This window comes from Euprymna scolopes, chromosome 19 (assembly GCF_053919585.1).
Source record: "Euprymna scolopes isolate OS-2025 chromosome 19, ASM5391958v1, whole genome shotgun sequence".
NCBI lineage: Eukaryota > Metazoa > Mollusca > Cephalopoda > Sepiida > Sepiolidae > Euprymna > Euprymna scolopes.
Genome location: NC_136500.1, coordinates 74,102,250 through 74,230,464, shown reverse-complemented (window position 1 = coordinate 74,230,464; position 128,215 = coordinate 74,102,250). Strand labels below are relative to the sequence as shown.

Genomic DNA, 128,215 nt, shown 5'->3' with positions numbered 1-128,215 from the left:
TGACTAAAAAACTAAGCCTACTCTTAAAAAAAGGGGGGGGACTGTTTAAGAACTAAAGAAAAAAGGATTTTACTTTGTATTTTGTGGGGGAAAAGTAAGTCCAAGAATTTTATTGTGTTACTTCAAATTGATAATTTTTGTACACAACACCTTGTGAAATACCTAGGAAAGCCTTACAATGATGGAGAGCCATTCTGGAAGTCTTCTCTGACCACAACCATTAGAGAAGGAGTTTGGAGATGACTGCAACATGAGTTATTGAAAAGTATGCCAAGATTGGTAGCCCGTCAATATGTGTCCCATGCCTTAGGAATATAAGCTAGAGAGAAAAAGATTTCTCAGATTTCTCAATTTCTGTATTCTCCACATGGGATGGAATTCTACATTTTTGATTTTTTGAAATAGAAGAGCGCATTCTTTCTGTGGTGCAGTATAATTCAGGGGAGATAACTTATTGTTCAAGGGATATCAGTGAATAATTCTTAGCCAACATCTTTCACAATTCCAAAAAAAATTTTTCCATAATATATATCTTTGAAGATATGGGCAATGTTCAATTTATTTTATTTTCACTAATTACCGAGTTGTGCCTTTCTTCCGGACCCTTGCGGGATCACCACAGATAGATTAATTGTTTTTCTAGTCATTGTTTGGAGTTACCTCTCTATATAATTTAGAAATTATCACTCAAAACTTTTTTGTAAATAATTACAGTTTGCATCTGTGAAGCATAATGCACACACATTTAAACTGGAGACAGTGCTGGTCTTTCTCTATCGTTATTTTTATTATTTTCATTGTTTAACTGAGCTCCACTCTGCTTCCCCACCCGTGTAAAACATTTGCAGCAAAACCTTTTCTAACTACAACCACTATCAAGAACTTTTCTTTTCTTTCTCTCTCTCAAACAGAATATCCATGAACAGAGTTTCTTTCCAAGACGCTTCCTACCTGTGGAACACAATATGGTGGGGCTGTGTTATATGTTTCTGAATTTTTGAGATGAGGATTGATACTATTTGGATTGGATTTGAGATGAGGATTGTACTATTTGGATTGTTTGGACTACTGTTCTCATCTTGTATGGTATTCTCACAACGTAACCCATTCTCAGAAAGAAGAGACTTGCCAAAGCGATTTTTCTATAAATGGAAAAATCCTTTCCAATCTCTCTTATACTGATGATATCGCTCTTGTTAATGAATGCATACATAAACTTCAAGTTTTTGTCAATGTATTAGCAAAGAATGCAAAGGAGTTAGGATTAGAAATAAACCTAGAGAAAACAGAATGTATGTCTACAGATAAATCACAGTTTAACCTAAACATGACTATTCACGGTAAACCCATCAAACAAGTCACTCAATTCATTTATTTAGGGCATAAACTGACTTTCTTCAGTGATCATGAGACAACATTGAAACACAGAATCGGACTGGGTTGGGTGGTTTTCCAAAAACACAGCACCATTCTAAAATCAAAAAGGGTGCCGATAACTGTTAAAGTAAAAGTTTATTTAATTTATGTCCTCCCTGTAGTTTTATATGGCCTTGGTTGTATCACATGGACTAAACAACTAGCCAATCGCATTGAGGTGTTTCACAATCACGTAATATTATCAGACATTGCCTGAATGAAAAAAACAAAATATCCACCCTCTATCAAACTACACCGTACCCCCTCTATTTGATAAAATCAAAAGTAAAATCTTTAAACTTTTTGGCCATGTCAAACGACCAACCACTGATCTGTCAAAATTATGTTTTGAGGGTATGTTAGAAGGCAAAAGAGGCAAAGGAAAGCTAATGAGAAGGTGGAGAGAAAATGTTTTTGATTGGACATCTCTTAACAGTTGGACATCCATCAACCAACTTGCATTGGATTGGAAGGAATGGCGAAAAATAAGCCACGTGGGTTCACAATTCATACCAAATGGAATAGTTCACTACAACACATTATAGCACGAAAAACAAACACAATCAAAAAGCAACTCAAGCCAGCGATTAAAAAAAAAACTTTCTTTGCTCCTTACTACGTCCGCTTCATGACTATAAAAATACCAGCCTTTTCAAAAACCGACAGATTGGCCCTAGCGTGGCGCTGTGAACTCGCACTGTCTTTAACCAGCATCCGACCCCTCACCAAAAACATCAGATGCGGAGCTTACTACGCACAGCCAGCATCGTCCACCGCTACCATCTCACCCGCGATCCTGATACAAGCCCCTTTCCTTCTTCGGCTGATACCAAAGCATCACCTCTCACCAACCCTACGCTAAGCGACATCAGCTAACAAGGATCGCCGCACACGCTAAGCCACATTTCTGCCATCACCACCCCACACCCAACCAAACTCAAAGAAACTTTGATCATTGAGTTTACCTCAACGCCCGGCCAGCCATCCTAACGACGACGCCTTAAATCTCTGATTTGGTGAGAAATAAAAAATATATATATATTTAACCTTATATATATATATATATATATATATATATATATATATATATATATTTATAAAACAATTGTATCGTTGCAGTTTCCTAAAAGTAAATCCAATGAAACTCCAGTGTTTATCAAAAAGTGCTCAATGACAAGCAGAGCGTAATTATAGCATGTTTGCTAATTTGGCAGTTTAACTCATTGTACTCTTCAGTTATGAAAACTGAAAAGTTGAACAAAACGGTGATTGAATGAGTATCGTTACCATTCATAAGAGTTCCGATTTGTTTCTTTTCAGTATGAAAAATCAGAATACACATGAATTTTTTTTATAATATGCTTATTTATTTTTATGAATGTATAGCATATAATTATTTGTGAAATATTGAACAATTCCAAAAATATGGACATTCTGACAGAAATTAATGTGTAATACCACCATGGGCGAGTCCTCGTCGTACACACAGTCAAAGAAGAAGTGTGCACTAACTCTAAATCTCAGTGGTTACACTTTTATCTCTCTCTAGTGGACCTCACTGGTCACTCTAAAATACCATTCAGATGCTTGGAATACACAAAACGTGCATGCATGACCCCAAGTCTGTATGACAACACTGTTTACTTTGGCTGGCTGTATGTTGCTTCGACTTTGTGCTGAGTTCTCTTTTCACAATGGCTTGGTCTGTGTCTTCACAGTCTGGATGTCAGGGTGGATCTGAAATCAACTGCATCTTCAATTCGACAGACCATCAACAAATAAAGAAAAACCAGTGGTCATTTTTCTTATAAACAAAAATGATTATTCACTGAAAGTTACAAGACTCTGAACGTTCATAAATTTCTGACTGAATACAAATTTTTGGGGGACTGGTGGCTTTCACTAGTAAAGTTATGGTGAATAACTCTAAGCCCGGGCACTTATCTCTGCGCAGTGTAGATTCAGGTGCTTAGAATAAGGGGTTCTCTCTGACTGGTATAAAAACCGCAAGCAGTTAGTAGAGTGTATCTTAATCAGGGGTTTCTCTTGGACTGGTGTGAAAGCCCCAGGCAGTTGGTAGAGTGTGTCTTAAGTCCGGGGGTTTCTCTTGGACTGGTATAAAAGCCCTAGGCAGCTAGCAGAGTGTGTAGAGTTGGGGATTTCTCTTGAACTAGTGTGAAAGCCCCAGGCAGCTAGCAGAGTGTGTCCTTGAGGCTATTTTTCTCTTTCATTATTTTGAGAATCAGATGGGCTTAATCCTGCCTCCAATTCACAGAATTTTATTTCACAATTCTCAGAAAACTAATCTCAGTCAGTTTTTGAAATTCTCAAGCTCTAAATTTTTTTTCCTTTTCTTCTTTCTTAATATGCATCTCTGACTGCCACTCCCAACAGGAGAGTTCGTTGCCTTCACCCTCCATTGGGTCTCTACCTTTCACCATTGCTCATGTAGGAGGATCCATCCATTTGCATAACCAAGAATTTTTGTCCTCAAGTGCCATTTCGGATGAGCAAAAACATAAATAATTTGGTTATCTTTTTGGGCTGATCAAATTCCCTTAGACAATAATTAATAGACACTTGACTTTGTTTCCACCATCGTTTTTCCTTATCAAAAGAAACTCATAATATCTAGCCTATTCAATTGTGACCACCAGAATTTGGTTAACTGCCTTTTCTTAACAGGGGTAGCCTATTCAGATAAACTTGTCAAATCGCCAAACGGTAGTGCCATTTCTGACGATTTTTTTTTAGATTTCTTCATATTGGAATGTCACGTTTTCAGCTAGTGTTCCTTTTTTAATGGCCGTTTATGTCAATAGAAATTATCAACAAAGTAAACAGATTTCTTATTTATCAATATCCACAAATAAATGTATGCACGTATTAAATTGATGCCAAAATAACCTTTCCTCTTTACATCATATAATGCATCACCACCACCACCACCACCACCACCACCACCACCACCATCACCATCATCATCATCATCATCACTACCGTCATTATCATCATCATCATGATGGTTACATCCAACATCACTGTCACTAATGAATGATAACTTATAATTTTCTATTCAACAGTTCAAATGTTTCCAAATTCATTTCAATTTCTCCTCAATTTACTTTCCAGAAGTATGACTTTCTATTCGACAGTTTAAATCGCTATAGTCTAAAACAAAACAAAGTGTCAAAAAAGGAGATAAGCAGGTCCCCTGTATTCGCAATCTTCAAGATGCAATTTCCTCCATTTTCCGTAAAAAAATTACTTTTGACTACAAATAATTTTCTACTCAATGAATTTTCGTAATTTTTTGATATATTACTATTTTCGACATGGCATCTACGTAAGTACTGTTGTTTTTGCTTAAAACTAAAAACCACATATATAAAAAAAAAATCGATCCGTCAACTCTATCTTAACAAGCACCAAAATTTTCCTCAACTTGATTACACGAACGTAATTGGTGATAATGATCGTAATATGATAAACTGCGCAGGTTTTCACCTTCATTATTTTTGAAAAAATAAAAATAAATAAAAAATGAATAAAAAGATGTAATTAATTAATTAATTAAAATACTGAAAAAAAGAGAAAAACAAAACAAATGTAATTAATTAATTAATTAATTAAAATACTGAAAAAAAAAAAAGCCCGAACTCTTACGAACGGGGACGATAATCTTTCAATCACCGCACTCTAGAGAGTACATTGTACTCAGTACAATGAGTTAAACTGTCAAATGACCGTATGATTATTTATACAAACATTATTAGCTACATATGTACATATGGCACTTGTACAGTTTAATCACACATTAAAAACTGAAAATATCGAAAAAAGGTTAAATTGAAGATCTCTGGAAAAAAAAAAAAAAAAATGCTAGTTTATCGCTGAAAATAGAGACGCCATTCTGTTGTTAAAATCAGAGGGAGAAATTAGTATTTTAAACTATGACCGAAGTAGGAAATTAATAACAAAAAAATTACAAAATTGTTTTCTTACGCAGATTTTTCAAATAAATGTCTTTACAATTATATTTTGATAGAATTTTATACAATAAATATTTTGGTTTTCAAATGGCGCTCGCCCAGTTTAAATAATTATGAATATGTCATTTTCATTTTCTGCTTTTAATAATAATGTCTTTTTTTATTTTCTATTTTTAATAATAAAAAATATATACGTTTCATGAAAAACTTTCCAGTTTTCATTAATTTAATCGAAACGTTTCCAATTAAACAGTTACGAATATATGTTCTTTAGGTACCTCCACGTCGAGTGTAAAACGTCAGTCGTACACATTTTAATAATGACGTCATCATTTCATGTGTTTGTGTTAATTTCTATGGATAAGCGTTCGCGTTATAATTATTGATGGAGTAAGGGTTTTTTTTTTTTGCTATGGATAAAAAATAATATAAAACTTACCTTTTGTAAAACAAATAGATTTTTATTAACGAACTACACAGACTAGAGTTAATAAAATAAAATTAATTTTAACGTCTTCTGTTGACACATGTATTTAAAAATAATGTTTTTTACAAGCCTCCGTACATTTTTGAAAAAAAAGCGCCAAACATAAGGACCACTCTCTATCAATTTAAATAATAAAATCAAAACGAATTTTTTTAAGGTTGATTTTGGATTTACAATTTTTATTATCTCAATAGTCTTATATTCTTTTATATGAATATATTTTTTTATTATTGGAAACCTGTTTAAAAAATCCATTTAAACTTCATATCGCGGAATAGTTGAATTTAATATCATTTAAAGCTTTTTAAAAATATTTTTTAGAATTGTTTTTTTTTTTTTTTTTTGTAATTCGAATAATTATATTACCGAGAAAAAAAAATATTCAGAAAGTGTTTTTTTTTAACATAATATTGAATTTATGTCCAATTTTATTTACAACTTTGAGGTAAGTGAAATAAATAACAAGATTTATATATATATATATATATATATATATATATATATATATATATATATATATATATATATATATATATATATATATATATATGTGTGTGTGTGTGTGTGTGTATATATGTGTATATATGTATATATATGTGTATATATATGTATATATATGTGTATATATATGTATATATATATGTATATATATATGTATATATATAATATATATGTATATATATATAATATATATGTATATATATAATATATATGTATATATATGTGTGTGTGTATATATATATATATATATATATATATATATATATATATATATATATATATATATATATAAATATATACTAGCAAAAGTACCAGTCGTTGACTGGGTTCAAAAACAGCCTACAGAAAATGGACTCTGATTTATGAAAGTATGATAAGTTATGAAAAGGAAGGGTTGTAAAGAGATAGCTTCGAATTTGGGGGTATCAAAACCAAAGCAAAATATGATGAAAGTAAAACTAAAATAGATAAACCTCATAATTTATTATACTATACCTCTTCACACTGAAACACTTATCACAATATTCTGTTGATCTATATAAAAAAAAAAATGTTAAACTTTGTGACATATTTCCATTCTATGGAGGTCAGGTGCTAACGAACAGTACGAACACCCCATAATTTTATTATACCATATTTCTTCAAACTGAAAGACAATTATCAAAGTATACTTACGCAGAGAGATATGAAAAGTCTTTATTAAATTTTGTGCCTATTTCCATTCTATGGAGGCCAGGCGTAAACGCAGACCCCACAATTTTATCATACCATCCCTTTTTTGTTACTTGGGCCATAGTTTAAGATACTGATTTCTCCCTCTGATTCTAATCGAAATAAAATGGCGTCTCCATTTTCGGCGATAAACTGTAGAAGTACCAACAATTTTCACTTAATTTGATCGAGTAGTTTTTTGTTTTTTAAAAACGGAAAAACTCGTTTTTATGACAGCACGTTGAAGGTATCTTCGAAATTTTTTAAACACGCCACGAGGAGATAACTTGATTTAAAGCGCCGGATACTCCCTCCTCATGCTAGCTTTTCTCCCTAAAAATCGAACCCTTTGCTCGGTATCATAACAAATTGTTTTTTTGCTATATAAAAAAACAACAAAAACAACAAAAAAAGAAAAACAACAACAAAAAAAACTACTTGATGAAATGAAGTTAATTCCCCCACCCCCACCCCGAAGAACTTCATCCATAACGGATAGTACAATATAAACTTTTTCGATATTTTCATATTTTACTGTTTTGTATTAAACTGTACAAGTACCGTACATATTTCTGCTGCAACTCCTTTCAAGAAGCAATATCTTCAAGCAAGACTATGTTCCTATCAATTTGATTTCATAGGAAAAAAGTCTGGCCTGGAGACGTTGCTTCTCGAACGGGCTGCAGCAGAAACATATATGCATATATGTACCTATTTACTATGCCTCCCCACGGGACAGAGTTAGACACCAGGGTCGTTTAAATTCCATGAAGTTGATTAAAAAAAAAAAGATTTGGTATTTTTTTTACGGCTTTCGGAAATAAGCACGCACCACAGCACAGCGCACAGCTTAGCTTCTCCATGTTAAGAACGGCTTTCGAGGTTGAGAGTGTTTATTTCCGAAATCCGTTCTTAACACAGGAAGGTTGGAGAGTGTTTATACTATGCTGGGTACTCTGGTAAAAAAAAAAAAAAAAATACCAAAGATTTTTTTTCGGATCTTAAAAAAAAAAATATTTTGAAGATCCGAAAGATATTTTTTTGTAATATATATATATATATATAGGTCGTAATATATATATATATATATATATATATATATATATATATATATATATATATATATATATATATATATATAAATTTTTTTTTAAGTATTATTTTTAGAAGATCTTTTGACATATAATGCTAATCGCACATCTTTAGAATTTTTCCTTCCCTGATCTGGTTAAATTAAATCATCAGTTTATTAAAAATACATAAACAATATAATTTAATATTTATTTCTTACTTCAAATAATTTTTTCTTTCCATCATTACAGTATGTTTAGTTTTTGTCATCTATAATATCATGTAGGGAATGAATGAATGCACAAGTTATGAATGAATGATGAATGAAATAAAATCTTACGCATTACGCACTTTCTCCCACTCAATAATAATTTACATTTTTGCGTATGTTTTGCGCACCTTTATTTCAAGTAGGAAATAAGACTTGCAGAGTTACTTGCCCTTGGCGAAAATTTTGTACGTTGAAAATACTCCAGTTGGTGTGATGTCGGGTAATGGAGCTTTCTCGCCTGCTGTTTTAGAGCCGGCCGCTGCATTATCTGCCGCCTCGGAAGCAAATTCAGACGAGGTAGGTAACATTTTAAAAGACATTTAATATTTACTTGTTTTAGTTAAGTCCTTTTATTATTTTCTAAAATTTCGTATACTATATAATCAAATGACGCGATTGTGTTGTAGTTGATGATGATTGTTTCTTTATTTTGATAATTATGAATACGCATTTTCTTGATTAAATTAATAACTTGTTTTATAATTTTCATAAAATTATTATTGTGTGGTAATTTATTTTAATCGAAGTTTAAAATTCTCTCATCTAAGAATATCCTTATTAACGAAAGCAGTAAGAATGTCAAATTTCAAATACATGTTCATAAAATGAGGGATCACTTTTGTTATTGAAATAAACATTAATTCAACCTCCCAGTTTGTGTCCAGTTTTACTACAGGTAAAAATTTAGGGCAAACACTTCGTTTGACTTAAGAGGGTCTGATTTCGGAGTAACCTTGGAGCTTTATTTCTGGATAATTTAAATCGTTTATTTTTAATTGTTACGTAAACCTTCGACACTTTCATCATCGAAGTTATTGCATATTTTGAAAACTCAAAATGGAGGAATGTCTTTTTTTTAATTTTTTTTTTTTTTTTTTTTAAAGCTAGTCACAAATAATAAATAAATGAAGTCGTAAGTCGATCCTGTCGAATTGTGAAAGTTGTTAAATGGACAAACACGCATATTTACTTATTGGAGCATGACCAACGTAAATAGAAGGCCGTTCCAGTAAAGTAACGTAACCTGCTGACGTCGTAGAATAAAGTATAATAGCCACGACTAGGAGATTCCGAGGATCATTTTAAAACGGATGCATTTTTAAAGTTATATTACATTTTGAAAAGAAAAAAAAAACCGTGCTAATGCGGAGAGTGATCTGCGCTATTTTTTAAAATCGTATTTCAACGTTTAATTAAAGTTTTTTTTAGATTTTTTTTTATTCAATTGTAATGTTAAAGTACAGAATAGGGACAAAACACCCTCCCCTCCTCCCCATGTTAAGAATTTTTTTTTTTTTTTAATAATAACGTTATTATTTCAGCATGGATCACTCTCTGCAGGAGTACTCAGTATTTTCCCGGCAAAAAAATAAAAATACCCCCTTTTAATTGCGCGTGTCCAAATGTAAAATAATTCCTTATCTTTCGGAAAAGAAAATACAATCACTTTTAGACCAGTTTTATAAATCCTTCGATAATTTCTTTGAAAACCGTGTCCATTGTACTTTATTCTAAGACGTTAGCAGGTTACGTGACTTTAATGTAGGCACCGCCAAAAATGGCCGCAAAATCAAGTTGTTGTTGTTTTTTAAAACGAAATTACATTTATTAAAATCCATTATTTCTGAGTAACTTTTTTTTTCCAGAAAGATAAAACCCTGAATTTTATCATATAGAAAACAGAATAATGTAAAACTTTTTCTACTATTTTTAATTCAATTTTAAATGTTAAATTTTCCCAAAAAGTTAACAATTGACATTTTTTGTCTTGCACAAAAAACGTACTTAAATATTAAAAAAAAAAGGGGTTTTGAAATAATTAATTAATTTATTTATTATCTAACTAAGATTTAGGATGATTTTCTAAGAGAATATGCAAAAATATTATAATATAAGTACCTGAATTTCAAATAATTCCACTTATTCATATAGGTAACCAAATATTTCGCGTTGACGTAGAGTTCAGATCGAGTCTGTTTACGTTTTCTTTTGATGATAAGAAAACTATGGAAGACCAAACAGGCCAAAAAAACTTATTTTTCAGTGACGAAAATTTCAATGTATTATTAAGCTGAGGCTGGCCAGTACCAGATGGGTGACCATTTGTATGCGTTTGGTTTTTAATGTGTATGTGTGTGGGGGGCAGGCTCCCCAAAATGGGGGGGGGGGCAATTTAAAGCTGAATAAAAAAAAATTATTTCAGCGCGTTTGGTCCACCGTAGTCGAAAGGCGGCAAACGTTTTCAAACGGGATCGAAAAAAATGATGCTATTTTTAACACAAAGGGCACAATATTTATCGAATTGTTTTTTTGGGTATCGATTATTCAAAGCATGCCCTGTTTAATAATGGTCATGCATTATTCGGCTCGCTAAAAAAAAATTGTTAATTTATTTATCAAAAATTTTAAAATAGCTTTTTTCGTATAAATATTAAAAAAATTTTTTTTTTGTTTTGCTTAACTTAAATTAATTATTTTACTTAACATATTCACCGAATTTCACACTTCAAAACTCAAAAGCGGGATAATTAAACACAATCGAAGTTCTGATATTCAGACGTCAAAATAAGGTATGCAAACAATTTTTTTTTTTTTTTTTTTTAATCTATAATTCTGTCCCTTACAACAACACAATATGTTGATTTCAGTTTCAGATGATTATTTTAAGCATATTTGTTCCCACTTCAAAACAAGGGGGGGTTTTGTAAGCAAAAAAAAATATATATATAAATATCGTTTATGAAAAATAAGTACACTGTTATAAAGTTCATTCTTCTCCTAATAATCGCTGAAAATTTCGTATTGATCGGATAATTACCTGATTTTTGGTAGAGTTTTAAAAAGACGGTCCGTCAAAAAGTACTGACCTGCCCCCCCAGTTTTGGCGGTGCCTACTTTAATGGAAGGGCCTTCTATTTACGGTGACCACGCTTGAATAAGTAAGTATGCGTATTTACCATGAAAATGTCCTAAAAATAAATAAAGGTACTTATATAGATCAACCCTTATGGATGCAATATTTACTCTGTAAAATCCGGTAACTATTCAGAACTACCGAAAGGCGATCCTACAAAATGATACTCGGGCTCCTGAAACGGAAAACCCCGAAATACGCAAAGATTTATTTACATTGCAATTTATTTTTTTCACTTACTTACGGATCGTGTTGAAATAATATTATTTACAAATCCATTCTTAAACATGGGAAGCGTTTTGTAACTATTCTGTGCTTTAATTTGAGGAATGATTTATTTTTCCACAGTCGGAAAACAACTTTTTGTGATTTTATGTCTGTGAAATGCTAAACATTTACGAAAACGAAAACATACACTGCCCAGTCCATTTGACTGAAAAATGAAAATAAAAATTATTACCGATTAACACGCCCCCCCCCCAAAAAAAAACCCTCCAATTATTTTCGAATTTAAGGAGCGGCAGTTTTGTATATGTAATGTTTAATTGGCGCTTCTACACTATTGGGACGAAATTTTATAGTCGATAACTGGAGATACCCCCCCCCCCAAAAAAAATTTTTTTGGTATTATTATACAAACACCGTGACAGCGTTAGGGTTAGGGGTAGGGGTAGGGGTAATTCGCTGTCACGGTGTTTGTATAGTTTTACCATTTTTTTTGTCCCAATGTAGAAGCGTCGTTTAATTTTATGTAAAAATGATTTTTTTTTTTTTTGTCAATTCTAATAAATTATAATGGTAGTTTCCAAATTATGTAGTAAAAATTACCTGAATATTGAATTATTAAAAAACAACTTTAATCGTGTTAGCTGGTGAAAAATTTCCGTCATCTTGTTTAAATCGAAACGAAAAATTACCTCCCTTTTGAACTCTCCTGTGTCTTACGATCGTTTTCATCAAATTCTATTTTTTATTTTCTTTAATAAATAATTTTTTACCTTATCGATTTTCGTAATTTTGGGATATAATTATCTTGAAAATACGAGAAATACGTAGATAACATTGTTTTCATGTGAGACTCAGTATTACGATTTCCGAAATTTTGTCCCAATGTAGAAGCGGCGCTTAATTTTATGTAAAAATGATCCCTTCGTTTCTGGGCTAGTCTGGCGTTTTCGAGCAGTTAACCATTTTTGGAGAGAAGGATAAATACTGCATGTTAAAAAAAAAAAAAAAAAATAGAATGATTGGGAAATGAGGGATCATTTTAAGTTAAATTTATATACGAAACTGATGTTAAATTCTAAATTAATTTTTTTTCCGCCAAGTTTTTAAGGGTGTTCATACGTAATTGCCTGAAAAAAAAAAACTGTCCTTATTTTTCACTTTTTAAATAGCACTATATTTTCTCTGCTTAAGCACCCATATTTCTTTTTTGAAATAACTTGCATAATAATTAGGTTAAATATATGAGAGGAAATATTTTTTTTAGGTGTTCTACCCACCCCGCTATATTTCATGTTATGAAAACTAAACAAACTAAATGAAGGCCCATAAAAATTTTAACATTTTTTTTTTTTAAAGCTGAAAAGATCAAATAATTAAATAGTTATGTATATATATATATATATATATATATATATATATATATATAAAGTGTGTGAAAGTGTCTGTCTGTGTACATTTCCCTACACAATATCTCTGTCAATTTTCAGTCTACAGATTCGAAATTTGATATACAGGGTACTGAGACTTGGGAAAATCTTTGTAATTGGTTTTCGGCCAGAAATTTGGCTGTTAAGGGGTCAAAATTCAACGATTTGACCTTTGAGAACTCTACAAAACTCCGCCACCAATTTTGGGTCTAAACTCTTGAAATTTTAGATATAGGTCTCTTTATTTGAGCCCAAAACAATTAATATTAAGGAGTCATAATAGGGGTGAAAGTTAAAAAAAAAAAAAAAAAAAATTGACTGCTGTGGTCTCTACCAAATTACTCAGATAATTTTCTGGTCTAAACATTTGAAATTTTACATAAAGGATATTCAGAGATAGGGCAAGCTTTTTAATCGGTTTTGGTAAAAAATTTGAGCTACCAATATATAAATGTATGTATGTTTGCATGTCTGCCTAAAACTTTCGACAGAGACGACGAATTTTCACAAGATCAGTATCATTTTTAAGTTTGACCCTTCAGATGACAAATATCGAAAAATTGGCTAAAAATATTAATTTCTTCACTTTCGATTGGGCACTTTTCTACAGGGAGGGGTCGCTTTTTTCGCCAATATTGTCGAAAGTCATCCTCTCTTTTCGATTGTCTAGTCTTAATTTAAACCTACGTCACTTCCGGTTTGGTGGTGGTCGTAACAGCAAAGATGTCACGTTTTTTCCCCTCATTCTTTTCCTCCTTCGCGGTATGGGTTCGAGCCTGCCTTCCTACTACCACTTTTTTTTTTTTTTTTTTTTTTTTGCTCAACATACACCTCCAAACACTCGGGCAACGCCAGGCTGAAATGTTAGTATATATATATATATATATATATATATATATATATATATAAATATATCACCCATTATTTATTTCACTTACCTTAAAATTGTAAATAAAAAGATTCTCAAGAATATAATTATTTGAATTACAACAAAATAAAAACAATTCTAAAAAATTATTCTTAAAAAGCTTTAAATGATATTCCGTGATATGAAGTTCAAACAAAGATTTTTTTTTATAACAGATTTCCAATATTAAAAAAATATAATCATATAATAGAATATATAACTCCTGGTAATATTAAAATGGGAAATCCAACATTGGCCTAAAAATATTCGTTTTGATTTTGATTAGTTGAATTAATATAGTCTTAACTTTATTTTTGCGCCTTTTTCACAAAATGTAAACAGGCTTCTAAGTAACATTATCGAGTTATTCTGTGTCAAATCATCCAGAAATATGGAATTTTGAAACCCATATCCACAGATCTGGCTGTAGTTTGTACTGCAGGTAGACAATATAGAAACTAAAAAAATCCTGAAAATTTGAGTATGTAACTCCAAGCGGCTTACAATTTAGAGCGATTTTTGTTTTGATATAAGTTGTATGATGCAACACCCGGGTGACAATTTTTTGATGTGATTTCTCTGAATATTTTCCGATTGAAAGATCGTATAGCTCTGAAAATTCACCCAGGTAAGTTTTTTTTTTGACCGAAGGAATCTAAAAATGGTAACAGATTTTCTAAAAAAAAGAAGCCTTATAGAGATATTAAGGGTTTGTAGATTTTTTCACATGTGCCCCAAACGCTAAGAATGTGTCCACTACAGTGTCCAACTTAATTGATTGATTAATCATTGGTATAGACAGCTACATACCCTCCAAGAAATTCCAATAGAAACCGAACAGCCAGCCGTGGTGCACCTCTGAATGTGCTGCCACCATTGCACATAGAAACCACTACAGTTGCTTTTAAACATAATCGATGTTTTGAAACTACAGTTGTCTTTAGGACTACCAGCAAACACTGCAAAAGGATTATAGAAAACACAAGAAAGTTATATACTCAGTCCATCAAGTCCCTTATAAGTCTGTGGACCAAATATTGACAAAGTAGTTTGGTAAAGACTGTTCCGCACACACAGATACAAGGTCACTTTTACATATATACTAGCGGGTGTTTAGAGGTGTGTGTGCTCGGTGGGGGTGGTGGTGTTAATCAAAACATAAGAATAAGCAAAGTAAATTAAATATTTTTAAATATTAAATATTAAAAAATGTTAAAACTTAAAAAAATCGAAAAAACACCAAAAAAAACTAATGTAAGGCAAACGAACGATGTTAAATGTAAAAATCGGAAAAACAAAAAAAGAAAAAGCGAATGTGATGGAAAAAGAAAACAGAAAAACCGAACTTTAAAAAATCTGAAAAATAAAAACCAAAAAACAGACACGTGAAAAATGGCTTAAATAACCCTGTTTAAATATTAAAATTTAAAAAATCGAGAAAAATAAAAAAGAAGACTTCTCTCACCACAATTCAAACCCAAAATCTTTAGATAATGAGGCCGCCCTCTAAGCAGCTGAGCTAAGACGACGTCAGCAAAATTGGATCGCTTTTTTTTAATATTTAAACTAAATCATGTTCCGACATCATTTGCGCATGCGTAGAAGCGAACTTGTCATGAGAGGACGGTTTTTGCTGACCCCTCCCTGTAGAAAACTGATGATTTTAGGGTGAAGGAATTAATGTCTTTGGCCAATTTTTCGATGTTTGTCAGGCGAAGGATCGAACTTTAAAATGATACCAATCTCGCGAAAATCCGTGACCCGTGTCGAAAGTTTTTGCGAGACATACAAACACACACACATACATACATACATACATATATATACATACACACATTTTCGCTTTTATATATATAGACTAGTGAGGGGTACCCGGCGTTGCCCGGGTGTTTGGACGTGTATGTGGTTTTGGGTAAATCCAAACTCGGGGGGGGGGGAGTTTAAAATAAAAAAAAATGTTTTGGTAGGTAAGTATGAGGATCGAACCCGAACCATTGAGGCAAAGTTGTAAATTAAAGTGTGCTAAAAAAAGAGTGCGACGGTTTTAACCATTGGGCCACCGCGAGATGCTAACGGAAACACGTTTGAATTTATTTAATTACTTGGATTTGGCAGGTGCACGTTTTAATGAGGTCAAGTTTGACTGTGGGATATTATTTCATTTACTGCGGGAACGCCGTTTTTATTTTTATTTTACTGAGATGTTGGTGGGAGGGGGGGGACCAGCTCCCCTTGTCCAAATTGAATAGCAATTGTTTGATATATGGAGAATATTTCCACATGGATCAAAGCTGATTGTTTTCGGACATTTCCGGCGATTGAGACCGGAAAAATACCGCCAGAATGAGTGTCGCTTTTATTATAGGAAAAGGCCTAATCCACATGCGGCGAGCGAAAACTGTTGAATATTTATCTTCCCGAAGTCGAGCAAATTAAATAGACAGGCGAGCTCCGTTGTTAACTCTGAGATATTACGATTTATATGTGATATAAAAAGTTTTAAGAAGTTGTGAACCGACCGACCGCTTCTCTGAAAAAAGCCTTTTGTAGACATACAGAAAAAGCGAACACACATACACACATACATTTTCGCTTTTATATATATAGATTAACAGCTTGCCCGGTGTTGCCTGATCATAAAATACACATAAATATTATATTTTAATTAATACCAAAACTGAGGCATGTACATGCGAGTATTATGTATTTTTTTCTAAACCATTCACTTCTTATAAGTAAAAAAAAAAAAAAAAAACTTGCACATAGAAATCACAACTACAATTGCTTTTAAATGTAATAGATGTTTTGGAACTAAAGTTGCCAATAGGACTGCCAGCAATCACTGCAAAAGGACTGTAGAAAACGTGGAAATCATATGCTGAGATCAACTCCAAAGTAGAACAACAAAAGTTTGGTTTTGGCAAATAACAAACAAGGTCCTGAGCAGATGTGTGTCCTCTATCCTAGCTATCATCAACAGGCCTGAGATGATTTTATCAGCTTCTCACAGATAAAATCTTTGCCAAGATCTTTGTACCAAACTGAATCCTATGTGATCAGAGTTACCAACCTCCAAAATTTCTTCCCAAGACTGAAAATAATCTGAGCAAATTCACATATCTGTTCATGATGTTGCCAAACTTCTCAAGAACCTTGACGGTAGCAAAACAACTAGACCTTACAATATTCCAGTCATAGTACTCAAAAAGTTAGAACTATCACTCATTCTTGCAAAGCTATTTGAACGCTGCCTAAAGGAGAAATGCTTCCCAACATCTTTGAAACCTTGTTAGTCTGGCCAGTATTTAAAAATCCTGGATATCAGTCGTCTTTGATGGTTTTCTCTCTAGAGCAGTGGTTCTCAACCTTTTCTTTACTCATGGACCCCTTTTCCCTTATTTTTATCTTGGTGGACCCCTTCATAACTATTGATCATAAGACAATCTTCTATTTTTCACTAATATAAATTTTGAGGTTTTAATAATCAAAGAAGTATTATATAATTAAGCTTTATTTTTTAAATGAAAACTAATTTAATACAAATTAAGTATTCTACAACAACTATAATAATTATGATAATAATAATTCTGTGGACCCCTCAGAAATATTCCATGGACTACTAGGGTCTATGTGGACCCCGGTTGAGAACTCCTGCTCTAGAGCAATACCTCTTGGCATATCAAAGGCATTTGATAAGGTTGGGACTTCTTCTTCAGCACTTGCTAAATGTCGGAGTATCCTAAACTGCCACGTTCCACATTGCTGTGTGTACCTCAGGGTATTTTCAGCATAGATGCTAAAGTCCCTGTCACTGTCATGATAATGTTTCGGTTTTAAATTTGATTATTTTGTCTTTGAATTTATCACTATCAGTTAAAAGACTATCTTGTTCTGAAGTAATTCTATCTTCCTCCTGTAACAAAGCATGGACGTGCATATGACAGTACAAATACCATGTGAAATGACATAAGAGTAAGGAAAAAAAAACTATAAAAAGGAGAGAAAAGTCTGAGAAAAGGAACACGCTCACGTTAGAGATGTGGGTGACGTAATAGCTGTAACAAAAAGTCGTGCGTAGCTGGAGAATGAGGAATAAGTCTTTGCTTAAAACCTGAAACAGGAAGTGGAGTTCTTTCCTTGTTTCTATTTGTTTCCTTTGCGACTACAACGTGTGGGTCTTGAGGGTGTACATGTTAACGCTTTTGTAAACGTGTGCAACGTCACACTCCTCCTTTATCATGCAACTAAAACATTATTTTTTCTTAACTTCTTAGATCAGGTGGCTTTATGCCTTGTCTGGGTTTCATTTCTTGAAAAAGAAAGTATTACAGGGGGCACCTTTTTTTTTTTTTTTTTTTTTTTTTTTTTTAATCTTTCAATTTAGAGAAAATCCATGCGATGAACTTTGAGTTAGTTTACTTGGGCAGCCAACAGATGGCCTTGTGTGTAGCATGACAGCAACTTGTTTGTTTACACTGTACTTGCTAATGGTGGTCTGCTTTAATTTTAAGATTGTATCTTATTTTGCTTAGATTTAACCATAACTGGCTTTATAGGCAAATTGAATTGGAAGCCTTGATGCTAAATGTAAACAGTAGTTGATTTTCATCAAAGATAAAGTTGAAGCTTCTAGCAATCTCTGATGGTTTATTCACATGGTGCATAATTAGTAGGTTGCAGGTGTGCTGATGAATTATTATGATGAAATCGAATTGTCTGGCAAAATGGTTAATTTCACAAGGTTTTGGAACCAGATGTATAAAAAAAATCAGTGTATATCGACTTGTATATGTTTAGCAATACAACTTTTTTTTTCTTTCCTTTTAACTTAATGTTATTTGATCAACTTGTGCGAAAGAAACCCAAAACCGTGTAAATTATGCAAATACCATCTGTGGTTCCAAAGTTTTCAGAATTTAAATTATCAACATTTTTTTTTTTTTTTTTTTTTTTTTTTTTTTTTAATAAATCCTTTCAAAAAGTCGGCCAAAATATTCCCCCTTATCATTCAAAAAAGAAAAAAAAAAATTTGGTAATTTCTCCATTATTTTTTTTTATTTTATTTATTTATTTATTTTTTTTTTTTTTTATTACATTTTCTCCCCAAACAAGGCAAATTGCCACTTTGGTGTAGGGGGCTACTATCAGGGGCAACATCTACTGGGGTACTATGTAGGGATTTGGGCAGCAAGATGTCGGTTCACGTTACACTTGAACTTCTGCACGTCAGTACTGTTGGGGAAGCAGGGACCTGGAATGGAATTCCAGAGTCTAGCGGTTCTGGGGAAGAAACTATTGGAGTAAAAAGATATTTTACATCTAGGGATCTCTACAGTGTGGGGGTGGGATTTAGCAGCCTGTCGGGTTTGTCGAGGGTGCTCACGTCGTGGGGGCACAAGTGATTGCAGTTCGTCAGAGCATTCACCACTAAAATATTTGTAGAGAAGGCAGAGCGATGCAACATTTCGTCGATGGGACAGAGGCTGAAGCTTAGATGCCAGTTCAGGGCCTATCAGGTTTGCGACTCTCTTTTGAACCTTGTCAAGGAGCGAGAGACTAGTAGCAGATGCACCAGCCCAGATGTGGCAGCAATACTCCATACATGGGCGAATGGTGGCCTTATAGAGGTACAGGATACTTTCGGGTGTTAGTAGTTTTCTAGCACGGTAGAGAGAGCCCACCTTTCTTGCAGCGGCCCTGGCAATGCCTTCAATGTAATTGTTCCAACTCATGTTTCCTGTGAACGTTAGGCCAAGGAGTTTGAAAGATGGACTCTCAGATAAAGAGTCGTTGGCCATTGCTATGGGTGGTAGAGAGGGTTTCTTGTAATTATTGAATGAAACTAGTTTAGTCTTGGCAGCATTGAACGCGACCAACCACTTTTGTTCCCATTCCACTACAGATTGGAGGTCTTCCTCTAGTGTTTCTGCCATTTCTTTAGAAATGTGTTCATTCGTCTTCCTGTCGTGCCTGCCATAGAGTGTAGTGTCATCAGCATATATACCCATCTCAGAGGCAATGTTGTTGGGGAGGTCATTTATGAATATCAGAAACAATAGATGGTCCAAGGATAGAACCCTGGGGCACCCCTGCATTTATATCATATTGTTTAGATGTACGACCGTCGAGGACAACCTGGATTTTTCTCTTATCTAAGAAGGATTTAATTATGTTAAGTATTCTACCAGTGATACCGTATGATCTGATTTTACTGAGGAGACCCTCATGCCATACCCTGTCAAAAGCCTTAGATATATCTAGAGCTACCGCTCTGCCCTCCCCCGCTTTGTCCAGTGAATGGTATATACGTTCAGAGATCACAGTTAGGATGTCTGCTGTGGAACGGGCTTGTCTAAATCCATATTGTTTGTCAGTCAGTAGTTTAGCATCTGTAAGATGATGGACTAGAGCATGGTTAATTATGGTCTCAAATATTTTGGCAAAAAGTGGGAGGAGGCTAATGGGGCGATAATTTGATGGGTCTGTCCTTTCGCCAGAATTCTTGATTTATTTTTTAAGCTATTCTCATAAAACTTGGCACGTTTTCTGATTATAGAACCAAATTTTTATGTATCTCTTTATTTCAAACTATGAATTTTAGGTACCTGTACAGTTTAATCAAGGCATTAAAAAATGTAAATATCGAAAAAAGTTTAAATTGTACGTATCCATTATGGAATGAAATTCTCCCCACCCCCCCCAAAAAATTCACTTAATTTCATCAAGTAGTTTTTTTTTTTTTTTTTAACAACGAAAAAAACAATTTGTTAGGATACCAAACAAAAGGTTTGATTTCTAGGAAGAAAAGCTAGTATTAAAGATGGGGAGGGAGTGTCGGCACTTTAAATTGAAGTTATCGTGTTCAAAAATTTCAAAGATGTCTACCTTCAACGCACTGTCATAAAAACATGCTTTCCCGCTAAAAAAAAAAACAAAAAAAAACTACTTGATCAAATTATATGAAAATTTTTTTTTCCGGGATCTTCAGTCCAAAACGGATACGTACAATATAACATTTTCTTTTCAATATTTTCATATTTTAATGTCTTGATTAAACTGTACAAGTGCTGATTTTAAATTAAAATGTGTAAATTTTCAAGTTTTTTGAAACTGGCATGTTGTATCATGCACATTGTGAGTCTATTCATGATCATATTAATTATTCATTTGGTTGAAGACACTCAGAAGATCCTTTATGACCTCATAAGGGATGACGTCATCCATTTAAAAGATACTAATTATGGCAACCTTCTTTCTAGTAAGACAATGGCATTCTGCATCTAATCTAGTCTGCACAGCAGCATCTGCTGTGGCTATAGAGTTCAAAGTCAGAATTGGCTCTCCAAATGCAAGCCTTTCAATGAGACCTAGATTTTCCAGTTACCACCAGGGTCCCCCTTTCAGCATTGCAGACAAAGTCCGGAAAGGCAAGCCAATACCGTCAGAATCAGTGTAGCTGCAGGGGTTGCTGGAAAAATGTGGTAGTGCTTCACCATCTGCCTATCGGATTTTTTGTTGTGGTTTATGCCCTTAGCTTTTGCCTTTTCCACAAGGCAGTGGAGCTATTTGTCCATAGCTGGTGAAAATTTGAAAATATTTCCAATTTTTACGAAAATAACAGAGATGCTCATTGTAGTTATGGTTGTATCAAAATAAAAGCAAAATCTATAGATAACCATGACCTAAAGGATCACTTATTAAATATTTAAGAGGAACCCCATTTAAAGAAATATTTTTACAAAATAAGAGTAAGACAGTTTTTTTTTTTAATGTGGAAGTTAACAATTAAAATTTTATATTTTAAAAAGTATGATGAAATAAAGTGCGTTCAAATATCTTCTCGGCAGCTTTATATCGCATTTTCATAAAAGGTGAATAATTAATTAATTTACAATTTTCATTAAAGAAAAAACTGTATCCACAGAAATAAAAAAAAAAAAATTAAGAATTTGACAAGTCAACTCTAACTTTTCACCTGAAAAAAAGCAAAAAACAAACAAAACACTCTGATCTTTAAATTTTTGTCTTCCAGAATTTACATTTTATAACTGTCAGGTGACTCAAATCAACCACTGAAATGATCACACAAAGGCAATCATTCAAAAGTAGACAAAAGATTATCTGCTTATTTTCAAATGAAATTCAATAAAATTTTGAATCCGTTAAAAACCAATAAATTTTATAAACTTTATTTTACACTTAACTTTTTATCTTAAATGATATAAGGCCATTTAAAATTCTGAAACTAACGTAATAAAAAATTCAATTCTGCTTTAACTGTGGTTACTTCATTTGAATCATCCACACTAGAGCAAAGTTGTTAGTTTTCAGAATATTAGTATTTATTCAAACAGTTTCTTGTTTTAAAATTCTTTTATTTTATTGGTTCTATCAAATAACTACCGGGTATTATTTTATTTTCATATATATATATATATATATATATATATTTAAAAAAGAATTTTTTTTTAAATTTTTATTTTTTTATTACATTTTCACCCCAAACAAGGTGCATTGCCACTTTAGTGTAGGGGGCTACTATCAGAGGCAGCAACTACTGGGGTACTATGTTGGGATTTGGGCAGCAAGATGTCGGTTCACATTGCACTTGAACTTCTGCATGTCAGTACAGTTAGGGAAGCAGGAACCTGGAATGGAATTCCAGAGTCTAGCGGTTCTGGGGAAGAAACTACTGGAGTAGAAAGATCTTTTACATCTAGGGATCTCTACTGTGTGGGGGTGGGATTTAGCTGCCTGTCGGGTTTGTCGAGGGTGTCTACGTCGTGGGGGCACAAGTGTCTGCAGTTCGTCAGAGCATTCACTATTAAAATACTTGTAGAACAGGCAGAGGGATGCAACGTTTCGTCGATGGGACAGAGGCTGAAGCTTAGATGCCAGTTCAGGGCCTATCAGATTGGCGACTCTTTTTTGAACCGTGTCTAGGAGCGAGAGACTAGTAGCAGATGCACCAGCCCAAATGTGACAACAATACTCCATACATGGGCGAATGGTGGCCTTATAGAGGTACAGGATACTTTCAGGTGTCAGTAGTTTTCTAGCACGGTAGAAAGAGCCTACCTTTTTTGCAGCGGCCCTGGCAATGTTTTCAATATAATTGTTCCAACTCATGTTTCCTGTGAACGTTAGGCCAAGCAGTTTGAAAGATGTACTCTCAGAAAGGGGGTCACTGGCCATTGCTATTGGTGGCAGAGAAGGTTTCTTGTAATTATTGAAGGAAAATCTCATGTCAATAATAACCTATAACACTTTAAATAAAATAGGAATTCCCATACAACCTACAGAACAAATCATAAAATAAACACTAAAAACAACAAAAATTGATGTTCTAATCTCACTGTCAGTGCGATAAATGGTTCAAGTTTATAAATATACAGATTAATCAAATATTGACCGAGATCAAATTTACTATATAAAATGCACTTTTTGTTTTATTTTACTTCAGTCGAAGTTCTCAGAAATCAAGGGCCTTCTACCTGTGGCTAACACTTGAACTCTATATGAGATACATAGGTATTCGAATGTTCTATTAACGTTCTTTATCTCTCAAACACTGAGTTAGTAAAGAAATTGAGAATTATAATTTTCCTCTCCCCAATTAACCAATTTCATACGTTGTAGTATATCTTTCATTTTGGCCTCTTGGTCTTACTGGATTCCAGGACAAGAATTTATCTATCCTGGTGGAGTATCCAGCTTCGTGATATTACTTGAGGTAATATCACTCGGAGAAGGTGCACCATTCCTTGTAAAAGCTAATGTGAGTTAGCCATAGTGAGAAGATCTTATTTGGGCAGCGAATACGAAATGTGATTTTGAATATTTGGTCGGGATTTACTTCTATGGAAAAAGTATCCTCATATTAGGTTGTTCTGACAAACCCCTGTACAGAGAGACCTTAGACACTCGAGGACAGTGTGCGTACGCGCGTGTCTAACCAAAGTTCACAACTACAAAACAAATAGCCACAAAATTAGTATATTCTTGATCAGTATTGCTCTCAATGAATAATATCTAAAATTTAGAAAAATATTCGTTCTTGGACTCTAAATGGGTGCAGATTTCATCAGTGGTGGGTATCAGTTTTTTAGCCCTTTTATGTACTAAAAGGAAGAAACTCATTTTTTTATCAGGAGATATTTCCTTGCGGAATCTATATAAAGGAGAGGTGTATGTATATGTCCAGGGAGAGTAATGGGCAGATTAGAAAAAGAGACCTGAAGGCAGAGAGAGAGGAAAAAAACTGGGAGGAAGAAAGATGGATAGAGAGAAGTAAAGAGATAAAAATTTAATAGAAATAGGTTACATTTTTGCCCTGGGCAATGCCAAGTAGCTCTACTAGTTTTAAAATATAAGGAAAATTAAAATTAACTTTCTTTTTTTTTCTTTTTTTTTTTTTTTTTTTCTGACTGAAACATTTTATTCAGTTCCTTCTGACATAGATGTATCATAGTTTTGCTTGTTTCGTCCAAAGAAAGACATTCAGTTCATTGGCGCTACCAGATCAGGCTGTCTGAAGATATGCATTTCCTGAGACAAAATGCACCTAACATTGATATTTTTTGTTTTTCTTTCTATAACCCCCCCCCCCATTTTCTGACTGGTTTTCTAACTAAAAATGTGCTAAACATTAGTACTGTAACCCTTTCCCTCTCCTATTACAAAACTCATCCATGTTCTGCAGGGCAGGGAACAAAAACGATAAAATCCACTATAAAGCAACCAAACCAAATGCTACAAACTAGCGATTGAAGATACAAAAAGCTTGAAGAATAAAAACCTTCTACAAAATAACAGGATGTAACATGAATACTGTTTATAAAATAACTGGATTCAGCATTTAAATAATCCGAAAAGGGTTGATATGCCGTAAAACAACCAAACCAAACATTCAGTTCACTTGGCGGATGGCAATAAAATTCTTCAGCCAAGTTCGTAATATTGCTTTAACTATTTAAAAAAAAAAAAAAATACTCAGCACTTCTTGATCGGATTGGAATTTGTGTTATTTAGATATGCCAAGTAGAGAAAAACAAAACAAAATTCTTACTCTTAAATAGATTTGCTTTGACAATCTTTCAACTTCTTTTACTTATCTGATATACTTGAGCTGATATACCTATCTACACATATTTCTCATCTTTTCCTCTACAGGAAGATTTTTTTTTTTTTTTTCTTACTACTTTACTAGCAGGAAGACCCGATATTGCTCAAGAGTAGCATGTCCTTGTTCTGTCAGCCATGATTGGGTAGAAGTCGGCTTCAGTAATTCGCAATTGTAATCTTAGTATCACTCACAGGATTGTACCTTCGACCTCCAGAAGAGTGTCACCTAGAACTAAATTTTACTTAAATACTTTATCTGTTACGTCACGGATCCGTGTGGCTGACAGAATGAGAGCATGCTACATCTGTGGGTTAAATAAAGGGTTCCATTCGAAATTCTGTTTGGCTTTCTGATTTCAACAGAAAGATTCCAAAGTTCAACATTATACACCTTTTTATTTTATTTATTTTTCTGGTCTCCCAACAAAGGGTGGATTGGATCTAGTAATTCACTCCTGTTCATTTGTTTGCACTTTTCTTAATAACCACACCTTGGATTTTTTTAATTTTTTTTTTTTATTTATTTTTTTTTATTAATTTTGCATAAACATTAGTCATGGTCAAAGTATATTTTTGCCAGAACGGATTTTTTTGGGATAACTCTGGTTGCACCCCTAGGGGGGATTATAGGGGTAAAATTGCCCCAGACTCGTTTGTCCAGTCATTTGTTTGCACTTTTCTCAATAACCACCTTGGATTTTGCACAAACATTAGTCATGGTGAAAGTAAATTTTTCACTTGTGGAAGGGAACTCTGCATGCTTGGCTTGTTGACATGGAAGGCATAACTTATCAAGGCCTGAAGGTTGCTCTAAGATAAGGTTTAATGAGTCTTAGGTTGTCAGTAAGATAACAGCATAATGATTGGTAAGGTTGGAGGTTACATCGATCGAAACATGAAAATAAAACAAGATGAGAATGGCAGTCAGCATGATACAAAATTCAATTTAACTTTTGAAATCATATATAAAAGAAAAAAAGGTTGGTTTTAAAGAATAAATAAAATGAAAGTAATAAGACGTCCAAGTGGTGCCAGATTATATAGTGTCAATATATTTTTTAAGAAGTAAATATAAATTCTTGTGCATGTTTTAATAAAAAAAAAAAAATTTTGTTCTGATATAAAATTATCTATATACTAATAATGTTGAAAAATATCAGCCTGCACCCCCTTCCAGTATGGGTAAAATAACAAGTTGTGTTCAATTAATCGTATGCAGTGAATTACAATAAGTATTGCATTAAATAATCTAGAAAAGGTTGATTTGTTGCATAACAACTAAATCAAATTGATTTTAATATTTTTTCTTTATGCATGAGTGACGTCAAATACAGGGTTTTGCTAAATCCCTTTCAGCTGCCAACATAATTGTGGTATTGAATCTATATTTGGTCCTTTTTTTTTTTTTTCTCGATAAAAAATTCCTAGGATAGGTTGTAAAATGTTTACGAATGAAGAAGACAAAAAGAACTGAATATTTTTGGAAGTGATTGTTATAGTTTTTTTTTTTTCTTTTTATTCAGTGGCATGTCTTTAGAAAACAAGACATGAGGATGTTCGATTACCGTTTTCGGAGATCACCGGCACCGTCAGGATTGGTGGACCATGTCAACTCTCTGTCGGAAAATCTGGGTGATCTCATTGAAAATTCAGAGTATAGTGACATTACTATCTTGGCGGAAGGTGTTCCTTTCAAATGCCACAAAGTTATTTTGGCTGCGAGGTCAGAATACTTTAGGTAAGTAATTCATTTCTTTCTTTTTTCCCTTTTTTTTTTTTTCTTTTTTATGCCAAAATTTACTGGAAGTTGGTTTGTAAAGCTTCAGTTTGAAATATCATTTTATGTGCATCTATGCATTACTATACAAGGCTCTCTGTCACACTCAAGTTTGAAATTGGATTTTTAGTGCTAATGTTTGAATTAGGGATGGGACAATTCCAATATTTTCCCGATTCCGATACAATTACTGATTCCAATTCTTTATAAATCTCTAAATATTTAACTATAGAGTTGTTGTTGGTTGGATCGAGTCATTGTCTTCTCTGATCCACACCATATCCTTAACTATGGTGGTTCATGCATGACAGTCCTACAAGATGGCTAACCAATCATGATTCCACCAAAGACAGAACACCTGTGAATCTCATCCAAGTCCTCTATTATGGTTGTTAGCCAGGACATCAACTGCCTACTGACATGTTTGCAGCAGAGAAGTAGGGAAGATTACGTCACATATGCTCCCTCGGGTGATGTGCTGTATGCTCGCATTATCAAAGACATTGCTGCAACAAAATAGATAGCAGAGAACAGCAGTTGTGACATAGTCGGCTTGCCTGCAACTCAAATCTAGCGGAGATAGTCATTGTCACAGACTACAAACTTCAGCTAATCTAATAATCAACCATCCTCATTAGCCATAGACGAAGATTGACGGACGTGTGTGATCCCGTTCTCAGCCCTAATAAACAATTCACCACTTGACACACTTTAGAATTCTATCAGTGGTATTAACGGCCCCAATCGGTCCGCTCAGCTTCTTGGATTTGTCCATAATTGATGTCTGAATAATATGCTATTGATTACTCCTGAAACTATCAAGATCCTCCTGTTTTTGTCTGGACATGGTTCTCTGACAGGACTATCTTCGATGAGAAATGTTTAATATGCCTGGGTAATAACCATTGTTTTTTGTTTTTTTTCGTCAATTCATCAGCGGGTGGGGGTGAATTTATTATCAAATCAGTATTTCTTTTCTAGCCTAAAATAACTCAAAGGCTCTCCATGAGAAGAAACATAATATTTCATTATCAATCCTTTTCTTGTTTTGACCCCTACGAGCATTTAGCACAGTTCAAAACCTTTTCTTTCTTTCCTTTGGTTTTTCTCGCTTTGTTTGTCTCCGTGGCATATCAACTCATTTTTAACTCGTCAACATTGTCATAGAAAGAAGATGAAAACTTTGGTCAACGTCGCATCTTCCTGAATGGAAACCAATCTGGTTTTGGGTATGTGTCTAGAAATTGCAAATTTTTTGGAAAATTTTCAGAAAAAGTTTTAATACTTTTAGCAACATATTGATGGGGTTGATATCCCTGTTATTTGAGCAGAGTTTCTGGTCCCTCTCTCTCTCTCTTTTTTTTTTTTTTTTTTTTGAAGAGTAGGAAGATTTGGGATTTGTTGCTACCAGATTAGGCTGTTTGAAGATACTGGCTTCCTGCACAGAACCTTCACATCATTGGGTTTTTTTGTTTCCTTTCACTTTGCAAAGACAACAGTTTTCATCTATAAACCAACCAAACCAAACATCAGATATAAAGAATTTGAAGCATAAAAACTTAACAAAATCAGTGAATTTGGCATTAAATAACTCAAAAGAGTTGATATGCCGTAAAACAAAACAACATCCAAACTAGTCATCAGGGATGACCATAACTACCCACACTGCACCCATGTGACAAATATAGTAAGGTAGGCTAAATTTTGAAGCTTTAGTAAAATAAGTAATGTATAGGATGGTCCACTTAAAAGTAACCCAATCTCTCTAACATTTCTCTTAACCACCAACTGACACCAAGACAAAATGCAATTCTTTTTCCAACAAGATGGCGCTACATACCACACGTCACACAGCACAGATCACTGACACGAGTTCATGACATGTTTATGGAAGAGAGAACAATAAACAAAGGGTTATGGCCACCACGTTCCCCGGACTTGCCATCATGTGATTTTTATCTTTGAGGGACTTTAAAACAAAAGGTTTATGCAAATAACCCTCACAATCTAGACCAACTAAAGGAGAACATTACCAATGCTATCAGGAGAATCACCAGAGAAGATCTACAGGCAGTATCTGCAAACGTTGTTAAACGTGCCCAGAAATGCATAGATGTTAATGGGGGAACGCTTCCAGCATCTTTTATAACATTACAGGTAATTTAAACAAATAAAAAATATTCCTCCTCTCTACTACATTTTCTGGACTATTTTTAAGTGGGCCACCCTGGAGAAAAAAATTCTGTGAAGATTCACAAGTTCAACCAGATACACCTGAAGAAAGTCGGCTGAAACATAGTAAGAATGAGAAGAGTATCTGATTAATACAGATTTCTAACTTGTTTTATTTTTGAGCGATTAATTTTCATGACCACCTAATAAGAAGCATTGAAAAATTCTTATTTCTTAAACATTTTGTATAAATATAAGAATCTTTTATCTATATATATATATATATATGTATAGCATTCATCCTAGGTGGGTTGAACCAGCTTTCTCCAAAGGAGGAAGTGTTAAGGGAATATTAAATTAACAGGTGTTTCTCAATTGCCTGTAATGTTTGGTACATTTTTGGTCAGGAAGCCAGTATCTTCAGACAGCCTGATCTGGTAGCACCAGATGCACTAGCATCCAGGCTAAAGTGGACCTGGGAGCAATGGTAACTTGGGGGCAACTCCACATTCAGCACAACTCCCAAATGGGGCCTCACCACTTCGAAACAATTAAAATGTTAGTTATTTAAAATAAATGACATGATTGTCGTTTTCTGGTCTCTCTCATGTTTCGTGTTTATTTTACGTATTTTGTAAATATTTGCGAAACTACAAAGGCTTAATTTCTGATAATTGATGTATTGATTGCTATTCTAATGTTGGAAAAATCCAAAATGTATTAAAAAAAAAAAAAAAAAAAAATTTGTCACTGTTTTGCAGTCTTAATTAATAGATCTTTAGAACTAATCATTTCAAAATTAGTGCTAATAAGAAATTTAACACATCACTCAATGAGTTCCGGGTCTAACTTCTGCGACATATTTCCCACAGAAGAACGTTGCGAGCCTGTCTCTGTGCCATCATTATTTTCATGGCAAGTGCTTGACTGAGCTCCAGTCTATGGTCCCCCTCTTGCCTTTCGCAAAAAACAGTTGACAGTTACAACCACTACATACGATTTCCTCCACTTTCTATCTGTGCCTTAATCTAAACACAAATTCAACATTTCTTCTTTCCTAGAACTACTTGCCTGTGGAAAATTGCTCTGCTGGCGTGCTTCATAGTTGATAACAATATGGTAGCCTTCAAGTCCAATGTATGCAAGTTCCTATTGAGCAGCCCCATAAATAATCCAAATTCTACCCAATTGACACCATTAATGATTACTATGCTATCGTCTTACATTCATTAACCTTTATCCTCGAGTGGCCTTCGGGCCTTGATAAGTGGCGACTTCCTTGTAAAAAAAAAAAATATACATATGATACGACTATCTTTGAAGAGCATTGTTGATTATGATCGGGCTCATACTATCTCTTTTGCTCTGAAGCATATGGTGCAATGGGGAAAATGCGACTTGCTGCTTTTTATGCCTCTTTAAACTAGACCTCTCTTCTTTTACCACCAATGCTCAGATTCTTGCTTTGCTTTGTTTGGAATGAGTGGCTATTTCCTTGAAGAAGCCCCTTGCTTTGATATGCTCCTAGAATTCTAGATTGAAAGTGGAAAGCCTATATCCAATCTATTGATAAGTTTACTGCAAAAACGATGGGATCATTTTATCATTCCACCTAATCTATATGAGCGTTGAACACTTTCTAAGAATATTGCTACCACATTCTGGGACATTCTCAACACATCCTTCATTGTACAAAGTTAACTTTGTAATCTAGTGGGAGACCATCTCTTCTGCTCTCTTTATACCAATTTTTCACAGAAGAGATGTTGCTTATCTTTCTGTACTCTATCTTTATTTCCATGGAGGTACTAAGTTTCAATCTCTAGCTTGTTCTTGTAAAACATTCACAGTAAGAACTCTTCTTCTTAGCATAACTGAAAAAAAATTTTCCTTTCTTCCTCTGTGTGCCTAACATCGAATGGAATATCCAGGTACAGTTTTTTTTCCAAGAACTTTCCATCCGTGGAACATATTACCACAGGCTTGCTCCCTACAGGCTACAACATAGCCATCTTTGAATCCAATGTCAAATATTTATCATTCATAAATTGTCCTCATAATGAAATTTTGTCAAATCAATTCTTCATCCCAATCCTCTTGTAATAATCTTCATCATTCAACATTTCACAGACCTTTATCCTCAAATGGCTTTAGCCTTAATAAGCAATGATTCATTAGTAAATTAAAAAAAATATATATTTTAAGATTGAATTGTCTTCTATTTTGATGAGTGTTCCAGTTCCCTGTCCACTGATGGGAACATCGTCAACCCTTGCCCCCAAGAAACAGACAACATCTATATGTCCGCTCTTGTTATTGTGGTAACAGAACATGTACGTTGGCCAGAAATTCTGTCGTTCAAGGACTTCATTTGTGTTGCCATTCTTGCATGGATATTCAAATTCTGACACGTTTTGGAATGAACCGATTTATTAAAATCGCTTTGGTTCATGATGGACACCTATTCATCGAAATGACAAGAGTCCTTTCTGTCTGCTTTCATGAATAAAACTACAACATTTGTCCAACTATTTCAGTCTTTTTTTCCCATGTATACATCTTGTCCATCGACTTTTGTGCCTGTACAAAGACATTGCATTCTAAGATATATAGTCATCCAAATTGTTTTGCTGTATGATAGCTCTTCAGTGCAGCCTTTTTGTGGGTGTGTGTATGTATATATATATATATATACACACACAAAATAGCAAAAAAACAAACAAGCGAAAAAAAAAAGATTTTGAACTATTTCTTGACTTTGTAATTTAACAAAAATAGACATAAGTTCTGGTAAACAATCTATATTAAAATAATTGTGCAACCACTTCTTCTGTTTGTGTATTTCTCATCTCTGCGTGACGGACATTTTTTATATATTGTTAAGTGACTATTTACTGAAAGCATTAAATTTCTCGATGAGAAATCGAATCTAAAACTTTTCTCACCAAATCTTTCAAATCCATTGATCCTTCTGCCTCTCGTGAAATTGGTTCTCTCTATTGTTCTAAACACTTTCCCACACCTGAAGCTATTCTTTAGCACTACAAATCTACTATCAGACAAATCTACATCTATGGAGTATTGTTGTCATATTTGGGCTGGTGAGTCTGTGTCCCATTTAAAATTTCTTGATAAATTGCAAAAAAGTCTGTCATTTGATTGGCGCCACATTTTCTTCTTCACTGAAACCGCTCTCTGTCACAGACGTGATGTTGCTAGTCTCAGTCTTTTCTACAAATGCTATTATGGCATGTGAATTGTCAGAATTCTCTGATCTATTTCCTGCTTCCTTTGTTTCAGCTTGTTTGACTTGTTGGTCTAAAGGTCTATCACTTTTTTTGTTTTAATACCTCATTGTAATATAGCTTCCTATTCTAATAACTTTTTTCCAAGGACTGCAAAGTTGTGCAACTCTCTTCTTGCTCCCTGTTTTCTTTCTATATACAGCCTTTGGTCTATTCAAGACTAAGGTCAATAGGCAACACCTGTCTTTGCAATCATCTTTCATTCTTGTTAGCTCTTTACACCAAGTGGCTTTATGCCATGTCTCTAGCGATTGAAAGACTCCTCCATTTATTTCTCCCTACGTCACACATAACATCTTTAACACCTTGCCTTTTTTCCTTGCTCACCTCTCTCTCTCTCTCTAGTAGTAGTAGTGCCAGCAGAGCGTTATTAAATGTTATATATTAGTATGAATAGTTACTCAGTTGGAAAACTGTTAAGACTTGATTTTGTAAAAAAGATTTTTTTTTTAATCGATATTATATCAAATTATATAAAATAATATCTGAAATGAAACAGAAGAACATGGAGATAATTTTTATCAGTATTCCGAAGGAATTCATTAAATATTTGTCGAGAAAATTAAAAATTTGTTTTTCCAAGCAGTACCTACGGCATCATTACTCAATAGTAGTCTGCGAGTAACATTTTGTTTGTCGAGCAGTTACTTGCTTGACTAATATGGACAAAAGATTAAATTTTGTTTATATTGAAACTTCATCAACGTATCCAAAAAAATAAATGAGTTAACAAAAGTAGAAATTGAAAGGAATTTCATTATATTTACCCATTTTTTGGATCACAAAACTTTAAGCTGGTTTGTGATAGTTAGTACTAGTGTCATAAATGACATCACAATTTTTAAATGCTTCCCACCTATAATTTTTGGTCCCCCCCAACAAAAGGTGTGTAAACCTGTAAATTCACCCTTGTCTGTTTGTCTGTCTGCACTTTTCTCAATAACTATGCCTTGGAATTTTTGAAATTTTGCACAAACATTAAACATGATACGAGTAAAAAAGTAACAGAACGGATTTTCCAGGAAAACTCTGGTTGCCCCCCTCCCCCCTAGGGGTGCCTTTCGGGTTAAAATGGCTAAAATTGACACATTTGTGCTTATTAAAAAAATTGATGCCTTGGATTTTTATAAAACTTTCTGAAAAGTTGTAACTAACTGATTTCTATATAATTTTGTTTGTCTATACTTTGCGAATAACTCTTGCGTGTGCCCCAGGAGCTCTTTTAAGGTTAATAAAAATACTCCACTTTTGGGACTATTTTATCATATTTGCCCAAAATTTTCTGTGTATGTCTGTTTAGCAATTTTGCATGGTGCTGAACTCAAATTTAAATATGTTAAGGCCTTGGGGACTTTTGGGGCTAAATGGGAGGAAGGAATGCTGGATTTAATCCTTTTTTTGCATGGTGCAGAACTCCAATTTATATATGTTAAGGCCTAAAACTGCACCATTTGTTCATTTTCACCAAGATTTGACGTCCCCTGGGGACTTTTGAGTGAGGCTAAATCCTTGGGGGGGGGGAATACTGAACTTAGTCATTCTTTATATGCCTCGTTCACTGTGCGCTCACGAACCATGCATGCGAAAGGGATACATATATACAAGTGGCCCACTTAATGTAGTAGAGAGGAGGAACATTCTTTTATTGTTTAAATTACCTGCAATGTTATAAAAGATGCTGGAAGTGCTCCCCGTTGACATCTATGCATTTCTGGGCACGTTTAACAACGTTTGTAGGTACTGCCTGTAGATCCCTTTTGGTGATTCTCCTGATAGCGTCTAGTAATGTTCTTCTTCAGTTGGTCTAAATTGTGAGGATTTTTTGCATAAACTTTTTTGTTTTAAAGTCCCCCAAAGATAAAAATCACATGATGACAAGTCCGGGGAACATGGTGGCCATAACCCTTTGCTTATTGTTCTCTCGTCCATAAACATGTCATGAACTCATGTCAGTGATCTGTGAGATGTGTGGCATGTAACGCCATCTTATTGCAAAAGGAATTGTGTTTTGTCTTGTGGTGTTAGTGGGGCATTAAGAAAAAGATTGGAGAGATCGGGCTATTTTTAAGTGGGCCACCTTGTATCGTCTGAAGTAGCTAAGTGGGCCTGGCTACAGTTTCGAGTAATCATCTGATTAGTTACTTTCCTGAACAAATGTTCATGGTCAAAACTAGCGCGAGGTTTATGGCGTACTCTTTAACGTCTCTGCCAGATGGCTCTACCGGTGGGTATTTATGACTTAACCAGCCAATCATTCTTGTAAGGAGGAAGAACCTGGATGTACTCATATTCATTACATGATTTACAAACAATATTATAGAATAATTTTTTAAGAAGAAATTGTTATCCATTGAATGTTTAACAAAATTCACAATCGTTTCTGCAATCGAATCATATTTGGTACAAATAAACATCGGTTTATGCTTTACTTGTATGATAAGTGTCTTTGGTTTTATCGCTGTTCAATGATATGCAGGGATACTTTGGTGATCGTCTCATCGGTAGGTGTAATCCTAAATGTGCTTTACAATTACTGACCCCTAGACCCCCCCCCCACGCTGAGAGTTTAATCCATTTGGGGTTATCTCCAAATTAACGTCTATCAAAGCAATTCCCAGACTGAACTGAAGAAGGCAAAACTAGAACAAATTCAATAGAAGAATGTCAATTATTGATAATTTTGTACATTGTATCATTGAACTGTTGGACATAATTGAAACTTGAACAAATCAGACATGGACTAAAGTTTATTTGTATCAAATATGTTCAAATTGTAATTGTGAATTTTATCATTTATTTCATGGGTAACATTTTTTTTTTATCATTACTCCCTAGACTATTCCTGAAGACAAAGACAAAGGCAAAATTAGGGTAGTGTCAAGAGTGTGTTAGAGTTATTGACAATTTTGCATATCATTAAACGTAGTGGATAAGTCAGGCATAGACTCAAGTTTATTTGTGCCAAATATATTTGAATTGCAGAAAAGTATATTATTGAGTAATTCAGAAAAAAACATACGACCCAATGAAATTGTTAAAAAAATTCACAATCCTTTCTGCAATCCAACCATATTTGGTACAAATAAGATTTAATCTGTCTGACTTGTCCACCAACTTTCAGTTATGGATGTCCAACAGTTTTTCTCACTGGCCAGTGAGATCCTCCAAGCATGGATTGTCAGTAATTATGACATATTTCTCTCCTGACACTAAATGAATGGCTCTGCTACCCTCAGCATTCAAGTTTAAGATTATTCCATGGCCCCTCAATTTGTGAATCTATTTCAATGTTTTTTTATTTTTTTTTTATTTGGGGTTTGATGACCGCAGGGTTGTCTCTTGAAATGAGCTTGCACAATCACCATTAATTTTTTTTTTTTTTTTTTTTTGCACTGTCCAAGGCATTTTTGAAATTACTCTTTAATCATCTTTGCAATGATTGTTCTTTTTGTTAAATTTGAAATATTTAAACAATTGCTCAAGTTAATGATTGAAATTTCTTTCAAATTTTTGAATGTAAAAAAGAAAAAAACATTGTCACTCATGTAAACATTTAGTTGATGCTAAAATCTTTAAATTTACAAACGTTTTCATGGGTGACAATTTTTTTTTTTTTTTTTTTTTTGTAGGGGTTTACCCTGTAATATTTAAATTTAGCCGCTGCTAGTGATTGTTATTTGGCAAACATACACATACATACATATACATATATCTATATATACATGCACATATTTTGTCGCCACAAATTACACATTCATATATGAAGAGAGAACTTATGTTGTCTCTTTGTTTTCTCTAAATCGAATATGTGCTGCATTTTCCTTTTCATTGAAATATTGCGCTGTTGCTTCTCAGTATCAATGTGTTTAATATATTGCATGCATCAGATACTTCTCTTGTTTGTCATATAATTTCTTCATCTGTGAATGTGATAAAGACTCGCATTCGTTGTTGTGCATATAAGTTCTTTATTGCATTATAAAAAAGAATTAAGGCATAAGACAGATTCAGATTGGAGATTTATCGAGAGAAAATATGTTTAGCAGTGACCTGTACAATTTATCTCTTATTTATGAAGGATAGAGACAATTAGATTCCTAACAAAACCACAGATAAATGATAAGCAGACAGATCGTTGCTCATTGCCACATGCGATTCTCATAGCTTTTTAATGTCTTAAGGCATTTATTACAATGACCATTCACTATGATATTCTAAAGCAGTCTGACTTTAAAATCTAATCGTTTCTTTTCACTCTGTTCTCACATGATATCATATCCATATGTGATCTCATCCGCACATTGCTTTGAATTTGATATGTTTGACCTTACCTCATCAAATCTAGGTCAGATCAGCTAGAATGCACTTTGAGAACATTATTTGTTCATGCCAGGGCTTATCATTGTGGTTATACTCATTCATATGCATATAAAATCTGTACTCCTGCATCTACTATTCATAATCTAACATAACGCACATTGTGAAACAAAACCAAACTCCTTTTTGTTCTTCAAGTCTTGGTTCTCAACTTATAATTTTAATCATTAAATTCACTTGAAAAAAAAACGAAACAGGTGCTGTCTTGTCTATGGACAATACGGCACAATCACATTGACACGCCGCTTCTCACCAGATCACTGAATTCAAACAACGTTGAGCCTGGCCAGTACCAGATGGATGACCATTTGGGAAGGCGAGGCGCTGTATGTACCGCGAGGTAAAATACCAGGTTGGGAAACTGGCACGGTCTATCCTTCTCTTGAGGGTAGATGGGCCTCTCTTAAGCCGTGGTAGGCAACCCATCTAGTGATGGCGTCACGATAAAAAATATCTTTGATAGCCCTGGCGAAGCATCAAGTATTCAGCTACAGACAAGATTTGAATTACACTACAAACTTGTGTAGTGAGTTCAATCTTGGCTGTGGCCACATGTTACGTTTTATGGACAATACTAATATTCCAGTTGGCTGCTGATATTTGCATTTTCTTGAATATATACAGAGTTACCTCCCTTAGTCTTAACTGTAAAGAAATAAATATCAATAAGTACAGATTCTGGGCAGATAGAGCACATATTATATTTATCAGCAAATATGTGCTCCCTCAAGTTGCCTATTTTTACTAGTCTGGAAAGATCGTATCATCATGAACAAACGTATACTATATAATTCCCCCTCCTCCAAAGGAGATAATGGTTGGGAGTATTGCCCTAAAATTTGGTAATTCCTTGGAGGATGGTATCACCATGAACAAATATGTACTATATTATCCCCTCCCCTACATAAACATGTGTAAGTAATGTCTGTGAGGATTCTTATGGCAGCAGAACAAATACTTCCTCACCCCTACTCAAGAAAAACGATAAGGAAGAAGGTAATGCCTAGGAAGATGGTCTAATGACAACAGAACAAATACTACCCACCTCCCAAAATTGAAAGATGGTACATTAGTTTGTAATTAGTAATTTGAATTGAATATTAAAAGGTAATACCTGGGAGGATTCTTATGACAGCATAACAAATATATATAGTGATCTGAATTGAGCATTAAAAGGTAATATTAAAAGTATATTTTGTCTCTTCAGACAGACAGATACCTAATTTCCATTGGCAACGGATATAGGTTGGTGTCCTACATATTTCAAGTACATTAATTTGTAAACACCTTGTTTGTCACTTGCTCTAAATGCCATCAGATATTTTATTGAAAAACATTATTTTTTCTCCTTTCTTAATGTCCGTTTTTGCTTTGTGATGCTGTTTATGACTTGTTTCTTTTATCTATTAAAATAATCAAGGGAAAAAAATACTGGAATCCTTTTCACGCACATAAACATCTATTTTAGGTAGGCGCAAACAATTGAATTGTTTACATAAGTTCCGTATCTTTAGTAGTTTGCACTTTTAGTTGACCCGAAGTTTTAGATATTTTGGGATTTTTTACTTTGTATCAATAATTTATATTCCCAGTGGAATTTGAAGACAGTTGACCCGCTGAACCGTGAGATCTGGGTGGTAAGCTTGCGGAATATGTCTGAGTGACTCCTGAACAAGGAAAAAATGACATTAAATGAATATAAGGTTAGAAAATTTACATGCTTAGATTTTAGTGTTGAATTAAAAAAAAAAAAAAAAAAAAAAAAAAGAATCTGTAGAAAAACTTTGTCATAAGTGCACATTTGTCTATCCCAAATTCCATTCCTATGCCCTGGCTAAAGATTCTAATTTTGTTTGATTGTGTTTCACATTCCTTTTTGATGCTTGATAGTAATTTCAAGTCCTCTATATACATGAGATGGTTTTTATTTTTTTCTCCCCTTTGTTTCTGTAAATATTTATTCTACATTGCATTTGCTATGCTGGTGAGTGATTGTTATAGCAAACGGGAGTGGAGACAGGCTATGCAAAATATCTCTCTTTATCTTCATCTCTGTCAAGTGTAGTTGTTATCCCCTAGTTATCCATTACATTTTCCATTATGGAAATAGACTGATTAGCTTACTATTTCCTTTCTCAATTCCCCTAAATATTTTAAAGAGATTTGTCTAGCAGTTTTTTACTCACTAACTTTTGTAGCAATTAAGCCATACAATATACGGTATAATTGTGTTTGACACACCGGTTCCCGTCAGATCACCGAAGTTAAGTAACGATGAGTCTAGCCAGTACCAGATGGGTGACCATTTGGAACTTCCAGGTGCTGTAGGTGCTCTCCGCTTATCTTGGTATTGTTTCCAGTCGTTCTGGATTTCTTTGCTATTGGACTCAAACAGTGCCAATTCAGGAGAGGTGTGGTTGGGATTGTGCAACTCTTGCCTTACAATTACACGTGCAGCTGCCCCTACAAGGGGTATCCTTTGTCTTTCGAGACTGAACGGAGGCATCAAAGCGATACAGAAATTTTCTATATTTCATCCTCGTGAAGATATGCATGACAAATCCTCACAAGGATGAAACACGGAAAATTCTGTGTAGCTTAATTGCCATATATATTCTCAAAATTTACTACCTAGCTCTACTTGCATAATGAGCACTGACGTTAAATACTGGAAATAGATACATGTAATTTTATGAAGATATATAAAATTATATATTAGTGTTGGGATGATGTATGGAATCGGGGAATCGGTAAAAGCAGATTTTTTTTTTTTTTTTTTTTTTTTTTTAGTATCGGAATTGATAAAAATTTAGCTTAATTTAAGATTTCAAAAAGGATTCTTTTAATATTTTTCAAACTTAGTTTTTTATTGCTAGTAATAATGATGAACAGTTATTGTTTTAAAACTATAAATAAAACTAAAATCTATAGATAATAATGACATCAAAATATGATACAAATTTATTTTACTTACATAAAAAGCAGAAAAAAAAAATGAGAAACTTTACATAAAATCTATTTTCAATCAATAATAATTCCATAATTGCCTAATTTTCCTAAATTCATTAACAGTTGTAGACTGACGAAATCTCGATAATTATAGTAAAATCATGAAATTCTTTGACGGTACAGAATAGTTAATAAAGCATACCTGCCATGCCCATAACACTTCAAAGCCATAAGCGACCAAGATTTCTCTGATTCTCTATGCTCTGATCTTGAGCACGTGGTGCAATGGGGAAAGTGGCGGCTGGTTAATTTTAATGCATCTACAACTAAGTTTCTATCTTACGATCATTAATGCTCTGACCCCTGTCTGACATCAATTGAAATGAATGGCTCTCATTTTGGAGAGGTTCCATGTTTTGACAAGCTTCTTGGTCTGACCTTTACTCCTGATCTGATATGGAACAGCCTACATCAAATTCATTGTCAAGGTCGCTGGAAAAATGGTGGAATCATTCTACCGCCCCAGTAGATGTCTCATTGGCGACGCCTTCTCTGCCTGTATAAGAACTAAGTATGTTCTAGGATGAAGTACTGGTGTCGCATCAAGGCAAGAGCTGCTAGAAGCATCTTATCCTGCCTTGATAGAGTTCAAAATGGACTTTGCAGTAATCCGAAAATAAAAAACGCAACAAATTAAATACTTAGAAATTTAAAAAGAATTGAAATCGGTATTTGTATTCGAATTAGGAATTTAAAACAAAATGGATACTTGAATGGTGGGGGGGGGGGATTTTGGAATAGTCCTATCACTAATTATAGTTAAAACATACTTATCAAAGTATTATTATGTACATCTATATCAAAAACACTTGTAAACGTTTTTTTCTTTTTTTTTTAAATTTTTTATTTCCATACTTTGTGGATCAGGTGTGTACGCAGACCCCACAATTTTAATGAATCATCATTATGCCAGGTCAAACATACCCATTCCTGTGTCTCGATAAATCTTCTATCATTATATGTGATCAGTTTTCTATAATAGTCAACCATATAGGAGCCTATTCTACACACATAGACGTTCAGCTTTATATTATATATATATATATATATATATATATATATATATGATTAGTTTTTTTTTTTGAAAAAGAACTCCAGCAGAGTGCTCAATTAAAAGGAAAATCCAAATTGTAAGAGCGTATTTATATTTTGTGTACAGAAAGTTGTTAGTTGAGACAGATCATTGGTACTGTCGGTTTCAAGCCCGATAATAAGGCCCGTTTAAGGTATCCTTATCAAACTCTCTTCAGCCAATATTCGTCTCGACACAAAATTTACTAAGTACGTGCGTTTCTGTTATCATGGTATTTATAACTTGTACTTAAGATAGAATTGTGTTTTTTAGTAGTCCAGAAAAAAAAAACAACAAAAAAAACAACAAATATATAACAAATAAAATGTACTTGTGCACTTATGCTACCATCCTGGAACAACATTATTTAGAAACCCATTCTTAACATGGGGAGGGAGGGAAGGGTGTTTTGTTAACTATTCTGTACTTTCACCTAACAATTAAGTAAAAAAAAAGATATTGTGAAACTTGAATTTAACTTGAAAATACCATTTGAAAAAAATAACATGCTAACATAAGTGCATAAGCACGCAAATAAATATTACCAAAGGCAAGATAAATTACTCTGTTACCTAGTTGGATAAGTTTTTAGTGTATTTATTTAATGTAAAGTAAAATATTTATTTTGAAAATTAGTGTTGACCATTGCACAAGAAAAATAGCCATATGCTATCTCATGTCTTTGAGATCTCGACAATGACTTAAAATTATACAAAATACTGTTAGAAACCCAACCAATAAATGTCCTCGTGACATTTATTGGGTGGGTTTCTAATAGTATTTTGTATAATATTTTTTTTTTTTTTTTAACTCCTTATTTTTTATTTATTTTTTTCGAATCTGTAAAACAAACCAGTTTTTTGTTTTTAACTGAGAATATATAAATGATAATAATAACAATAATAATTAGGCGGTTCAATAAAGAATGTCATTGTGATGAATTTTGTAAATTTTTACCTTGTTTCCACCTGAACATTTTACTTTAAAATGACTACCTCTTAAGGTTTTTGGGTATGCTGAAAACTAATATCGCATTTTAATTTTCCGCAAATAAGTAGCTTTCCGGATATTAAGCAATGTCATTTTTTTCTTATGTTATTGCTGGTGGCCATCTTGGTATGTGCGTTTGCGCTTGCCAAGATGGCCACCAACGATAACATAAGAAATGACATTGCTTATTATTCGGAAAACTACTTATTTGCAGAAAATTTAAATGTGCTATTATTTTTCAGCATACCCTAAAACCATATAAAAGTAATCATTTTAAATGTTAAGGTGGAAACAAGGTAAAAAAAATTACCACTTTATTTTATTGTTTACATAGTTGAATTTTCAGTAAAACAACAATATAAATGACGAAAACTACCATCAACTGGTGAATATATAGTTGTTGCTTATCGGGATTCCTGGTATCCTGATACTGTGAAAGCTACATCGAGGGTTCATGTAGAGTACAATTTATGGTTGCATCACAGAAAATAGGGGTATATTTTGGGCCAGATAGAGGATTTACAAAATTGAAAATTGGACTAGTCCCAAAATGCATAAGTTCTGGTCGACTATGGGAATTTCCATCTTTTACAGAAATCCAAAATCTATATGAAAAATTTTCTTCGATTTATTTCTGAGATTAATTCATATCTACTCAATTTGTTTTTTCTTTGAAGGGAGTAGTAAATACCGGCCATGAATGCTCTTTAGGCATTCAATGGCTACACCCCAGATTAAGCTCTCCTTTGGTGGGGAGGCAGGTAAATACCTACTCTCAATAAAGCTATATTTAAATACCACTATAAGACTTAGTTTTGTCCATGAATAGACACCCACTGTATGATACCATGTGCCAGTTTAAAAAAAATTGAAATTTGTACATCTTAATTTATAATTCATAGCTTTTGGTAAAGAGATACATCAGATTTGACTGCATAATCAGAAAGAGCACACAATTTTACATAAGACTGCCAAGTTTCATGAGAATAGCTTGAAAAATAAATAAATGGTGGCGAAATTACCAAATTTCTTGAAATGTTGAGGCCTGTAATTTAGCCCACTTTTACTAAAGAAAAATGTCCACGGAAAAGCATAAATTTTGGCACTTAAAATTCTCATAACTTTTGAACTACTGATGGTATTTGCATAATTCAAACGGTTTTAAGCATCTTTTACCTAGCTATTTTCATGCAAGTTTATAAAATAATAATTATCTAAAAAGAAAAAATCAACTTGCAATGCTAGTTAAAGCCTGAAACTTCACTCTTATCCGTTTACACGTTTACGTTTTTTTTGGGATTCGGTGTCCCCAGAGGCTTAAAAGATATCCAAAATGCCTAAAAAATGACACTTTTTGCCACATAGTTTGATCCATCCAGTAGATTTTTCTTAAACTTGGCCAAAATGCGGAGGCTATTGTTCTTAATATAAATTCAGTATGGGTGACCCTGGCAAAATTCTGATTCACATACTTCTAGGACTTTTAGGGCTAAAAAAAACATGCCTTTTTGGAGCTCTTTTTTCATATTACTCTAAAACTTGATATGTATGTGGTTTTCCATGATGCTGAATTCAAATATACATGTCTTAAGGCGTGAACCTGCACCGTTTGTCCATTTTCACTGGGATTCTGCGTTCCCAGGAGCTCCAAAGGGGTCACAAATGCCTCAAAATTACAAAAAATGACACTTTTTACCCCCAACTTTTGCCCCATCCATTAGATTTTTCTGAAACTTGGCAACGTTGGCCCTTCACACTTCTCACATTCATTATTTCTTCACTATTTTTTGTGGCGTCATCTCACATGCAGCACCAGAGGGGGACCACACATGCGCGGCTTGTGTATTGATATTCATATTAAAAACCCTTTTTTCTATTTATTTAAAAAGAAAATACAACTTTGTTATATATGATTTGTTGAATTGCATTCATCTGCAAAAGATCTAGTTTTTTTTAAATTTTTTTTTTTATTACATTTTCATCCCAAACAAGGCAAATTGCCACTTTGGTGTAGGGGGCTACTATCAGGGGCAACAACTACTGGGGTACTATGTAGGGATTTGGGCAGCAAGGTGTCGGTTCACGTTACACTTGAACTTCTACACGTCAGTACTGTTGGGGAAGCAGGGACCTGGAATGGAATTCCAGAGTCTAGCGGTTCTGGGGAAGAAACTACTGAAGTAAAAAGATATTTTACATCTAGGGATCTCTACAGTGTGGGGGTGGGATTTAGCAGCCTATCGGGTTTGTCGAGGGTGCTCACGTCGTGGGGGCACAAGTGATTGCAGTTCGTCCGAGCATTCACCACTAAAATACTTGTAGAGAAGGCAGAGGGATGCAACATTTCGTCGATGGGACAGAGACTGAAGCTTAGATGCCAGTTCAGGGCCTGATGCCAGTTCAGGGCCTATCAGATTGGCGACTCTTTTTTGAACCTTGTCTAGGAGCGAGAGACTAATAGTAGACGCACCAGCCCAGATGTGACAACAATACTCCATACATGGGCGAATGGTGGCCTTATAGAGATACAGGATACTTTCAGGTGTCAGTAGTTTTCTAGCACGGTAGAGAGAGCCTACCTTTTTCGCAGTGGCCCTGGCAATGTTTTCAATATAATTGTTCTAGCTCATGTTTCCTATGAACGTTAGGCCAAGCAGTTTGAAAGATGTACTCTCAGACAGGGAGTCACTGGCCATTGCTATTGGTGGCAGAGAAGGTTTCTTGTAGTTATTGAAGGAAACCAGTTTGGTTTTGGCAGCATTGAATGTGACCATCCATTTATGTCCCCATTCCACTACAGATTGGAGGTCATCCTCTAGTGTTTTTGCCATTTCATTTGTTTTCCTGCCATGCCTTTTATAGAGTGTAGTGTCATCAGCATATATACCCATCTCAGAGGCAGTTTTGTCGGAGAGGTCATTAATAAATATCAGGAACAATAGAGGTCCAAGAATAGACCCCTGAGGCACTCCCGCATCTATATCACACTGTTTAGATGTTCGACCGTCGAGGACCTAGCTAATTTGCATATTCTTTTAAACATTCATTTTAATTAATTCCCTATTAGTTTTTTTTTCAGTTTTCTTATAGGATGATCATCTTTAGTTAACTATTACATGTAATTATAGATATACTACATGATTTATACTTGCATAATATTTGTGTAAAAAGGTTATAGTAAGCACAAACCTCTTTCTATATATATTTATGTATGCATATATATATATATTTGTTTAAAATATTTTGCCTACCAAACTCCTCTGTCAGTTTTTGGTCTACAGATATGTAACTTAATATATAGGGTATTCGAACCCATGTGAAACTTTATATTTGGATTTTAGCTGGGGAAAATTGGTGTGAAAAAAAAAAAAAATGGAATTTGGCAGGTGAAATTCGAATGACAGCATTATGAATATGTATGTGTAACGTAATAGCTATTGGTTCATGTTTTAATTTTTAGCCTTGCAGCAAACATGTCGTCTTCATAGCTCAGCATTAACAGCAAAGGAAAAAGTAAATTGTAAGCTAAACGTTTAGGTTTCGATTCTCAGTGATGGCACGCAAGTCTTTTAAATTTTTAAATCATTACTATATATTGGGTCCAATATAATATAATAAATACAAAATCTGCATTAATCAAAATATCGTATTTAATCGTATTTTATGACCAGGCAATGCTAAGCAATCTGCTAATATATATATATATATATAATGGAAAAATTTAAGTTGAAACCCTCAAAGTATTGCTATATTTTGAGTAGATTGCATAAAACAAATCTTATTAGTAAGATATTACAAATCCTCAAGATATATTAACTACAGCAAATAAAATTAAGCTCAATGATTAAAATGTTATATCAAATAGAGCTTATATATAATGTTCACTTGTTTCGCTTGTCACTATAGAAAAAATGTATTAGATCCATCATTTTGACTTTTTTTTAACTGATTGCAAATATTTCCACTGGGAATTATCTAAATTGGAATTGATAAAGGATATGTGCTGAAGAAGAAAATCATAGTCTAGTTTTTGCCATGGTACAATAATGATAATGAAGATTTTCTTAGAGTATTGATTTTTTTAGTATAATTACAAAATATTGTCATTTTTTTTTTTATTCTACTGAATAATGATAATGATAAAGTATATTGTATAACATTCGAATATGTCCTAAGACAGAGTATTGCTGCCACTTCTGGAGAGGTTCTGCCTAGAGAACTCTTTCTTGTTTTCACAAAGTGTAAAATCGACATTGCAAGCTAGTGTATGGAGGGGGGTCTCTCCCCTCTCTCCTTACACTTTCCCACAGAAGAGATGTTGCAGAAAGACTAGTCATATTAAATCAATGGTAGGTTCTTTGATACGATGGGGATGTGTTCAGAATGAATTTTTCTGTTTAGAGCATAATTGAACCACGATACTTGACTTTTGCATTCTAAACTTTAATTCAGGCCATTATATATAAAAATAATTTTATAAAATCAACAGTAGGTTCTCTATAGTGCAATGTAAACAACAATGTATTGTGGACTGTGATTGCGGGGAGTGCATGTGAAGCTTCCTTCCAATGCACCACAATGGGGCCCACACTAGAGAAGGCAATCAGTTGAATTGATTAACAAATGAGGGATTTCACCGATTTTGATGATAATAGAAATGGTGGAAATGTGGAGAGAAACAAGGATAAATAAAGACTTGGCCAGAGATAGATTAGTTTGCAAGTCAATTTCTAAAAGATGTCCAACACCGTTCTACAACCATTATATGTGATTTCCTTCACTCTCTATCTGTGCCTAAATCTAAATGCAGATTCCATGAAAGTTTCATTCCAAGAACTGTCTGCCTGTGGAATCCTGTTCCGCTGACCTGCTTCCCGGTTGAATACAACATGATAGCCTACAAATCCAATGTAAACAAGTTCTTGTTGAGCCGTCTCTTTAAATAATTTAAATTCTACCCAATTTACGCAATTAACGATTACTTCCAGTAAAACTTGCATTCATTAACTCTTATCCTTGAGTGGCCTTTGGGCTTTGCAAAGTGGTGACTCCCAAGTAAAAAAAAAACAAATCAGCATGAAAAACGATTGTTAAACTAATTATGCTGCTGCTGATGCTGATGATTTAAATGATTATGCATCATGTATTGCCTTTGAAGTTAATTTATATTATTGTATTTCTTTTTGTATTTTTTTTTTTCCAGGGCCTTACTGTATGGTGGTATGCTTGAATCTCAGCCTGGCACCAAAGAAATTGAACTCCAAAATACATCAGCCAAAGCATTCGATGCTTTGCAGAGGTACATGTATACCGGACAGATGAATTTGGTGGAGGCTAAGGTAAAATAAATGATTGCTTATACAGGGTGACCCAAAAAACAAAACAAAAGCTAAATGTAGGCCATCTAGAACATATGCTGTAGAACGGAGAAAAAAAGGCCAAAGACCCTAGTGTTTTGATGTGATGTTTTGAATATAATAAACTAGTTATGACCAAAGTTTCATTTCATTCGGACAAAACACCAAGAAACAGGGCCTAATTAGAGTTGGGGCCCGTTTTTTGGGGGGTCACCCTGTATGAATTCAATTTATTTGTTTTTGTTTTTCTCTATTTATTTTATTATATTGTTTTAGGTGTTTATAGTGTTGTCTTACTTTCCGTGAAGTTTCATGTAAAAAAAATCTTTATAAATATAATTAGCATTATTTAAAAAAAATATTTGATTTTTAAAGTCAAGATTAAGTCATTGCCACTGAGGCATTTTGGTAAATGAAGTTTCTAAAAAAAAAAAACAACAAAAAAAAAACTAATTGTTATATGACCATCGGCCCTACCTTTCAACCATACACAACAGGGGCAATACATAAAAATGTTTGGTTTTTATTTTCTGATTTTTTTTGTAAACGAAAAATTTTTGGGCTAAATGATACTCTCTTTGTTTCTTTCCTAGTACTATGGAAATGAGAAGATTAAATTTTTTATATTTAACACATGAAGTTATAATACCTAAAGAATGGACTTGTATGTTGCATGCCAACTACAAAAAAATAAAATGTAATCAAGAACGGAATTTTAGTAAAATCTTTAAATATGTGAGTCTTTTACAATTTGTCGTTGGTTATTGACAATCAAAACTTGACTATGACTTTGGTAGTGTATTATTATAACATCAGATTGTATATCCCTGGAACAACACTATTTTGGACACCCTTGAGCAAGATGTTCACCTCCTTTCCACTCTGAAATCTATTTTACCAGTTCTTAAATTTTTTTTTTTCATCACCTATTCCATCTTATCAACAACTTTGTTAATAGAGAGAGAGAGAGAGAGAGAGAGAGAGAGAGAGAGAGAGAGCCATGGAGGATGCATAGAATAGAGCAGGGGTTCAAACAACATACAATGAGAGAGGGTGAAAATGATGGATAAAAAATTTATTTTATTTTCAAACAAATTATTTTAGTATATATCTTCTATGATTTAAAATAGAGAAAAAAAAAAAAGCTTTAAATGTTGATTCATTCAGCTTAAATATAATCTATAATTATATACTAATAAGATCCTGGTGTTGCTTAGGAGAAATATAAAAGGATAATTTAATGTAAAAAAAAAATATATATATATAAATAGTAGAATATTAATATTATTTGGATTAATCAGACTAATGTTCTCACCTTGAGTGTTATTTGCACAACATTTTGGTCGATGCAATCTCCGAACTTCCTCAGATGTTCGGTAAAGGAAACGGAGAGTTACATTGATCGGAACATTGTGCAAATAACACTGAAGATGAGAACAATAGTCCAATTAATTTAAATAATGCAAACAACCATACCTCATCTAAAAAAAACAAAAAAAAACAATTGGAACTGTAATATTAGAATATCAATTCTAAAAAAGAAAAAGAACTCATTTCACTAAGTAATGTAAGCATGTTTTTTATATGAAGTTAAAAAAATAATTGTAAAAAAATTATTTTTGTAAATAAAAGCAAGTTATTAAAATTTGAAGCGTGGAAGGCTAAGCTCACTAATGTAAAGTTTTGAATAGTAGCCCCACTCTCTCCTGCCAGCTTGTTGAAGTAAATATTGTTAAATAAGTATTTTTTTTAATCAAACAAAATTGCACTAATAATAGTTATATGGGACAAGAATGAGAAAGAAGCAACCTTAGAAGTTAGTGTCTCCAATGATAATGGGTTAAACAGAACCGAGAGGGAAAAATAATGAAATACCAAAGTCTTATATATGACATGAAAATGAACTGAATTTTTGGAAGATCTTTATCTTCCAGTAATTAAAGGAGCAACCGGACTCATGAAAAAGAACTTCAAAAACTACCTGGCAAATATACCCGGTGAGAGATACAGATAATTGCACTTAAAGGGATGGTTATAATCTTAAAAAGATCTCTTGATTGGAATACATGAGATAGCTAGTGAATGTCTGGTATCCGGGAGATTCCCCATCCCCAGCTAAAACAAAATAAGAAAATTTGACAAAAAGAAGCAAATCTCAGTCTTCATCTCAAAAATAGCATAAGATCCTATTCTAGTGCTGCTGAGGGAGATGCCAATCATACCAGTTATTATAGGTGTCACAGGGCTTATGAAGAAGAACCTGAAGTCCTACCTAACTAATATTCCTGGTGAACCAAGTGCAAAAGAGATCCAGACAATTGCACTTAAGGGAATAACAAGAATACGAAAAAGAGCTCTCAGTTGGTTTCAATAAAAAGCAGGGGAATGTTGGCAGTTGGTTGGGCTGTCCCATACCCAGCATTACAATCTTCAAAGAAAGAAAATTAAAAAAAAAAAAAAAAAAAAAAGGTGCTGCTGCTACTATTACTACTACTACTACTACTGATAATAACCACCACCACCATATTAACCATAACCATTATTGCTAAAAAAAAAAGTAACTATGATGAAGAAGCATTTGTTAAATAAGAAGCTTTTCCTTCCTCCCTCGTTTCCCGCACGGGCCCGCTTTTCCTTCCTCCCTCGTTTCCCGCACGGGCCCGCTTTTCCTTCCTCCCTCGTTTCCCGCACGGGCCCGCTTTTCCTTCCTCCCTCGTTTCCCGCACGGGCCCGCTTTTCCTTCCTCCCTCGTTTCCCGCACGGACCCGCTTTTCCTTCCTCCCTCGTTTCCCGCACGGGCCCGCTTTTCCTTCCTCCCTCGTTTCCCGCACGGGCCCGCTTTTCCTTCCTCCCTCGTTTCCCGCACGGGCCCGCTTTTCCTTCCTCCCTCGTTTCCCGCACGGGCCCGCTTTTCCTTCCTCCCTCGTTTCCCGCACGGGCCCGCTTTTCCTTCCTCCCTCGTTTCCCGCACGGGGCCCGGTTTTCCTTCCTCCCTCGTTTCCCGCACGGGCCCGCTTTTCTTTCCTCCCTCGTTCCCCGCACGGGCCCGCTTTTCCTTCCTCCCTCGTTCCCCGCACGGGGCCCGCTTTTCCTTCCTCCCTCGTTCCCCGCACGGGGCCCGCTTTTCCTTCCTCCCTCGTTCCCCGCACGGGGCCCGCTTTTCCTTCCTCCCTCGTTCCCCGCACGGGGCCCGCTTTTCCTTCCTCCCTCGTTCCCCGCACGGGGCCCGCTTTTCCTTCCTCCCTCGTTCCCCGCACGGGGCCCGCTTTTCCTTCCTCCCTCGTTCCCCGCACGGGCCCGCTTTTCCTTCCTCCCTCGTTCCCCGCACAGGGCTATTTTCCCCAATTAGCTGTATGGAACAACCCTATCCCTATTTTCTGTATGGGTATGGACCAGTTATTTTCTTCGTTTCTTGTATTGAACATCATTTTGCTTATCCTCGCTTTAGGCATCATTCATCCAGTTTTTTTTTTTTATAACATCCTTGTTTTATGTTTGGCTCATATTTTCATATTTTATCTTTTTTTATGAAGTGGTGTGATATGACAAACTTTTGGCATATTTTTACTTTTTGAATTTCTATTTTTTCATTTATTGTTTTTGTGCTTTGTTTATCTTTGCATTATAGGAAGAGAACCTGCTGAACATATTAGGCCTAGCCCACCAATATGGCTTTGTGGAACTGGAGACGGCTATTTCTGATTATCTGAAGGCCAATTTAAACAACCGAAATGTCTGCTTGATTTATGATCTTGCCAATATGTACAGTTTAACATCATTGTGCCAAGTATGCAAGGAGTTCATTGACAGAAACGCTATGGACATTCTTCACAGTGAATCATTTTACACCCTCTCCCAGGTTGGCACAACATCATTATTTATTTATTTATTTTTTTAATATTTTACCTTGTTCATAAAATTTTAAAATATTTCATCTTCATCTTGAAAAAATGATCTAGGTAGTAATTTTTGTAGAGGATGATATCATGATGCATTAAAATATATTGCTCCTCCCCTCTGCCTCCCAAAGGAGGAGATAATGCTTGGTAGGATGATATCATGAGAACAGAACAGATACTACCCTCCCCCCCCCAAAGAAAAAAAGTGTAATCCCTGAAAAGATGGTCTCATGGCCGCAGAATAGGTACTGCAATACCCCTCCCCCAAAGGCGGATGTAATACTTGAAAGGATTCCTCACCCTCTCAAAGTAGGAAGTCTTATAACATAAGTAATACTAAACTACCCACCCTCTTTAAAAAATAATATTGGGGTTATGGTCAACTAACGTCTACCCTAATTTTCTGTGTAGCTGCCACCGGAAGATGGTGAAGAGGCAAAACAGCCCATTTTACATTTTTTGTTATTCACTATTTGCGTTTTGAAGCGATTTATTGAAATAAAATATAGAAAAGGACATTATTAGAAAAGTATAGAATAAAAAAAAAAAATAACAATTATACAACACAAGTAGTTTTTATTTGCACTTTTAATAATAAAATTATAATAAAGTTTTCATTTTTAGAAATTTTATATTTAGGTTTTTAATAATTCTTAATAAAAAAAAAAAATTGGGAAAAGCTGTTTTCACTAAAGCATAATTAAAAAAAGGGTGCATGCGCAGGAGAGATATAGATATGAGGAAAAATAGCGAAGGAATTATTTTGCCTCTTAACCGATTCCGGTAGCAGCCATGTGGAAAATTAGGGAATATGTTATCTGACTATAACCAATATTGTAGGAGATTAAATCAGTTTTTTAATTTAAAAGAATTTTTTTCATGCATTTAAAAATGCTTTGTTGCAAAAACCTATTTTTTGGTAGAGGGGTGTTATTGGCCTCTCGGCTTAGATCAAAATATTCACAACATCCTAGTGATATCAAACATTTCACTATTGACAAAACTATTTATATATAAAAGAAATATGACAGTGCAAATCACAAATGTACATTCCAAAATATTAGAAACTGTTTAAAAAAAAAATAAGTATGCAAATTAGAAATACCTATTGCACTTTGTGGGTGTTTGCAGATTACTAATATATATATATGACTATTTCATTTAATCACATAAATTAATATACGAAAGTATTATTTTATGCGTAAACTTCAAGTATTTACTTCAACAGTGTTCAATACATAGGTACAGCTAGGTAGTAAGTTATAAAAATATATATGGCAATTAAGCTACACAGAATATTCCGCATTTCATTCACGTTAGGATTCCTAGCGTGGATGAAACGCGGAATATTCTGTGGAGCTTAATTGCCATATATATATTTTTATAACTTACTATACACACACACACACACACACACACACACACACAGTATTTCAAATTATTATATGATCTATCATAGAATTCAGTAAGCGTAACCTGTTTTGATGTTGATATAATTATAAGTGTTAAAAAACGTTTGCATTTATTCATTTAGAGGATTTTTTTATTTTATTTATATATCTCTAAAAAAATATATTTACAATTTACGTGACTGAAAGATGTATATAGGTAATTCTTATTTTAATCACATAAATTATATTGAGTTGAAAAAACACACACTCAATATTATTTTTTTCGGTTTGGTCACAGCAAAAACGTTTACTCTTTGCATAAGAAGCCGTTGCAATCTTTTCTTCACCAATAACAAAACGTGTGCGAATGATACGACATCCAAAACGGAACTCTCTCAAACAAAAACTCTGTCTCTTTTTATTCTGCATTTTGGACCTTAACAGCACCTAAATTTGCATATCGTTCTCACCTCACACTCAAATGATTTTAGATGCACTTACTACTGTATCCTTACAGCAGGCACATGCTAACCATGGCCACTTATTTCTCTGTCTCTCCACACTATTACCACAATTTTCTAAAGAGCTCATTATTCAAACTCCTCGACTTAAGTCACAGGCAACATGAATTTTAACAAATATATTGAAGACATTGCCAAGGCTGCTGCATAGAAGGTGGGATTTCTCTACCGTGCTAGAAAATTCTCGTAACTGAGAGTATCCTGTATCTTTACAAAGTAACAATTCATCCATGCATGGAGAATTGTTGCCACATATGGGTTAGTGCACCAACCACTATTCTCGGCCTCTCAGACAGGGTTCAAAAAAAGAGCCTACAACTTAATCAACTATCCAACCGATCTCCATCGCTGGAATGTTGCATCCCTGTGCATGTTTTATAAATATTTTAACGGAACTTGTTTTGATAAACTTATAACACTTGCCCCCCCCCCCCTTCCCTCAACGTGAATATCTTCAATTAGCCTGACAAACAGCAAAATCCCACCTCTTCACTGTAAAGGTCCATAGATGCCGGAAAACCTTCTACTCTAATAGTTTCTTCCCACAAACTGCTAGACATTGAAATTCTCTCCCTGTCTTCTGCTTCCCCGACAGTATTAACTTGCAGAAATTTAAATGTAATGTAAACAAACCTCTTGCTGCTCGACTCTCTACATAGTTCCCCTATAGACATGGTCCCTAATAATAGTTCCTCATAATTAAGTGACAATATGCCTTGTTTGGAGTTAATAATGAATTAAAGAAAAACGATGAGTAAGCTTATCAATAAAGAATCTATAAGAAATCAAATATAGACACTGAACAATGAAAATATGTTTCCGACATATCCACCATAACTTAGAAATAATTGTTATCGTCCATGATATTTTTTTTATTTTTGCTTCTGACATGAAATGATATCTGATAACCAATTTTACAAGAATCAAAATGGAGGCACCTAATTTTATTATTTATGCCTGATGCTACCAGATCAGACTGTCTGAAGATATTGGCTTCCTGAGATGAAATGCACCTAACATTGATGGTTTTTGTTTTTCTACTTTTGCAAAACTTAATTATGTTCTGCAAAAAATAAAAACAAAAACAACCCACCTTTTTTCCCCTTTTCCTTCTTCCCATTTCCCTTTTTTCTTTCTTTCTGATTTCCTAACTTACAATATTAATATTTGGTACATTTTAACTCTTTTCTCTCTCCCATTGTAAAACTCATTCATGTTCTGCAGGGCAGGGAACAAAAACGATAACATCCACTATAAAACAACCAAACCAAACACTACAAACTAACGATCAAAGATACAAAAAGCTTGAAGAATAAAACCCTTCTACAAAATAACTGGATGCAACATGAATACTATTTCCAAAATAACTGGATTCGGCATTAAATAACCCGAAAAGGGTTGATGTGTCATAAAACAAAACAACCAAACCAAACTCCACAAATAAATATTTGAAGATATAAAGAACTTGAAGCATAAAAAACTGTTTCCAAAATAACTGGATTTGGCATTAAATAACCTGAAAAGGGTTGATGTGCCACAAAACAACCAAACCAAACTCTACAAATAAATATTTGAAGATATAAAGAACTTAAAGCATAAAAAACTGTTTCCAAAATAACTGGATTTGGCATTAAATAACCTGAAAAGGGTTGATATGCCATAAAACAAAATAACCAAACCAACGAAATTATCTGTGCTAGTCTCTGTTTTTGTTTCTCTTTGTAGTCATCCGTTACAGAATTGCTATCTCGCGATTCATTTTGTGCGCAAGAAATCGACATCTTCGATGCTATATACAAGTGGTCTGAATACAATCCTGGTCTCGATGCTGGCCCCATCCTGGAAGCTGTACGATTGCCTCTGATGTCTATGCAAGATCTTTTAAATATAGTGAGACCAACTAAACTGGTGTCAGCAGACGCAATTTTGGATGCTATTAAAGTCCTCACAGAATGTCGAGGCATGGACTTGAAGTACAGAGGTTTTTTGGGTAAGTAATCAGAGTTTTATATAAGAACATTGTGGCAATGGATAGCGTGACTTTACCTACCTCTATCTTATTATTTATCTGTGTGTCCATAATAATTTAACTTTTTTGTGTTCACTGATATTTTTCAAACAACGATAATCTAGAATATAAAGTTAATTTATCGAAAACAATACAATGAAGAAGTGTAATGGATAGACACAAATTAACACGTGTAACGTTGTCTTCAAAAATTTAAAAAAATATTAATATTGACCCTATGTTATTAGGTTTAAAGAATAGCTAACAATGGATTTAAAACTCACAAAAAAAATCTAAGTTCATTCCAATTTCTGTGGACCTGCTCCATATTAAAAGTCTTGACAAAGGGAATGTTCTAGAAATATCATGTAGGAAACTTCCATCAGACAACACTGGCACAATTAAGAATACTATACAATGTTATAAAATATATTAATAAAAGGTGAACCTGCATAGCTCATTCTATTGTTTTGTCTTAATTTGCTTTATTTAGTGTTTATCCGTTAAACCTCTACATTATTTTGCCTTCTATTAATTAACCTTTATATACACACTAGATAATGCTTCAAGCAAACTATATTAACCTCTAATAATGTAGAACATTTTAAGATGGAATTCAGTGTGTGTATCTTCTCCCATATTTAAATGAAACTGGATATGTTATTGTCTGTTAGTGGGAGGGGTCAAAACTGAGGAGGAGAGGGTCTTGCAAGGATAACACTCTTTGGTTGAGCAACAATTGCAATGCAGTGCTGAACAGATGCAGTGAGGATGCATGATTTGAATTGTGCTAAAAAATATCATCTGCTGTTAGAAAGGTTATGAGACGGAAAATGGAGAGGGGGGGAGCAGAAGTGTGTGGGGTTGTGGTAGAGAAATAAGCATTAAAACGAAAAGAGAGAAAGTAGGGGTATAAAAAGGTGGAGGGAGAAATATGAAAATGGCATGAAGGGAAAGAGAATAGTTGATGAAAGATGGAGATATAAAGGAAGTTTGTAGGTGTAAGACTAACAAAAAAAAAAAAAAGAAGAGAACTAGAAGACTGAGAGGGCAAAGGAGTCTTGCAAGTATGGCAGACTCACTCAGTGCAATGCTGAATAAATACAGTGATAGAACAGTTGAGCGAGGATGTACATGCTAAGATGTACAAGTTGAATCATGTTAAAAAAAAATATATATATAAGTTGTCACCGAAAAGGTTGCGGGTTGCGGGATGAACATTATCGAGAAGAAAAATGGAGGTGGGGGTGCAGGTGTGCTGGATGGTAGTAGAGAAATATATAAGGAAAAAATAGTAGTAGTAATAATAGTTGAAAGAGAAATATGAAAAAGAAAGAAAAAGTGATGAAGGGAAAGAGAACAGTTCAATGATGGAGCTATAAAAGAATTGTTGAGTGATATGGGGGGGAGGAGAATATGGAAAGAGTTTGTGCAGAATTTGCCTCCATGAAAAAAAATCTATGATATACGTGTCTGTGATGGAAATAATTGAAGAAAAAATAACAAACTTTATAACTAAATAGTTAGAGATTTTAAAGGAATTGGAGTCTGTAATTGTAACGGAATCTAGAAAAATTTTGGAATCGTCCCATCAGTAGATTTTTTATTTTTTATTTTTTTTAAGCTGGCTTGAGAATTTTATAGCTCTGGTTTTGAAGGGTATCGGCTCGTTTTTGAATTTCAAATTATTTACAATTTGTTTATGTAAAAATAAAAGATTTTTAAAAATTTATCTTTGCAGTTCCTGAAGAAAACATTGCAACAGTTCCACACGGAAGTCAAGTAATTCGAGGTGAAATGACTCAAGCGTTGCTTGATGGAGACACACAAACTTACGATTTTGATCGAGGGTTCACTCGTCATCCAATAGATGGCAACAATGGTCAAGGGATCGTGGTCAAGCTGGGACAGCCGTACATGATAAATACAATCAAAATGCTTCTCTGGGATCGAGACATGAGGTGAGAAACGTTTTATAGATTTAATGAAGCAAATAATTGTCTTACACAGTTTTTAGCCATTGTAGTTTTCTTTCTTTTTTTTTTTTTTTTACTTTTTTTTTAAAAATAAGGTCTTTATTATCAAATAGTCATTTTAATTTCTATTTATATTAAGACGATTAGCGAAAATTAAGTTTTGCAAAATTGGCCAAAGATTTTCAGTTTTCAGAAAATATTTATCTCGTTTCTGTTACAATTAAAACTCCCAGACTATTTTTCTTTTGCAAAACTTGATTTTTGCTAATTATCTTCGAAAACTATTTTCATTAATAATTAATTTTCTACCTTATCTATCTTTTTGTAATTTTTGAATATGTTCATTACTGTGACATGACAATTCATTACGACTGTGGAACTCTGTTCCGTCAGCCTGCTTCCCACCTGACTACAACTTGGATGTGTTCAAGTCCAACGTTAACAAATTCCTAATGAACCGCCTCCTTAAGTAAACACTTCATCAAATCTCCACACTAACGTAATGTACTTGCAATAACCCTTATCTCTGAGTAGCTTCCGGGCCTTGATAAGTGGTGACCACTGTGTAAAAAAAAAAAAAAAAAAAAAAAAAACAAATATTAAAAAAAAAATGAAAATATAAAATCCTAAATTAGCCTCTTTTTGCTTGCTATATGTAATATATATATATATATATATATATATATATATATATATATATATATATATATATTACATATAATATATATATATATTTGCATCGCTATGGTTTCCTAGATGTTAATCTAATGAACCTCTGATTTTTATAAAATAGTGCTCAATACCAAGTAGAGGTGTATTGTATTATTTTCTTTATTTATGCAAATGTTATTGACTATTTATTTAATTAAGCTTTGAAATCAGTTGAGACTAGTGGCCTGACAACATTGGCACTGGATTTCAAAATAAATCACAGCTGAAACATGTATGCACATATGTGGCCAATAATTATATATTATTTATATTTACATAATAATATATATAAATAATAATATTTAAAAGGGAAGTAAATAAAGAAAATTATATATATTAAATCTATTTTCCTCTCTGGCTGTTATAAATTATTCTTATTTTTTATCTTTTCATTCTATCCCCTCCCCCCTCCCCGACAAAATGAGGATGAACCTGTAAATTCACCCTTGTCTGTTCGTCTGTCCACACTTTTATCAATAACTATGCCTTGGAATTTTTTTAAATTTTGCACAAACATTAAACATGATATGAGTAAAAAAAGTAACAGAATGGATTTTTCAGGAAAACCGGTTGTCCCCCTAGGGGTGCCTTTTGGATTAAGTGGCTAAAATTGACACTTTTGTGCTTATTAAAAAAAAAAAATTGATGCCTTGGATTTTTATAAAACTTTCTGAAAAGTTGTAACTGATTTCGATATAATTTTGTTTGTCTATACTTTGCGATAAATCTTGGGTTAATAAAAACACTCCATGTTTTTTTTGTTTTTTTTTTTATTAAGACTATTTTACCATATTTGTCCAAAGCAGTTTTGCGTAGTGCTGAACTCAAATTTAAATGCTAAGGCCTTGGGGACTTTTGGGGCTAAATGAGGGGAGGGGACAAATGATGGACTTAGTCATTTCTTTTTTTTGCATGGTGCAGAACTCAAATTTACATATGTTAAGGCCCAAAACTGCACCGTTTGTTCATTTTCACTAGGGTTTGACATCCCCCTGGGGACTTTTGAGGCTAAATGGGGGAGGGGGAAAATACTGAACTTAGTCATTTTTCTTATGCCTCGTTCATTGTGCACTCACGGGGTACCATGCATGCTTCACTTTTTTTTTTTTTTATTACCCTTGACTGTTGAGAGAGAATATAAAATAAGAGAGCTGGAGGAGACAAAAATAACATTCAATGAGAGAGGAAGAGAGTAATAGATAGATCCCTGGTATGAGTGTTAATTTATCCCCCTTAGATACAAAGTAAGATGAGATTTTGAAAAGCCAATGCACTAAAAGTACACTCTGGCCAACAAAATAGGTCTGAGCATCCCCATCGACACTCTCCTGTAGGAGCGCTTTAGATGATTAGCAATAAACTAATGCTTTCTCAAAGAGAAGGTAAGGCCTGGCAGGGTGGACCTCTTAGGACTGAACAAAGCCATCCTTTAACTCAACAGCAACAAAACCACTGGTGGACTGATTGTTGAGGGTGTATTTTCATCTGTCATGATGAAGCCTTGTTAGTGGTTTTGTGAGATAATTGCGGTTTATGGTGAATTAGAATAATTAAAATTAATTTTTTTTTTTTTTTTTTTTTTTTTTTTCAAACAAAATTCAATTTTAAAATTAATGAATATTTTAACATGTATTTTTTATGATTAAAATATATAGGAAAAAGCATTAGGGAAACAATGATCAACTTAATTTTAACATAATCGTGGAAAAAAAATAACCGTATCCCATTGAAATCCCATAGTGGCTCACCTAAGCAGATCTTGTAATAATTGGAGAAAATGGGAACTTTTGACTAAGAACAAAGTGTAGTATCTGCTCTGGTGCCACACTTAATCTATTGTTCTCGGTCAGTGAGGAATTTCTTTTTAGATTGAGGCAATTTTTATTTTTGTTCAATCCATACCCCTCCTTATTTATTTATTTTTTTTCTGAAGAGCTGGATTTTCTCCTCATTAAAAACCAACCTTGTGTCTAACTCTGTCCTAATGGAAAGACAAACAAATAGGAACTCTGATTTTAATTTAACCCCCCCCCCCCATATTTCCATCATTACTAAATGATCAACTTAAAAAATACCACTTAATGATGTCATAGTTAAGTGTTTGGCGATGTCAATTATTTTTTACTTGAGTATGTGTTTTTTTTTAATGAACGACATTTAGTGACTTATTAATAGATGCTAGTCAAATACAACCCCCCTCCTTTTTTTTCATATCAATTAAAAAATAGGTACTTATTCAGAATACAGGCTGTGCTATTTTTTTAGATAGGATTTTCAAGTTAAATTCAATTTTTACAGTATCATTTGTATGTTAAATTGCTAGGTAATAGAATAGTAAACAATATATATATATATATATATATATATATATATATATAATATTGTTAATATGTATATTTTTTATTGGTTAATTATTTTAATAACTTTAAAAACATTCCAGGATGTTATTACTATTGGTAAAGTTTATTTTATTTATAGTTGTTTTTTTTTTTAGTTTTTATTTGTAATGCTTCTAGTATTTCAAGTTTTCGTTTATTATTGGTTTGTTCAAGTATAGATGTGCTGTCAACTAAAATCTTCCTAAATTGGGGACAGGAATGTTGATTAGTCAAGTAATTAAATATAGCATTCTTTTCAGAGCGATGCATAGTTAATGTCCTCGACAAAGTGGTGGTAGTCAACACATCTATACTTGAACAGACCAATAACAAACAAAAACTTGAAATACTATAAGTATTACTAATAGAGACTAAAAATCCTAATATTAATAAAATAAACTTTACCAACAGTAATAACATCCAATAATGTTTGTAAAGTTGTTAAAATAATTAACTAATAAAAAAATATACACATTAAAGAAAATAATATATATAAATATAAATTGTACACAACCAGTTAGATTAATCTATCCCTGACGTGCAAAGGACTCCAACTTATGATAAATATGGTGATTACATCAGCCAGTTATTCAGAAGTTGGAAAGGATACAAAATAGAATTAATAGACAAAAATGTCTATTTTATTTAATGATGTATGCCTAAGAGAAAAATGCTGCACGCACATATATATTACACACATACACACTAAAGAATCGCTTTATGACCTATTATTTGTCATTTGTCTTATAATATTTTTATATTATAATCAATAATAGTTAAATAATAGTAATTATTCTAGAAATAAAATCAAACTTCATGGTTTTTAAAAAGGGTGTGTACAAATAGTTGCAAAGAAGTTTATCATTTTTATTTTCGTTTTATGTTTATTTTGTTCAGATCCTATTCATACATAATTGAAGTATCAATGGATAATAAGGATTATCAACGCGTGATTGATCACAGTAAATACTTGTGCAGATCGTGGCAGATTCTTCATTTTCCTGCAAAAGTAGTTCGGTAAGCATTCCTTTATTTTTATTCTCTTTTTTTCTTTGAAAAATTTTTTTATACATTTGTTAGGTTGTTACATACTATCTAAAAATAATATTTAAAAGGTAAAGTATAGGTACATCAGAATCATTGTATACGTACATCAGAATCATTGGAACCCACAACACCATGAACAGGGTATTCCATGTGGTGTCTTCACTTTGCCCCCCCCCCTTTTTTTTTTTTTTTTGAGTGATCATTTTGGAAAACAGTCGTGTCCCCTGCAGTTGGCTAGTCACACATTGAGAGAACAACATTAGAATACAATTGAAACAGGATACCTGACTTTTGCATTTTAAACTTTAATACAAGCCATTATATATAAAAATAATTTCATGAAATCAACAATATGTTCTCTGCTGTGTATTGTGCACTAAAACACTACATGGAGGCATATGAAGTTTCTTGTCATTACACTGCAGTGGGTTCCTCAACAAGCACAGGCATTCAATTGATTTTATTGAAAAATGGGTGATTTTACCAATTTCAATGATAATAAAAAATATGGTAGGCATGAAACATTTATTAATCTTCATTTAATTCCAGGCAACATCAGGCCTCCCTGCTAGTATAAATAATTATATTTGTTGATCTACACTGAATACTTTTCATCCAATTTATTCTTCATATTTTTCTTACCACTCACAAATCAGTTTATTTAAAAACCTCTGCAATTTCAATTAATTTTTCTTTTTAAATAGTATTTCTTAGCCTTAGTTTGGATTTCATTTTTGTAAACCTGGTTTTAATTTTGATTATTTGGACTATTACTCTCATCTTGGATATTATTCGCACAACATTTTGGGCAATGTAACCTTTAAGCTTCTTAGAGTACATCTTTTCGAACCCGGGAATCTTTGAACTTTGGAACATATGCAGAATTTTGAATTGGACATAATATGGCATAATGATTGAAAACGTTAATTGTTAATCTGTCTTCTGGAGATTGAATGTTCAATCCTTACTACTTGCACTATTAACTAGGAATAAAATAAAATAAAAAAAAAATTTACACTTTTATCTAGTTGTGGTTGATAGAACAAGAACAATTTATCCTAACGGCTTAAATAAAGAGTTCAGTTCAAAATCCTGTATAGGTTCCCAAATTTGAAAAGATGCACACGAAGGTTAGAGATTACATAGACAGAAACATTGTGAAAATAATAATCAAGATGAAAATAATATGCCAGCAACATTCACCCGAACCTGATTGAGCAGGCTTCCCCCTGAATGAGTACAGAACATCAAATTCCAAACGGTCTCCAATCACATGTATATCCCAGCCAAGAGAGATGACGTTATGTTTCTTCAGTTTCTGCAGAGAGGTATTGACATCCTCCTACATACAGCGCCTGGTATACCTAAATGATCACCCATTTGGTACTATCCAGGCTCAACATTGATGTATCAACGACCTTATACTGTATTCTATGAAAATAATAATTCAAATAATTACAAATTATCGATCCTTATCTCAAAAATTTAAAAACTTGATATTTTTTTCATAAGTTTTTGAAATGCATTTATTTATTCTGTATTCTAGTTTTTGATGATAAATGTATGCATGTTTTTGCTTGTATAGGTACATCAGAATCATTGGAACCCACAACACCGTGAACAGAGTATTCCATGTGGTGTCTTTGGAGTGTTTCTTTACAAACAAACCTTTCACTTTGGATAGAGGTCTCATTGGTATGTAAAACTGTCAGCATCTTTTTCTATTTATATATTAAATTGTAAAATTAATAACTGAATTAAAATAGGAAACAAAGATTGATTCTTGTCCAGAATTCACCCTCTATTAATAAAGAAAAAAAATCTGTATGATGTACATACCCGTGACGAAACAAAAATATCATATTCCAAAAATTATATAAATTGATCAAGTTGTTTTATTTTTATAAAGAAAAATCATTTTTAAGCGATTAATGGGAATTCGTGGGCATTACAACATAAATCTTGCAAGTTTGAATTGAGTTATTCTCTCACCCCTTTTTTTTTCTTTTTTTTTTTTTTCTTAGATTGTTTTTAAAATGTCAGAAAAGACATCTGCTCTTATGTTATTCATAAAATTTGATTTTTCTTATTTAAAAATAAAACTACTTGATCAATTTACGTCATGTTCGGAATATATTTTCATTTTGTCACAGATATATACATCATAGAGATTTTCCTTTATTTTTTAACAGAATGCCATTGCTTCAGGAGACAAACGGATGCCAACGATTTATTTTCATAAATATATAATACTTTTGTTGACAGGATATATTCAACAATCCACTTACGTTATTCTGATTAACCAATTTTACTTTCATTTTTTTCTTTCTATCTGGTCCACAGCCATAGTTTGGTCTCTTCCCGAGAAATGTCATTAGGAGTTTTATGCTGGTCTATATCATTCATATTACAACAGCATGTCATTTTTACAATCATTGGAGTTGTTAGTTTTGTGATATCCTTTTGTTTTGTTATTGTGAACTAATTAATGATTGTTACTCTTATTGAAATTTGTTAAAAATTATCATTTCAGTTCCAACTGAAAATGTGGCCACAATCCAAGCAAGTGCTTGTGTGATTGAAGGAGTGAGTCGCAGCCGTAATGCTTTGATAAATGGGGACACTCGCAACTATGATTGGGACTCTGGCTACACATGTCACCAGTTGGGCAGCGGTGCCATTGTGGTACAGTTGGCACAACCCTACCTGTGCAGCACCATGAGGTAAAGCAGCAAAAACTTAGCGTTTTGTCTTTTCTTTTTTTTTTTTTATCCCCTTTTGTGTCGTTATCGCCCCCCCCCTTTGTATCATTATCCCCTTTTGTGTTGATATCCCCACACTCCACCCCACCCCTTTGTATTGTTATCCCCTTTTGTGTTGTTATCCCCACACCCCACCCCACCCAACCCCTTTGTATTGTTATCCCCTTTTGTGTCCTTAGTCTTTGGAGTTGAACAATATCACACTTACACATGATCCCAGAAATGCTATCCATGAAATTGTTAATCAAATTTACAATCTTTTCTATCATATTATTTTTTTTAATGGAAATTGCGCCAGACAAGACATAAAGCCACTTAATATAAGGATCGAATAAGAACGAAAGATAATTATTGTAGACAGATACCTAATGGCCTTAGTATTGAAAAGATCAAAGCTATAGATAAGAGGCCTGCAGTATATGGAAAAAAGCTACTAAACTAGGAATAGGTATTATATAATGAGATATCAAACCGTGAATTAATGGAGACCATTAGATCAATGAGCCAAACAAGCTGGAACAAAAGAAGCAGACGATTCTGAAAACACATGATCCAACCATATTTGGTACAAATGAGCTTCAGTTTATCCCTAACTTGTCCAAGTTTCAGTCCTGAATGTCAAGCAGTCTGCTTTATCACTCCACATGTGCACCTTGACATTGTAAGAACATTGGACACAACCAATTTTGGCTGTGATAGCTCTCTACAGTTCAAGAATAGTTTGGAGATTGTTTTCATATCTTTGAGATAATCTCACAGATAACAAATCTTGGAAATTAATACCTGGGGAGTGTTGAAGAATATTCAGTCACAGCTTCTATTAATGAGATGATCACCAAAGTGTCTCCACATGTTATTAGAGAAAGAATTGTGGGAGTTTTGGGGGAGGATCACCCTATATATTATTTACAAAAAAATAAGATGTAAGCTTGTTTCATCAATTTAAGCTTTGTATAAAAAAAATATGAGAAAAAATAATTTTGATTAATCTTAAATGGGGAAAATAAAAGCAAGAAATGCTTATCTTAAAGGCATAAGAGTTATTCCCCTTAACTATTTTTTTAAAAATAGATGTTTATTTAAGAATGGTTCCATATTAATAATCTGCTTTTAAAAATAAATTGTAGTGAAGTATGTTAGTTTATTGACAATAACATGGTACATCAATGGCTAGTTAAAATTGAGATTTGATTTGTTCGCTTTAATCCTAGTTTGGTTCAATTTTTAAAATATGACTGACATAGTTTTTATCTAATGCCGATAATAAAAATTGTATTGTAGAATATTATTATGGGATTGTGATGAACGAAGTTATAGTTACTACGTAGAAGTTTCCACTGATCAGCATCATTGGGTAATGGTATCTGACCAACGGAAAGAAGCGTGCAGGTGAGTTATATTTCCTTGATTCTTGATTTTAAATCTTTTAAAAATTTTTAATTTTTTTTTTTTTTTTTTTAATTTACTTAAACAGCCATCTCCTTTAAATGCTTCCAAATCAGGCTGTCGGAAGATACCGGCTTCCTGACCAAAAATGTACAAAACATTGAAATTTATTTCTTTCATCTTTGCAAAACTCAATCCTGTTCTGCAAAGCCCAAAATAAAAATAGATTTTTTTCTCCAATTTTTTTTTTTTTTTTTTACCTCCTTATTTGGTTTGAAATTTTTTTTATTGATCTTCATATTAATATTGCTACCATGTAGAACTATTATTTATCATTAATTCTAAGTTTGGCTTGGACATTGAAATTTTGTAATTTAATCTGATTTCCAGGACACGAGTAGGGTAGTGAATAGTAAAAGCAAACTCAATGAATGAATATTTGGAAAAAAAATTATTAAACTGATATTGGATGCAGCATCCAAAAATCTTTAAATGGGCTGAAAAAAGCAAAAAAAGTGAAACAAAAAAAAAAAGCACTAATCCAATGAACATCTTCAACCTTATTAAAGTAATAAGACTCTCTAATAAAATTTGACTTAAACTATCTAAAATAAAAAAATTTTAAAAAATAATAAAAAAAATCTTTCCTATAGGCTCCTATTCGACAATTTTATTTAGCATCTTGTAGCCTTTCTTGCCATTTTAACTAGGAGCAAAGTGTAAGATCTATTCTGATACTACATTTCATCCTTTTTTTTTTTTTTTTTTTTTTTTTTTTTTGGAGGGGGGTATATTTTCCTTGTGTCTAACCCTGCTCTTGTAGGAGAGCAAATAAATAGGAACTGGTTATACAAGTAAGGCTTGAGAGTCTAGTCTACTATTTCATCTTTATTTAGCCGGAGAGAGGATATATGGATTCATACCTTTTCTAAGGGTATTGGTAAATATGATGCAGAACCGCCAACAGAACTTAAACTTGGCACCTTGAGCTGACAATCCGCACATATAATCTATTTATTTTTTATTAATTTTTCATTTATTTCATTTTTATTTTTTTTCAGATCTTGGCAGACGATTACATTTGAGAGGAGACCCGTGGCATTTGTAAAGATTGTTGGAACTCATAACACAGCCAATGAGGTAAGAAAATATTTTTAATTTATTTTCTGTTTAAACTTCTGGGCTTGACCTTTACTCCTGATCTGAAATGGAACACGTACATCAAATCCGTTGCCAAGGTCGCTGGAAAAATACTGGGATCCTTCTATCTGTCCCGCAGATATCTACCTGCTGATGCAATTCTCTACCTATATAAGAGCCAGGTATGTCCGAGGATGGAGTATTGCTACTAGAAAAACCTTATCCTGCCTTGACAGTTCAGAGTAGACTTCGTAACCGTGGAGGATGCACTTTTCTCTTCCCTGCAACCTGTTTCTCATAGAAGAGACGTTGCGAGCCCGTCTCTGTTTTGTTATTTTCATGGCAAGTGCTGTCTGAGCTCCAATCTATGGTCCTCCCTCATCAAACATTCACAAGAAACACTCGTCTAGCTGAAAAAAAACTATCAATAATTTCTCCCCACTCTTTATCTGTGCCTAAAGTTAAATGTAGATTCCATGAACAAAGCTTTTTTCTTAGAACTGCACACCTGTGGAACTCTCTTCCGTTTACCTGCATTCCAGCTGACTACAATATGGCCATCTTCAAGTCCAATGTAAACAAGTTCTTGATTAGCTGTTCCTCTTAAGTAATCCATTCACCAAATTTACACTTCTGACGATTACTATGATATTGTCCTTTTGGCCACTGTACACTCTTTAACCCTTGTCCTCGAGTGACCTCTGGGCCTTGATAAGTAGTGATTCCTTTGTAAAAAAAAAAAATAAATAAAAAAAATAAGAAAGTGTCTGCCTTTTTTTAAAAGTGGGGGTCTTGTTCTTCAATGATGAAATCAATTTTTTGCTTAATTGGCAGGAATAAATGTTTGAATAAAAAGATGGACAAGTCTCTCGTTTTACAGTTTTCTTTTATTTATTAATTAGTCACCATTTATCATAGCCAGAAGCCACTAGAGGTTAAAGATTAGTGAGATAATGAAGAATAAATACGAGATGGAATGGACAAAATTTGATTATTTATGAGGACAGTTTATGCCAGGTATTCGTTGACATTAGATTTGAAGAGAACCATGTTGTATTAGAATTCTGAATTTTGGAGATGAGGATTAATTATTTATATTATTTGGATTTTTTTGAACTATTCTCTATCTTGAGTGTTATTTGCCTGCAAGAACCTGTGGATAGAATATTTGATGAAAATAAAATTCAGTTGTACAAGTTACTCTTCTGGAGGTTGCATTGCAAGTTCAATCCTTAGTGCGGGCGACCCAAAAATACAATCGCTCAGGATTTCTACTCAGTCATGACTGATGGAATGAGAACATTCTACTCTCATGGATTTAATAAAGGGTTCCAATCGAAATTTTTTGAAGATTCCCGAGTTTGACAAGACATACCTGAAGAAGGTTGGTGGTTACATCAACCAAAATGTTGTGCAAATAACACTTAAAATGAGAATAGTAGCCCAAAGAATCTAGATAATAGGAAGAACCATGTTGAAGTATGTAGGGAATCAGTCTCATGGTAATGAGTTTCACAGATAGGAAGTTGTTTGAAAAAAACGAAACAAAAAAACTTTATAGAAATTCAGTTTGATCTTAGGCATATGAAGGAAGATAGGAAATTTTTTTTGCAGTTGTGGAAGAAAGATGAGTTCTTGCTTTGAATGCCTTACAAAGGAAAAAAAAGTTTTTGTTCTTAAACTTAGATCCAATTTGAGAAAACCATCGTTTAATCAAAATGGAGTTAATTTCAAACTGACAGCTGTCAAGTTAATGTGCTGTTGAAAGGTAATTTTTCTCTTGGAATGTTTCATCCATCATTCCTATGTGTGTATCACGTTATATGCAGAACATTACCAGTTTCAACCAAAGAAAGAGTCTGAGGGAAGTGTATGCAGTATTATAATGTATGGAAGTGAAGCCTGGCCAATGAGGATTGAGGACCTGCATTGCATGGAAAGGAATGATATGACAGACTTACATCTGATGACCTCAGAAGAAGATTAAATCTGGACAGTATAGAGAGATGGCAACAGAACAGGAGACTGTGGTAGTTTGGCCACGTTGAAAAAAAAAATGAGAATTCTAGGGTTAGTGAGTGTAGAACAGTTAAGGTATCAAATCCATAGAGTGACGCCAAAGAAAATATGAGTGATAAAACTGGATTTGAAAGAGGGACAAAGACCTGGACAGATAGATTAGTTTGGAAGTCAATTTCTTAAACAGAATATAATGATGATGACGTTGATGAAAACAGAAAAAGAATTCATATAAACCAAAAATTATCCGTAAACTCGTTTGAAACATGTAGTTGTTTTAAAAGAAAAAATTTTTTTAAGATAAACTTCAATTCTGCAGGTTTTTAGACTGGATTATTTTACTGGGACGTTGGGCTAAAAATCAGTTCTTGTCAGAAAGTTACAGATTTGCTTATTGGAAGCAAAATTTAATGTTCTTACTGATAAAAAAAAATACTCTAAAATTCAGTATTTTGACTTGAAAAAAAAAATTTGGACCTCAATTCATATCTTTAAAAAAAAAGGGGGTGGGGATGGGGTTAACATTTTTGGCAAGAGGATAGTCTAATTTCTATGATGTTATATAACCCAAGAATTAATAAGGAATTAAAATTTGGAAAATTGTGAAAATTAATTTTGAACTCTGTAGAGGACCAGTTGAAATCTGTACTCCAAATGCACCTTGTCTGAAAGTTATGGATTTAAACTGCTGAAATATATGCAATATTATGAACCCTGTCCAAGCCATGATTCCCCCCACTCTCCACACACACAGCCAAGAATGTTTCCTTGGGAAATGACTCCGTGATCAGAAGTGTGATAAGTGGACAATGAATCTTTTAAAATCTCTAGATGTAATAATGCCTGATGGTCAGTTTCCAAGTGTGGTCGAGGAAATGGGCAGAACTAGTCATTTCCGCTAATCAGCTGGGGATGACTGAGACAACAAGACCAGACACTTATGATTTCCAGTCGAAAAGAAAATATATAATTAGCAATCAGTTTGTCTTAGAGCAGATTGGGGTAGACGTGAAAGCTCAACAGAGATTTGGATTGGTTTGATGGGATGAGCTGACTTCAACTGAATGACAATGACTCGATTCATTTAGCAAAAAATAAAACAAGAATGCTTCAGATTTCATATAGGGAAAAGGCTGAAGAGGACACGGTAGACCAACACCTGTCGAAATTCATCTTGAATTGCTGCATTATTGGTGCACTTATTACCTCACTTGGAAGTTTATTCCAAGGTCTAGTAACTCTGTCCCATTTTCGGTTCAATTAAAATCAGTGGTGAAATAGTTTCATGCTGTGTTCACGTAGACATGACCAAATTGTAGGTCAAAATGTGATCGCAGCACTCAAGGGAGAAAAAGTTAAGTTTTTTTTTTTTTTTTTAAACTGCTTCCTGTGCAATTTGAGTAACCAGTCTTTGAACTTTCTCCAGATGCTGAGTATTCTATATTAGATATGGGGGAAGTGGTCTGAACGCAATACTCTGACAAGGGAGACATAAAGAAGGAAAAATATTTCAAGAGCGAGTTTGCAGAAAGAACATTGAACGAAAAATAGAATGCTCCTAGCAGCCCGAATGCAAGGTTTTAGATGGCTTGAAAAACAAGTCCACCTTTCAGCTATCTAAACATTGTATGATGCCTTGACAAATTATCTCGGGTTGGTCCTAGCTTATAGCATAGTTTGATTTGTCAGTTTAAATGCTATTTATGTCCAACTTCTTAAAATCCATCTGACTGTACATATTAAATTTCAATATTCTTTTTCTTATTAGGTGTTTCATTGTGTCCACTTTGAATGTCCGGCAGAATCCACTTCAAGCCCAGTTGGAAGTGTTTCCAGAATGGGTTCCGCCTCGTCGCTGGTCATGGAGCCAAGTGTCCATGATTCCAATGGTAGTGATGTTGGCGCTCCAACGGGATCCCTTCCCAACGTTGATAGGGCCGGTGCAGGGCATGTAGACACTGCTGATATACATGAAGACTGAAGGGTGCAACAACAACGGCAATTAATACGACCACCTTTACCATCTCCATCACCGTCATCCCCGTCGCCATCATCTCAACAAGCAGTGCTGCTCCCTCCTCCAACTCCTTCACCATCTCCGGTGCTGCTCATGTCGCCACCATCACCGTCGTCTGTAGTGCGACTGACACCATCACCATCCCCTCCACCGGCTCCACCTCCATCATACTGCGGTTGTTGTGCCCCATCTCTACTCTTGGACATATTCCTACGAGGGTGGTCGTACCTGTACATATAACCATTCATTTGACGACGAAAGCTGGCGAGACTTTCTCGTTTCATTTTGCTTACAAATTTGTTTCTGTCTCACTCTATCTCTCTCTCTAGTGGCATCTTGTTTGTTTTTTGTTTTTGTCGTTAAGAAGAGACGAAAGGTGAAAATGAAAAAAATTTTTTCTGATGTTGGTAAACAGAATTAGCACCCCTCCTTTTTTTTAGTCCGTGAAGAAAAGGAAGGTGGGATAAAATGGATCAGAAAATCTATAAGTTTCTGATATAGATAATCAAAAAATGTCAGGCCTTCCTCCCTCTCTTTGTTTTTTTTTTGTTTTTTACTCTTTTCTCTTTTCATTCACCCTTTTCTTCCCCTTTTCCTTTTCTTCCCCCTTTTCCTTTTCTTCCCCCTTTTCCTTTTCTTCCCCCTTTTCCTTTTCTTCCCCCTTTTCCTTTTCTTCCCCCTTTTCCTTTTCTTCCCCCTTTTCCTTTTCTTCCCCCTTTTCCTTTTCTTCCCCCTTTTCCTTTTCTTCCCCCTTTTCCTTTTCTTCCCCCTTTCCTTTTTTCCCCCTTTTTTTGTTTCTCCCCTTTTCTTTTTATCAAGGAGGAAAAATGAAAAATAAAATTCTGATGTAACCAAAACAAAATTAGACCCCCCATATCTAACAAATTTTGTTTAAGTTCTTAAAGAATGGAGTGTGCTGAAATTATCCAAGGATCACATGGGTTCATTCTCCAGTCTTAAGGGTGATGTGTGGAGAGAAAAAAAGTCTACCAAATAAAATGGAGATAGCACCCATTAGGAGACAACTCTTGGTGTTGATGAGTGATTGATGACAAAATTATGGTTCCTTTTTTACTGCAGCGGCATATGAGAAAATTGTTGAAACCAATTCCAAAGCTTGAATTAAAGTTTAAACAAAGAATAAGTAATAAAATGCATTTTTCTGCAGATTGCCTGAAGCAAAGCATGTTTTATTTGGTATCAAAGGGAGACTGGAGGAATAAATTATCTAAACCAATATTAATGACTTTTAAATTACTTTTGATTAATAAAATGCTAGGTTAGACATTTTGGTTTCTAGAGTAAAAAAAAAAATGACTGACTTGGTTTACAATTGTGGCACTTCATTAATCAAAATATACATTGAAATCTTGTTAAATAAAAGTTGGCCAAAAGAAAGTAATTTCTGGATTGAATTAAAATTTACAGACAAAAGTCAATCCTGGTTCTTTTGTGTTCTTAAACAAAAGGGAAACTGATTTTTTTTTTCTCAAATAACCTTGTAGTAAAAAAAGAACCAAATTATGTGTCTTTTTCTCGGATGGAGATAAAATTGGAAAAATCTTTTTTTTTTTTTTTTTTTTAAAATGGAATTCAGAAGTGTTTCTTTTGAGAGGAATGTGTTCATTGTGTTCATATTCGATTTGTTTTTATTTAAACAAAGACTAATAAGTTTTCTTATATGTAATATAGTGTTATAACATATACTTATTTTTTTATTGTACTAAACTCTATGCATGTATTGAGCACTGATGTAGATTATGAAAAAAATACATATTATGATATAAGTGTGTGTGTGTGTGTGTGTGTGTGTAATTTGGCAACATGTTTCCACTAAGGCAAATCTTATTAAATAATGTTTGTTGTTGTTTTTTTTTTTGTTCAAATAATCTATTTAGTATTCTGATTTTATATACCAAATTAATTGGATTACCAAATGAATTATTTGAAAAACGGAAAATACCCCCCCCCCAAGTTTTTTAAAAGTTACTATTTAATAATATTTGTCTTTAATGCACACAGAGATATACACACACATACGTGTGTGTGTGTATATGTATATATATATATATATATATATATATATATATAATATATATATATAAAATCTTTGTATATATAATATATATATATAATATATATATATATATAATATATATATATAAAATCTTTGTGTGCAGAATTAAGGATTAACATGGAGGGCTCAGTTACATTTGCAAGAATACTTGGCCTTCGGGACAAGATCAAAGTGTAGTATCTGTTCTTCAGATGCTGCACTTCTATTTCTTGTTCTCTTTCAGTGGAGGAGAAATCCTTCACGACTGAGACAATTTTTATTTTTGTACCTTTTCTCCACGTTAAAAAACGACCCTGGTGTCTAACTCTGTCCCGTGGGGAGGCATTGTAAATAGGTACATTTGCAAGAACATAATATATTTGATGTGAGTAATAGGTTACAGTGAAAATTTGATTAGTCATGTTGATAAAGCTGGTTTCAAAATGTCTGTGAAAACCGAACCACTTTATCTGTTAATGAAATTAAACTTGCTCGCTCACTGGCTGACTACCTAGATGTGTGTAATTCCTAGCACAATGAGTTTGATTTAAAAAAAAAATATATATATATATATATATATATATATATATATATATATATATATATGAAAATCGCCCCAGACAAGGCATGAAGCCACTTGATGTAAAGAGCTATTCATAATTATAAAAAAAGGGAGAAAAGCATTCATTTCAAAACAAACTAAGCCTTAAAGAAACCTCCACCCTGCTGCCAGTGTTCAATCCCCTGAACTCCAAACAAACTTGCCAAAAAGGAAGCTATTCACAAACAATATATATATATAAAAAAAAAAGGAGGGGGGTGTACAAAACTGGCTGACAAAAAGGTCTACTCTTATCTATCCTAAACTTTCTTAAACTGCCAATATCAATAAATTGATATCTAATCAAATTTTCACTGAATAATATTGCAAATAATATATTTATGTATTAAGACAATAAGCCAAAGATGTTTTGTTTGTGTTTTGTGACTTTTGTTATTAACAAATTAGCAACCACCACAATCACCACATTCTGACAGTGCACCCTATAACCTTTTTCTTTCATCCCACCAACAATATACACATATATATTATTTTATTCAATTTAGATAAACAAAATTACCATTAGTCACTACAATAAATCTACTATTTCAGTCTAAAGACCTCATCGGGCAACCATATTTTGTATTCAGCTTTCCCTTAGTTAATTCCTTATTTCCTGCCACCTAATGTGTGTAGCCGTTCTGACATAATTAAAGTAATAAAGGCTACTTTCATTATATCTGGTAGCTGCTGATTAAACCACCTTTTCCTTACAGTTAACACGCATGTCTAGACGCACAATATAGAAATTAATTTTAAGAAAAAGCCCTCCAAAATGTTTTCTTTTTCTTTTTTTTTTTCTGTTTGGTTTTCATTTTCATTAAAAGACTGGCCTCGAGTAAGATTGGAGGCTTATTGTCGCCTGATGATATTTTTTTTTAAACTGAAACGGTAAATTTATTATAGTGATTAATGGCAATTTTGTTTACCTAAATTGAATAAAATAATATTGTGCTCTTTTTTATTGAGCTCTATGAACAACCTCGTTGAAATTCAATGATTTTTACTTCTGGATATTTTTAATCTTGTGTGTGTGCGTGTGCGCGTATGTGTTTGCTGACTGTACCACTGGTTCATGTATCTATATAGTCTTCTGGGATACTTGGTCACAGTTAGCAAGGTGTTTTTTAGTTTGGAAGTAAATTTGAAATTGAAAAAATACACACAAAAAAAAAAAATAACATATCAATTGGCAACACTGAACGTGAAAAGACAGAAAAAAATTCCATTAACAATTAAATAATGCCCACAGTGAACTCGCAAATTTAAAGGACGAAAATAAACCAAATTATTAAATCTGCATTTGGCCAATTTTTCTGCTTGCTTTTTAGCCTAGCATAGCACCACTATTTTTAGTTTGTCATAGGTTTATTTATCACTAGAAGCCGCCTGTGTAACTTTAGTCCCATAATAATTGATGATTGTGTTGCATAAAACTCACAGCAAATTAGTAAAAGAAAACTAAGTTCTATTTTTCTCATAGAACTGTCTCCAGACAAGGCATGAAGTCACTTGACGTAAGGAGTTAGCATGAACAAAAAATGATTATAGTAAGACGGTAGATGCCCATTTGCCTTGATCCTGAAAAGATCAATGCATATGGCATTAGGAAAATGGAAGCAAGAGTTTTGCAAGTCTGCAGGTTTTGGATAAAATCGAATTAAAGAGGAGGCAAGGATAAACTCTGTCAGTTTTGACAGAAGCGAGCCCGACACAAAGAACGACTGTGCTGCCAGCCTCTCCCTTTCCATTCATGTCACAGAACCGAGATCATCCATGATCAATGGCCACCAATAAAAAAAAAAAAAAAAAAAAAAATTCAATAAACTAACTTTTCTAAAATACTTATTTACACAACAGATGATTATTGTCTTCAAAATATTAATATATATGCAATGGTATGTCAGTTTTCTGATATATCAAAATTATGCCCCCCCCCCTCCTTTTTAAAATTAAAAGAAAAATATTTTTATTTATGAAACTAATTGAAAAATTTGTAAATTTATTTCTATGGAAATTTCATGCTTTTTAGATTTGGAATCAAGTTCTGATTATTCTTCATACTCTTTGTATAAAAATAATAGAAAAAAAAAACATCAAATTATACTTCTATATCAATATACTAGCTGTCTACTTATTTAAGAGCTTGGAGCATTAGAAGCTTCAGCTAGGAATGATTTGTTATATTCTAAACTGCAGGTAAACATCAGTCTATGTATTTGTAGTTAATTGAATGTTTCTATTTGTTTCTAAGTCCTGCACTGTCAGCTAGGTTTCAACCTCTGTCCCATCGACAAAATGTTGCATCCCTCTGCTTGTTTTACAAGTACTTTAATGGTAGATGCTTCAGCAAACTACATGCCCTTGTACCCCCTTCAAAGTAAATACCCCGACAAGCAGGTAAATCTCACCCCTACACTATAGATCCCTAGATGCCAGAAAAACTTCTACTTTAATAGTTTCTTCAGACTGCTAGGCTTTGGAATTCCCTTCTGGGTCCTTGCTTCCCTGTCTGTACTGACATGCAGAAGTTCAAGTGTAATGTAAACAAACATCTTGCTGCTTAACTGCCTACATAGTATCCCTACAATTTATGTCCCAGATAATAGCTTCCTATATCAAAGTGGCACTGTGCCTTGTTTGGGGTGAAATTGCAATTTAAAAAAAAAAACAAAAAAAAAAGTCATTTTTCTGTGCATTTGGTACTTTTATAGTCATAAATATTAGGTTGGTGCCAAAATGTAGTTTTTTTTTTTATCATATATATATATATATATATATATATATATGTGTCAAAAAACGACATTATTTTTACACCAACCTAATATTAAGATTATATGTGATCCTTATTTGTAGGACCAAGTTTGAATTCTTTCAGTCTCTTTGTGGATTTTCTATGTCCATACATTCGTTTATTCATTTCATATGAATCAACTGATTCTATTGTTGGCATTAGTTCCCCCCAATATATTTCTGGCCAGATTTTTTTCTAGGGAGATATCGGACCATGTGAAGGTTGCTGACATTCTAAGTGAAAATGTTTCTGTGGAATGAACTGGATTTGAACATGGTGCACCCAGGTCATCAGTCTGTGTCACTAATTATTTAGCCACCGTCACCTACCATGACTGTGGATAATTATTCTTCATTTACAGCCAGATTTTAAACCCTATTTAATTTAAGTAACCCTATACGTCATGGATACAGTATAAGGATATCTGATAAACAAAAACGTGTTCGTGAACAGAGAAGTGAATACTTAGGCATTGTTTTGATTACCATTAACTACAAGAGTTTCAGTGTAGTCACCAATGTAAATTGGTCTGGTGTCTAGCAAATATATGTCCTGTCTCTAAAATAAAGCTATTCATTGGTAGTAAAAACCAAGATGGCGTTCATGTGAAAAATAATTTGTAAAGCAAAATGCATCTGGCTCTGTTGCGTACAAAAATTTTCTATTATTCATTAAAAACTGGATTTTATTTAATAACTGCGTGAGGGTTAACTCCTCTCAATAATACTAATAAAAAAAAAAAAGTATTGATCAGGATTAAAAATTAAAATCAATTAGCAATACAATTTGTCATAGCACAGATTGATATCTGTCAGAAGTTACTGGATAAACTAAATGAAGTATATGTTGTGCTTTACAAAAGCTAATTATTACACATACCCCTCCCCCTCGCCCCGCCATGGATAGAAATGTTTTATGTATTTGGATTCATCAGCTACTATTCTCATCTTGATTTTCACAATGTTTCGGTCAGTGTAGCCTCCGACCTTCTTCGGGTGTATCTTGTCGAACTCAGAAATTTGGACGTAATTTCGAACAAAACTCTTTATTTACTTCATGGGGGTAGCATACTATTATTCCATCGGCCATGACTGGATAGGGGCCCTAAGTAATTTGCAGTTGTATTTTTTGATTGCCCACACTGATAATTAAACCTTCAACATTCAGGTGAATATTACTTTTACAATTGACTTTTTCAAGTACTCTAACCACTGCACCACGGGCCCTTGCAAGTTCGACAAGATGCACCTGAAGAAGGTTGAAGGTTATATCGGCTGAAATGTGAAAATGACTCAAAATGAGAACAGAATCCAAATAATATGAACACCAATCCTCCTCTAAAAGATTCAGAAATGTTTTAGTTCAAAATTTAGGGTTAATAAATGGAACTGATAAATACGGTCCATTCTGTGTGTGTTTTTTTATTTATTTATTTATTTTTTAGTTGATTGTTGGATTAACAACTACTGCAACACATGCACATAATCTATGCTTGATATAGATATCTCTCTATATATCTATTTATATAGATAGATCTAAAATAAATTGATGAAAATTGAATAAGTTACATTTATCCATCAATAAATAATAATAATAAAGAATTTGATGAATTAATAAATAATTTTTTCAATTTTTATTTCCATTGTCAATTTTCTTGTATTTTTTTAATTGCTAAATCTTGTATATTTACCTAAACAGGAACTAGTGTCCTGCAATGCATGAGCCTGTGAAAAATATTATTTATTATTTCAATAGGTTCTAATACTAAGATAATATTTCTTTGTAAGTTTTTTATACATACACACATATATATATATATATATATATATATATATAGGTGTGTGTGCACATTTTTTTTATGTGTACATGGATATACTTTTTTTTTTTTTTTTTTTTTTAACTGAGTCCCCATTTATCAAAACCAAGAGTCACTTGTGGGTTAATGAGATGAATGGATTGTCAGTTCAATAATGAATACTATGAGAAAATTTAAAATGGTGAATGGAATAGACAAAAGTTGATTAGTTCTAAAAACGGTTTATGACAAGGTGTATGTATGTATGTATATATTTGTAATTACATGTAAATATTGTCTTTTATCTGCAAAGAACTGCATTTTCATGTGAATAAAACAAAACCTCATTATTTTTGTTCCCCAGACTCTATTTTCTCTTCAAAGATTCTTTGAAGAGAGCTGAACACCAAAATGTTGTCTACATCCAATCTGAATGTCAACATGAAATACATTTTAGATTTATATGAATTTTTCTTCAAAGAGAAAAATAGTTTATATTATGTACTTTTTTTTTTTTGTCCCCCTTATTTTCTGTTTTCCCTTAATATTATAGCAATAAATGATCTTTTGAAAAGCGCAGATTTTAGTTAAACCCATGTGAATTGCTACCGAATCTTAAAATAATTAGTGTTCGTTTTTGCAAAAAAAAAAAAAAAAAAAAAAGTTTCATTACATTTCCATTCTGCATTCGTTCATCATATATACATTGGCATCAGAATTTAAATGTTGAACCTGACAATTGTGATGTTCAGTTGCGATTTAAAATCGTGTGATGTCACTATTCCGTCTGTTAAAAGACAATTTAAAAAAAAAAAAATAAACATATTCCTATTTGGTAATCAAAAAACTTAAAGATCATTTTTTTATTAATGTTTTTTTCCCATCCTCCTAAAGATTGCGTGAATTATTTTCAAAGAAAATTCCAACTGCTTTCTTCATTAAATTTAAAAGAATACAAATATTTGAAGAATATAACCCAAATATTTTTACTTAATTAAAAAACTTATTTTTTTCTTTTTAAGATTACTAAATTCCAATTGTCTTATTCTTATATAAGAACTTAGTTGTCCCTGCCCGGTATTACCTGGGAATGTTTTCACTTTCATTTTAGTTTCTAAACCTCTTAATCTTTTAATACTTGAGGATTTAAAAGCCAGAAATGACTTTCTATTCAGCAGTTTAAATGTTTCCAAATTCCTTTCAAATGTCAAAGGGTCACAAAAGTAATTCCTTTTTTTTTTCTTTTTTTTTTTTAATAAAATAGATAAAAAGGAATTCACTGTTTCAAATGCTCGATAACAATTTAAGATTAAATGGTTAAAATGACTAGACGAGTGTGAAATTGTTTTTAATAAATATTGCTATTTATATAAAAATAAAATTAAATTGAAAAATAAAACAATATTAAAATGGCTGATTTTCTTTTAAAGAATAAATGGAAATGCATTTTGGTAGATTTGAATTTGTAATTACCTTAGATAGAATTTTGATAATTTCGTTTTATTTCATGCTTTTTTCATTTCTATTTCAATAAACGTTCTTTTAATATTAAAAAAAATACTGATTCAATGTGTAAATATCAATGTTACACTGATGAGAGATAAACACACATTTTTATTGATCTAATGATTAATTAAAATTGGAGCTTTGTGTTAAAACTTGAATAAATTTGTTTCTCAAGCTTAAGTTTAAAAAATAAACACCTCAAAGTTAGCTTCATAATCGTATGACATTTAAATATCATATACATTTGAAAAATATATATTTTTAAATGTTGTAGACAATCTGAATATATTATTCAATTTTCATATCTTTTAGTTCAACAGTCTCAATGTAGAGAAAATGTCAATACCTTTTCTTTTTTAATACCTTTTAAACATGTTTTACTTCTTTTTTTTTTCCAATGTTTTCCTTTCAATACTTAAAAAAATTTTTTTTTTTTTTTTTTTTTTTCAACATTTTATTTTCAGTACTATTTTTCCCATACTTCCCTCCAAAAAGTAAACTGTTTTGTTTGAAAGTTATGACAATCAAACAAAACAATCTTGTTTGTTGTCCACATACAAAAAAAACTGAAAAAAAACCCCATAATTATTCATTTTTTTTTTTGTCTGTTCTTTTTAGATTCAATATTTTGCCCACATTTTTATTTGATTGCATAAAATTAAAGAGAACAGAAATCTATGATGACCTTTGTGCGAACGTATGATGTGTAATATTATATGTCATAATATTATATAATAATATTATGACCTTTGTTCAAACGAATATACATCCTTATACATGATACATGCATATATATATATTATGTATTAGTATGTGGATATGGCGACTGTCTACTCATTAGTTGAGCACGGTCATTGCTGACAAAATATTCAAAATATTAAGTGTCGGCAGTCCCTGTGCAATAGTCTAAAAGCCAGGTGTGGCTAACACAACACCACACACTCTCACAAAAAGCCTAAAGACGAGCAAAATGCTTAAGATATTCAGCTCAGTAGAGCAACCAGTTTTAATAAAGTGCAGTTAGCCCTCACCTAGAGAGATGCCTTGATAAATATCAGTGGTTTAGTACATTCTAAGACATCAACCTAAATTTTCTGTTTTCACAAATGTACAAATTAGGGATGGGACGATTCCAATATTTTTCCAATTCCAATACAATTACAAATTTAAATTTATTAATTTCCTGATTCCAATACAATTTCCAATTTCGATTCTGATTCCTTTTAAATCTCAAAATGTTTAACTATAGAGTTATCTTTTTATTTTTCTATTACACGTTAAATGTGCAGATATTTTCACAAATGTAAAGAAGATACACTTGTAGGGGTTGATCTATAAATTTTAGTTTGACTTTTAGTTTAAAATCAATAAATATTTATTATTTAATCATTACTAACCAGGAGTGGAAGATTTTATTTTAAACAAAATCAAATAAATTAAAAGAAAAAGAAAACAATTAAAAGAATCGTATTTGGCATTGGAAAATAGGTCCCAATTTTTACTATTCTTAATTCTGATTAATTGTCCCAACATGAATATAAATACGTGGATAGTTTGAATGCAATACATGATAAATGCAATTCTTAAAATTGTGAAATTAGTTCTATCAAAGGTTTTCTATGACATCATTCCAAAATAATTTTTTTTATATAATGTGATCTTTGACTAAATTTTCTTGTGTTCAGTTAAAACTAGCCTGCTTACCTCTCATTGCCTGGGATATTAACAAAATATAGTCACTGGGTGGTGACGGTGGCTAGACTGAAAACCTGGGTGTGCCAAACTTGGATCCAGTTTGTTTCGCAGAAACATTTTTATCAACCCCACACTTGATCTTGTCTAATTTCCAGGAAGGGATAAATAAAATAATTGTTAAAAAGTGGGTGCAACATCTTTTCTTTTAAAATTTTCACATTCTCTCTCTCTCTTCTTTTTCTTCCTGGTCTATACTCCCTTTCTCTCTTTTTCTTCTTGGTCTATACTCCCTTTCCCTTTCTCTCTTCTTTTTCTTCTTGGTCTATACTCCCTTTCTCTCTTTTTCTTCTTGGTCTATACTCCCTTTGTCTTTCTCTCTTCTTTTTCTTCTTGGTCTATACACTCTTTCTCTCTTCTTTTTCTTCTTGGTCTATACACCCTTTCTCTTTCTCTCTTCTTTTTCTTCCTGGTCTACACTCCCTTTCCCTTTCTTCTTTTTCTTCCTGGTCTATACTTCCTTTCTCTCTTTTTCTTCTTGGTCTATACTCCCTTTCCCTCTTCTTTTTCTTCCTGGTCTATACTCCCTTTCTCTCTTTTTCTTCTTGGTCTATACTCCCTTTCTCTTTCTCTTCTTTTTCTTCCTGGTCTACACTCCCTTTCTCTTTCTCTCTTCTTTTTCTTCCTGGTCTACACTCCCTTTCTCTTTCTCTCTTCTTTTTCTTCCTGGTCTATACTCCCTTTCTCTTTCTCTCTTCTTTTTCTTCCTGGTCTATACTCCCTTTCCCTTTCTCTCTTCTGGAGAGAAAAAAATCGCTTTAAATCCCTAATTAATTTTGTTCTTGTTGACTGCCCCACTCCCTTACTGAGAGAGAAAAAAAAAAAACAAGAATGAATATTAAAAACAAATGGTTCCATATTCTGTCCAAAGCAATGCTGAGAAAGAATCTATCAACTTTGTGGATGTCTATTGTGTAGTTTATGACTTTTACATGGACACACACTCAGACAGCTGACTTTTATATAATAGAAGACTAGGCCCTTCGATCCTAGACTATTTATATTCAGATATTATTGGTATAAATAAATTAAAAGGTATTTCCTTTTTATAAATGTCAAGCACGATGCAGTTCTCACAATATTATTGGTATTAATAAATTAAAAGTAAAATGTATTTCCTTTTTTATAAATTAAAAGTAAAGTTATTTATTTAAAAACTATCTATTGACATAGTATATATAGTGACACATTAATTTTTTTTTCATTTAAAAATACATAACATAATCACAAAAAAAATTTTTTTTGTCTTAATTGATTTTAACCAAGATCAAAATGTAGTATCTGTTTGCCATAACATCAGCGTTATTTGATGCCAGAAATTTTTACATGTAATTATCTCCCTCCAAAAAAAAAAAAAAATTCAAAATACGGACAGACATACTAACAGAAAGTGTCGCTTCTACTATAAGTAGATAAAATTTTAGTGAAAGGGAAGGGTTGAATTCTAGATTTTAATTTCTTTTTTTTCTCATTTAATTTCTCCAATTTGAATTATCGTGTTTTGCATTCAAACGCTTCATATTTGCATTCATCAAATTAGTTTTGTTTCATATGAAGTTGAAAGAGTATTTTATTCTCATTGAAAGTGCGAGAAATTGCAACAACTTTACAGATAACTAAATTAGTTTAAAAAAAAAAATATTTTAATATATTTAAAAGAAAGGAAGCTTCTTTTGAATGTACTTTCTACTGAACATGGTTTGATTGTAAATACCGTTTAAATTGTGTGTGAATTAATTTTTTTTTGTTTTCTCTTTTTTTCTCACAATGTTTCTTCATATTCATTTTGTTTTCTTTTTCTTGGCTAAACTTTAAAAAAAAAAGCAAAAAAAAAACATTAAACACTGGTTCATAATTTCTATTGATACTGACTTTTGTTACTGTTGAAATCATAATTGTACCATCACATGGATTTTTATATTGAATATGTGAATATGAAAAGACTTCCGTTTCTATTATAATTCAACTGGGTGGGACACACCACACTACAACATGTATCCACACTCTTTTGGCTTGATAATTCCTCAATTGCGAAGTCTCACTTTGTTTGTATATTCAGATATCAATGGTGATATCACGATATCACTAATAAAATTTTTTTTTTTTTCTTATTTTCTACAACTTCTCGATCCTTTATTTTCACAACCTTGTAACTCCTACTTTCTTTATTTTGTCCTCACATTCCATGAGCGATGTTTTGACAAAGGGGGAAAGAATTGCTGTTTTCTGGGTTGGAATCTATTCTATCTAACACTAATTGGCTATTTTTTTATCTTGAAATAGTATTTTTTATTCTATTATTTACTTATATTTTTTAGCTCCTTACATTGCCTTTCTGCCTTGTCTGGAGCGATTTCCATAAGAAAAGAGAAAGAAAAAAAAATAACTTTGGCTGTTTTTATTCTCTTTTCACTTCTTCATCCAATTTAAAAATTTCTTTTTACTGTTTTTTTATTTATTTAATTTTTTTGCTTGTTAAAGTTGAAGGGAAAAAAAAATCCAGTTTAAAAATTATTTTTTGATATATGCTTAAAAAATATCTTGCCCAACTTTGTTTGTAATGAAAAACAATTTTAAAGGTTAAAAATGCCAAAAATCAATTTAAAAAAATTTTTTTTTTTACTTTGGAGATTATTTTATTTTTTTTTATCCTTTCCCGCCACCCCTGCAAATGTCCTTTTCAAATTTCTTTTCTATTTTCCAAATATTACTTTTACAACAAAATCTTGTTTCTTGATTGAGAAAACATTTCGCATGATCTTTTGATAAGTCACCCCCCCCCTCCTCCCCACACCATCTATATTGCTGCTTCTGTTTTTTTACAAATGGTGGCACAGAACTATTCCTAGCAACATTTCACTTTTCTGACAAACTGTCCTGAGATACCACAAAAATCTGTATAATTGAAAGCCTTAACCCCAACAGCTGCCCCCCACCCATCCCTCCCTCCATCATGGTTTAAGACAGTGCTTCTCAAACTTGGTCCATTTTCAGCATCAAGACATCACAGACCTACATAACTTTTTAATAAAACATGGAAATGTTTTCATTAAAAATCGATTTGATTTGGGAACAGCCCCTGGAGTGATTGTTACTCATGAGAACTTTAGCTAAGGATAATACCCCTTAGGCAAGTAAAAAGGTACAGTGACAAGGATAACTACAGACCCTTTCTCCATTTTTATAGTTGGCCTTATGCCTAATTTTTTTTACTTTTTATTAACATTTGTAATTTTACATTTGCAGAAAATAAATGATAAAAACCTCACAGTGTAGTATCTGTTCTGATGCTACATTTCATTTTTTCTGTCCTCAAGGAGAAATTCTTCTAAGATTATTATTTTTGTTTCTATCCAGAGTGCCCCTTTTGGGGAAGGTGGATTTTCCGCACATTCAAAACCGACCTTGTTTCTAAACCCTGCCTCCGTGTGAAGACAAGTAATTAGGAACATAAAAAAAAATGTAGTAAAAAAAAAAAAAAGTCCATGACAAAACTACTGCTGTCTATCTTCAAGGTTGATGGAATTATGCAATAGTGATTTCATAAATCTACAACCATAGAACTTTAGCCCTTTCCTTGGCCTACTCCAGACCTATCGAAAGCTTTAGATCCATTTCAAAATTCCTCAGGCCCACAAATGAATCAAGGGACCACGTTGAGAAACGCTGATTTAAGACTTTATAAATACCAAAATTATTTAATTTTTTTTTTTTTTTAACATTCAGAATCTTGTTTCCCTCCCATAAATTTGAACCATTTAACTTTGAAGATTTTTCAGTACTTGTGGGTTATCTGTTGGCACTATTAAATTTATGAACCTCTATTTTCTAGATGCTTTTTTTCCCCTCAAACTGCTAGACTTTGAAATCCCTCTTCCCGTTTCCTGCTCCCCTAACTGTACTAATCTACAGAGAAACAACTAAGAAAAGATGAGGATAATAGTCCACAATAAATAAAATTAATAAATAATACTCATCTCAATAATGAATTCCAATTGAATAATATATATAATCTACAGAGGTTTAAATGTAATGTAAACAGACATCTTGCTGCTCAACTCCACACAGTTCCCTGTTAGACATGATCCCAAATAGTAGCCTCTCATGTTCCAAATGGTAAGATGTCTTGTTTGGGGTGAAAAAAGAGTAAAATAAATAAACAGGGCCCTACAACAAATTTATTTTTAGTTAACCTTTGACAACTAGATATTTTCGTTTATTAACTAAAATAGAGAAGCTAATAACCAAACTCATATGATTTTTGGAGTATGGCATCTTCTTCCATGACGAGTATGCACATCATAAAGATTTTTCTGTATTTTTTTATTTTTTTTTTATTAAATAAATGTAATTCTAAATATGCACTGTATTTTATGTTGAGACTTGGCTAAAAATTCGAATTTCTTCAGATGTTTTTAAACAACCTTCGTTTAAAAAAATATTGTTCTATTAAACCTATTGTTTAAATAATTTGACTTTGCTTTTTATTTTTTTTTTATAAAGCAAGCAAAGGTAGAAAACACTTCTTTTTATCTTAGTAATGAGCTTCGGAAGATTGTCGGTGAAGTAAACACAATCGCCAAAAATAAACGTTTTATTATTGATAGTCACCATTTGGAAAAATCACTCGCAAATGTGACTGTTTCATTCGCAATGTAAAGCCCTGATAAATAAAATAAAATTAAGTACTGACATTTTTTTGACTACTACTCTAAATTAAGGTTAACATTGAGGTCAGTGATGGCGAGTTTCAGTTAAAAGAAATTTATAACTGAAAAAGACAAAACAGAAAACGATTCAGCTGGGGAGTTACCTCAGCTCCAAAGCTAACAGAGTACAAGTCATTTTTGAAATTACTTTTTTCCCTGTTGATTAAGAAACGGCTGATGTTCTGTGTAGTTATAGGTCTACCCTCCCAGGTCGTTGCCTCTCGTCTTTCAGGTGGAGTAAGTTTATTGCTTACTGCCCGAGGCACCCCTACTGGAGAATGTCAAGAGCTGCTCAGGCAATTTTTAATAGGCCACACTCTCCCTCTTTTAGGAGTGCTAGCTTGACTCTTCTTCCACTTTCCGGTCTTGTGTCACATCTTCCTGCAGTGGGAACGAAGTAAATAACACTTGTAAGCAAAAGTGACCATAGATAACCATAGACAGGTAATTTTTTTTTTTTTTTTTTTTTTTTTTTAATACAAGTGGCCATAGATAATCCACAGGTATCTATTTTTATAGATTTGTAATTTATTTAAAAAAAAAAAAAAAAAAAAATTATTTTAAATATATCATAGGAATTTCTTTTTTTTTTTTTTTTTTTTTTTTTAAATATAAGTGGTCATAGATAACCTTCTTTTTTTTTTATAAATACAAACGGACATAGATCACCCTACAGGTATTTATTTTTATATATCTATCATTTATTTGAAATAATTTAAGATAAAATAAAAAATTTAAAAAATTACACAGATTTAGTTCTGTAAGGTGTGTGTGTATATCTATATAATTTTGGAGTGTAGATAAATGCTTTTCCAAAATATCTGCTATACTTTCCATTGTCATACTCCTGAGTGGTGTAATTTTACTTGATAGTAATTGTAAATATTGTATTTCGGGATTTTTGAGACGAAGATCGATAATTTGGATTATTCGAACTACTGTTCTCATCTTTGATATTATTTTTACAACAATCTAATCTCCGACCTTCTTCAGATGCATCTTGTCGAATTCAGAAATCTGTGCTGAATTTTAAACACAACCCTTCATTTAATCTACAGGGGTAGATTGCTATTGTTCTGCCAGCCACAACTGGGTATATATCTTAAGCAATTCGTGATTGTATTCTTAGTATTGCATACATTGACGATTGAATCTTCAATCTCCATAAGATTGTCAATTAGAACTGATTGTACTTAACACCTATATCCGTTGTGCTATAGGTTCTTATTATACTGAAAATATAATTGCGAATTAATTAAAACTTCTACATACATATGCTAGAGTTTGACAAAAAAAAAAAAACGTATGGAATTACGAATAAATCCTTAATGGATTAAATACACAAAGGTAGTTTGCTTGCAGTCCATTAGCCATGACGGATAGAAGGCTTAAGTAATTTGTAATTCTATTCTTAGTATCACTTGTACTGGGGATTGAACTTTTAACCTCCAGAAGATTTTCACTGATTAACTTAGCACTTTTATCTGTTGCGCCACAAGGTCTTTGTGAGAGTAACCTCCAGGATGAGAAGAGTAGTCCGAAAAATCTAAATAATACAAATTGTAAATATGTTTTAACTCTGTTTTATTTGAGACAAAGGTCACCTACAACTACTTGGATGTTTATAGTAACCTTTCTTTTTAAAATTTCTGTACTCCCCCCCCCTCTTTATCTCTATCCATTTATCTCCTTTCCCTGTTTCAGATTTTTTTTTTTTTTTTTTTCTCGGATGGAAACTAATTATTCGTATTGTTTTAGATTCTTTTGACGACTGTTCTCATTTTGCGTATTATTTGCACAACATTGCAGTCGATGTAATCTCCAACCTTCTTCCGGTTGAACTCTGGGGGAATCTGCACAGAATTTCGAACAGAACCCTTTATTTAATTCACGAGGGGTAGCATGCTCTCATTCTGTCAGCCATGATTGGGTAAAAATCCTAAGTAATTCACAATTGCATTGTGGTTCACCCGCACTGAGGATTGAACCTTCAATTCTCAAAAGAGTGTAACTTACAGCTGAATTTTGTCAAGTACTTTATCCATTACGCAAGGACCTGTTTGAAATTCCATGCAGATTCCTGAGTGTAACAAGACACACCTGAAGAAGATTACATCATATGAAAATAACACTCAAGATGAGAACAGTAGTCCAAAGAATCCAAGTAATACGAAAAAATTTCCCCTCCTCATCCCTTCTATTTAATTGGGATACTTTTAGTTCTCTTTTGACACTGTATTTAATTTCAGTTTTCAAGTGTCCTGTTCTTCACATATTATTTGGTTGCCCCCCCCCTCCCCTCCTCTACACACACACAAAAAAAAATCTCTCAATATGCTTGTATTGTGTACAGTTCTTGGATTAAAACTCAAACTTATCATTCCACATTCCCTGGTTGAGTGGGCACACCTTCAGTGACAAGTCAGCATTATTGATTGTTAACCATGAGGTCAGCCTAGAGTTATTAAACATTGGGTAATGAGCTAACTTATCTCCCCTTCTCTCTCTCTCTCATATATATATATATATATATATATATATATATATATAGTTGAGGAATAAGTTTGTAGCGATTTTATTTTTAATTTTTTTTTATATTTTTATTTTTTTTTGCTTTTGAATCAAGATGATTGAGAATCGTTTTGTGATTGCAGTTCATTTTTTTTTTTTTTTTTTTTTTTTTGGACAATTCATGACTTGCTTGGTGACGTTCTCTGTTGAGTTTAGAAAGTCTTCCACTGCGGGGCATGTCTTTGACGTCAAAATTGCCATTTTTGAACTTTGCGAACCATTTCTGTACAGTAGACTCACCTATGACACGTTCTCCGTTTTTGGCCTCTATGAAAAGAGAAGAACAAATGTTGAAAATGTCACTTTTCTACCTCCTGGATATTCCATTGCTAAGCCTATAAAAATTAAATTGGCTAAAAAGATGATTATCACAGTTTTGTACGATGGGAGACGTTCTATTGAAGGAATATGATAACTTTTTGCTTTTCGAAAAAATGTGTCAAAAAAAATATATATATAAAAATGCTACGAACTTATTCCCTAACCCAATATATATATTTGTGTTTTTATATTTAATAGAATCTATTTTGTCAGTTGGGTGCTATCGTTTTTTTTTGTTTTTTTTTAAAGAGTCCAAACTGCTACCTTGTGTAATGAGTCTCGCCTTCCCAGCACCGGTGATTTTTAAATTAAATTTTTTTTTTTTTTTTATCGTCAGCCTTCTAGTTCGCAATTAGATTCTTTAATCATGAAACTATTTACATGTTATCTGCTTATTTATTTTTTATATTACTATTGAAAACTTTTTTTTTTTTTTTTGCCTAATGCATGAAAAATAAGTTTTTATTGGGACCATGGTAATTTTACTAATGTAGCTATCTCTATAACTAGTCGATTAGAAGTACTTTAAAAACGTTTTTGGTCTTATCTATATTTTTATACTCTTTCTCCTTTCATATATATATATATATATATATATATATATATATGTATTGATACATAAAATAGTATATCTCCTTATAACATTTTATGGGGATTCATGAAATAATTATATGCAAGAATTATGGAAATAATAATTTAGGATGGATAAAAAAAAAAATAATAAACATGGTTGGGAGGACTCCTTTTGTCTTTATTTAAAGACTTTCTCAAGATTAGCGATTTGAAGAATCATTGACTTCCGAGTTTTTCTTCAAATCAGTCATGAGAAAGTCTTTAAATAAAGATGAAAAGTTGATGAATTTATAAACAATTTTCGGTTTTCCTTTTCTCATTTTCCATATATATATATGTGTGTGTGTGTGCGTCTTTATGGCAAAATATGCTTATTTGATTATATTTCACCTTTTAATTATACCAATCCTTTAATTTATAAATCTCAATATAACTACAGAGCATATACAAATAAATAACAAAAGATCTATATTCCAAATTTCAAGATGTCGTCCATCTTACCATTTATTTATTTTTTTTTTAGGCGTGTTAATATGTTCAATTCTTAACAGCACCTGTTTCGTGACACAGAATTATTCATGTAATTATTATATTAATTTAAAAAAAAAATTATTCTACTCTTAACTTATCAGCTTTAAAAGAAAATAAAAAAAAATATGAGCATGATTACAAAATTTCAAAAACTTTTTTTGAAAAAATCCAAAGATGGCGTAACAAAAAGAAAACACAATTGTAACTTCTCCGATTTTCGGATTTTATAATCATATCCATATTTCTGTATTTTCTCCTGATGAGTTAAGGACGGAATAAATTAAAAAATTGATATAATAATTACATGAATGATGCTGCGTTACAAAACAGGTACTGTCAAGAATTGTGCATTTTAACATGTTTAAAAAAAATAAACGGTAAGATAGACAACATCTTAAAATTTGGAATATAGACATTCTGTCATTTTTATATACTTTTTTATTTGTTTTGCATAAGCATTCATACGTTGCTACATATTCATGAGCATGTTCCGGTCAGCCAGTTACAAGTAACTAGAGACCTCTTCAGACGATATTTAAAAAAATTTAATTACAGACTTCATGTTTGTATAAGCAATATCGCCTGAAGAGGTCTTTTCGTTACTTGTAACTGGCTGACCGGGACATGCTCATGAATATGTAGCGACGTATGAATGCTTATGTAAAACAAATAAAAAGTATATCTTGCACTACTTTGGTATTGAGCACTCTTGCATTGACCTCGTTAAACTTTATTGGTTGCTTCACCATTTGAAAATATTAACTTGGAATAATATATATGAGTAAAACGATTCATAATTGTGAATTAAAATCAGTTTCATAAGGAAAAAACAAACAAGATCAACTCGAGCTTACGATCGTTTCTCGGAAACGATATTTTTATTGAAATAGACAATAAGTCTTGAACAATAATTTGATAAAAGTTTTTCTTTAAACAAAGTCTCCTCATCAGCAAGAATGGGGGGGGGGGGTTAAAGACACCAAAATAAGACTAGTTATCAAATTATTGTTCAAGACATATTGTCTATTTCAATAAAAACACGGAGTTGATCTTGTTTTGTTTTTTTCCTTATGAAATTAATTTTTAATTCACAATTATGAATCGTTTTACACAATATGAATATAGCTCTAGGATACCTTTACCTATTGAGCTTATCATATATCTACAGTAAAATGGGCACTGTTTTCTTTTAAAAGTATTAATACATTTACTAATACATAAAAATAAACTTTGCTCTTGTGACTCCAAGTCTAATTCCCTCTATAATATATAAAACACACACATTCCTCAAATCAGGATCATCAGACGGGGATTAGTCTTTGTGGGTTTTCCTCCATTTTATTATTTTTTATTTTTAACAGCTATTATTTCCTTTTTCATTATTGATTTTATTTGAATTTTGCTATTTTCTGTCACCTTTTTAGACAGAATTGGTATTTTTTTTTTTCTTTTGTCTAAATTTTATTCTTTACTCCCATGCTGTCAATGGCACAAAAAAAAAAAAAAAATGGGATCCCCCCACTCCCTAATTTCAAAATGATGCATGCTACTGGGGGCCGCTTGTGAAGTTAATATTCATTAGAAACTTCTACCTTCGGAGAAAGCCGGCTCAACATGTCCACAGTGAATATTGCATTCGGAAGAGGGGGGATATTTCTAAAGTAAATATAGAAAGATGCAGGGCAGGTGGAGTTGCTTTCTTACTCTGCCCTTGTGGCAAAATTTTATTTATCTATTTATTTATTTTTTTTTGCTTGGCTTCATATCTTATTTCTCCTAAAATTAAAGAGAAAAAAGAAAACATCAAATGTTGATAAAATGAAAATTTTATTTACTATAGTTTCTGTATAAATGATTACTGCATGAATGAATATATATATATATATATATATATATATATATATATATATATATATATATATAATGATCCCTCGTCTTCTGAGCATGGATGTAAGTGTATTTGTATCACTGCTTTGTTGTAAACTACTTAATCTAGCTTGCCATTTTATATTTGTAACTTTATAAATGCACTCCCCGGCGTTGCCCAGGATTGATTGAGAAATCTTGTCATCTTCATGCCCCTAACACAATATAACATTTTTTTTCTTACATTTTCTTTTATCTAGGGGGTGATGTTAATAAAATTATTGTATTATTTATTTTTTACTAATATGTCACTGCTTATAAAGGTTCAAATGCCACCCAAGGATAAGATATAGCCACCTTCTGTGTTTCGTGGGACTCAATGAGGACCCATCTGCATCCTTGCTCCAAGTTCTGAACTCCTTATTAACATATTTATGCTCACTTTTTAATTTTTGTAACTATTCTGTATTTTCACGTAACAATTTAATAAACAAAAGATACCATAAAACTTGAATTCAATTGAAAATACTATTTAAAAAAAAAAAAAAAAATGGTACCTTCTCTGCATAAGTGCCACTCTCCTTTATATAGATTTCTTGAGGAATGAGTCGGCATAAGGGAAATACTCCTTGATAAAAAAATTAATTATTTCCCTTTAGTAAATAAAATGGTTGAATAAAATGACTCGAAACCTAATCCCTTCTAACAAAACCTGGGTCAGTTGATCCACAGAGAATGAATATATATTTTTTTAAATTTTAGAAGATATTATCCATCCAGGGCAACGCCGATCAAGAAAACACCAACTTTATAGGTGTTTGTTTTGTAGTTTTTGACTTTTAGCTGGACACACACACACACACAGACAACTGCCCTATATAAAATAAATTTGTAAGTTTTTATAATTGTATCTCGACTTTTGAATGCAATGAAATCAAATTTTTATTTTATTTTTATTTATTTTTTTTTTTTTAACTGGTTTGAAGCCAAGTTTTTTTTTTTATTGTTTTTATTTAAAAAAAAAAAAAAAACATACATACATACATCACAAACAAACACGCCCTTATGCTGCATTTGTGCACAAGTTTTTATCAGGGGATGGTCTCCATTCTCAGGCTGTGAGAAAAAAAAATTCAATATGAATAAAGGTGTAAAAAGGAAAAAAAAAAATTTAAAAAAAAAATTAAAAAACATTTTATCCTGATTTTTCTATATTCTCATCGATAAGTTTTTATTCAAATTAAAAGGTGTCTTAAGAGTTGTCTCCCCCACCCTCTATGCGTTCATCTTTTTGAAATTATTTATCAATAAATAAAATATTTATTTATTGAGAATCATTTATAATCGATAAATTGTAATTAACATTTTTACTCTTTGGATTTAGACAGATCTCTTTTTAGACACCTTGCATCTTCTAACATTTTTTTTATTTATTTTTAATCATCTGCCTTAACCCATAAGAGCGGATGTTCATATGATGCGTCCATTCAATCAGTTTAATAATGAAAATGCTGTTTCAGACCACAACTAATGGACATGCACCACTTATAGAGATTCATGGAAATTGCTATTTGGCACTTTTTTTTTTTTTTTTTTTTTTTTAACAAAGAAGTTACTGCTTATCAAGGTGGGTTAATGAATGTAAGGTGAGGATAGTTTAGTGATCGTTGGTTGCAGAAGTTGGGCAGAATTTGATTATTTAAGGGGGCCACACATTAAAAACTTGTTAACATTAGACTTCAAGACGACCATGTAGTCAGCTGGAAAGCATGCCAGTGGAACTGAGTTCCACAGGCAGGCAGTTCTATGCAGAATAAGGACTCTTATCATCGGAATTTTCCGGGTATACATAAAATGACAAAAGTTGCTGAATGAAAGTTTTGCAACTGTTTTTTTTTTTTTTTTTCAAAATTGGCTAATTTTTCAATGAAAAATATATTTCTGTTATGAAGATACTTCCATAAAAAATTAATTAAAAAAAAAAAAAAATGAAAACAATATTCTTTTTGTTGCTATAAATATAGATATAAAGAAAATACAATATAATTTTCTTTTTTATTATACATAATGAACCAATAATAGCAAATATTTTCTTAAATAATGTTGATGCTGCAATTTCACTGGCTCAGCATTTTGGTACCTTTTGGCATTTTACATAATCTGTCCGGAAAGTTCTGATGATAACCTGATCTTTATTCTGCATAAGTATCGTTATTTCAAACCTAAAAGCAACAGATAAACCAAGCTCTAACCACTGTCCCATTGATGCAATGTTGCGTCTTTGTGCCTGTTTTGCAAGTATTCTAATGGAACGTGTTCTGATGAACTCGTACTTGTACCTCCTTAATATAAATACCCCAACTAACTCAACAAAAAGCAATGTAGAGGGTCCAAGATGCCAGTAAGCTTTCTACTTTTAATAGTTTCTTCCCTCAAACTGCTAGACTTTAGAATTCTCTCTCTTTCCTGTTTCCCTGACTGTACTAACATGCAAAACTTTAAATATAATACCAATAGATATCTGGCTGCTCAACTCCCTACCTAGTGCCACTGTAGGCCCCTTACGTACAAGTGGCAATACGCCTTGTTTGGGGTGAATAAGAGTACAACAACAACAACAAAAAAAGCACTATCATTAAAAAATGTTATTATTTCAAACCTCTGCATTTTCTTCAGTTCAAAATAGTATGACAAACCAAATTCTGACCGACTGACCAGCCTCTCATTTGGATGCATCTGAAATTTCTATTTCAAACTTTGTCTGTCACACTTAACATGTTCCTTTTATGGAGATTCTCTTTTTATATTATTTCTAATATTTTAGTTCAGTTAGCTCTCAGATTAGATTTCTAGGGCTAACACATGATATTCGAGTGTTCATTCTAGGTTCTTCATTTGATAAACATTGCATAAGTGAAGAACAATAAGTTTTATTCTCTCAAACTGACCAATTTGTTTGTTTATTTATTTTTGTGGTCTTTGATTGGTTTTGCCTAATTCCACCAGACTAGAATTCGTCTGGTCTGGTGGAATATTCAGTCTAGTATTGTCACTTGTGGTAGCATCACTAGATGGTGTACCATTCTCTGTCTGAAAGTGCTATTCCAAATTTAAGCATGATTTACTGACCGACAGATCCTCTGATGCTTGGACGCATCGAAAATTTTTTTTTTTTTTTTTTTTTTTACTCATTTATATAAAGCAACTACAAATGTCTATTTCAGTGAAATAAACTTTTGTGACATTTTTATGGATTTTTTTTTTTTTTTGGGGGGTTCTGTTTTTCATTTTTATTTTGATGTGTTTTGCTTTAAATATTTTTGTTTTGGCTCAAGTTGTTTCTTTTTCCCACAAAAAAAAAAAATATTTATTCATTACTTTTTACAAATAAATTGTTTTTAATTTTAAATGCATAGGAAAAATCCAGTTGACTTAAGAAATATTTCTACATAATCCAGTTGACTTATAAAAATAAAAAAATAAAAAATAAGCATTCTCTTTGAATTTTGTTGTTATTTTATTTTATTTATTTACTAGCAGGCTGCCCGACATTGCCCAGTCGTAAAATATGCTTAAATATGATATTTTGATTAATGCAGATTTATTATTATATTATATTGAGCCCAATATATAGTAATTTAAAAAAAAAAAAAAAAAAAAAAAAAAAATTTGTGCTACCACCGAGAATTGAAACCAAAACGTTTAGCTTACGATTTACTTTTTCTTTCAACGTTCATGCCTGAGCTATGAAGACATGTTTGCTGCAAGGCTATAAATTAAAACATGAACCAATAGCTATTACATTACTCATGCATATTCGTAAAACTGCCGTTCGACCTTCACCTGGCAAATTTCATTTTTCTAATTTTTACACTTTTGCACAGATTTTCCCCGGCTAAAACACAAATATAAAGTTTCCCATGGGTTCAAATACCCTATAGATTAAGTTTCATGTCTAGACCAAAAAACTGACAGGAGTTTGGTAGGTAAAATTTTTTTAAACATATATATGCATACATAAATATATATAGAAAGACGTTTGAGTTTACTATAACCTTTTTATACAACTATATTATTGGGTCCAATATAATCTATAATATAAATCTTGCCTGTCTGTTTGTATGTCTGTCTAAAACTTTTGATAGACGCGTCGGAACGTGACAAAACTGGTATCGTTTTAAACCTCTACCTTTTGGACGACAAATATAAAAAAATTGGCCAAAAACATTAATTCCTTCATGCTCAACGGGGCAGTTTTCTACAAGGAGGGGTCGCTTTTTTGCAGATATTTTCGAGTCATCCACTTTTGATTGATGAGCCTTAATTTTGACGTTTGCAAACAGCAAAGACGTCACGTTTCTTTTTCACGTCCTTTTCCCCCTTCTCGGTATGGGTTTAAGCCTGCCTGCCTACTAATATTTTTTTTTTCTTTTGCTCAACACACATTTCCAAACACCCGGGCAACGCCAGACACCCAGGCTAGTCTATTATATGAATCTCACCTGTCTGTTTAAATGTATGTATCACAAAACTTTTGACGGCGACGAATCCTTACACGAGACAAGATCAGTATCATTTTGAAGCTTGATGTCTCCAATAACAAATATTGAAAAATTGGCCCAAAACATTAATTCCTTCACCCTAAACTGGCCAGTTTTGTACAAGGAGAGGTCGATTTTTCGCAAGCCATTTTTTTTCATCGTATCATTTAGATTGACGTTGCCTAATTTTAACGTTACAACTTTTCGGTCGTGTCATGGACTAGTGGTAAGATGTCAGATTTTCTTTCACTTTCTTTTTTGTCTTCACGTCATGGGTTTGAGCCTGCCTGCTACCATTTCTTTTACCTCTCTCCACACGGGCTGCGAATTGTTGTTTTGACACGCCCCCCCCCCCGTCACCCGGGGGTTCCTTACTACACCACCTACACACACCCGGGCAACTCCGAGTACCGTCCCACTACTATTTATTTTACCCCTCTCTCCACCTGGTCTGCCTACTGTTTTGATAATCCCCCACTACTACCACTTTTTTTAACATCTCTCTCCACCCGGAATTCTTACTGTTATTTTACCCACTTTTTTTTTATTTTCATTCACTTATATATATATATATATAGTGATCTTGTCTGTGTATCTGCAAAAAGTCTCTACCAGACTCTTTTCTGAATATTTAGTCTACAGAGTTGAATGTGATCAACATGCCTCACTTCTAGATCTATTTCTGACCGCAGTTCCCGATGATTGTGTAATGAATGCCCACAGTCCACTCGGGAATGCTGATCATGCTGTGATAATGGTAGAAATCGACCTAAAACTGAAGAGCCACTGCTCAAAACAATGAGGTATTATAAAAAGGCCGACTGGGAAGCCATCAGAGATCTCATCTGTGATGCCTCATGGGAAAATATCTTTTCTCTTCCAGCTGAACAGTGTGAAAATGAGACCACTGAATGGTTCAAAACTGCAATTGAAGCACATGTTCCCATGCGGAAATTCTATAGCAAGACCCACTCTCCCCAATGGTTTACTTTCTACTCATGCAGCTGCCATTGCTCAAAGACAGCATGCATACCACAGATTTAATCAACATAGTCCAGTTCAAACAGACAGAAGTTTATAGAAGACAGAAGTAATTGTAAGACAGCTAAGAGAGGAATCACTGAAACCACCAGAAAACGCATCGAAGCACAGAAATTAGGAACCCGTGACTTTTGGTGTAGTAAATAATGGGCAATCAACGATTTCCCTACTATCAAACAATCATGACATTATTTGCACGGCAACCGAGAAGGCTAACATGCTTACCAGTCGGTTTGCCTCAAACTCCACATTGGACCTGGCAAACCACTCTCTCCCTGATTTTCCTTTGCAGACAGATACACTAGAAGATCTGAAAATCACCCCTTCTCAGGTGAATGGTATCATAAAAAACCTAGATACCTTGAAAGCATGTGGACCAGATCTTATCCCAGCTATTAAAAAAAAAAAATGCTCTGTTGAGATTGCGCCAGTCCTCTCCAAACTTTACAACAAATGCCTTAACAAATCTTGCTTTCCTGGCTGCTGGAAAACTGCTTCTGTGGTACCAGTTTTCAAGAATTCTGGTGAAAGAACTGACCCATTAAATATCACCCGATTATCCTCCTACCACTTTTCACCAAAATATTTGAGTCCATAATTAATCAAGCTCTAGTCCATTACCTTACAGCTGCTAAACTTCTGACCGACCATCAATATGGATTTAGTCAAGCCCGTTCCACGGCAGATATCCTAACTGTAATCTCTGAACATATATACTGTTCACTGGATAAAGCAGGAGAGGGTAAAGTAGTAGCCCTTGATATATCTAAGGCTTTTGACAGGGTATGGCACATTGGCACAATGGTTTTCTAATGGAAAATCAGATCATATGGTTTCATTCCTAATATTCATAAATGACCTCCCTGATAAAATTGTCTCTGAGATGGGTATGTTTGCTGATGACACTATGCTCTATAACAGGCACAAAGAGAAAACTAATGAACACATATCTAAGGAAATGGCAGGAACACTAGAGGATGACCTCCAATCTGTAGTGGAATGGGAACATAAATGGATGGTCACATTCAATGCTGCCAAGACTAAGCTTGTATCCTTCAATAATTACAAAAAAAACTTCTCTAACACCAATAGCAATGGCCAAAAACACATTACCTGAAAATACTTCCTTTAAACTCCTCAGCCTAATGTTCACAGGGAACATGAATTGGAACAGATACATTAAGAGCATTGCCAAGGCTGCTGCAAAGGTGGGCTCTCTCTACCATGCTAGAAAGCTATCCTGTACCTCTATGAAAGTATCCTGTACCTCTATAAGGCTACCATTCGCCCATGTATGGAGTATTGTTGTCATGTTTGGGCTGGTGCATCTGCTACTAGTCTCTCACCCCTGAACAGGGTTCAAAACCTCATAAGTCCTGAACTGTCATCTAAGCTTCAGCATCTGTCCCATCGACAAAATGTTGCATTCCTCTGTCTGTTCTACAAGTATTTTAATGGTGAATGCTCTGACGAACTACAAGCACTTGTGCCCCCTTGACATAAATACCCCCCGACAAACAACTAAATCCCACCCCTTCACAGTAGAGATCCCTAGGTGTAGGAAAGCCTTCTTCTCCAATAGTTTCTTCCTCAGAACTGCTAGACTTTGGAACTCCCTTCTGGGATTCTGCTTTCCCAACTGTACTGACATGCAGAAGTTCAAGTGTAATGTGAAATACTGCTTATCTCCCTTCATAATATCCCTGCAACTTATGTCCCTAATAGTAGCCCCCTACTTCAAAGTGGCAATGTGCCTGGTTTAAGATGAAAATTGAATTAAAAAAAAAAAATTGGCTTTTGATTTGTTTTTTAGCCGGTAAAATACTTGCTAAGTGGTTAAAATTGGAAAAAAATAACATTGGCCTGGCGTAAGTCGATTATACACGTTTATTTTCTGTGCATGCGCTAATTAAATGTTATAGGTTAAATAGCATTATTTTTTGCAGTTTTTCTATACGTATGGATGGATTTATGCTAATGGATAAGGCTGGAAAGCTATATATTTTGGTTTCGATTGTAGCTGATGGCACACAAGTAATTTTTTTTAAAACTTGAAATCACCACAATACATTAGGTACAATATAATAATCAATACAGAATTGGCTCTATAATAATAAATAAGAAATCTGTATAAATTAAAATATCATATTGTGTATTTTACTATCAGGCAATGCCGGGAGGCCTGCTAGTATTTTACTAAAATTATTAGATACTTATTTTTCTTAAATTTCGGATAGTAAAATATAAACATCATCAGAGAAAGACTTTTTGTAAATAAAATGTCCTTGGCTCGTGTTGTTATATTGAGGCTCTGTGCAGATGACGTTGCATGCTGTAGTGTGAATAAAATGTCTTTACTTCAAACGTTTTTTTTTTTTGTTTTTTTTTGCATGGGCTTTGCACGTGGTCATGTTAGTGTAATGCCAATCAACAAAAAATCTTTAAGAAAATTAAAAATTCTGTGACCGAAAATTGTTGCATCAGTGACATAAGATGTTAATTTTTGCGTCACATGATTAGATTAGTCTTCACTTTCACTTGTTTTGATAAAAACGGTTTAAGGTCTCTCTCTATAGGGCTTTGTTAGGTCAACCTGGCACAAGGATAATTTTCCCTACAAGTAAACCCTGACTAAATATTTAAAATTACATAGTATTTGCAACCCAAATAAGACCTTCTCTGTATGTCTACCTTACAGTGGCTTATATGAGGAATGGTGCATCTTCTTCAAGTTATGTTGCCTCAATTAACGGCACAAAGCTGGATGCTCCACCAGACTAGATGAATTCTTGTCCTGGAATCTGATAAGATCAAGAGACCACAAGAAATATATACTATAACTTGTTTAACTGGTCAATTGGAGAATTAATATTTTTAACTTCTTTACTAACTCTAAATTTGAGACAAAGGGTATTTAATGGAATATTCGAATAACTATATATCTCATATAGAGGTCAAGTATTAGCTCCTAAGAAGGAGCCCTTTGATTTTGGATAAGTTCGACTCAAGTAAAATGAAACAAAGTATTTTAGTGGAAGATTGAGAAATGATAACTAGTTTGTGTATAAAAATACATATATATATATATATATATATATATATTATATATATATGTAAGACAATGAATACAAATAAGAATTAAGATGTAGAGAAAGTATATTTCGATGGTGAAGCTATTTTAGATTGTTCAGAAGTTTTGTTTCTTTGATGATACCATTGGAGCATGGAGAGAAGCAAATGCTAACGTTACAATGAAACCCATGCCCCCAACCTGCACAGACCAGTTTTTGATTAGACTGACTTGCACTCCTTGTCTACCCAATGCTTGCAAATACCATAAAAAGATTGAATTACATGAGATTTCCTTACCACAAACTGAGCAAAAGAATTTCCTTCTATTTCGGAATTTTCCAACACTACAACAGTTAAGAATGGATGTAATAAGTTCAAGGAACTTCTGTCATTACTAACCAGCAAAGTCTTAACATGGATGTCATGAAAGTCATGCTTTCCCAATATTTATTCCCTTCATTGTATCCGCTATCCAGTGGGAGACCCCTGGGTAAGAGAGTACCTAATTAACCACCGCCCTCTCGATCAGGGTACATGAAGTAATAGCAGGCAGGTGATGGATGAACTGTCGGACAGCCTGATGGTTTCTTCCGGAATTAGTCGACTCTAGATTGATTAAGGTACAATGGCTACGATTACTCACTCCGTATGAGCACCGTTCCTATAGAAAGTAATCGCAACCAACTATTGGTACTATACTGCAAAGAACATGAAACTTGTATCATAAATCTCCGCCAATTTTGGTGCTTGTATCACTAAGTAAAAGATTCTTATGGAATATTAAGAACCTGCCCCATTAAGAACATCCATAAAATCCTCAGTTCATCTAAACATACTTCGTCCACATAAGCGTTCTCATCCATCTCCATCGTCTTGCAATTTTTTTTTTACACAAACTGGTTATCCTCTCAGCTTACCAGCAATTCCACAGCACACCTTGTGTACCCAATGATTACAAATGCCGCAAAAGATTGAACTGAACTTGACTCCTTTTTCACAAACTGATTCAGAAAATTTCCTTCTATTTGGGAGTTTTCTAACAGCACAACCACTGATAATCACTTTGATTTTGGTAACATTCACTCTCAGACCTTTACTTTCCATAGTATTCCTCCAGATTTTCAATAAATCTTGTTTCACATGCAAAGATTAAATAATCAGCATATAACATCTCTTCTGAATAAAAAAACAAAAAAAACTCTAGACAATGCTTCTAAGACACAAATAACAAACAGATTCAATACAGAACCTTTATGTATTCCTACTCTAACATTAATTCTGTCACTAAATGTGCTGTTAATTTTAACACGATTTTGAACATTTCTATACATTGCTTGAATGACTTTCATTTGAAATCGTCCATTGTTTGATAATGTCCTCAATATTTTTTTTTTTAAGGAGGAACCTATCTTTAGACTTAAGAGGTATAAATAGCATAAATGAGATTTGAGGCCCCAAAAGATACCTAATCAAGTGGTACATTGACTTAGTATTAGAGATGGGACGATTTCAATATTTTCTCCCAATTCCGATACAATTACCGATTCTGATTCTTTATAAATCTCTAAATATTTAACTATAAAGTTGTTATCCTTTTTCCGATTACAAAAACACACATTAAATGTGCAGATATTTTTCTAAATGTAAAATACACTTGTGAGGATGATCTATTGATTTTAGCTTTACTATTAGTTTAAAATCAATAAATATTTGTTTTATCGTTATTACCAGCAATAGAAGATTTTGTTTTAAACAAAATCAAATAGAAAAATCAATTAAAAGAATTGTTTTAGCATTGGAAAACACAAATTGTTCCGATTCTGATATTGATTCCTTCAAATGTTCCAATTTTTCCGATTCTCGATTCCAATTAATCATCCCAACACTACTTAGTATATTTCCCATCATAGTCTTCTGCTTCCTGAAAAATATCCAGCCACTACTAGTTCTTCATCTTTCATGTGCAGTATTGAAGTGACGATTTCACATACCTGAAGGCCTGCTATGAAGTTTCAGTCTCTTACAGAAATTTATGAATCTGCAAGTCAGTTTAATCAAACCAATTGTGACTTCCTAAAGCCAAAAAGCTAAGCTGACTTTGTAAACCTCTGTGATACTATGGATGTCCTCCTCCCAAAGTGTTAGGCAGTGATATATAAAAAAAATAAATAAAAAATAAAAAGAGGAAAACTATAACAATGAGAGGAAATATTTGATCAGCAGATCAAAACCATAGAAAGTGAGGTTACTAGAAAGACAATATGGTGAAGTGGTTCACCAAGGCATGCAAATGCGATCAGAACGAGAATGATTAATCAAGTGGTGGCATAGAGATCAATATATGTAGAGTTAGTTTGTGGACAGTTAAATGGGAGCAGGTTTTATGAACAGTCTCGAGTTGGCGGCAATTCAGTTTGCAACAATTGACGGCAGATTAATACTCAGAGCAGATCAAGAGTTTTACCCACCGACAGTGATGACTTCAAAAAAGATGTGGACGTCAGCGTTTAGAGGATCGTTTTCCATGATAATATTACACACACACAAACCCAGAACACAACTGATGTCTACAGAATGTATCTGTCAGAATCTACATTTTCTTTTGTTTATCATGTGTTGTTTATTTTTTATATTTGTGAACAAGTGCTCGACCTTGGCAGTCACTTATGTGAGAGATGATGACAGATGAGCAGATGAAGGCAAAGAAGACCATGGCACACAATGTTTGGGGTCGGCGATTGTCAAGAGAGGGAGCACATGGTTTTACATTCTAGTTCGTAATTGGTTCCATTTGCCATGAAACTGTACGCTATCGAATACTTTTAGGAAGATCATTGTATACATTCTTATTCTGCAGTTTATGTGCTTGGGAACATGAATAATATGAAGATTACATTTTTTTTTTGTGTTTTAATTCACTAAAAACAAGGCATATAAACTCATGAAGTAAGAGGTTACTGTGGCTGTAACTTAGTTGCAGTTTTTTTTAAACGTAGCATGAGTGTGAGATCATGACCTCAAATGCATATATAGGGATTAAGATCAGAAGGAAGGGAAGGAAAGAGGAGAAGAAAGAAAGAGAAGAAAAAGGAAAAGATGCGTGGCGATTTGCAAGTTACGCTAAACGAGAGTCTTCTCTCTCTCTCACACTACTCCATTTGAGAGTCAAACTCTTTGAAAATTGTTGTTGTGCCAGAGAGATTTATGGCATAATTTTTTTTTGTGCGGTGTACTTATCGCCAGCTGTTATCTGGTGCCGTGTATTCAGATCCAGTTGACATGGCAGTCAGTTAGATAGAACAACAAGGTTACATGATTATGGGTTGATTTAAGAAAGCATCCAATTTGGGAAGCTGTGCAACAGGACGTTTCAGTGTACTAGTAACAACTAGAACCACATTCCACACCTAGCATGTCTCATGGTACACATGTGTGATACTATCGACATGCCCTCTCACAAGTGTTAGAAAAAAAAAAAAAGAAAAAGAAAAGCAAAACAAAAGGTATAGGAAGTTGTTCAAGGCACACAAAGGACAGCTAAAATAGGATTGCTCATCAAAGTGTGGCAGTGATTTGGGACAATATAAGATCCGGACAATATTTAGAGTTAGTTTTAGAAGTGACGATGGGTTTTGCAACAGTTTGTGACGGTTGAGGATAGTTTTTAGTTAGGAACAGTAAAATGCAAATTGTTGCTCGGAGCAGATCGAGATGAGCTGAAGTCAACTGACAAACTGCTAGACTTTAGAATTCCTAGCCCAGGGAAGAAGCTATTTGAGTAAAAAGCGGTACGGAAACTATAGTCCAGTCAAATTGTGGCTGAAGCTCAAATAAATTGCTAACAAAGGTTTTTAAATTGCATTGTGGGCAAGAATATCTCCTCTTTCAGATAAAAAAAAGTTTACCAAAATTGACCTTGCTGAAAGGGGTCAACGACCGCCATCTTTAAAGGGTCCCCCCGATTCTAGTTTCCCTCTCTCAACTCAATTATTGTAAGTATATCTTCAAAAATTACAAATGTATCAATGTGAAATTTTATAAATAAACAGTTTTCATGAAGTTGAATATAATTATAAACTCATTGGTTTGGTTTTATTTGATTTTGGTTTACGGCATATCAACCCTTTTAGATTATTTGATACTAGTCCAGTCAATCTAGCTGTTTTTTTTTTGTCTCAACCTCAAATAAATTGCTAACAAAGGTTTTTAAATTGCATTGTGCGAGAGAATATCTCCTCTTTCAGATACAAAAAGGTTTACTAAAATTAACCTTGCGGAAAGGGGTCAATGACCGCCATCTTTAAAGGGTCCCCCCGATTCTAGTTTCCCCTCTCTTAACTCAATTATTGTAAGGATATCTTCAAAAATAACAAATATATCAATGTGAAATTTGATAAACCAACAGTTTCCATGAAGTTGAATATAATTATAAACTCATTGGTTTGGTTTTATTTGATTGTGGTTTACGGCATATCAACCCATTTAGATTATTTGATACAATCTAGCTGTTTTTTTTTTTTTGTCTCAACCTCATATAAATTGCTAACAGAGGTTTTTAAATTGCATTGTGGGCAGGAATAACTCCTCTTTCAGATAAAAAAAGTTTATTAAAATTAACCTCGGAGAAAGGGGTCAACGGACGCCATCTTTAAAGGGTCCCTCCGATTCTAGTCTCAATTACTGTAAGTATTCTTTTTTTTATTAGCCGCACCTGCTTGCCATCCCTGACCTAAAACAACCAATAAAATATTATATATGCAATCAGTGTACAAAGGAACATATCCTGGAAAATCAGCAACAGTTTTTTGCCAATGATTGACATGGACCCTGGTAATCCAACCTGTGTGTACTCAACTTTATGTTACATTAGTGATTTAGCCAGAAAAAACAACATAACACCAATTCTAACATTTGATCAGCCACTTTGGTACAAAGCAATGATGATAGTCGAGTCACAGCCTAGTTCCAGTCCCCTGAAATCATTTGTCTTGCGACTTGGTGGGCTCCATAGACAGATGAGCTTCCTGGGGTCAATTGGTCATTTGATGAAAGGTTCTGGTTTGCAAGAACTTTTTGAACTTGTGTATGCTGAAAACACAGTCAACCACATGCTAAGTGGCAAAGCAATTGCAAGAGCCATCGTGCTCACTTTTTAGTTGCTGTAGCTCTGAATGCTATTTTATTAGCAAAAGCCTATGATTTGCCAGTTTCACATGTCACTGAGCATGATCAACCCAACACTGATGCAGAAGAGTCATTTCATCAAAATGAAGACCTTAAAGAAGCTCAGGGGCTATTGATAGGTCTCCTTAGTGGGACTGAGAGATTGGATAATGCTCTGTCTTCAGAGTCTGTAACCAGGATTACCCAGAAAATCAACCATGTGAAGGATGCGATGGTTGAGCAGCGAACAGCAAAATTGTGGATTCAATACCTTGATATGGTGAAGAGCCTGCAACTGTTTATCAAAGCAGAGCGCACCGGGAACTGGGAATTGCACCTTGACGCTGTTAGGAAAATGCTGCCAATATTCGCTGCAGCAGGACACATCCTATATGCAAAGTTGGCGTGTCTGTATTTGCAGCAAATGGAGGGTCTGCCAAAAACCCACCCTCAAGTATACCAGAAATCTTCGGAAGGATTCCATGTGATTAGACGGAGTGATCGCTACTGGGCTGGCTTGTCAACGGATCTGGTTATTGAACAGGTGCTAATGAGAAGCCTGAAGACGTCTGGAGGCCTTACTCATGGCAGAGGAATGGATGAAATTCAACGATTGGTTTGGACGCTATCACAGCCAGCATGCACGGAAATCAAGTTTACAATGCAAGAACTAGCAGGCATTCATTATGGCACTAGTGACCAGCATCAGGAGGCTACTTCAGCAAGAAAAGAGCGTGATGTGAGGGATACATGGAAGGTCCTTGCGTTTCTTCAGACATATGACCCTTTCGCGGAAGATCCGTCCATTCACAAGTGGAGTAACTGGAGACAAAAAGGTGAATGTGGACAGAGTAAACTCCATAGGAGAGGCAATCATAGCTTCAATGGCTGGAGAAAATGTACAAGAGTACACTTTAAAAAAAAAGGATCAAGCAATTACACTTGGATCAAAAGTTTCACTCAGCAAAGATGAAACTGTTGAGACTGATCCACAACTCCTATTCCAGACACTGTGTGTGCTATCTAATAATGAACCCTCAACCCAGGAGCAGCAAGAACATTTTCAATATGAGCTGTGTAGTTACCCACCTACTCTTTTTGATTATTTTGGATTACTGCAACAGGCAAAAACATCTGCTTTGGCGGACGCTATATGGGAACTGACTTCTCATGTACAATCAGGTCCACAGTATCTCTTAGATGGTGGAGCACTACTTCAGCGTCTCCCTTGCCAAAAAGGTCGCACATTTAATGAGATCTGTGACCAATACTGTAGATATGTCACAAATAGATATGGAAAAGCATGTGTTGTCTTTGATGGATATGAAAGTGGCCGATCCATTAAGGACTCGACTCACCGACGCCGAGCAGGGGGGTTTGTTGGAGTTAATGTGTCACTGACTCCTTTCATGGTGTTCAAAATAAAAAAAGGATGTTTTCCTTGCTAATCGACAAAAACAATTGTTCATCAACTTGCTGGGAAAGAGTTTGAAGGAAGCAGGTTGTAAAGTAATCCATGCATCTGGAGACGCTGACATATTGATTGTGAAGACTACTCTAGAACTGGCACAGACAGGAGAAACCATTTTGATAGCAGATGGCACTGACCTATTGGTCCTTCTATGTTATCATACCAATAGCGATGATATTTACAACATCTTTACGCCACAACCAAAAGCTAGTGAAAAAAGAGTGAAAGTCTGGAACATCAAAGAGGTGAGGAAATCATTGGGAGATGCGGTCTGTTCCAACATTTTCATTCATGCACTACTGGGTTGTGATTCTACATCCAGTGTTCACGGATTTGGGAAGGCAGCATCCCTCCGAAAGGTGATGAACAATAGAAACTTCCTCGAACTGGCTAAAGTGTTTGGCAAAGACAGCAGTGCAGAAGAGGTTATTGAAGCTGGGGAGAAGGCTTTAGTGTGCCTATACAATGGTAATGATGGGGAAAACATCAATCATCTTCAACAGAGGCGCTTTAAGGAAAAGGTTGCAAATAGCTCAAAGTATGTTGAGGCCAAATCATTGCCACCGACAAGAGCAGCTACGAAATTCCACAGCCTTCGAGTTTACTTCGAAATTCAGGAATGGAAAGGTAGAAACCAGCTAAAACCTGACGAGTGGGGATGGACACTTTCAGATGGTAAATTACAACCAGTTAAGCCTGACTTACCACCTGGCCCTGTAAATTTGTTGGCTATAATTAGGTGTAACTGTACTTCAGGAAGATGCAGTTGCAGGAAACATGGCATTCACTGTTCAAACTTGTGTGGATATTGCAAAGGCCTCCATTGCACCAACTCATCACAGCCAGATCTTGATGATGATGATGATGATGATGAAGTGACCTTTGACTAGTTCTTGACAAGAAATGTTCTTTGGTCCGTTCATAAACTTGTTCTGTGTAATTTAATAAATGTTTTTTGTCAGCAAAAATGATTATTTTTGTAATTAATTGTCTTAATGGACATACTTGTCAGGAATTTTATGCATCGAAATTATAATGTTAAGTTGAATTTTAACCCTTTAGACTCAGGCCAATATATCGGCCTTGGCGATTTAGCAAAAAAGATGACAGTCGATATTTTGTTCTTTTACATTATGGTAATTGTTAATTTTGCGTATCATCCTTTTCGCTAGTTATCGCATTTTACGACAGGGCCCAAATGATTTAAAAGTGGCGATCGTTGACCCCTTTCCCCAAGGCATATTTTGGTAAACTTTTTCTATATGAAAGAGGAGATATTCCTGCCCACAATGCAAGTTAAAAATCTTTGTTAGCAATTTGTTTGAGGTTCAGCCACAACACCAAAGACTGGACTATACAGTAATTGAGTTAAGAGAGGAAGACTAGAATCGGAGGGACCCTTTAAATATGGCGGCCGTTGACCCCTTTATCCAAGGTTAATTTTAATAAACTTTCTTTTATGGGAGAGAGAGTTTGCTCAGACTTGACCAGTACCACAGCCTACAGGCGCCAGGTTTATGACCACCAGAATATTAAAATAATTTATTGGTTGTTTTCGGCAAGCAGGTGCGGCTAATAAAAAAAAGAATACTTACAGTAATTGAGACTAGAATCGGAGGGACCCTTTAAAGATGGCGTCCGTTGACCCCTTTCTCCGAGGTTAATTTTAATAAACTTTTTTTTATCTGAAAGAGGAGTTATTCCTGCCCACAATGCAATTTAAAAACCTCTGTTAGCAATTTATATGAGGTTGAGACAAAAAAAAAACCCAGCTAGATTGACTGGACTAGTATCAAATAATCTAAATGGGTTGATATGCCGTAAACCAAAATCAAATAAAACCAAACCAATGAGTTTATAATTATATTCAACTTCATGGAAACTGTTGGTTTATCAAATTTCACATTGATATATTTGTTATTTCTGAAGATATCATTACAATAATTGAGTTGAGAGAGGGAAATTAGAATCGGGGGGGGACCCTTTAAAGATGGCGGTCGTTGACCCCTTTCCGCAAGGTTAATTCTGGTAAACTTTTTTTTATCTGAAAGAGGAGATATTCTTGCCCATAATGCAATTTAAAAACCTTTGTTAGCAATTTGTTTGAGGTTGAGCCAAAAAATGAGCTAGATTGACTGGACTACTAGAGATCTCTACAGTGTAGGAGTGGGATTTTGCTGCTTGTTTTTTTTTTTGTCGCAGATATTTAACGTTGAGGGGGTACTAGTGCTTTTAGTTGATCCGAGCACTTACCATTAAAGTACTTGTAAAACATGCACAGGGATGCCACGTTTCGACAATGGGAGAGTTTGACCAACAGTGCAGGACCTATTATGTTGGTGACTCTTTTTTGAAGCCTATCTAAAAGTGAGAGACAAGTGACAGATGCACCAGCCCAACACTATTCCATGCATGGGCAAACCATGGCCTTGTAGAGATACAAGATACTCTCAGGTGTAACAAGGTAGAGAAAGTCCACTTTCCTCAGTGGCTTTGGTGATTACCTCAATGTATTTGTTTCAACTCATGTTGTCTGTGAATGTTAAGCTTAAGAGCTTGAGGGAAGTACTTTCAGGAAGTGCATCGTTAGCAATTAGAGGTTGAGAGGGTTTCTTGTAATTATTAAAGTCTTGATGCCATTGAATGTTATTCAGTTTCGGCTTCATTCCACTACAGATTGGAGGTCTTCCTCTAGAATCTTAGCCATTTCTTTAGATATGTATTCATTAGGTTTCCCCTCGAGTCTGTTGTAGAGTGTGGTGCCATCAGCAAAAATACCCATCTAAGAGAAAATTCTATCAGGGAGGTCATTTATGAACTTCAGGAATTATAATGGTCTGAGGATTGACCTGTGGCACACTTGCATTTATATCATTTTGTTCAGATGTACGACCATCACAATGGTTATAAAATGGTTGATCTTGTTAAGATACATACAAATATAAAAAATATGCATTGCCATGGCTAATAACACTACCCGAGAGCACATCATTCAAATTCCTTGGCTTAACATTCACAGGCAATATGAATTGGAACAAATACATTGCAGACATTGCCAAGCAAAGAAAATGGGTTTCCTCTATCATACTAAAAAATTACTTACATCTAAGAGTATCCTATATATCTACAAAGCCACCATTCGCCCAATCATAGAGTATTATTACAGCCTTTAAGGGTGGTGCATTAGCAGTATCAGAATTTTTGTAGGAATTTTTGACACCCCTAACACGAAACTGCGAATACAATATAAAAATCTCGTAATTTCTCTGTTAAAAGTGGGTTATTTATTTTCTTTATGGATTATACTTCCAAAATAAACTATTACAGTTGTTTTAAAAGTAATAAAAATATTTTTATTTTTTTTTTAAAACAGTAATGAATTTTCCGAACTCAATATTTTTCAATTTTTAAACTCAATATTTTTAAATTTTTAAATTTTAAAAATCTATCAAAATTTTTCTATTGATTCTATTTTTACGATATTTTCAGGGTCAATGTGAAATTTTATGTTCTTTCCAATAAACCGAATATAATATTTTAGACAAACGTTTTTTTTAAATTCACGCCCCCCCATTTTCACGCCCCCCCCATTTTGAAATGTCTATTAAAAAGTAAATAATTAATTTATGTTTAATAGGTTTATATATCACAAATTGAAGAGAAAAGGTCAATAAATAATATATTCAAATTTAAAACAAAAAAAAAAATCAGTTTTTTAGAAATTTACCTGTAAAGTCCGAAGTTTAAAACCTTATTTTATAAGAACACATTTTTTCTTTTTGTCTTTTTTTTTTTTTTTTTTAATGAAACCTTGGTCCTTGCTCCTTTAATTGAAAAAAAAATTAGGGCTTGAATTACATTTTTCGAGGAGTTATAAGCTTAGAAAGATAGGGGGTCGAATAATTTACGCCTCTCATTTTGAAATGTCTATTAAAAAGTAAATAATTAATTTATGTTTAATAGGTTTATATATCACAAATTGAAGAGAAAAGGTCAATAAATAATATATTCAAATTTAAAACAAAAAAAAAATCAGTTTTTAGAAATTTACCTGTAAAGTCCGAAGTTTAAAACCTTTTTAAAAAAAAAAAAACACATTGTTTTGTTTTGTTTTTTTTTTAAATAAAACCTTGGTCCTTACTCCTTTAATTGAAAAAAAAAATTAGGGCTTGAATTACATTTTTCGAGGAGTTATAAGCTTGGAAAGATGGGGTGGAATTATTCACTATTTTCACGAAATTTCTGACACTGCTAGTGGTGCATCTACTATTAGTTTCTCCCTTTTAGTAAAGATCCAAAAAAAAATATTAAATCTAGTCAATTCACGTTCCAACCCCTCTTGTCCCATTGCATCCCTATACCTATTTTACAAGTACTTTAATGGCATGTGCTCTGATGAACTCGTAGCACTTGTGTCCTTTTATGTACATACTCCTGACTAACTAAACATGCAGAAAAATCCCACTCCTTCACTGTTGAGGTCTCTAGATGCCGGAAAGCCTTTTACTCTAACAGTTTCTTCCTACAAACTGCTAGGCCTTGAAATTCTCTCCCCTGCTTCAACAGGACAAAAGTCCAGAAACAATCTGATTAATACTTGGTTGTGAACTAAATATCAACAGAATTTAATATTTTGTAAACATCCCTTTAGTTTCAATGACTTCTCTGCATCGTTGACCACATCTAATTAACTTCTTGCAAAAATCAGGAGCAATTCCCTCTCAAATAGTCTTTCTATAACTCCAATAGGTGATTCAGTTTTTTTTTTTTGGCTTTCTTTTTTGAGCCTTTTCACAAATCTTTCAAACATTTTCTACTGGCCACTTCATTAGAGCAATTCCTTCTTTAAAAAGAAAAAAAAAAAAGTCATAACCTTCTGAGCCTTGTGGCAAAGTGCATTATCCTGCATAAACAGCAGATTTATAAAGATTATGGTGTAATCTTGGTAGCAGATGCTGCTGAAGAAGCTTTTTGTTAATCTCAGCATTGATATTGCCATTTATGTAGATGATAACGCCGACTCCTGCAGATGAAATCATTACACACACCATCACACTGCCACTGCCGAACTTAAGTGTTTTTCTGTACGGCATACATAAATTTTAATGTCAGAACCAAATATATTAAATTTGAACTCATCACGGTAATGCCATTGTGTATGTATGCCATAACATATTCCAGGCATGCCCTTTGGTTTTGCTTTAAAATGACTAGCTTTGAAGCTGGAATACAGGCATAACCTGTAACTAACTGTTTTTTTTTTTTTTTTTTTTTTTTTAGATCATTGGTCTCTTTATTAAATTTACAGGCAATTGACGTTGAAGTTTCAAAATGTTTTTGTATACATTCTAACAATTTTTTAAGTTTTCTTTTGGTTTGGCATCTAACACGGTCTTATACATGCTAATTACACGATGAACTACATTTTTCAACCTATGAACAATATTGTAAATTTCTGAAATTGAAATTTTTCTTAATTAGTGATAGTGAGTTTTTTTGTTTTTTTTCAAAAGAGCGCTTTGTGTGTAAAATTTGCCATAGAGCTTCAAAATGAAGTCCTGGTAATAAATGACTTTCTTGTTGAGTTTTAGCATATTTAAAGGTTATTGGAAATTATCAATATCATTCCATAACTTCTGTCCAGTAGCTTATTTCCTTTGTTCCATTTAATTTTTATTTTAAATTATTTAGAAAAAAAAAGGGGGGGGGGGATTGTAACTTTATATAATGTGGTGTCTAAAACGGCGTTCTAAAGTTACAAAATCGTGGATAGTAGTCCAGACATAATTTGTATGTGGCATCTGTTGTTACAAACCTAACGTACTTTTGTCCAGAGGAAAATTTCTGCAATCATTTTATTATATATAAAAAGGTTTGTGCATTATATTCTAATGTTTATTTGGTAAAAATTTCATTACTAATCATGCATTACTTTTAAAGTAATATACATATTTATGTCTGTTGTTTCCGTTCCTTATATTATGGCCACCACTGTGTGTGTGTGTGTGTGTAAAATAATTGAACAAAGCAAAACTTATCTTGATAAGAAAAGCTCAACACTATTAAGGGGAGCAAAAACTTAAATGAAAAATAAGGAATAAAAGTTATAACTTTATTATATCATTAGAACAATAAAGAAAAGTTACGGGGAAATTTAAGAATGAAAAAAAAAGAGAAACCTGTTTAGGCCATGGCATTTTGAAGCTAAATGCTTCTCATTAGAAGAGGAGAAGGACCAGACTTATATAAAATGTAAATACAGAAACAACTGGCTTAATGACATTTAGAAATGAAATGAGAATGAAGGAATAGGATAAAATGATAAACAGTAATGATGAGAAGCATTTAACTTCAAAATGCCATGCCCCAAGGAGTTTTTTCCTAAAATTTCCCCTCAACTTTTCCTTATTGTTCTGATAATATAATATATAACTCATTCCTCATGTTTATATATATATATATATATATATATGAGCAAACAGTTAATAAAATATGTTAAAAACCATTTTGAAATGAGTTAAAAACATATTTAATCTGAAAAGGAAACACTAGATAAATGGATAGTCCTTAATCCGCGGAGTTTCGAAGAAATACTTTCCTTCTCATCAGAGGGTAGGAATTAGCAAAATGCGGGATCGGATTTTGCATGCAGAAGTATTTGATGAAACAAGTAAATCAAAGATCTTACTTGAAAACAAAAAAAGTTAAGCAGAGGGAATATGGTAAAGAAAAAGGTGATTACACACGAATGGATAGTCTGGTGGAAGGCTCTATTTCCTATTTGGTTTTATCAAGCTTTTATATCTGGCTGAGATAATTTTTACTTTAATTTTACCATCTTGGATCATTTTGGTAAATTCAATTGCAATTTTCATATATATATATATATATATATATATATATACACACACACACTATATCTAGCTGTGTTACCGGATTGTTTTCAATGATTACAAAGCATCAATTTGATAATGCTGTAGCAACTTTGAAATGAGAAGGTCCTGAAGCAGCTACTACTCGTTAAGAGGGAATGGGTCCCAACACGAATTTTCTGCTTTTATAAAAATAAATAAATTACTGTTGAACAAATTTCTTGCTTTTTTAGCTACTATACTGTACACATGCACATGCGCGTGTGTATATATAACGTTTTTTTTTTTTTAATCTGGACACGTACATAAAAATACAAGGCTTTATTCAGTTAACATCTTCAATATAATTTCTGACATTTACAATAAAAACGATGCGTTTCACAACTCTTTCATGAAATCAACAAGTTTACATTAACTTCAATTTTTCCACATTCATTTATTTGTTTGGTCGAATGCTTTTGAAATTGTGATCGATGATTTTTGTTGAATATACAACAGAAAAATAAATCAAGATGATTAAGGTCTGATTAACGAGGAGACTACTTCACATTTGTGGAGGCAAAAAAATGTTAATATTGAATTTTATATTTCATTTGATTAATTGAAAATATATAAAAAAAAACAAAACAAAAAAACTTTACAGATTATGTATATATGTAGGATCAGTAAGAAAAAAACTCCCCAGAAGAGTGCTCGATTTCTAAGAAAAATCGAAAATTAAAAACGTAATATTTTTAAATGTGTTATAGAAGATCAGGGGAAAACATTGGTACCATCGGTTTCAAATGCAACAAAAGGGAACATCACATGACTGAAACCCTTTTGTCGGATTTGAAATCGACGGTATCAATGTTCTGATATGCTGTAATATATATGTGGGTGTATGTATGTAGAAATTCAAAACCACTTCCATTGTCTTCCCTAGAGAATTTTAGAAACGATTTAAATTTCATCAAGATGGGATATATTTTAAAGAGTCATATTCTCCCTATTCATAGCCACCTAAAGGATGCATTCAGAGATTCGGGAACATTTCCATCACTTTCTGGAGCAAATTTTACATAAGATTTGCTTAAATTTTATTTTCCAATCTTTCTTTCTATATGGAATGCACAAACATCGCACATACACACATTGATGGAAAAAAAGGGCTGCTAAGGCATAAAAACTGAAAAATTGGTACTTGGGAGCCATCGTTTTTTTTTTTTTTTAATCTGTTTACTGTTTAACAAATACGCATTCACTGCTGTGAAACATGACAGCTTCCTTATATTAAGAATAAGTAAGTTCGAAAACACTTTGTAAAGACCATATCAAGCTGGTCTAATGGTTATCATACTTGACTTGCTGTCTTTAGGTTCTGGTTTCGAAAAAAAAAAAAAATACACTGAGTGCATATCTAGTGAGGAAGGATACAGGAACCCATTTTTTAATGAAACAAAAATTAATTCCCATTGCTTATAATCTTATCTTTCACAACAAAATTAACATCCAGATTATCATAAGAGTGAAAATCAGTCTTTTCTTATAATAAAAAAATCAGTCTGTATTGTTTGGATTATTCGGACTACTGTTGTTATCTTGTTACTTTCACAACATTTCAGTCGGTGTAACTCCAGATCTTCAACTGAAAAGTTATGCAAATAACAACGAAGACGTGAACAGTAATCCAAATAAAACTTATGACGTTTCTGAATTTTTGAGATGAGGATTGGTTATTCGTACTATTTGGATTCATTGGACTACTGTTCTCGTCTTGAGTGTGATTTTCATAATGTTTTGGTCGATATAACCTCAGACCTTCTTTGGGTGTATCTTGTCTGCAAGGACTTGTGGCGCAGTGGTTGGAATACTTGGAAAAAAATCAATTGTAAAAAATTTGTATTCTCCTGATTGAAGGTTCAATCCTCAGTGTGGGCGACCGAAAAATACAATTACGAATTACTTAGGACTTCTATCAAGTCATGGCTGACTGAACAAGAGCACGCTACCACCGTGAAGTAAATAAAGGGTTCCACTTGAAATTGCATCCAAATTCCCAAGTTTGACAAACATTCTCCGAGTTCGACAAGATACACTTGAAGAAGGTTGGAGATTATATGGACCGAAACGTTGTGAAAGATCACTCAAGATGAGAACAGTAGTCCGATAAATCCAAATAGTACGAAAACTGATTATAAAAATTAATTAAAAAAAAAAAAAAAAAAAGCAGAGAACTGACGTCCATAAGAGGGTCTAGAGATTTAAGTGAAAATCTGTATCTAATGGACAACTCATAGCCCTGAAAAAAAGAATTTAAGGAAAGTGAGGAGAGAAAGTTTTATAAAGAATCTAATAAAACATTGAAAAAGGATAGAGGTGATGGGAAAATGAGGATAGAACTGTCAAGAAATTTTGGTAGCCACCCTACGAAAATAAAAATGTCGAAAAATAGAAATGTTACCCATTCTACGAAAAAAAAAAAAAAGTATAGGTGTTTTCTTTTCTTCCATGAAATTTTTTAAAGGTTTATTTCAATAACAAAAATATGAAAAATAAAGAAAAAACAAAAAACAAAAAGAACATAAGAGTCAAATTCTCAAGCGAGAAAAGCTTCGATTGCTGCGATTTTAAAGAAATAAATCATAAAAGAATTGACTGAAAATGAGGTTTAAAAAATCTAAAATGGAGACAAATGAAAAGGTATTACGTACAAACTTAACTTTTTCATCCCTGTTATATTCACAACATACGGCCTTGTTCAGGTGTATTATTTATATTCACAACTATGATGATAGTAAACGAATCGTAGGGAACATCATCCAAAACATTGTGAACTGTGATGCAAAAATAGGTCCAAAAAAACATTTCAAGAAACATTTAATATTAGAGCGATTGTCAGTATAAACAGTTCTGTTGCCTGGAATTTTGGGAGATTTTTTTTTTTTTTTTTAGAAAGTGATATTAAAAGGTTTATCAAGATTGGACTGAAAAAAAAAACAAAACAAAATTCCTGCATTTTACAAAAATAAAGATAACATTGGCAATTGTTTAAAATAGGGTCTCATTTTTTTTTTAAAAACTTCTATTTAATGAATGATTGGTTAATTTAACAAGACACATTGTAAGGTTTCTATTGTTAAAATAACAAATCTCTTAAGTTTAAAGTTATCTTCCGTAGAAAGCATAACATGACATGAGACCCTAATCTGGACAATTGTTAAAATATCTAGTATTTTTACATTCAAGATCTATTTGAGGATTAGGAATCCACGTTAGAATAAATGCCGTGTAATATCAAGACTTGTTTCTGAACAATTAAATCTTAATGAGGTTTCTTTTTGTTTCAGACAATTATGTACTCATCCTTTGCCAGGAAAATTACCCAAAGACAATCGTATTTCTCATTAAAAAAAAAAAAATGGTTATTAATGCATAAAAAATAATGATTATTAATTGTATTAATTAATTGCAGTGTTATATACGAAGCTTTGTTAAAAATAAACAATTTAGCTTGAAAATTTCTCTTTACCAATATTAGGTTAAAAACAGAGTTACCTCCCCTGATTGATAATTCTAAGAATTACCGAGTTATTTGCCCATTTTGTCTGCTCAGTTTATGATTCGTCCATAGTGGTGTTTTGTACGCTCGACAATAAACGTTCTCTTTGTATCTTCAAACTTTTTTGTTATACATTTTTATTAGCGATTCCACTGCTGCTTTCACGTCAATAAATAAAAATGTATTACATAAAACCGCATGAAGATGCAAAGAGAAGCTTCACTGCCGAGCGTACAAAACAAATACAATATTAATATAAGAGTGAATGCAGACGAAAATGACACATAATTGTCATCTTAGAGTTATCGCCCCTGATTGATAATTATGCTAGTAATCCAATAGGAGCGCTTGTTAAAAGACTTCAAACTTCAGCTTTTCATATTTCGTAAAGATAATTCTCAAGTGTCGAATTTAACTTTGAACGTTACTGTCTTTAAATTTTTTTTCCTACATACTTTTTAAAGGTATACGTTTACACCCTCGCTGTGTGTGTGTGTGTGTAACTTTAGGATCGAAAAGTAAGAGGAATAACGAGCACTTCATTATATTAGCGAAATATCGAATTTCAAGTAAAACTAATATCTACTTAATTGTCATATCCAGAAAGTACAAAAAAAACAAAACAAAACAAACAAAAAAACAAACAAACAAACAAACAAACAAACAAACAAAAAAAAACTAAGGTAGAAAATTAATTAAATAAAATAGTTTTCGAAGAGTGAAAGTTGAGATTTGCTAAAAAAAAACAAACAAAAAACAAAGAAAAAAAAAACAAAAACAAAAAAAAACAGGTCGAAATGTAACAAGGGAGGTACATGTTTTTCTGAAAATTAAAAAAAAATCTTAGCAAAACTCAAGTTCCACTAATTGGTTTTGAAAACTATTTCCATTAGTAATTAATTTTCTACCCTATCGTCTTTCATAATTTTTGGATATGTTCATTGCTGCGACATGACAATTAAGTAGATACCACTGGTTTTACTTGAAATTCAATATTCCAATTTTCAACTTTCATTATTATAACCAAGAAGCGCCGAAATAATTTCTTTCAACTTATTTTTAGATTAGATTTTTTTTGGAAAACTTCCTAACCCTTTCTCGGAGGACGGGGGGGGGGAGAGGGTAATCTTTTTCTTTAAAAACTAAAATCTGTAAAAGATACTGTCATACTTGAATGTATAACTAAAATATAAAAACATTCTTATTAAGGGGAACATGTTTATGCTAGATTATGGAATTCATTATATGGCAGTGACAAGAAAATTAGAACATTTTCGTGTGTCAGTCTGAGAAAAATATTCTACTGCTGTTCCTTAATATTGTTTTAGTTTCAATATTTAACATAAAAAGAAGATAAGCCGCTTCTTTTACTTTGCCAACTTCAAGTAAAGGAAAAATGGTACTACATTTGCGAGGAAAGGTAAGAATCATTAAAAAATTTTTTTTTATATATATCAAAATATATTGTGAAGACACAGTGGTTTTGATATGGACTTTGTGAAAGGTTAAAAAACTTGTGATTACTCCTTTTAAAAGATAAAAGGAAAATATTTCAGAAATATTTTCCTTTGGGTCTGTTACCGCCATTCACCGACCAATCTCTGGTGAGCATCACAATGAACATTTCTAGTCTGCTCATTGTGGTCACAGATAGGTAACCGGCTCTCAGTTCGCAAGGCTACTAGGATCAGGTTTTATATATAGCAGCTGGTATTCCCAAAGTCATCCAAGTACTGGCCAGTCTAAGTATTGCTTAACTTTGGTGAGCTTACGGGAACCAATGCGCCAACGTGATTATAGTAGCAAGTAGCATATGCGACATGTAGCAATATGAATACGATGATTACCTCCCTTGCATTTTTACATTTTATGATTTAAAAACGAGTTATCTCCCTTGAATTATTTCCCACTTCAATGAACGATATATATATATATATATATATATATATATATATATATATATATATATACACACACTACACAAAATTTGATGTTGAGAGATATACAAAATATGACATGATTATGGACACCAAAAATTACAGAAAAAAAAAAAAAAAAAAAAAAAAAAAAGTGAGTAGAATTTTAATTAAATTAATTTACTATTAGGAGTCAACAAACTCCGAACAACATGGTCACGTAGCATCTTCATACTAAATGATCCTCTAAGCCGTGCATTTTGCTCGGAATTCATGTATTTACGAATAGTAAATTGATTGTTTTTTTAAATTAAAATTCTACTTAATAAGTTTCCATAATTTGTGTTATGTACTATTGTTTTCAACTGATAAATATATCAGCAAGTTTTCTGATTTTTACTTTGGATTGTCATATTTCATTTGAGTATCAATAAGAACCCAAAGTTGAATATTAAACTGAACTAAAAACATTATAGTATCATCCTTGCAAATCATGTAAAGATTTCATAAAACTTTACATTTTTTTTTTAATGGTAAAATTTATTTACAATAAAATCAATAACAAATTTACATAATTTAAAATTATAAACAAAAAAGGAAGCGAATTTAAAATTAACATTAACGTTTAAAAAAAAAGAGTTAAGATTTAATAAAAAGTATGTACAAAAAATTACTGAATCAATTAAAGTACATAACTGTTCTTTTTGGCATTTGTCGAGTAATGTTTCTTTGAACGAAGGTAGATTTGCAAGATGGAACGAAGGGAGATAATCACGAATCAACTCCCTTGGCACAGCATTTCTTAAAAGGAAAATGTTTTAAAAATAAATTAGAAAAGCATATGTACAAGATATATTTTATCATCATTTTGTAAAAATGTGAAAGCGGTTTCAAACAGAAAAGGTCCATATAGTATCAGCAAAGTTTGTATTAAAAAATATTCAATTATGTTTTAAAATCAGTAGAAAATAAATTGAAAGCTTGGAATAGAGACTGTCTTTTTTTTTTTTTTGCCCTTTATTTTTGTAATTTTACTTTAATAGAAAAAAAAACAAAAAGAAAAACAAATAAACATTGGCGATGGATTTCCGTTATACTAGCTACAAAGTGTTCGTTTAAAAAAAAAGGGGGGGGGTACAACAGTAAAGTGAAACGAGCATTCCTCGGACAAGAAAAATTACTTTTCTATCGATCTGGATCATTTTCGGAGGTATAAAAATATTTTTAATTTCAATTAAATTCAAATATATCACATTGGGTTGAAAATAAAAATGGCAGCATTGCGTTCTCAAACTTTTAAAAAGAGGAATTTTTTTCCCCTGTTTTTATCATTTTTTCCCTTTAAATAAGGAGAGAGAGAGGAAGAAAAAAGTCTAGATGCAATGAAATTTACTAACTTTCTAAAAGATTGAATTTTTTTTCTTAAGTAAATACTTAATTTAGAAAAAATTCAATCTTTGGAAAAGTTTGCGAACACAATACTGACATTTTAAAAATATTTTTTTTAATCCAATGTGATATATATTTAGCTGAACATTTTAATTGAAATAAACAAGGCAATAAAATATTTTTAAAATGCGCACACATGATCCAAATAGATAGAAACACAACTTTTACTGGCTTTGGTAATAATTCTTATTTGAATATTTGTTTCTTTTACCTCTCTTTTTGTTCTGTTAGAAATAAAACAAACCTTAGTTTGTTTTTTTTCTAAAATAGCAACTGTATGTTAAAAAAAAAAAAAGTACAAAAATACAAATTAAAAAACGCAAATAAGAAAAGCAAAAAAAAATAAAAAAAATAAATAAATTAAACAAATAAAAAACAAAAAAAGCAAAAAAAAAAAAAAAAAAAAAAAGCAAAAAAATAAGCAAAAAAAAAATGCAGTCTATTATTCTGCACTTCCATCTCACTTCGATAATCCTAAAAGTGGGGGGAGGGGGAAACAACAAAAAAAAAAATCAGTTTTATAAATTCTAATAATGCGACTGAAAGAAAATTGTTTCAAAATCATGATAGGGAGCATTAATTTTTGTAAACAAATTCAATATTTTACCAGAGTTTCGTTATCAGACATGAACAGATTCAGGCTTCCAATGTTACAACTTAAAAAATCGTTTTCTGGCCAGATAAATTTCTTGTTAAGGAAAATAATATTTTCAGAGGCCGAGGAGGAAACAAAATATTTAGACATTTTTCAAATTTTCTCGACAATTCATTTTATTCTTTTATTTCTCAGTGAAATATAATTTCTTTGTAGGAAGTAACACATTGCCACAACCCAAGACGTAATGAGAGAGAGAGAGAGAAAATAAAAGGATGTAGGGAATTAACAAATAATCAAAATACTTTAGTGTAGTCTTGCAGTGAAAATCTATTTCTATCCCACATATCTGTATAGATATTGGATTTTAATGTTAATCTGAGCTTGCATTTAAACATATGGTATAAAAAACAATCCATGTCTAAATATTGGATTTCCTGTGAAACTGCAATAAAGTTGTTAGATGAGGTCCTTTCAATTATTGTTATAAAGCCCTTTGTGTATGCAAGATAAGCGGTTTTGGGTCGGATTTGTTCTGGCTTGATTGTAGGTTCTATAAGAGTTAATATAAAGTATTTTATTTAATAATTATACATGACAGAGTCCGTTTGTTGTGCTGCGGTTTCATTGCCTTGGGAGTAAAAACTGTCTATTTATTGCTTGATCAAATAATCAGTACATTTCAATGGTTGAAAAACTGTTGAATAAATATTTTTCTGCATTTTTTAACTGCTGATAGTCTGATCTGGAAATAAGACAGTTTTTTTTTTCTAGAGACCATTTGTTCAGAATAATGAAACCCCAATTCACCAAACACCCTCTAGTCAGTTTTTAAATAAAATATTCATTTATATGAGAAAGCGGGGGCAGAGAGAGAGAGAGAGAGAGAGAGAGAGAGAGAGAGAGAGAGAGAGGAACATCTCAACATTAGTATAGTGTGATTACTCATTGATAAAAATATATATTCACTCAACATACACATACCCAGAAAAGTAAGCAGCCAAAAATTTCATGTTAGCAAAGGAAGAATTTCTTCAGACAAACAAAGATGGACATATAAACATGGTTGTGAATAATTTGTATAATCGAGAGGAGGGAACAGTTATAAAAATATATTTTTCGTTTTTGATGAAAAAAAAAATCTTTCTGGCAAAGTTACTGCCGAGAATTCATTGTTTTTTTTTTTTTTTTAAATTTTATTTGAAGGGGCAGGGAGAGAGTTTTAACAATGGGGAATTAAGTAGTTTGAACAAAAGAAAAATACTGAAAAAGCGACTTTCTTAATTTACAAGAAAGTTTAGTACTCGTTTTAGATCGATTTTTCCCAACCCCTTTTAATAAATAAGTAGCAACATTATAAGAAAAAAAATCATTTTTCCGAAAGCAAACTGCTGAAGAGTTCTTAATACTCAATATTTATCTTTAGGCTCTTCCGTGCTTCTCCGTTATTCGAGTGAAATTTGAAATATGGAATTTCAAGTAAAACCAATCGTATCTACTTCATTGTCATGCCACAGTAATGAACATATCCGATAAGGTAGAAAATTAATTAGTAATAAAAATAGTTCTCAAAGACAATTAACGAACATAAAAAAAATAAAAGAAACCAGAAAGTTCGACTTTTAACAAAAGAGGTAATAATTTTTTGAAATCTTAAACCAATTTATCAAAATTCAATTTTTGTTAATTGTCTTCAAAAACTGCTTTGATTAATAACTAATTTTTTACCTTATCAGTTTTCATCATTTTTGGATATGCTCATTACTGTGACATGACAATTAAGTAGATACTTACTTGATTTTACTTGAAATTCAATATTTTGATTTTCAAATTTCACTCTAATAATGGAAAAACACAGACTTTTCTCCAGGACTGTAAACTTGGAACCAATGAAGTGGTCACTGGAGTAAGGAACTGACACCAGTTGAATGTACACATTATATGACGCTAGTTTATATATTCTTTAATATAACTGGTTATAATGGTATAGGCCTATTAAAATCAGGAGTGTATGTATAGTTTTTTGGGGGGATATGCAGACCATTGTCATTTATTGACAAAGAGTTAAAATTGAAAAAAAATTAAAAAAAAAAAAAAAATTTATATATATATATATATATATATATATATATATGGGGAGGGGAAGCCCATCTAAACTTTTGTGTTTAGATTCTGCAGCCTTGATTACGCAAAAATCTTTCTTTGTTTAATAAAAGGACATCCAAAATTTTGACAAAAACAACAAAAAAACGAAAATGTCTGCTTATATCAGCTGTTATCACACATATCCAAGAGATATTGTCTGCTTGTTTTGTTTTTTGTAAGCCGTAAATAAAATTCCAGAAATATTTGAGAACTATATAAATTTATATAAACATATAGATTTTCTCCGCTGTTTTGAGTTTGTGTATCAAGCATTCAACTATTTAAAAAAGTCATTTATTGTAATGTTCAAACATGGCATACCAGGGAGGGAAAACTTGATTAGCAAGCGGGCAAAGTGGTTAGCATCAACTAAACAAACGATTGATGATTCCGTTTGAATTGAAGTAATTTAAAGTTAACTTGTAATTCATAGATGTCAAATTTCACTTAATTGTAAAAACAAAAATATTAGAATTTTTTTTTTCCACACCCCAATCATTCATTAATTATCATTAAATATATTAATATCATTATATATTTCAGACATATCAAAATATAATAATACTAATACAATTACATATAACTAGAGACACACACAAATATATATCATTTCATATTATTTATGTATATAATCAAATAATTTATTATTGGTGTTGTATTCCTTCAGGCAAACTGAAGAGCTCTTAAGATTTCATGGTTTTATTGCTGAAAGAAATCATGCCTGGGAATGAAACATTTCTGTCTAGTCAATTTACTGTAAGTATTTTTAGTAATACTATTATAGATCTCTACTTAAGTATTGAGCACAGTTAAATTAAATACTGAAACATGTACGTAATTGGAGTAAAAAAAATCCAATATATTTTGTATGATTTTTGTATATATTAACTTGTTTTTACAATTAATATGTCCAGTTGGATTGTGGTTGTTTGGTCATCAATGTTTTATTTTCTTTGTCCCATCGCTTTCCCTAGATGAGATGCCAATCAGACACATGCACGTGTCAAAAATCCTGATGAAAAATGTACATCTTGCAATATTAAACAAACAAAAAAATGATTTCCCCATCCTTCAATTCAAACAGCCGTACCAAATTCATCAATAGAGCCTGGTTTTGGTAAAGTCATTTTATTCAAGGTGTCTGTCTGAGATATACTCGAACAGCTATGAAGCCGCGGAGGTTTTTTGGGTGGGATAGCAACAAGTCCAAGACTTCCGACAGAAATGCTTCTTTTGTTACTATCTTCTGAACCCGACTGTGAATTTGCGGTGGAAAACGATCGATTATATACACTGTCCTTGGGTAACGTATCCGTATCGTACGGAGAGTGCATGCTATTTGAAGAGTCATGTGAGTACGGATGGAACGATGGAACTGAATAGAATGTATCAGGGTGTCGAGGGTAGCTAGAGTGGTAGAGTTGGGGGAACACTTCACTACTGTGGTCCCATGTGTCCGTGCCAGAATTATAACCCGTTGGTTGATCAAGGAGTGGGCACGCTAATTCAGATAAGTTTGAGGAAGTATTGTTTCGAGATGTTTCGGTCCAAAACATCCCATTGTTATCAGATTGTGAATCCAGGTTCGTGAGGATCGTGCTTGGGGCATTTACTTCAGAGTCGAGAGGGTCTGTACGGAAGGACATGTACGTGCCACCGTTTGGTATACGTTCCATTTTCTCAAACAGAGGTTCAGTGTTGTCAAGCGGAGGCTTTTTCAAGGAGTCATAAAATGGATCCATTTCATCGTTATCCATTTGTTGGTCTGGTGGGCATTTTTTATTGTCAGTGTCGAGCTTATAGCCACCATTAGATTCAAAATGCTTTTTAATTTTTAGTTTCAGCTCCTCTTCACGCTGTTTTTGGATTTTGGTGAATCTCCGCCAAAAGATGAAGCCCATCAAACCAAGAAAGATAACTCCAGTGAGCACACAAACCGTCACAACAGCTACCATTATATTAGTAGAGTCCTCGTCGGTACTGGATTTTTTATCAACAATTAGCTGCGTGAAAAATTGGACACCTTCAAGTGCCAATGTGTAATTTACACACTTCTCCGAGATTGGATTTCGAGCAACACACCTGTATTGCCCGACGTTTTGCGGATTTAAGTTTTCTATAAACAGCATGGAGTTTTGATTATTAACTCCACCAGTGTATTCAATTAAGTAACCGTCAGTAGTTTTCAAAAGCCTGTCCTTAAAATACCAACTGATATTAGCCAATGGATCAGACTGAACTTTGCACATCAAAGTTAGGTTTTCCCCTTTCTCGACGTTAATGTTGATACTACTGGAGTCCATGATCACTGGGCAAGCAAAACGGGCAATATCAACAGAAGGAAACATCGGCGAGTTCCATGATATCGGAGTGTCGCATCGTGGAATCTGAAGCCTGTCCGTCCAGTTCAAGTGCACGGATTTGATATATTCAACCAGCCAGCGGATTTTGCAATCACAATTCCATGGATTGGAGTACAATAAAAATGTCTGGAGATTCTGATGCAAATCTTCAAGTAGTGAAGAGGGCAGAGCGTGAAGTGCATTGTGCTGTATTTCTAAGTGTTGCAACTTCACAAGGCCTGTAAAGGCACCCGCTTCAATTTTGTATATGTGGTTACCGCTAAGTTTCAACACCGTGAGATTATTTAGATTGTAGAATGCATCTCTTTTTATGGTTCTGATGTGGTTGCCTTCAAGAGAAAGGCTGCGCAGTGCTCGCAGCTCTCTTAAGGCACTAGAGGGGACCTCAGTTAAGCGGTTTCCCCATAAATTAAGATGCTGTAAATGTATGAGGTATTTGAACGTTTCACTGGGGATACTGGTTAGAGAGTTGTTGCCAAGAGTCAGTTTGCGTAAATTAACGTACTTGGAGAAATGTGCCAATGGTCGCACAAAATCCAGCCTGTTGTGATCCAAGAATAATTGCCAAATGTTAGTTGGGAGATAAACCGGAACTGCAGGCAAACTGCAGTTGGCACAATCGGCCGTGAGAATTTGGTTTTCTTTGACAGCATGGCACACTTGATGCTGCTTTAGAGCTTGGCCAACTAAAGAGATGCCGAGCAGGAGAAATGGTAAAATTAGAACCAGTCTATTCATGGTGAAGAAATAGCAACAAATACTCTAAGAGCGTAGAGAGGTTTTTCTGCTTTCAAATGAAGTGGTCAGGCCGCATAATCATGAAAAGGGATTTCTTGAAGGCTACACTTGCTTTGATTCAACAGGTTCCATGTAAGCATATCCCATGTGTCTTGGTCATTTATCTACAAGCAGAAAGAAATGGAAAGAAGAGAAATTAAATTAATTCATTTACAAAATAAATTTTCTAAGTAATTACAATAAAACTATCAGTGCTTATTCAGATTGGCACTTATAAACAAAATGAAATTTTTTTATAGTGTACCTACTTGTTATGGAATGAAGATGGTATATTTATTAAAAATCACAAAAATTGATTAAGTAGTTTTTTTTTTTTTATCTTAAATACAGAAAAGCTTATTTGCTGTTTTTTACCAATAAGTGACAGACGAGGCCATGTTTCACTATAGAACATAAGGGAAGGTAATCAGTGATTATTTTGACAGTTTCCACATGCACTAGGGTTGTCTGTCTACTGATTTGTTGATTTCATTTTTTTCACCCTCATTTGAACAGCGATTTTCTTGTAAAAAAAAACAAAAAAAAAAAAACTTGATCAAATTACGTGATTTTGGGAAATTTTCTTTGTCCCTGTGCATCATACAGACATTTCTGTATTTTCTTTAATTTTAAATGCTGCTATAAGTGTCAATCTGCATAAGCACCAATTTATCATTACAGTTAAACAAATACAAAACTAACAATTTTCAAGTAGAACAATCCCCAATTCCAGACCATTCCAGCTTTTTAGTTAATCATAAAATTGCTTTGCTGTGAGATAAATTCTGTGGGTATTTTTTTTTTTAGGAGGGATTTTTTTCATGTTAAAAAAATTAGTAAAAGTCACAAAAAAAGCTTACTCTACCATAAACCCTAAGGTCCTTATGGTACCCACTTAAAAAACAAAACAAAAAAAAAAACTTTTCCAAGTCATACCACTAGTCCTAAATCTATATGACATGCCCCCTCCAATAAAACCATACCATAACCCTATTACTAACCCCAAGTCTTAGTGGAATCTCATCCTTAAATACAAACCCAAAACTACATGCAATCGTGTAAAAAGTGTTGACCCCACCCCTGTAAAATAATGCAGTGAATTTATCTCCCATAACAAAAAAAAAAAACAAAAAAAAACCCCAGTTAACTGCCCTAAACCACTGGAAACAGGCAATCATTATATGTTAATTCCATATACAAACTGATCACTCTAAATTCTAAAATAATTATCCAGTTCAGTTTGTCAGACCACTGTTAAAGTATGGTGTTTAGACATCTCCATATCTTATACGTAATATACAGCATCTGGAGAAAGTTAAAACACATATTGCTCCAAAAGACTTAACATTTTCTCCCTTGAGCGCCGACACGATGATCTGATTTTGGCCTACAATCTCATTGAGGGGTATTATGATATATATCACGACTTATTCACTGCTGCACCAGAAAGAGGTTTACACGGACACCATAAGAAACTATTTCACTATTGATTTGATTGAACTGAAGGAATGTTGCCTTCTCAATCAGATTTCCAGCATCTTGGAATAGACTTAAGCGATTCAATAGTTACACTAACAACACAATGATTTGTACAGATGCTGGACTACTCTATCCTCTTCTGTGTAAATTTCTACCACCCTTTTCCTGCATAGCATTTGAAGCATGATGAACTAATTTTTTTGACAAATAAATTTAATTTTTTCTTCTAGTTTTTCAAGGTGTTTATGCATAATCGCTATAAAAAGTGAAATCTAATTTTTTATGGGTCGGGGTGGGGGGTTAGTGAGGAGAAGATTCTTTTTCATACTGAAAATATCGACCTATATGTTTT

General features: G+C 33.1%; 2 protein-coding genes across 5 annotated transcripts in view; one reads left to right on the top strand and one right to left on the bottom strand.

Moving 5' to 3' along the window:
- The first annotated feature begins 8,605 nt into the window (after nt 1-8,605).
- Nucleotides 8,606-71,761, top strand: LOC145239750 (BTB/POZ domain-containing protein 9-like). The gene is made up of 12 exons (XM_080103156.1): nt 8,606-8,746; nt 26,573-26,787; nt 46,955-47,090; nt 50,737-50,967; nt 54,645-54,909; nt 56,669-56,888; nt 60,890-61,009; nt 62,625-62,734; nt 63,573-63,762; nt 65,083-65,190; nt 66,249-66,327; nt 70,115-71,761. Exons 1-12 carry the CDS (start codon nt 8,663-8,665, stop codon nt 70,325-70,327), a joined length of 1,971 nt encoding a protein of 656 aa, XP_079959282.1. The 5' UTR covers nt 8,606-8,662; the 3' UTR covers nt 70,328-71,761.
- Nucleotides 71,762-123,927: 52,166 nt separating this feature from the next.
- The window catches only part of LOC145239749 (uncharacterized), a 162,760-nt gene continuing 158,472 nt past the window's right edge, over nt 123,928-128,215 (bottom strand). For 3 of the 4 annotated variants that reach the window (XM_080103152.1, XM_080103154.1, XM_080103153.1), the window contains one exon: nt 124,177-126,509. In XM_080103152.1, coding sequence (XP_079959278.1) covers nt 124,321-126,345 — 2,025 coding nt within the window. In that variant the 5' untranslated portion in view covers nt 126,346-126,509 and the 3' untranslated portion in view covers nt 124,177-124,320. Of the gene's footprint in view, nt 126,510-128,215 lie in introns of all 4 variants that reach the window. The other variant, XM_080103155.1, reaches the window with a different exon arrangement.

Bases quoted from the DNA above. Each gene is read 5' to 3' on its own strand.
- LOC145239750 (XM_080103156.1), top strand. From the start codon at position 8,663: ATGTCGGGTAATGGAGCTTTCTCGCCTGCTGTTTTAGAGCCGGCCGCT. The intron at 62,735-63,572 runs GTATGTAAAACT...TTATCATTTCAG, and splicing joins TTTGGATAGAGGTCTCATTG to TTCCAACTGAAAATGTGGCC. The intron at 63,763-65,082 runs GTAAAGCAGCAA...ATTGTATTGTAG, and splicing joins TACCTGTGCAGCACCATGAG to AATATTATTATGGGATTGTG.